At 38.3% G+C, this 125,727-nt stretch overlaps 6 protein-coding genes and 1 long non-coding RNA gene across 12 annotated transcripts in view; 3 read left to right on the forward strand and 4 right to left on the reverse strand.

Annotated features, from left to right (window-relative positions):
- Positions 1-898, reverse strand: part of LOC139120278 (uncharacterized) — a 5,784-nt gene extending 4,886 nt beyond the window's left edge. Inside the window, exon 1 of the long non-coding RNA XR_011549068.1 lies at positions 421-898. This is a non-coding gene — a long non-coding RNA (uncharacterized lncRNA). The remainder of the gene's footprint in view (positions 1-420) is intronic.
- Positions 899-18,176: 17,278 nt separating this feature from the next.
- Positions 18,177-32,732, reverse strand: LOC139120279 (uncharacterized). The gene is made up of 3 exons (XM_070684562.1): positions 32,356-32,732; positions 28,806-29,593; positions 18,177-21,226 (listed from the first exon to the last, which is right to left on the reverse strand). Exons 2-3 carry the CDS (start codon positions 29,564-29,566, stop codon positions 20,890-20,892), a joined length of 1,098 nt encoding a protein of 365 aa, XP_070540663.1. The 5' UTR covers positions 29,567-29,593; positions 32,356-32,732; the 3' UTR covers positions 18,177-20,889.
- A 192-nt stretch (positions 32,733-32,924) lies between these two features.
- Positions 32,925-49,732, forward strand: LOC139120280 (ADP-ribosylation factor-like protein 3). The gene is made up of 4 exons (XM_070684563.1): positions 32,925-33,103; positions 39,307-39,475; positions 41,749-41,930; positions 45,716-49,732. Exons 1-4 carry the CDS (start codon positions 32,951-32,953, stop codon positions 45,884-45,886), a joined length of 675 nt encoding a protein of 224 aa, XP_070540664.1. The 5' UTR covers positions 32,925-32,950; the 3' UTR covers positions 45,887-49,732.
- Positions 49,733-53,986: 4,254 nt separating this feature from the next.
- LOC139120790 (HIG1 domain family member 2A, mitochondrial-like) lies at positions 53,987-54,924 on the reverse strand. Its single transcript, XM_070685339.1, has 2 exons — positions 54,744-54,924; positions 53,987-54,159 (listed from the first exon to the last, which is right to left on the reverse strand). The coding sequence occupies exons 1-2, from the start codon at positions 54,922-54,924 to the stop codon at positions 53,987-53,989; spliced, it is 354 nt and encodes a 117-aa protein (XP_070541440.1).
- Positions 54,925-55,123: 199 nt separating this feature from the next.
- Positions 55,124-64,708, forward strand: LOC139120281 (nucleolar protein 16-like). The gene is made up of 5 exons (XM_070684565.1): positions 55,124-55,283; positions 60,249-60,357; positions 61,358-61,430; positions 62,547-62,653; positions 64,254-64,708. Exons 1-5 carry the CDS (start codon positions 55,186-55,188, stop codon positions 64,404-64,406), a joined length of 540 nt encoding a protein of 179 aa, XP_070540666.1. The 5' UTR covers positions 55,124-55,185; the 3' UTR covers positions 64,407-64,708.
- Positions 64,709-67,479: 2,771 nt separating this feature from the next.
- On the reverse strand, positions 67,480-103,196 carry LOC139120282 (sperm microtubule associated protein 2-like). 6 transcript variants are annotated; one of them, XM_070684571.1, is made up of 9 exons: positions 103,123-103,196; positions 101,247-101,330; positions 80,292-80,331; positions 74,128-74,190; positions 73,612-73,740; positions 71,806-71,943; positions 71,465-71,606; positions 70,865-70,978; positions 67,480-68,847 (listed from the first exon to the last, which is right to left on the reverse strand). In XM_070684571.1, coding segments are annotated over exons 3-9 (879 nt in total). In that variant the 5' UTR covers positions 80,294-80,331; positions 101,247-101,330; positions 103,123-103,196; the 3' UTR covers positions 67,480-68,556. The 6 variants fall into 6 exon arrangements, with proteins under 6 accessions (XP_070540672.1, XP_070540669.1, XP_070540671.1 ...); XM_070684568.1 differs by lacking the exons at positions 101,247-101,330; positions 103,123-103,196 and adding an exon at positions 99,204-99,382; XM_070684570.1 differs by lacking the exons at positions 101,247-101,330; positions 103,123-103,196 and adding an exon at positions 98,751-99,048.
- Positions 103,197-108,995: 5,799 nt separating this feature from the next.
- Positions 108,996-119,739, forward strand: LOC139120283 (fibroblast growth factor 1-like). Its single transcript, XM_070684572.1, has 3 exons — positions 108,996-110,134; positions 116,498-116,601; positions 118,712-119,739. Exons 1-3 carry the CDS (start codon positions 109,822-109,824, stop codon positions 118,910-118,912), a joined length of 618 nt encoding a protein of 205 aa, XP_070540673.1. The 5' UTR covers positions 108,996-109,821; the 3' UTR covers positions 118,913-119,739.
- The last annotated feature ends 5,988 nt before the right edge of the window (positions 119,740-125,727 follow it).

Below are 125,727 nucleotides of genomic sequence, written 5' to 3' on the forward strand. Positions count from 1 at the left end.
CGGTATATAGGCTTACAGTGAAAAACACGGTGACAGTGACGTAGATTGTGGTACCATACTCGATAACAAACTGTAAGCTGCCTCTCACGAGTACATTGGTCGGACAGTGTGCCCGAGGGTGTGGGGCACACCATCTGTTACGGTCATGTATGGGCGTTTTACTACATGCATATTACATCATGGCATGGTAGAATTCCTAGCATTGTACGGTTGACGCGCTGTGACAGTCACGTAGGCGCTCGTTTCTCATGTTTCATGGCTCAAGCTCGCTCTTTCCGCCTGCCCTGCTTGAGAATACACACACTCTCTTGTGATTATTTCGCAGAGTTTTTCGCTCCGTTTGCTGTCATGGTGATACCCCTTTGTCAAAATATCGACCATACATTAATTATGAACGAGATGGCAAAAGTGAGTACGTACCCGGCCCAGTGGTTGGGTCTTGAGGAAACTGGTGAAGAATTCGGTGTAAGTGTAATTCTTTCGTTTGAGGCTGACGAAACTTCCCGATTTAAGATCGGAGTCGATGTTTTCGGATAAACATATATGTCTTCTCCCTCAACTTCACAGGCCATGTCTCATTGAACTTCGATAATATCCATTTCCACGGCCCTTTGCCGTGCGTTTGTCGGGAGTCGGGTGTACGCTCGCCGGGGAAGCGACACTTCGCTGTAGCTGTAGCGAGCGTCGCGATTCAGAATGGATCACTTCAGTTCTGTGTGGGTAGAGTCTAACTGGCTCGGACTGAGGTCACGATTTACATGTGGGGTTATCAGTCTGACTGTAACATATGCAGATGTGGGCGGCTGTTCCGCTATATCATTACACGACGGCTGGCACGGCTCACCCCCTTCGGGATGTTGTGAAGTGTCGCGACCAAGCGCTCGCTCTCCCAGCGTGTGGCTAAATGTCCAGCGAGCCAATGTTCTCATACTCAAATTTATGCTAATGATTTCTCAATAGAAAACTTCATCACCGCATATCGACCCGCTTGCCATACACGCACCTCGATTTTGTTTTGTTCATGATTATATAATTAGGTCTAGAATAGTTGTTGTTATTTGTTTATTGATTAAATTTCGTAGACATGTCAACATAGTGTCGCCCGGGGGCGTTCCATCACAATAATCAGGAGGCCTTGTCTTTTGTCAGGGGTTGCGTCATACCCTGCCGCTCGATAAAGCCCCAACTTTCAACAGCCGCCGGTCACGTATATACACACACCAACAGGTGTCTGGCCTGCACTTAAAAGTCTGACCATGGAGTTACTAGTGCCTCCATGGTCAGAGGAACTGGCCAGAATCAGGTCAGAAATTGACCAAGGCTTGATGCAGTTCCAAGTTTTGAAAAGTGTCCACCCACACTCTCACGCGAATAGCTGATGCATTGAATTTGAATGAAATAGTCAACGATAATAACAACTTCGATGCAATGTTGATGATAGTTGTCATCAATATTAATTATTGTTGCAGAAAAGTGTATGACCTCGGACCAAAGACCGAATTGTCCGATTTTGCATATCTATTTTAGTCAGCCAACGGGAATCCTGGCATACTCGAGGTGTCATTTTAGTTTCGTGGTAATGTTCCAGTTTATTGTGCAGAAATAGGTATGTTTATATAGTAGTATATGTGTGTCCAGGGAAAATGACGTTTACCAAGAATTCACGGCAGTACCAAAGTTTGACGGCTGATATCACAGAAAATATCGCCTGCAAGGCTACGCTATCTACCACAGTCTAAAGGGCGTATTTGGTGAACCACGCCTTCGCATGGACCGTCGCTCCCTCTTGTCTTTTCGGTGTAATTTATACCCCACCCGTCATTTACAGATCGCCGTCCTCATGATTGCGTCCATCAGCGCTTGACTCGTCCCTTCCTGAAGTCCCTGTGAATGTGATGTTGATCTTATTCGTCTCCTCCTCCCCCTCCTCCTCCCTCTTCTCCGCGAAGCGATGAGTTATTGAGCGCCCAAGATTGTGTCTTTCTCATCGCTTTCTTCCCCGCTTTGGTATTCTCCTTGCTTAAAGTGACGGATTCATGGCGTTTCAAAAAAAAAATAAATAAATAAAGCGAATTTGTGGGTGACAGACTGTCGAGAACTAGTTTACGTTGACAGGCCTTATTGTAATAATTGTGAAAAATTGTTGTTTTTGATGAGGCTAGAGATTCGTGTTGGTTTAAAGGGCTCGTTGTCTAATACATGCCATGAGATGATAGTTTCTCCAGTCAGTCTTTGATTCCAAATCTTGCAGATTTTAAGTAGGATTATAATGTAGCTCCTTGCAAGACTAACGATCGATACAAGCGAAACAAGAATGCTTACTTTGTGAGGTGGGCCTTACGGCTGTGCAAACCTTTGATAATGTAATGCTGTATGCTCACCTAACAATGTGCTGGCCATTTACTATCAGCGAGCAACTGCTGTTAGTTTCAAGGGCAGCCAGTCATTGTGTGAATAACCGATATTACAGATAGTAGTGCCTGGGCTTGGTTATGAATATCTTTTAATAATGCATTAATATCGACAATGCTTCCGCCTTACACTTCATTTGTTTAGGAAATAGTTCATTAGCATCCAAGATATGCCTAAACGACCATTTAATAAAAAAGAAACAATAGCATAGGATGTTCTCAAGTAAACGCGTTTTGATTGACCGCAGAGGACTTTGTAGGTTAGGGGGTTGTGAAGTTCGGTGGCTCCCCTTTCCCCCTCTCAAACTGACCATGAGACGTTCCATGGAATATCGACCAGGCTCGTCCAGGGCACGGCCGTGGAAAAGTCTTTCACGCGTTCCGTACGTGGATACCTGAGGGCTCTGCCGTGTCACAAGTATACTCTGAATTATTGATGAATTTGTGGCCGCGCTAGTGTCGCGGTGTCTGCCGGGAAAAGAAACTCACAGGAAACGGGGGAAAACCCAGTCAGCTCTGATGCACAGTGTTCGGAGAAACGTTACCTTGTGACGTATGCACGGAATGTGACGTACATTTTATGTTCGTCCCGTCTGTTCTGAAGATAGGTGTAGATCGGCTGAGCTGTCGCAAACAGGCGGCACGGCCAATCGCTCAGCGCAGACAGACTAATCTATGATATCCTTGAACGGTGATGCACGCGTTGGAATCCTCCTGCATCGATTTTTGCCGGGAAAAATAGCATGACGTATTTCGTATCATTCAAATTTGTGCAGATTTCAATCGAAATTGCCTCACAAACGCATTACTTTGGGTTTTTTCAGCCTTTCTGCTTGTACATCTATCTACCTTTGTATATCCCTTTCCCTATCCCAATCAATCTCCCCAGTCTCCGTTCGTTGTGACATCTTTTGGTCGCTTTGATCATAGTTACGCAGACGACAACGACGACGTGAAACATTCGTTGTCCAAGTCGTAATTTTCCAACCATTTATTTGCATGCTAATTGTCGTATCGTAAAATTGTATTGATATCGGTGACTACCCGGAGGGACATTGTCGGCAGATGAGGAGAGGTATTTGCCAGAGTAATTAGAATTTGTGGGCGTACAGCGGCGTGCCGTTCTGCCTCTCACGCGCGCCAAGGGCTGCAGTCGGATGATTTGTAAAGTTGCGTGACATGAGAGAAATGTTGATAGAGACTGATAATGTGTGAGCTGTCCAATGCCTTTCATAGTTTGATGCCAAAGTTCGGTCATTCTCACGATTGCCCGTCTATTTCGGTATCTTGTCTTGTCTCCAAGAGTTTTTACTTTCTGCCTGGCTGGCTAGACACGAATGCTTGCCTCCCTCTCAAATTTAAGTAAACATATTGTCATTCTCTATATAATTGTAAGGTTGTCGCTTTCAGAGACTAGACAAAAAATATAATGAGAAAAGAAGTGTTTCTACCCTTTGATTTGGTGCAGTTCACACTGAATGACAAATTTCAATGACGAATTTCAGCTCTCAACGATGTAGAACGCCGAATATGACAGTAGCATTGCCATTTTACGGCACGGACTTCCAAGCATTTCTTTGTAGACGAATTTAGATCGTATCGAGAGAAAAATGATTAATGTATATTGCTGACAACACAATTAATGTAAACAATGATATGTTTATCAAAACCACGTGACAAAGAAAAACTGCTGAGTCAGCATCCCTCCCGCAGGTTCTTCTGTACAGAATGGAGTAATCTGTGCTTATTTTCGACATCTAGCACGGTGACACCACTTCTTACTCCAAGGCTTTTATGAAAGTTTCAGGAAAATGGCAATATTACGAGGACGTTTTCTCTCATTTCTGCATGCAAACCAATGGAGCTGGTTGATACATAACTACCCCAATGCTAGTCCTTTACCTTAAAAGAGATTTCAATTCTGAATGACAATACGAATTTTGAGTTACAGATTTCTCTTTAGCTTAATTGGCAGACACGAAAAACCACCCTATTAGCATGCGTAAACACGCCAACCTGTATGATGTAGAGCCGATGTGCATAAATAAACATTGAAGATCACAAATACATTTAATTAAATATTGTTATTCAAACATGTTCCCATCGCAGAACTCAATTATGTTCATTCAAAGATCTTGGTAATCATGGTCCCCATCGAAATATACAGACAGCCAGATAGCCCAAGAAAGGAACAAGCAGAGAGAGAGAGAGAGAAGAGAGAGAGAGAGAGAGAGAGAAGCAGAGAGAGAGAGAAGAGAGAGGGAGGGAGAGAGAGAAAGAGAGAGAGAGAGAGAGAGAGAGAGAGAGAGAGAGAGAGAGAGAGAGAGAGAGAGAGAGAGAGAGAGAGACAGACAGACAGACAGAGACAGAGACAGACAGACAGACAGACAGACAGACAGACAAGTGGTTGGGGAAATCCCAAGAGGCGGGGATTGAAAGAAATGGGATCCGAAGCAGATAAGTGTTTCCTTTATTTCTGCATCTTTTACAAGTAGTATAAGATATAGAATTACAGGAAAACCGTCACGGAAGACGGAAACAGGAATGGCAAAGAAAATATTACTCTCAAATTATCTGTGTGTCGCAGGGACAAAAAGTGGTGCGAATGAAGTGAAACATTTTGAAAAGAACAAACTCCATTCATCGTTTTCATTATCAATTTGACATTGAATTCTTGCTGACACAATCTTTTCATCCGGGAGACCTTACCCACTAATGTATTTCATATCTGATATCTCATGCTGTAGATCATGGCATGACATTGTCTAACTAGGTCAAACTGAGAAAACGATCTCGGATAAACCAGTCTGTCTGAGAGTCGAATGAGTTATAGATCAAAAGTGTGTATGACATTTACAGCGCAAAACTCTATACCGCATTCATTGGCCGTGCTATAAACTGTGAAAAATAAATTCCTTATGGTCTCCCCTACATCATATGGCGTGATTGCTACTCAACGAACGCTCGTTCCAATAAATCGCAGTCTGGACAAACTAAAAGACAGGGGATCTCACTCGTATTTTTAAAGAGTCAGTTTTTGAAATCAGATTTTAAGATACGGAAAATTGTCCAATTTGCACGATAAAGAATAGTTTTACATTGGTATTAGCACGTTTAAACAACAACAACAATAACAACAAAACCACAACAACAACGCCCTACAGCGAAACTCGCCACCCAGTGTGAGGGCAAATTTGAAAATTAGTGTCTACATGACCCCTACCGCAAAGGTCAAGTCCTCATGCGCCAGTTTTTGCAATTTGAGAGTATGCTCGCATACCAATTGTTTGCGAACACCATACCAAGCTTTTTATTCTCCTTCGAAATTATTTTTACCAGATCTGGCTGACCTAGTTCCTTTGGGTCGGGCAATATATTGCGCGTGTAAGTTCTTCTGTGGAGGAAATATGCCCCTTCGAATAAGCGATGTGTACAGAGGTAATTCGCCCACTAATAGGCCTTTCATTTTAAAGTCATCTCCAAGGTTACTTTCATGTATCGTACTGCGACGAGCAATTAAAAAATCATGTTTAGACTCGCTCTTTTAACTAATCTGGTTTAGCAAAATGAACTGTTGTTTTGGATCAGTTGAAGCCAATTTGTAAGTACATGTACTCGCGTGTACTTGCATATGACCTAACCCCGTTAGCAGTGTATCTTTTTACATTTTGCTTACTAACATAATACCATCCAGTCTTCGGAGAAATGTTGTTGATTCCCGCCTTTAAGCCATATTGTCTTTGAAACTATCACTGTTTCATTTCATTCGTGTACTTGCCCTCGACGGTCACGTTTGAATTGCCGTCGAAACTTATTTAGTTGTTATAAATCTAAGATGTACTTTTTGCAAAACTTTCTGTGGTCAAACTTCGGTAAGTTTTTTTACATAAGTTGCTTTTGATTTCTAACCATGTTATAAAAAATAGAGTAAGAATACAAAAAGATGCAGTAAATGGGGTGTAAGAGGCGCGACGGCATACTTATATTTACAAGTAAGTGGAATATATACTGTCGATCGGCTCAAATCGTCTGCGTGAAAAGGTGTTTTATTGGAATAATACACAGTGCGGGCATAAACCCAGCTGCCAGTCTGTTCATACCGTGGACAGAAAGTTGGCAAGTACAAACAATTTGAAACGTATGGTCAGAATTTTCCACAAGAGAGACGTTGCTCGGGGGAATTTTTGATTCGGTTACCACAATGGTATGTGTTAATGCTGTCCCTAGGAATGGTGTTTTTGTCTTCAAGGTTCGTCCGACCGTGACACATATAATGCCCCTAAGTGCGTCACTTGGTTGCTACCTCGGGGCGACTCAGAAAGCACGGACTGCATTTGCAAACAACAATGAGATCAAATGTCAAGGTGAGGCGAAAGATCTCGTGACGACAAGGAGGGACGATAACATTTTGATAACATTTTCATTATTTTGTTCCTGAGAAAGCAAGGACGTTTTCTTGTGAAGTTCATCTTCCTGTATTATGTTGAAAAACAGATCTGAGTCTTGGCGTCGTCACTTTCAAGTATTGAGAACAATATGTATAATTTTTGTCGACAAAGAAAGTCTAGTCCGGACCTGAATTGGTAGAAAAGAATATTGGACATCGCATAAATAGGTTGTGTTGACAAAAATTTTGATATATGATTTGCCAATTTCACAAGATGAGAAAATAAATCGCTCGACGATGCTTCAAAAGTCAAAAGTCAAAAGGCTAATATTTCAAATAAAGTTGTCTAGACAAGAACGCTTGTAACCAAAAGACCAGTTTAGACGTCAGAGTGGCACAGTCGGTGTGGCCCCTCTATACTGCTCACACACAGCGATGGCAACACAACGTTTGACACATTAATGACCTCGTAAAGGTCTTTTGTAATACTTATGGACGTAACTGTCATGATGATGGCACAATAAAGAGATGTAATTATACAGAAGGAAAAAAATTATGACTTCAACGGCCTGACATAAAGTGAGTTGACAGACTGAAGCGAAGCCTTGTCGAATTTATGCTTGAGATGTCCTTACAAGGAAAATCAACTGAAATGCTCGTCAGTGAAGCGTCGGGGTTCTGTGTTATATCTGCAGTAATCGGAATTTGAGACATATTACGATCTTTATTTTTTTATTCTTATTATCTGCGATTTCTTGGTCTTCTACTCTTTAATTTGAAGTGCCCAATACATCGTGTCAACACTGACAGTATACCGTATGCACTGTGGCGTAATGGACAGTTTGTTAGTGTTGGCAATTGGATTTCAAGTCCGGACGTAAATGCGATTTTTTTATGACACAAGATGCACTCTCAACCGGTTTTCGCTATACCGTGGCGGTTTTTGACTGACCGAAATACCTGGTATTTCAGCCTGCTTTTAGGGAGTGGAGCACAGAACTGGAGTTATCTATAGTTACAGAACAAGATACTTGAAACACGTCAAAAAAGAAGAAGTGAAATTATCAAAGCATCTCCATTGAATCCGACAACCGACAATACTGGCCTCTTGATCAGTCAACGCAATTATTTCACGGATAAACGATTTTTCCACAAACGCGGTGTTCTAACTGATATCGATCTTTCTCCAAGGGAAGAGTCGAAACCTTGACCAGCAAATGTATCTTTGGTCAAAATAGTTCAGCGATTGACGCAAGATATGCCGGCCTTTAAAAAAAAATGTGGGCGTTCAGCATTGGTGGTTCCTATGAAACCCCTAGTAATGACGTGAGGACCTTTCCATTTGAAAAAGTCCTTCGAAAGCAACACCAATAAACTATGACCACGGTAGCGTGCTGACACTGTTACCTTGACAACATTTACGTCACCCAGGGGGAAAGGCGCAGGGTCCTTGGTGAAAGTTGTTCTTTTGAAATGAACTGCGGTTTTCATGCCCCGTCGAAAGAGAAAACTATGGACAAGCACGCATTCTGTCTTCTGTGTTTATCGATACGCCTTGAAGGTTTTAGTATTTCAGTGTCCTCTTTTTATTTACAGAGATTAATAATTCACATTCAGATGACAAAGGAAGTACGCTCGGCGCGAATCTTGAATGTGAACTTTTACGATAAATTTATTACGGTGTATAGCAACTTGTCGGCATACAACCGAATAACGTTTACGAGCGTCGAACAATTACGCGCAATGTCCGTTCCATTGGAAGTTACCGCATCTTGTTTATTAAAAAATACCTTGTTTGCAGATTCTCTGGATGTTATGTAGTGTCTTAACTTTTATGCCCTCTTGTAGACAATATTGCACACAATCTTCTGTCGTTCAGACCAAGGATGGTTGGCAGTTCCACTATATTATATGGCATAAGTTCATCTATATTTGAGACCCCGGAACGGACAATATAGAACTTGGCATAACCACAGTCCCTCCGGCCGTGACTGTACAAATACAAAATATACAGAACGTCTGAAGAGCATTGATAATTTGTTGAAAAGTTACTGACAAGAGATTTTTACAATGGAAAAAATCAAGCACATTGCATGATGGGGAATTGGAGAGCAACATCACAAGTATGCCGTGTTTCTAAACTGTGCATAACAATCGGCAATCACGCGCATGTTACACTGTATGCTGTTTTGATATTTAAAATGCGTTAAGGTTTTGTCTGGCAACTCCACGTGCTAGGTACTTTTAAACAGTGCGTGCTGACCCGTGTCAGCTGTTCGCTTTGACCGATTCCTCCATACAGACGAAACCCCGACCCGATATTTTTTTAGCCCGATTTCTAGCTGCTAGGGGGGCGAGGTGGCATCGAGTCATCGACACAAATACATATTTTAGCGAGCTATCGTGTTCTGAGCCGAGCCAGGTTTGTCTGGGCCAGCTTGTAAACACTGGTAACCCTAGAACGGCTTCATATAAATGATATATGCAGCTATGAGACCGGGGCAACAATACCTCCACGCCTTGTCGGTTTTACGCACCCATGAGTTATTGTGTTCCCTGACAACCTATAGGCAATACGTATGCTCATCACTTCACATATCTGACAAAAGAATTATATTGCCAGCCATCTATCATTAGAACGGGTAGCGTGGGTGATGTTTTTATCAAAGACTACAATATCAGATTCGATTTAAAGCAGTGACGACCTATTTTTTGCGCAGTTAAATATTTACTCTACAGTCCTTTACTTTACTCATATCTACCTATACATATATAGACAACAAAAATGTTCCCATGTCGGTTTCATCATTGAAGTTTCTATGCGCGCATGTACAGCCATGTGCGTGACGAGAGGATTCGGGCTAATGGGGCATGAAAGCCTAACATGGCCAGTTTCAAATTAACAATATGTCCTTCAAATCGTTAGTTTTGTGTTTGCTCGCCGGAGTGTAATAAAAAAATTGATTTTGAGAGGAAAACGAAGGCCATGTATTAGAGTCAATGTCATTTCGAAAGAAAGTACACAACAACATATGGACTGGCATAATTGAAGACGCCATGTCCCACTCAGGCTCCAAGTTAAGTCCCCTGGGTGTTTGAGATTTTGCAATTCCGCGACATAATCCTCTGGTGAAATCTGTATGTCCCGGAATCAGGGAATGTATTTTTCCTCTAACTAATGGTTACGCGTTGTTGTTCGTCGATCACAGCAATAGTCAATTATTTTCCCAGGAGTGGAAGAGATAGGTGTCATTCACACACCTAAACTCCATCCGACCGTGCGAAATTTTTCAAGATTGTTTAAGATCCGGACTACTCATGTCATGTAGCTTCTGTTCTACTCATGTTCTGATTTTCAGAGTCACAAATTTTCGATCGTTCCTCTTATGTGTCCGTCCGACTGTCCGCCCCTGTCTCCCCATATACCTCTAGCTATCGTCTCTTTTTTTCCTGCTTATCAAAGTCTGTTAACCGTCTTTCTTTATCTCTGTATGCCGACTGTCTGTCTGTCTCTATCTATATTTTGTCTCTATCTGTTCGTCCGTCTATGCCTCACCCCTGTCTGCCCCTCCGCGAAGTTTGAAGATCAAATGGTAGGACTGGTTCTGCAAATGGGAACATTCGTCTTGGACCCCGTTATATGTAATAACGATTTCTAACACACCATTTGGAACGGTGGCCAGGGGTTCAATTGTGCACTGTCGGTGAAAGGTTGTATGGATAGGATCGGATAAAGCACTCCTGTGGGGCTGTACGACTTCGTTGTCCCATCACGTAAACCCATCTTACGACTGCCGTTGACATTATTACGCATATGCTCTATAGGTTTAGCACCGACCTGAAACGTCTTTCCAAATGTCAAACATATTTGGGTAAGTTACTGAAGTTATATCGCAACGTGTCACGATATCAAAATATTTCAGCGACTTTGAATAAGCTTATATTCTAGTAGTAATTTCACCAAAACGACAAAGATTATGAGTCAATCCCGTTATTTTTTTATTATGTGGACGGACCTATAATCAGGGAAATGGGGTGTGAAGTGAAATAACATTGTGACCTACGGCAACTGGGACCAAAACGCATCCGGCAAAATCGCTGAAACAGAGTTTTAAAGTGTCCTGCTAATACAGCCCTCTACCATTGAAAATATCGCCTTATGTCGACAGCCAGGGCAGCGATCTCTAGATTTTAACCCTTTGAGTGCTGTAATTGTTCGAACCAAAATTTCAGCGCCACACTTTATCAATTTTTATGAATTTTTCTGTAATTTTTTTGATAATTTTGGATCAAATGAACATCACATTTTATTGGCAATAGTTCTTCTTCAAAATTTTGGCAAAAATCTGAAAAAAAATTGACTGGAGCACATTTTATAAAGGTAACAAAAATTGACTTTGGCGCTCAAAGGGTTCCAAAGACCGTTATCCGGACAAATAGGTTTAGTTCATTGACCGGTTAGTTGTCGTCTGTCGCCTTGAAAATTAAATCCCGCGAGTAATATAACTGCCAGTCTTCGTTTATGACGAAGATAAATAATTACTAATAGGTCTTCGTTTAAACTCTCTATTTTTAAAAATTTACAAATTTCGTAATAAACACGTCGGTTGTTTGTGACCCGGGCACATGCGAGTTAATATAAGCCATCTTGCCAAGAGGTCCGTGTGCTCGCTTACTGATCTTTTATCGCATCGCTTATTACACACGGACCACGTTCATCTCATCCACAGCATGACAGCGCCATGGCAGTCAGGGCCCGCACTCATACATCAAAAATGCAAACACTTTCCCAGGGATTTATATTTTATGAGAATTTTGTTTGTGGGTATTTTTTCAAGCCTGTTTTGGTGCAACGCTCGCATGTATGACAGCTCAACAGACAATCGGATACTACTGTACAGTAAGATAAAACAACAACAACGACAAACAACAACAACAACAACAACAACAACAATAACAATACACAAAGAACACAACCCCCAAAGTAAGATATTTTGTACTTGCACTTTTTTGGAGAAAAACCCCCAAACACAACAAAAACAATGATCTAGAAAAGTTTTACGGGGCGTTCGTGTGCAGGATCCTATCGATATCAGTTGTATGGACAAAATATTTTAACACTTCACGGTTACTACTACCGGTTAATTACCATTCCATTGATTAGATCACATTTGTCACGTGAGTTGTACAAAGGTTATGCAACTTTAGGACTCAGACTCCGAGTTTCGGTTATTGCCTAATATTGGTAGCTGAGAGTTATAAATTGACTGAATACCTCACCGATATCTCTTTGACGTAAAGATCGGGAGGTCATCACACAGATTGCTGATATTAATAAAGATGAATGGATCAATTAACAGTTGAGTAGCAACAAGACAGGTGACATTTTACCTATATTTTTTGGCTAACTGCAAACGTAGCCACGCAAATATTCCTGTACAAGGGTCTAATGCAACGCGCTTTGAATAAAAGTTTGGTTGTAAATAAGCGTTAGAGATAGCGTTTAATCGTAACCTAATTAAATGTAGAAGACAAAAAACCTTTAATTCTTAATGTTAAGTTCTTTTAAAATTAAAGGGAAACGGTCGTCGGAACTGCGCCTGTGCGAGTTTCTTATTTACAAACAATGTATTTCGTGCACGATATCTAGATGCACCTCATCATCATAGCGGCAACCGTATACGATGTATAGATTATGACAGACATGTTTTAACTTTCATCAATCACCATCATACCTTTGATACGATAGGCTCTTCAATTTGAAAAAATTAAGCTCGGGATCTCCGTGCAATTAACACTTCTAAACACGATTATATTTCTATATCGATTGAAAATATGATTTGAGAACGTTTATAGTTTTCAACAAAAGTATACACGATTACGCTTGCTTTAAAGAGCGTGTCCAGTTATGTTTTCCATGGAGAAGGATATGCGACAACCAAGGGCATAGTTGGCTTCACTTTTCATATTATCTATACTTCACTGCGCCCCAGAGGGCCAGGGAGATATTTGGACTCTCATATTCTGACAATACCTTGCACGCTCGCTGTTTGAGTGATTTTGGAGACGTGGACCAAACTGGAATTTTTCAGCGTCTCGCTTGATTAAAATCGAAAACTTCCTTTTCATGGCCGAAATTTTCCATTTCAAATAACGGTAAACTTTAGGAAACTTTTGATCCATAGTTTTTCCAGTCTTGATTACAAAAGGAGAATGGTAGAAAATTTCCCCTTTGGAAAGTCTGAGCAAAAGTTTAAACCCTCCAGTTTCGCGATGCGCACTATCATAACGGATGAAAAATAATATTAACTTCACAGCAAATCTCGATCGCTTTGGAAGGACGCATTAATGACAGTGTAATAGGAAAGGCATAATCATTAGTGATATCACATAAGCACGTCAGAAAACAATCATTTTTTTTTAATTATTGAACGGAACTCACCTCTTTGGCAAAGAAAATTCGACTGTGGCAGACAATTATATTTCGACCAGAAAATATGAGATCACGTCCAAAAAGGATGCATTGCATATGCAGTGAGTTTGTACTCTAAATTCCCAGTCACCAACATGAACATGAAATGCAGAAGATCAGAAATCAAGAAGTTGGTGATGGAAGAAAATTCAGTTCTTAGGACTCGAGATTAAAGCATAAACAGTTGGAGCGAGAACGAGAAACTCCGTCATGGCAAATTTGCATATGGTAAGAAGGGGCGCGTAAGCCGTATTAACCCTCGGTCGCACTGGCACTTTATAGTTTCGGCTGTGTATTATTTTTAAATGGTCCCCAAGTGAAAATCATCGATTGACTACTACAGAATGATAGATGCAGGCATGACATTTAGCTTCGAAACATTCTCAGTAGGTTCGCCGCTCCGCGACAGGCGGCAATTCAACCCCGCTGCCAGTGCATGACTTTTCAGACTTTTGCTCATGGCAACTTAACCACCTGTTTCGATGTCGCTGCCAAGATACAATTAAAATATACCAGATTTCTCCGGTCATCCTGAAATCACATGTCGTAGCGGATGGTCGTCTACCCTGAATGGGGACTTAGTAAAAACTGCCGAAGCGAAAGTCCTAAGTTCATCACCCGATGACAGGTCTTCCGAGTCGTGCGCTGACTTTCGACCCGATAATATATCTGCTATTCGGTCAATATATTCGGAAATTTTGTCATTCTTTAGTTGTTCCCTTGAAATTCACTGCTAATGGCAGGACTGCGTGGCAGCTTGGTTGGATCCTCAGTATAGGGCACTGGGTATCGTCCCTGTTTCTGGCTATAGCTTAGATACGCATCTATATAAAAGTGCAGCTGCCGTTTGTAATTACTGGGGTCTTCAGTCTATCTGATGTCTGTGATGACAGTCAGGGGCTGTGCGATGGGAGTTTTCTTGTGCCAGAGCTTTGCTTCAGCCCGGGGAAAAACTATTTTCATTCTGTCTTGCGTACAAGCAGAGTAGTTGATTTACAGTATATCGAAGCTCAACCCACGTATATACAGCTGTTTCACAGTCCCCGGGCGTGAATCACGCCTAGCAGTCTGCTCGGCGAGACGTGGTCGAGTTTATCGCCCCTTACAGACTTATTGTCTATTCTATCGGAATGCAAGAGAAATACCATTGTAATACAAATATGATTCTACAGAGAGAAAAAACCTCGTGTTAGGAGCACTTAATTACACATTTTTAGTGAAGTATGAAAATTTCGTGTCCCGCTGCATTGTCCTTCTTCCTCACGTTCTTTGGAACTTGAATAGGCAAACATTTCTGGTGAAATTTTGATTGAAGGATCATTTTCAGAGAACGGGTACTTTACAATTTACATGGTTTACTGTTGAATGATGAATTCGATTCGGAGACTGGAGGTCCTCCCCTGCAAAAAATTGACATATAGAACTGTGCCGCATCATAATTCATTGTTAACGATTACGTCTAAATTTATGGTTTTATGGGTGAATTACTCCTTATTAGAATCAACGAGTGCAGAGAACAGATGAATTATTTAAACAGAGATGGATTTTATAAGGTTTCACGCCGTAATGCGCCAGTCAATGTAAACCCCCACCCCCACCACCTCGGGGTTTAGTAGGGAATTTGGAAATTAGTCCTGTGAAATCTGCCAAATGCCCCACCCCCTGGGGCAAGACTATCCGGAAATCCCCACCTAAACCAAGTGAATCCCCCATATACGGGGGTGGGGAATTTGTAAATTCCTACACACATGTCACTCTTTGGAATTTTCATGTCGTAAACAACCTGCATCAATATAAAAAGTTCATGTTCAACTTAGAACAATTTTATCATTTAACCCATTCACCACCATGGTTTGTCCCAAATCCATTGTTTTCTATGGTAAAGTTGGACCTGTATACAGGGAACTGGGGTGAAAGGGTTAAAACAGGGTTTTGTGACATTTATGCTGTTCACAAATGTCTATCACAATCAACACAAATAGATCCAGGAAAATAACATACTTTTCGCATTTGTTTTTCAGCCACTTATACTGTGACCAGATAAAAGTTTTGAGGTGTCACTGTCACGTCACCTATTTTGGAGCAAACATTTACAATATTTTTCAGTCTATTTTGCTTGTATGTTGTCAGGCATAAACATATTTCAGGCTAGAACAAATGATTTAATTAGATCAAAACACCAGATGTATGACACAAGACATGTCGCCTCAATAAACTAATTAAAGCTGATAAACAAGATACATGATGTCCAATCTCACAAGTGCAGCTTTTTTGTCTTCTCGCTCTCATGTTACAAGCACAATGACACATTCTACGTCAGTCATGCACTGATTTAAAACAAGCAGAGGAATGAAAATTCACAATGATCCGTGTTTATTCATCACAAAACACGGCAGAAAGATACTGTGTAAAACTCAACAGAACAGATGATCAGAATGATCACACTGATGAAACAGAACTGTTTCCCTAGCTATATGGGTCATCATGAATAAATTTGATAATACATTTAGCGGACATAAAAAGGAATCCCGTCGTGACCGAACATGTTTTCCAAATACACAAGCAATTTAAAGGGACAAAGTCGGCCATTTTTCATGAATTTTGTTTGATGTGAGATGCTACTTATATTGTTTGACATGCCGAAAGATACTGAATGAATGGTTGACCATGCTATATTCGACCCCGGTTTTAGACAGGATACATTCGCGATGGTTTTACTTAATTTGTATAAAATTGGGGTCGAATATATGCATGGTCACCCATTCATTCAGTATCTTTCAACATGTCAAACAAAATAAGTAGTATATCGCATCAAACAAAATTCATGAAAAATGGCTGACTTTGTCCCTTTAAGCTTTATCAAAAATAGAGTTGACCCGGAGGTCTTTTTAGTGCTGGACCATGTCGATGACGCATCGTGAACATCCGAAATGTCACGCTCACGTGGGAAAATGTGGGAAATTTTGCGTATGGTATGTTCAGTTTTCCAAAAAATAAGAATACACGGCGGATGAAAATCATTTATTTAGTGACCTGTTTTTTTTTCACTGGTCCAAAGGTAAAATCCACTGGTCCTCAAAAATTTGCATAACAATACAAGAATGATTCATTGCTCATACTCATGTTATATATGCATTTCTATCAGATTTGCTTGGGATTTACATACAGCATAAACTGCCAATGTTTTTAATACAGACACACTGCATAAACATTTACTTGTAGTTTTCTCAAGTTCTTGAACACACACTTGACATGTTTTTTACTATTGCTATAAAGTTCACTTCATTTTTGTAATTGCCCAGTGGTTGATTCTTTTCCATTTAAATTGTAAAAATAGGTTGAAAACACCAAATATCTGAGAGGCACTTCTTTTTCCTTTGATAGCAATAGCAAATTGCCATAACGCTGTTTTGACAAGCTAGGCGGTTCTTGTTAAGGTCAACTACAATCGAGCTAGGGGGTCTTGACTATATAAGGAATTCAGCATGGTGACCTTCTAAATTCAGAAGCTTGCTTGCTACGGACGATCGGAAAGTCGTAATGAGACCCCTTCCAGAGAATTTTACTGCAAAATACTACTTTGATAGACAGAGATATAATATTTTCACACAATTTTGGGGTTGCTGATATTTTTAGCTGAGGCTATGGTCTGGTTTTTACCACATTAAATTTTACATGTAAAATGAGTACATGGCCCGTCATTTGATTTTTGCAGTGCAGTGGCTAGTAGACGCACATCGCCTGGCTCATATCATGAATCGCAAACTGTAATAGAGTAACTGATTTTCCTTTAGAGTTTATGTTGTGATGAAAGAAATAGACTAAATTTTAAATGTTTGATTGACTTAAAGACGCGATAATTATTGTAATTTTTGTGGCTAAAAGACGTAGTCTCTCAATGGAATGGGCTCTTGGTTTTATGGTTTCAGTAACTTCGGTATTTTGGGGGGACGTAGTTTCTAATTTTTCGTCAAAAGACACTAGAACACAATCTGGGAAAAGCACTGGACATTCCCTTGCAAAATAAATTGTCTCCTTTTTTGTATTGGTCTGCGGACTTTTTAGAACTGGTTCGGGATAAAAAATCACTGGTCCGGGACCTCGGGTAATTTTCAGGCCCTGCATACGTGCGCATGCGTAGTTATTTAGGAACATCTTCTGGGCCTGTCCGTCAAAGGAATAGGGGGATCAAAACGAGGCAATTGCCCCACCCCCTCGGGCACAGTTTCATGGCACACACGGTCTAATCCCCACATTTTCCCGTATCGCCCGAGGTGGGGGGGGGGTGGGGTTTACATTGACTGGCGCATAACGCGCAGGTGTGTTTTTATGATGAACTACAGTTTGCAGGGAGCTGAGAGTGGGCGTGTACTCCGCACGTGTCAATTACGCATGCGTATGAGACTTAATTATACCATGGGAGTTAAAAAAGTGATTATCATACCCACATCGAGATTATTTTTCTTATCATTTCTTTGAAGAATAATACTTGTGAGTTCAGGGTGTTTTTTTTGCTGCTTACAAAATGTATTTCTGAGTCAACAGACGCTGTATAAAATGGGCACGTATGTGGGCGTGACGAATCAACATTCGCGTCGCGCGTCTGTGATGTTTGATCGTGTGTGTATTCCTGTATGTCGCACAGACGGAAACCTAAAACTGTGGACACACAGCGCAGAGAAGCCAGCATTACACCGATTGCTGTGATCTGAACTCAAGAGAGTAAGGCGACACCGTTATCATCCGGAGCAGATGTTCTGCCAGTGACACCGCTGACATTCATTTCTGCGTCTTAAAAATATCCGTAGACTTTTCGAACTCGCAACTCCCACGAGACGATAACAGCGGACAAGCAGGAAGAATCTAGAATCGGTACAGAATGATTCACATCTCACACTATACAATAAACAGAAACTTCGCAGCCTTTTATTTCGAACGATGGTATGAGAAGTACAGTCTAAATATCAAATCGTCGTACTTTCTCACTACTACGGAACAATCCAGGCCGGCTACTTTTTATGGAACATCTATGTTAAATGTACACATTTTTACAAGGCGAAAAAAACCGAAATACTTTCGATTGCACCACTGATACGATAAAATATAAATGATTTTTGCCAAAAAAATATACATCTCTGAAATTATCGATTACAAACAACACTTTTTTTACACTTGTAATGAAACTGAAACAACAAATATTTGCTCTTTACATCAAAGTAGGTAAATTAATAAATTACTTTTTTATGGTCATTGTCGAAATATCACATAAAAAAAATCATAGATGACATACAAAATTCTGCTGAATTATAATCATTGAAGAATACACACTTTGTGATTGCCTCTTTTTTCGAGAGTGTCCTCTGCAATTCTTTCAACAGAATGCATACCTTTGTTCATGTTTCACATGGATTTTGAAGGGAAAATAATCTAGTTTTATAGCAACTATGAACTGATTATCAAGACGTCTGTCTCCAAAGCAAAGCCCTGGAGAGGCTATCAGCATGTTAAGTCTTTCATAACATTGCAATTTACAGTGTCTCTTGCATATGATTTGCCGGGGGGAAATAAAACCCTCGGTGTACTCAATATTGAGGCTGAAATAAACTGGGAACTTATGGACAAGCTGCTGTCAATTACAGCATGAAATACAACAAACACAAGAAATATACCAATTAACAATATAATTACGTAGAAACTGGTCGGCAATCGCTCAGCAGCTAATGTTGGCAGCGGAATCTTGATAGATGTATAAGCACATAAGCACACACACAAAAAAAACTTGGCAGCAAAATTAATATTGATATGTCAGAGTACAGGGTTTAACAATTAATATGCAGTACTGTTTTGCATATGGTACACTGGATTAAGTACAAGCAATGACCGTGCATCACATGTGCTTTGTCCGGAGAAAATAACACTTAATTTGCACTTTTCACAATTCGTGTTGACCAAAAAATTGTCCAGTGACAAAACTGCTTAGAACTGCTAAGGGGGTTTGCTATGTCTCATTTCCATATTGAAATGCAAATTCTATAAACTCTTGTGGCTGGCAACACCTGAGCTTCTTTGAACAATTAGGTGTTTTTCTCCCGACAGAGGAACTTCAATGTTGTTGATGAATATTATGAATGTTAATTTCTTTCACAGTGGGCTTTAACTGGGAACGTCCTGACAGACTGTAATTTATTTTTCTGATGAGAATATTTCCCACACTGCAAAATTTGGTTTTTACTTTATCCCGTTAAAACATCTATGAAAATTCAAATACCAAAGAGCTATCTGATCTCCTGACTGGCACACCGTAGGTAAGGCAACTTCAATTCCGAACTAAAATCACATGCAAGCAAGATTTTGGGCATCTTGAACTTTACTAGGAAAAAAATAAGTTTTTTATGATATTCCCACTCTGGTATTGAACATTTGAATGAGAGAGCCTGCTTTATCTGTTAAATTCTGTGTAAATAGTACATAATACTGTTGACACAACTTCGTATCCTTTGTACACACACATTCAGATACACATGTAATCGAGCATTTTTTTTAAGAAAACCCCTTTTGTAACACCATGTGCGGCTTGTATTCTATTCATACAGGTTCAAACACAGTGAACAGTGTAAGATTAAACCTAGATCACTTTCTATATCAGAGATCTAACGTTGCCACACAACTGTGAAGAGAAGGGTTTTATCAAAATGTCAAGGTGAAGTGGAACCAACCTGGCAGTCAAAATGAATTCATTTTTCCAACACAGACAAGAAAATGCAAATGACAATAACAAATTTGAAATTTATAAGAATTTTGCCCCGGTAATTTGAGGTGAGACTGGTCTGCAATGACAAGCCATGGTCACACACCAAGGGTGTGACAAGTGTAGGGTGTAAAGGTGGGATGCACCCCCAGGACAGATATTTGGACTTTCAATTTTTAACAATCCTTTGGTAATCTACCATTTGTGAGGGCTAAGTTTGAAACTCTGCCTAGTGCCTTCAAGTTTGTTGACACTGTAGATCCACGCATATAATTTGTGGAAGAAGTTCCATTATGTACATTATACTCGTAATAATTTTACCATAGATGAGGGGGACACAGCAACTATGTACTTCCACACTGCATGAGTAGGATCAATGCTCTATAGAAACTTTCAATTATGAGGGAAGATTACAAAAGACTGCGTGGAACACGCCAACAATTTTTGTACCCTAATTTTAGTAACCGCTTGTTTGTCAAAACAATTCTTTGACTAGCTAGTCATTCTATTTCTGATAGATACTCTAAAGGTCAAGGATCATTAGATGAGGGGGTGGGACAATTTTTTGACGTAAACATCTGGTAACAGAGTAATTCCTGGAATTGTGACGGTAGATCTAAATTGTGACTTCCCAGTGAAGTATTCCAGGTATGGCATTTAATGGCAGACAGCCAGAGGCTACAGAACTCTTCTGAATTTAACATATTTTTTTTACCACAAATGATTTGACAAAAGTCCTTAGGGCAGTTCACTTGAGAGAACGCAGGCCCCGATTTACACACACATCAAAGTGAGATGAAATTCCAAACGAGAGTTTCACAAATGTCACACAATCCGCAACTTCCAACGGTTGGCATACTGCATGCTTAATTCACATTGAGGACGGCGACAAAAAATTGATTTCGGCGCGTGTCATGAATTTCTTTTTCATGTCTTTGGCGGAGTCTACTGACGCCTGGGTCTGGGGCTGGTCAGGCGGGAAAAAGTCCATGTCCTCCCTCTGGTGGAAGGGGGTCCTCGTGGTGGCCGAGAACCCCTCCTTGACAACCCTCTGAAGCAGGTTCAATTGCTTGGCGTCGTCCCTGTGCACACATACGTGTTCACTGGGTGGTTGGTACATGGGGCCTATGCCTAGGAGCTTCTTCTTGTCTGGGTGTAATTCAATGGGCACGCAGCTTGCGTCTTCACTTGTTAGTTCATGCCGGGGTCTGAAAAAGAATACGGAGTGAATATTTGGTTAGACATGGCATGAATGACTGCTTGAAGTTTGTATTTTTATGAAATTTGTGGGGTACAGAGCTCATATTGTATCAGTCTTGATCCTCCATTATTTTGGGGTAAAAATATTTATCTTGTGAACTGAGGTGAAACTTCAACTTTCAAATTTAATGGTCACTTTGTTAGAGTGGGATGAATTCACACTTAAACACTGGGAAGCTAAGTTTGGCAACATTTACTGGGTGCCTGCCCTTGACAGACCCTGATGCAGTGAGCAATAGAAAAAACCATCCTTTCACAGAGTATGTGGAGGTATTAACAGAATTACTTTGTAGTCAATGGCATTGCTTTGTATGCAAATTTATTTTTTCCCTTGATTATAAAGTTAAAAAAAAAACTCCAAGGTGATATTGGTTTTAGAAGAGTGTACACAGGTGATGTGCAAATTGAAAAAAAAATGTCACAAACAAGATGGCACCAAGGATACTGATAGATATGAAAGCACTGATATGGCCATATGTTGATGTTTGGACATTGGCAGGTCATTGTCCCTTGGCAGAACTCTTCAAACACAGCTTGACATTATGTGCAGTCTCACTGTGTGATGTATTGCATGCTTGTCTTGGCTTTCCATGACCTGCAAAAATGGCATTATCCCATTCAAGACGTATAAGCTCAATGTGTCTGTAATAATAATATAATATGGCCTTTTCTGCTTCAGCCCCCCCACCCTCCCCTATGTCCAGTAAATGGGATCTGCTATGCCATAGTATATGATGGGGTGAGACCACAATGTAGTGGTGTTAGGGTTGATGCACACATATGGTGTGATGAGAGAAGGGTAGGTGTAAGATGATTTTGCCAGTCATGACATAGTGCACAAAGACTCATGATGCTGTGGTTTCCTATTTACAATCTCCTCACACACAAGGGCTGTGGCTAGCTTTCAATAACACATTCCCAAAAAGTGCACCAACAGTTCAGGAAACACACAATCAGGAAACATCAGTTTGATTGACATTGTCAATTATCACCATCACGAGATCTTATTGTCTTGTTTAGCCCACCGCAGTCTGTCAAAGTCAAGGAGCTCTCTGCTGGTAACTGTACCAGGGTGACATTTTTATCTTGTATTAAGTGGCATGTAGTAGCTGTAGCTTTGGACCGTGCTTTCAAGATATTGTGATGTGTTCAACTTGGCCACACAGTTGCTCTGAAGGTAATTAAACTCTGTATTATTCAGTGACAAACTGTATGGCTGTATGATAATTTTACCTATTTAGGCCAGAGAAAAAAATTACTGTCCTCCTGAGAAATTTTTTTGCAAAGCTACACTGGCGGTGAACAAAATTTACATTTTTTTTACACGAACCAGGAAAATCTCCCTCCATAGACTTTGTTACTTATGACTTGGAGTCTAGATTTTACCAACTGTTCACAATAATAGAGGCATTACATATATAGGCAGTGTTGACAGAACAAATTCTGACCATTTCCCACATTATTCCAGAAGAAAACAATACACTGTGGAAACGTGCAAAACAAGAATGCCCCTTCAAGTAAAACAATGGCAGTTCATTTCCAAATTTGTGACAAAAGAAGCGGTGATTTCTTGGAACAAAATTCCTTCCTGGCCTTAGCTAAATCTATCCTTGAACTGCATGTGTACTGGATTTGCTATAAAGGTAAAGAACCTTTCAAGGTCACAGTCACCAACAAAGTGTGAAATCAGCGACATTGTAGAAAGTTCAGAAAGCGGTAATAATGATGGGTAAATTGTCTCCTCGGGCATGTATCAGATATTGGTCACAGTGCATGTACATCACAACCTTCTACTATGGATAAGATTGCTCAACTTATTGATCAGTGCATTGAAAAAAGGCTGAGGATAGTTCCCTTTCTTTCAAGGTACTATGACTATTTTTGTGTGTGTTTTACTTACTTCCAACTTCAAGAACAAACCTTGAATTTACTTCATCTACAAATTGGGTCTGAAATCATATCACAGACTCTTATGGTTGGCATGGATATGAACACCACATGTGGATCAAACAATCTCCAATCTTTGAGTCTCGAAATATTTTTTTAGTCTGCATGCTCACTTGCATGTCAGTCCTCCCCATCATCCCATGCAGGTTCCTGTGTTTGTTTTACATTCTGGGACCATATGGCCATTGGGTCTTCTATGTATGCTTTACCAAATTTGCATCAAAGTCAAATTGAAGGGTGGCTCAAACGTGTTTGACCCTCAGATCATTCACCTCATCAGGAAATTTAACTAAGTTTTCAACAAAATGTTAACACATGAGAAATTTGTCAGTCAAAATGACTAAAAGCAAGATGATTCCGTACAGTATGTCCAAATAAAGATCAGAATACGTTGTATTATTTTCAATATATATGCAAATGGTTGACACGGACTACAATGTGCCTTCATGGACATACATAGTGCTCCACTGTAACCAGGTATTTTGAGACCTGTAATATAATAAGGATACTGTGGTACCAATGTTTCTGTATTTGCACAGTTATTACAAAATGGGTATTTGAAAGTTTATTTTAGTGCTTGACAGTTTCCTGGCACTGTAATAAATAAGGTCTCCACTTTTGCTGAACAGCAACTTGCGTGAGTCCAAAATCATATAATATTGCTACTAAAGCTTGGAATGCACCTCAGAGAACATTTTTCTAACCCTCAAAATTTTATGAGACTTTTCAGGTCTACTGCTTCTGAGGACACAAGTTGAACTTGAACCAAGTGAAATAAATTCCAGTCTTGTTTTTGTGAAAATCAAACATTAAATTTTCCCCATAGAGTTAACACAGGGTATATTCTTTAACTTTTCAAAATAGGATAAATTTTGGCTAATTTCTTTCTCTATTCCCAAATGCCACATACTGAGCTGATTTTCATTCCTGATTATGAATAAAGAGTGATTAAAAGTTTCCTGGAGCAAAGTGCAATACAAGCAACTGCAAAAGTATTGAACTGCCAATTTCAAGGAACGTATTTCCTTAAATGTGGATCATTGAAAGACTGGTTCTGGCATGTATCCTTAACCTTTCACCTCTTACGTGACCTTTACTTGGGGCAGTCCCACTCAACACAACCCAGCAAAATAGTGGGGTTGGGACAAGTTTTGAAATTCCCTAATTTATGAGGGCAGCGATGATTATCAACAAAAAATAGGGCTGTCTGTAATTTAAAAATGTTGGGCAAGCTGATATTTATGATTTCTTGGTACCAAGTATCTCTTATATGGTAAAAATAAAATATTGATAACTATTGCAAAAGAACGCTTTGGATTCTAACAATTAATTTTCCAGCTCTAGGAACTAAAAAAAATAGCGTCAATGACACCGTAGCTCCCATCCTGGACTATTAGTGTTTGTTCTCTGGTCAGATATTTGAACATGTGTGAAAGGGATAAAGTGCATGAAGTGAAAATACTTAAATGAAATGTACTGGAGACAGTGAAATATGTTTAATGTAATTATTCAGAATATAAAATGGAAAAAATACAGAAGTAGATATATCGAATACTGTGATACAACCATTAACTCAACAAGTCATTTACAATGACATAGTCCCCACTTGTAATAGGAGTATTAGTCTTGATGGGGCAGGAAAATGTGGTCATTAAGAAGTATCACTGGAGTGTATATGTTGAGATCTATGGGCACATAGGTCTATGTCGTTGTTCCCAATTTGAAACACATGAGGCATGTCTAAGTTATGGTTCTAAATCGGGAAAAAGATCAGACCTCTAGCAGTATTGGCCAGCCAAGAAATACATATGCGCATTATAAATGAGGTACAAGATGTGACATCTTAAGGTCTAATATCCTATCAAAATTGGAGGGTATAGAACTTGTGGTTACTGAAATATGCATATATATGTATAATCAAGGTCAAAGGTCATCGAGGTCACATGACATTTGAAAAAAAAATTATATTGCTTATTAATCCCTATATGCCAAAAAATCAGATCTCTAGCTCTATTCGCTTGCCCAGAATTAGATGTGTACATAATTAATGAGGTAAAGCGTGTGTTGTCATAAGGTCTCCCATCCTACTAAATACAAAGGACATAGCACTTGTGGTTACTTATTTATTGACATAAACATATATTTTAGGTAAAAGGTCATCGAGGTCACATGACATTTGGTCAAAAAATTTCTCTCCTATAGTTATCCCTATATACCAAAAATCAGACATCCAGCTCTATTGGCTCGCTCAGAATGAGAATATGCGCATAATTATTGAGGTACAGTATGTGGCGTCATAAAGTGTCCAATCATACCAAACATGCAGGGTGTAGCACTTGTGGTTACTGAGTTATGGAAAATATGTATATTTGAGGTCAAAAGTCACCGAGGTCACGTGACATTTTGTCAAAAAAATTGTTTTGCTAAGTTATCCCTATATACCGAAAATCAGACCTCTAGCTCTATTGGCTCGCTCAAAATTAGATATGTGCATAATTAATGAGGTACAATATGTGGCGTCATAAGCTGTCCCATCATACCATATATGAAGGGTGTAGCACTTGTGGTTACTGAGTTATGGACAAATATGTATATTTGAGGTCAAAGGTCACCGAGGTCACGTGACATTTTGTCAAAAAAATTGTATTGCTAAGTTATCCCTATATACCAAAAATCAGACCTCTAGCTGTATTGGCTCGCTCAAAATTAGATATGCGCATAATTAATGAGGTACAATATGTCGCGTCATAAGGTGTCCCATCATACCATACATGAAGGCTGTAGCACTTGTGGTTACCGAGTTATGGACAAATATGTATATTTGAGGTCAAAGGTCACCGAGGTCACGTGACATTGTGTCAAAAAAATGTATTGCTAAGTTATCCCTATATACCAAAAGTCAGACCTCTAGCTCTATTGGCTCACTCAAAATTAGATATGTGCATAATTAATGAGGTACAATATGTGGTGTCATAAGGTGTCCCATCATACCATACCTGAAGGCTGTAGCACTTGTGGTTACTGAGTTATGGACAAATATGTGTATTTGAGGTCAAAGGTCACCGAGGTCACGTGACATTTTGTCAAAAAAAATTGTTTTGCTAAGTTATCCCTATATACCAAAAATCAGACCTCTAGCTCTATTGGCTCGCTCAAAATTAGATATGTGCATAATTAATGAGGTACAATATGTGGCGTCATAAGCTGTCCCATCATACCATATATGAAGGGTGGTAGCACTTGTGGTTACTGAGTTATGGACAAATATGAATATTTGAGATCAAAGGTCATCAAGGTCACATGACATTTTGTCAAAATATCCGAGATATATGCGTGAACGGATGGACTCACGGATGGACGAACAGACGGACATGACCCAATCTATAAGCTCACTGGACTTCATCCGTGGGGACTAAAAATTGTGTCCCTGCATCCTTTTTGCAATATGAATACGATGAGAAACTAAATTTTTATTTTTCGTGGCCTTATACATGGGAGTCTATGGAGATCTGCCTTATACATGGGAGTCTATGGACGTGTAAACTAAAAATATGCAAATTTCACCACGATTTGCCCAAATTTGGGAAAGGTCACTCCTATGCACTTCCATACCAAGTTTCAAATCAATCGGACTTGTGGTTTCAGAGCAGGAGATTTTTTGACCAAAAATGGGAGAAAATTACAAAAAATTCATGAAAATAGCAAGTCCAAGATACTGACCCAAGATGTGCACAATCATTTCATGTCAGCCAAAAGTACTTACATGCTAATTTTTCATGTAATCTGCTCAGTGGTTCTTGAGTTTTTTCAATTTTGACTGTTTTTACATTTTTTCACTTAATTTGCATATTTTTGGCAATGACAACTTCATTTGAACAAAATCTCATCTACAGCCCATCATCCATGTACACACCAAATATCAAGATGAAATGTACAGCGGTTTTGGAGTTTTTGATGTTGACGGACAGACATACAGACATACAGACATACAGACATACAGACACACAGACATACAGACATACAGACATACATACATACAGACATTTCCTAGCCTATAAGAATAGCTTCCATTGCCATATATCATATGGCTATGGGAGCTAAAAATGTTAAGTCTTGTGGTCTTGATTTTGAATTTGAAGAGCACAAATTATGATGATGTTGTGATAGATTAATTCAAGGTAATTTATTAAACAGAAAATCACAACTTTATAGTTTATTGTGGAAAACTTATCTGTAGTACTTTGTAAATATTCATTTTATATCTTGCCCAATGTAAAGCAATTTTCACACACAACCGAGTACTTGGTGGTTATATCTCCATGTGCTTTCCCGTCACCATGGTTGAAGTTCTACCTTCTGCAAATTTACTATTTCTTCAAAACCAAGAATGTAAGGTAAGGGACTGGTCAGTTTCTTCAGCTGGGGGGGGGGGGGGGGGAACGGTGGATTATTTTTTGCTGACGTCAAAAAGTGGCTGACCCCCCCTATTCCAACTTTTGAAAACAGGGTGACCCCCTTATTCCAACTTTCGAAAACAGGGTGACCGCCCTGCATGCGACAAAGGTAAAACAAAAGGTGGAATATAAATTGAATAATTCAGAGAGTGTGTGTGTGTGTATATATTTGGGGTATAATTTAAACATTCAGTCATTCTGTGTTTTAATGAAATTGTTGTCATGTATGAATGAGCTGTGAATGTACTCCACTCTTTTTATGCATAAGCAGATGTCCAGAACTGTTGTAAGAAAAATGTGATTGTGAAATATTAGTGCATGTTGCTTTCTAATACTGAATTCTCATAGAGGAAGCAGAAAAGTATCAGGAACTTGTCATGCTTTTCATATGAACTGCAGATTTCATAATGATTAGTACACTTTGCAAAACAGACTTTCAATTTACAGACATCAAGATATATCTGACATATATCTCTGATATTAATTAACTGCGCCCGAATCGCGTGCTGAAAAATATTAAAATCCAGATATCTCTGATGTATATACATATCTGATAAATGAAAGTCATGCAATTGAAGGGCATGCTGAAAAGTATTGTTTGATATTTAAAGAAATGCGCCCAAAGGGTGCGCCAAAAAATTTTAAACATACAGGTATCTCAGATATATATACATGTATATATGTCTGATATACTAAAGTTTCGCACTAGGACAGGGCTCTGAAATATATGTCTTATTATCATTAAAGTTACGTGCCCAAAGGGCGCTTCGAAAAATGCAACTGAATGATGAAATTTGTGGCTGGTTTTGGCAAGTATGAGCCATGTCAAAATTAATAAACACACTGACTCCCCATATTGGGCATTTCAAAAACATCGTGACCCCCTATCACCAAAGTCAAAAACAGGGTGACCCCCATGAATCCACCCCACCCCCCACCCCACCCCCCAGGCCGAAGAAACTGACCAGTTCCTAGGATGGTATTTTGGGGTTCCCTGATCTGCAAAACTGCTTGTTAGGATCTAGACTGGTGAAAGAGGGGGTCGAGGGTACTGGCAAACTTCTGCACAGGTGTACCAAAATCATGCAAACTTCTTAATCAGGGAATAGTGTTTAAGGAAGATTACCTCAGTCTTGGTGATGACTTTGGTGTGCCGGCAGGAGAGACATCAGCACTTGAAGACGGAGATATGGCGTCCACATCGGGTAGTTTCACCTCGGAACCATCTGGCAGTGCGATTGTCTTCATCTCTGGCTCCTCGTCAAAGGAGGCTCTGGGAGTTACACTGTGTCTCCGCAACAGCGAACCACTCGCAGATTTCCCAGTGGCTGAAAATGACACTGGTTCAGCGTCGTCCTCTGAATCAGTAAGGCCATGGTTGTAGACATAATCATCGAGTCCCATGGCAAGTTCTTTATTCAGACTCTGGAAGTACGAATGCTGGACTTCTTGGTCGTCCGGAATCGTTTTCTTCATGTCGTGAATATTAGCATATGAGGAGGAACGTTTCGTCACTGGACGTTCACCTGTGATTCTGGTACCTTGCTTCTCGGCTGACTTTATCCTCTGCTGACTGAGCTTCTTAGAAGCCCCCTCAGTGTCAAGGTCGTGGGATTTACTCCTTTCAGCGAGCTTGCGCTCCAGTTTGGCCTTGCTATCGATGGCGTCCTCCCTGGCGGTTTCTTCGGCCACGTCCTCTTTCATTATGGTGTCGTATTTGTGAGGGTGCTGCTTGATCAGAGAGCTGAAATCAAACATTTGTAGAAAGGAGTGTCTCTGCGGTGACGGTGCCGGCATGTCCACTTCCTTGATGTCGTAACGCTCTTCACGTGTCGGAATCTGCATGGCTGACCTCAGTCGCAGCCTGTCTGGATCATCTGATGCCATCTTTGACAGTTATGGATTCAGTCACATCTGTGGAAATAAACAGAGTGATAAATTTGGTGATGAGACTTTGATAGACTATTTTACATCTCCATGTAAGTTTATTATAACATTTCAATACATAAACAAGAGTAAACGTTTGTAATTTTTGTTTCAACATTTCTGTTCTTGTTAAGGTTACTTCACGCCTTGAAAATGAAAGATTTAAACTTTTGTTCAAACTTTCGTCAAGCAAACTTTAAACCATTCTCTTTCAAAATCCTGTACCTTACGTCATCAAATTTACTAATACTCAGAAAACACGGCTTAAAAATAACTTTTTTTGTGTGGTAGTCCAGCTGGACTACCATTCCCAGAAATAAGTGGTCCTGAGGGAATCTTTTAGTCCACCTTTGTTCATACTATATGGCTGACTTTTGGTCACATGACTGATGTATCTGAATAATCTGAGACACAAATGAAAAGGTTTGGGACTCCAGCATCTGTCATATTGTTCTCGTCCTACACCAATGTCCAAATGACACAATTACTATTCTTGAAAAGTTAGCTACATGTAGAGGACAGCTTTGTTCAGGTAACAAGTGAGAATGAACAAGAGTTGTAGCCCCACGAGACCACCATCTCCAGAAATGAGTAGTCACAATGCAAGGTTGGGTTGTCTTGGGAAAAGGAACTAACAACACTGTTAATTTTGAACTCAACTAACATTGGGGCAAGGGGACAGATGTCTTCAAACAACACTCACACATCCTATAACAAACATATACTCTTACAAGGGGCTCTCTTTCTTGCACAGGTATTCCTTTCCCCTTGTTCCTGTACCCCATAGAAAATGAGAAATTCATAAAACAACTTTCTCTATTCATGATAACCTACTGATTTTTGGGTTGATTTCATCAACTCATCAGGCAAGCTAAACTCAGTTCATGAGCCATTATGGTTGCCATGAAATGTTAACATTTTTTTCATCTTTGCATGGATGCCACTTCATTTACACAGCTCCTGGCACTAGGATGACACTGATATTTCAACGAGGATAAACTCTTCCTTATAAATGCTGGACTAAAACAGACAGTTTCATTGTTCAGCAGTTGACTTTACAAAATATCTTCAATTGACATGTCTTTTATGCATATGAGCACAGCTGTATCATTTATTCTCAATCAATGTGATGATTTTTTGTGTACTCTGGAAACGATGTACAATGTAAACCTGCATATGACTGCACACATGTCTGATATCATGGAACTCCAATCCTTCAAGATTGTCAGTTACAATTTTTAAGGAGTATTACCGAATGGCAAACAACAGGGTGAATGACATGTACATTAGAGTGTATGCCTATGGTCAATCAACCACTGCTACTTGATTCTATATTGAGAATCTGTCGTCAAACACTGGAGGGCTAAACCTCCAAACTTTTCTTGTAACTGACAGAACTAATGGTGTCTGTCATGATGGTTGGCACATGTGACACGTGACTCATTGAGTTAATTCTGTATTGCTTGGTAGCCCTGATTTGTCACAGCATTGATTTGCCTCCTTTTGCTATGTATTCTATATACATATCTAAATAAAAAAACAAAAAACAAAAAAAAAAATATATATATATATATATATATATATATATATATATATATATATATATATATATATATATATATATATATATATATATATATATATATCTTAGTATGTCCCCATGGGAAATTACATTGCTCGAAACAGTGCATGAAACTTACGTGGTAATAGACATTATTACTTTGTACTTGAAGTAATTTGTGTTATTATATATATATATTATATATATATATATATATATATATATATATATATATTATATAATATATAAGATAATGTATATACACTTTGCTGCTCCTGTTATTTTTAGTGAGCCCCTGTTTATAAAAGGGTTGCAATAAATAATTAAAATTTATAAATAAATAATATATATATGAGCTTTGATGTTGGATGGTCTGAACAAACTTGTAACTTTATTTACTAGCTTTAAATTTGTTCACAAGGCATCATCAGGTCAGTAAGAAGAGAAGACATGTGATGGTCAAAATATAAAAACAAAAATAAAATGAAAATTATAGATTACACACACACACACACACACACACACACAACACACACATATATATATATATATATATATATATATATATATATATATATATAAAATACTAAAACAAGACAGGATACAGAACAATATGTAAAGAATGGAGTGTTGCAGTGGTGATTGACGTTTTATTTTTGTTTAGAAAGTTTCATTAATCTAATTCAAATAAAATTTGTGAAAAATGATCACCATGAGCAGCTACGATTGTATAAAGATTTATCTAACTGACAGTGTCATGTCACCTTCAAGTTCAGTACAAAGAAGTCACACGTGAAGAAAGAGAAGGGCGGCATGCGGTTACTGCGCAATATTAAAGTAAGGTTACAGTTTGACATAGTAGTAATGTTGATCGTTGATGTGTTAAAAAATAATCAACACAAAAACAGTACACACATTATGTACGCATAGATAGCGGTACTGTCTACGATTTCATCAAAATAAATGTATTGTAGTTGATCCAGTGTCACGTTCACACAATGTGTAAATTCGTTACAGACACTGTGCTGAGAGTGAGACAGACTTTTGGGATATCCGGGTCAGTTCAGTCAGTTTGAGGACAACCGAACCTACTCAGTACCTCGTTGAACTGCGGAAAACAGTCATGGATTTTGGTGGTATTTTCCAACAGAATTAAATATTCGAATAAAGTGCTGATTACAATACTTACAAAATCGGGATATTCAGAGAAACGAGAGCCCGGACACTTGTTGAAGTGACTCGATAAGACGTTGACGGCATATGTGAAATGTACACAACAGACTCGGGTCGAGCACAAGGTCACCGCGAAGTGGGTCGAACTGGAATAGCTGTCATCAAAGACAGCTAGTGAAATAAACCATGGATATACAAAACATCGTGACAATAAGCTTCAAATGTTCCCTGTGTCCAGTTAGTCACGACACTCCATATTATAAAATGAATACAACGCAAGAGACCTGTTTGTACGCTGGCTGATAAGAAGAGCACCTTTGTGAGGGCCTATTCGTATTCTTCGGCAGCCAAAGAATATTGTAGTCACGTGTGAAACGTCGTATGCCGAGACTTGGCGAGATTACAGCCTCATTCACAAAAATATATTTAATACAGAGAAAAACATATTACTTCTAGCTGGCAAATCGCAAACACAACGTTGTTTTTCCCCCAAAATAACTTTGATATCTTAGTTTTGAGAAATTAGACAAACATATAGTTTACCCACTCTCGAAATTGCTGTGTATATGTAGAATCGTTCATATACAACAGTACAAGGACATCGACAAAACATGGCGGCCACAGGAGACGCAGCGAAAGTTGCCTTGGCACTAGGGGCAGGCGCAGCTGTCGTTGCAGGGGTCTGGTACTATTTTAAGGAAAGGGGAAATGCAGGAGCTGCGTCGGAAGATGAATTCGATGGGGGGTTCGAAGTGCTAAATACGGTGAGTAAAACCATGAGTGCGATGTTTACCACGGATGTCGTCACTGACAGTGACACCAGGTGTGGAACGTATGAACCGGTTCATACATGTAGTCTGTAGAACTTCATCAAACATGATGTTTATCAGTGTTTGCGCTGTCACCAAGGCCACAAGGGGACCGACTTTGTGGTTTGACCAAAGCGAAATTATCAAATTATCAAACTGATTAGAGGCCCAGTAACTGAAACATTTAGCAGTAGTTCTCAAGTTTTTGACTGTATGTATCGAAAACAGTTTGCTCAACTTTCCTGCAGGTCGTGAGAACACCGAGTTAGCTTGTCAACATTAACAGTTAAATATATGCGTGTCCTGCATTTTTGATAATTGAATTCAGCTCCGGAGTTAAATCCGATAAGTTGTCAGCAACGATATACAATGCATGCCACGCACTGACATGTCGTGTTGACAAACAGAATACTGGATATTTTAAAACTGAAAATGCTGTAGGAGACAGACAAGGAAACTTGGGATGATAAGTGGAACAAAAATACTGAAAAAATTGTCAAAAAGTTACTGTAAATGAGTAATGCTTTTTTTTATTTCAATCCATCGTCCAACAGGTATTACCCAATTACTGTTACAGGATAAGGTACCCAATGCCCTAGCTCTGCATGGCAAGGTGGTGTGTTACCAGTGTTATACAGCCTCCCAGGCTGCATAACACAGGTAACACACAGCCCTGCCTTGCAGAGATACCCAATGCCCCTTAGCAATGGGGCAGTGAGGAGTATAAAGTGCCTTGCTCAGGCATAACACCATGCCATAGTCTCAAACTCAACATCCTCCAATAGTGAGTTTGTTACTCTGGACTTACCAGATCTCAAACTCTGGAGGGACCAGAAGAATCTGGTACCTCCATGGGTAAAGTGAGCATGAGTGACTGGAGTGGGAGTGGGGGGGGGGGGGGGTGGTGGGGGGGGGTGGGGGTGGAGGAGTAAACGAACCAGCTAATTTTTAAAAAATTATGAACAGAAATGTTTTCACTTGCAAACATATACTGGTATATTTTGAAGAAAACTGGAATTTGGAGGGTAAAATAATAGCTGTTCGTAACTTCCCTTATGTGATTTGAAATATTTCCCCTCCCACCAACTTGTCTTCCTGTCTTCCCCACTACACCTGTCTTCCCCACAACACCCCAGCAGAAAAACATCTAACTTAGGGGTGGACCATTTGATATCCTGGGGGGGGGGGGGCTTGGAAGATTGGTGGAGAGCCATTATTTTTTTTCCACGTGCTTCACCATGAATTATTTTTTTTCTACAGGGCATATGCTGGCAACTTTTTTTTCACTTTCCTTCTTCGAGATATTTTTTTTTTTACCAAATTTCGGTGCAATGTTGTTTGCTTGGTTTTTCACACCCAGTAATAAGATGCTGTTCTATCGCACACGACTATATTCAAGAAACTAAATAAAGATATGTAAATACATGTACATTTTTGATTCACTTTACAAAAACATATTTGTAAAATCATGTACATTTATGGCATTTACTTGTCAGTGTTGTCCTTACATTGAAAGTAGCCGGGTAATCTAAGAAAGTAGACGGGTGGACTGCGAGGGAGCGAAGCGACTGAGTGGCGAGTGAATGTAGCCAACCAGGGTGGGGGAGAGCGCGAGAGGGGGGACACCCCCCTCTCGCAAGGCGAAAAATGAAATTTTGGAGTGGAAATGGTTTTCTCTGGTGGCATCTGAGGTGACATTTACAGACTGAAACAGTACTTTTGTTGTGTGTCTTAGACGTGGCTCACATACAACAAAACAAACAAACATGATTTTGTTTTGTTTGTATTATTTATGACTCACTTATGGTTTTATTTGCAGTGAAGATATAACATTTAATCTTAAATCACCTGCTGTCTGCTCATTTCATTGCCCATTTCCCATTCTTCATTACCACATAGTAGTTTCCCCAAAACCATCAAACTCATTTTTGTTAAGAAAAACATTGGTAAGATAATTCACTATAACAGTGTTCGCATTTACGAATAAAACATGAGTATATAGAAAACTCATAACAATGAAAAAATGTGTAGAGAGTTGATCCAATGCGTAATAATATTACGCATTGGATTGAGTCTCTACGCATTTTTTCATTGTTATGAGTTTTCTATACGCAAACGATAATAGTAAAATGTTTGCAGGCTGTCTCTCTTCTTGTGGTATTTTGACAAAATCTATACATTCAGATTTACACATTTCTGGAAAACACTGGTGAGCAATTTCAATTTCAGCATACTTCCTCTAATCAGAAGGTCATGTATACTGTACAATTGTTCATATTCAGTTATTGTTCCTCAAGCTTGAAATGGTTTATGCTTTATAAAACTCCAGAGCTACTGCTTGATTTTTATTGATGCTGCAGTGTGCATCGAACAATTGCCAAGATTTTTTTTTCGAGTCGCAATGGTCCATAATTGTTTTTCCATCAGCCACTTAAAGCCAGATTTTTTTTCCGAGCAACTCCACCTGGCATCTTTTTTTTCCCCCAAATCTTCCAAGCCCCCCCAGGATATCAAATGGTCCACCTTATCATCTCCAACGTGAAACGATCCCACTATCCTCATCCCATTACAACAGCTTCTCAGACCTATTAAGACGATACCGAAGGAAGTTGGTTGCTATCGCTGGCAACGTTCCAAACGCACACTTTTCCATGTGCAAAATCTGATTTTTGGTAGGCTTATTGAAGTCATAGTTGAGATTGAGAATATAGATAAGCATGCGTTTCTAAAAATTCCACACTGTTTATGAGATATCGCCCTAAAACCATGCAAAATTTCACAAAATGACACAATAGATCTTTTCCTGTTCAAAAATCTTTTGTACTTGAACAGATAACCTGATCTGTGCTAGGGGCTCTAAACAGGTATCCCATGTGTTACAATCTGAAATTTTTGAAAATTTGGTGCAAATATGTAGGAGGTGAAACGTTTTAAAATAGAGATGTGAAAATTTGTATATGTGTGACATCACTGACCAATCGCCCGGCAAACCTGCGTCTTTTGGGATTGTATGGTTCTGTAAATCTTTATTATGCAAAGAAAACCATGACAACTTTGCATTTTGATTGATTTTGGAAATTACCCTTCGCAACCGTTGCTTAGCAATTTGAATCCTACGGTACCACCTTAATCAACGTGCTGTTTCCCTCCCCTACAGAAAACTTAACAAAAACTGAATCATACTCCATGTCTTCCAATGGGGCTTTTCACATGTTGCTGGCAATGATACTTCCTTGCTCACTCTGTGAGAAGAAATTGCCGGCTTCCTAGGAAATCACTTATGAACAGTTTTTTTGCATGAATGGCTTCGCTTCATGCTCCTGGAATACCAGTCAGGTAGGCATTCCACTCTTCAACAACGAGGAGGGAGAAAGTACATGTACCTTTAATATCCAATCTTGAGGATTTCTTGTATATTTACACTGGAGGGCCTTTGACATGTAAAATGTTACAGGTAACAGCCACAAGGTGACCACTATAAAGAGGTGACTACTAAGTCTGGACTGTATAGTGTTTACCATTTTTCCATTATTTTTGTCTTTGTTGTTCAGTTGAAATGTGCTTGCACAAGGCAGTTTGATCTGCAGTGTCTGTTTTCAGTCTGTGTCTACAGTCTAGACCTGGAAGTGCAAGTTTTGCTTTCACTTTAGTCCTTAAATGGCCACTTTTATTTTCACTTTAACAGCTACGGTAAATGATGTAAAGTGACATAACTGTATCTCAGTGGTGTCGACCAAAACTTTAATCACACATGGCTGTCATAAAACTTAACAAGCAGATACCGGTAGATTACCACAGCAATATATTTGTCGTGGTTCATCCTTTTTTTTTTGCCAAGTTGAATTGTATTCAGTATGTCTGCTCTGACCATGGCATCTACAAAACTATTACAAATTCAAAATGATATAAAATTGCATTTGCAATTTTGTCAGTGTAAATAACCATCCATATTCAGAGTATACACAGATATCAAACAGATGACTTGTCAAATCAAAGGGAACTTGTTGAAGATAGTTGAATTAAAATTTCATGAATGTACTGTCAATATATTCTGAACTGTATTCCCTTTTGAAATATAATTGAACTGAAAGTTTATGAATGTACTTTGAAAGACGTTCTGAACTGTATTACCCTTTGAGAAAGAGAATTAAGATCCCTCTTTTTAGTAAATGGGAAATTGCACATAATGATGCGAGCACAAACACACAACTTTAATAGACACTACAGATTTTGGGGTCCACAGTGTCGTTTCAGGTCATTGATGCTTGCTAACCATGTAGGTTATCAACACACAAAATCTAAAAAATTGACCATTTCAGGCCTTCACCCCTATCTACATGGTAAGTTCAGGAAATACCTTATATTACCAGGAGGTCAGGCCTGAAAGGTTTAACAGTAGTTATTTGCCCACATCCACGATAATCAAGAACCAGAGAGAGTAAGATTAAACTGACTCAGAGCAGTGTGCCAGAGACTGAAAGTTGTGTTTAACTGTGCTTTTATAATTAAAAGTCACAGAGGCACAGATCAGTGGTGCGTGACTAGATTACTGCACATTACTCTGTGACAAGGGGAAGAGTAGGAGAGCAAACTAGAGTGCATCACATGCACTCATCATATAGTGTCCGGAAATTGTCCTCTTTTTCCAAAGTTGTATTTATTTCTGTGGTTTGTCTATGGAACCCTGTGGAAAGAGGGATTAACACTTTCAATGTTTGAAGGGCATAAATGTATGGAAAAACAATCAACATCCATTGGTAGTTGTGAAATATCAATTATTAAGGGGCCATTATTTGTAACTTTTGACCATTTTTACCTCGGAAAATTCCATGTTGGAGGCTCATATTTGTTGCAAAATGTTGTTTTACGAAGAAACAAACATGATTAGTGATGTTATAGCCACATAAAACTGCTAATTTTGTTCAAACGTGTTGCCCTTCCGAGCTCGTTTGTTGACGTCTGGCATGCTCAGCGTGCTGGGGAAAACAAAGATAATGTTGACGCCGCGATCACGCGATATGTACAAGTTCACGTTTATTGCGGGATCAAAACAACATTGCGTAGTGGATTGCCAGACATCTGGCTACGCAACGTGCTCGGACAATGGACTACGACGTAAGTACCGGGCATAAGTAATGAATATTTATTTTGAAATTGCTGTAAATGGCTCGCGCAGGTGCAGAAGAATGCCTTTGTTGCAATCCGCGTGTCAACAGAGTTTGTATTTCTGTCCGGACAAAAATTGAAATTTTCGTTGTAAAATCACATGTTATTTAGTTGTAGGGCACGTAATGTTTCCGAATAATATGCGATTCTATGTTATTTGACAGGCTATTCAACATGAGCCAGTGATCATTTCAATCAAAACTAACGGAAAAATCTCCAGAAGATACAGCTAATGGAACTTTAAGTAATTATTATCATAGGCGAATGTATAAAGTGAATGAAATAATTTCTAGATGATTAAAAAGTTCATATTCATAAATATTTCATTAAGTTGGTGAAGATATGCAGATTTGTTAATTTGCATATATATATATATATATATATATATATATATATATATATATATATATATATATATATATATATATATATATATATATATATATATATATATATATATATATATATATATATATATATATATACGTATAATGACTTCATACAAATTCCGGTTGAATTATCAAAACATTGTTTTTGACAGAATGTTATTGGGGCATGACTGAATTACTAATGTAAAGGTGTGGGATAAATAATATAGATTTTTATCGTGGTAAACCTGTTCAGAAAATACTTTAAATGTTTTAGTTATTTGCTTATGGCTTATTATATGTAAATTTACTGTGACGTAAAAGTCGTGTGATCCAGGAGAAATCACATGACCGGCCCCAGCCATGTAAATTATGTGGATTGATGGGGTAGTGTAATTTCTAAAAAAATTTGGTTTCATTGTTAATGATATGATAACCATACTGTCTCATTTGTACAAATAACATTTGTTTACCTTTATTCTAAGGTATTTATGCATAGGAATGTATAAATATAAATTACCTGCAGTGAAAGTGTTAAATCTCACTCTAAAATTTAGATTTGGGAAAAATTTTGACCTGTGTTTAGAAAAGAAACAAATTTGCATCTTTTTTTAATTCTGACAGGAAGAAAGTCCAGAGAAGAGGGTGTTGGTGCTGGGACTGGATGGCTCAGGCAAATCTAGCCTCCTCAATGGTCTTTCAAAACAAGATAACAAAGAAGAAACCAAACCCACAGAAGGCTTCCATGTCATTGTGGTGCAAGCAGAGAATGTCACACTGAATATCTGGGAAAGTGAGTATTTGTATCCCTCTGGTTCAAGGATTGTTAAACCCTTTCATCACTATGGTTTGGCCCAATCCTATTATTAGAATAGTGGTTGTGGATCTATTCACAGAGAGTAGGGGGGGGGGGAGGGGTGAATAGGTTAAGATAGTATGCACCCTAATTCTTAAGGAATCTTTCAACCATTCTCTTTCAAAATAAAGAATAAAAATTAGGGGTCACCGTACACATTTTGGTACTAGAGAAACAAATAACCCAAGATTTACTGATATTTATAATAAAATTCAAAATGTCTGCCATCCCTGTGTTAACTCTATGGAGAAAAATAAAATTTGAATTTCAAAAAACTAAACTGGTGAAAAGTTTTCTTACACCAAGAATTTCAAAATGAACCCCCACAAGTGGTAGATCAGAAAATAATTGTACAAGTTTGAGAGTCTGAATATCTGTCTCTGAAGCATGTTACACCTTAAAGTTTACTGTAGTGTGAATGTTTTATTGTTGACTCCCATCTTGGGTTTGACTTTTCAGCGTAATTTCTAACAAATAGTGCCATCATTGATGTTCCAACATTTGTCGGTGCCATATTTGCTGTCTTGGATATTAATTTTGACTTTTTTATTCAATTATTTGAATTTTCATTCCCCTTTCTGGTAAAATTTATTTCAGACATTTTGACTCTCATTTTTTTTGTCATAAAAGAAAGCAAAGCACACTACATTCAGCAGGGCTTAATGGTTTTACGAGGTGGATATGCAGTAGTAGTGCTTTGAATGGTGTATTTTTGTACAGTCTGTAGTTGCATGAAATACCTGAAAAAATGCCAGAGAATTTAGTTGTTGTGCCAGATATGGGACAGTGTCAAACAAAAAAAATTCAGGTCATTGTCCTCTTGTTATACTGCATGAACTCAATGAGAATATCAGAATGAACTGTTTGACCTTTCCACTGTGAGAGGTCACTTTGAGCAGACTTGCCCTCCCCTAACTTCTACTACACAGGCTGGTTGCCGGGGTGAGATAGCACAGTGTGTTCCCCTTTGTACACATATACACTTGAGATAATGCTGATATATTGATGCCAATTCTCTTGCAATTTTTATATTGTTTGATTGAATAAGGGCAAATTAAATATATGAGAGAGAGAGAGGGGGGGGGGCAGGTAAAAATGGAGGAGAAGTTTGTTGCTATCATCTGAGCCATTGTAGCAGACCTGCGAATCTACTGTAGTAAATGTTTTTCAACAACATCAGTGTAAAGTACAGTATGTTGTTTTTTTCCTTATGTTCATTCTATTGGCATACTGACATACAAATAAATACCCCAGAAATTCCGTTTCATTCGGAATACCATTCATGATAAAGGTATGGCATTTAAAGCGATAGAACGCCTGTGACTGCATTGTTGGCCGGTAGATAAAGCTTTTGATGAGCTGAGATAGCTCAGACAACTTGCTTCCTGGCAAACTGCCAGACTTAATGAATGTTTGGTTGATTTTCCTCGCATCAGGCTTTATATACTTGTCCGTTTCTATCCTTGCGTTCATTGCTTTAATGAAGATGAATGACGTATGCAGATAAATGTTGTCATTGTCTCATTTATCAAATTAAGTTGCTTTTTTTAGTCGCTCTCTTTTCAAATTTATCAGAAAAGCCAGAGACTTTTCTGCGTATTTCATCTCGGATTAGAAGTGGCAGTTCCTGAATATACCTACCATCTCAAAAGGGGACAAACAGCAACCTTCCTTTTTTTGAAAAACAATATTGACAAATACCTCCTGAGCAATTTTGTTAAAAATTTGACAAGTATTGTAAATTATCATCAGATATTTCAAATTCAGAACTAAAGAGTCGTCTACCAGATTCAACACTTCTTCTTTTAATTTACTAATCGTAATATTTTTAAAATCTTCAAATTCAGCCACAAATACGTGTATTTTTTTTTTTCAGTAATTAATGAGTCCGTTCTTATTGGATGACATCATGGGTACATTTATAACAAACAATCATTTCGTTTCTGTTTGTATTCAGAATTCCTCAACGTAAAATTCCCTATTTGCAGTTACATGTACCAGACATTCAGTCTCATAAAATTATTGGTTTATAAAAAATAAATCCTTGTGCTAGATCTTTTGTCGTACACAGATCATCTGCAGAAAAAGTTTTGTTTTATTTTAGCCTTGCCGTATTCCCCAAATTTGATATTCTACCTGTGAATTCCATATTTGTTTTTAGTCACCGGTCCAGTGATTCCGGGAATGCTAATATTGTCATTGTTTTACAGTTGGTGGTAAGGAGAATGTGCGGTCGTATTGGGAAAACTTCATCGTAGGTACAGAGGTGCTGCTGTTTGTGGTCGATTCGGCCGATACAGAGAGATTTGACCTTGCCAAAGAGGAACTAGGGAAACTCCTAGCTGATGCAAGGCTGACAGGAGTGCCGGCAATAATCATTGCAAATAAACAGGTACAGTGTCGGCTCTTTTTAGCTCCGCTGTCAGCAACGCGGAGCTTATCAAATAGGTTGATTTTCCGTCGTTGTCCGTCGTCGTCCGTCGTCGTCGTCGTCCGTCGTCGTCCGTCGTCGTCCGTCAACAATTGCCTTCTCCTCTGAAACCGCAAGTCCAATTGCTTTGAAATTCTATATGCAGCTCACTTGGGGTGACCTCACTTAAGTTTGTTCAAATCGTAGTGAAATTTGCATATTTGTATTTTTGGGGCATTTTTTGGTGTTTTTGGTAAAAAACTCTTCTTCTCTGAAACCGCTTGTCTGATTGCTTTGAAATTTGATATGCAGTTTACTTAGGGTGACTTCAGACAGATTTGTTCAAATTGTGGTGAAATTTGCATATTTGTATTTTTAAGGCAATTTTTGTCATTTTTGGTAAAAAATTTTTTAAAAATCTTCTCCTTCAAAACTACCAGTCAGATAGCTTTGATATTTGGTACATATGTCCCTAGGGATGATCTATTTCAGATTTGTTCAAATTGTGCAGAAATATGCAAATTTGCATTTTTAAGGCAATTTTTGCGATTTTTGGTCAAAAAATGTATTTCTCAAAAAGTACTGGTCTGATAGTTTTGAAATTTGGCATACAGGTTCTACAGATGAACTAAATGATATTTGTTGAAATTATGATGAAATCTGCAATTTTGTATTTTTGGGGCAATTTTTGCCACTTTTGGTCAAAAAATGTGTATTTCCAAAATTACTCATCTGATAGCTTTGCAATTTGGTATACAGGTTTCTACAGATGAGCTAAGTAATATATATTGAATTTCTGATGAAATCTGTAATTTTGTATTTTTGGGGCAATTTTGCCATTTTGGTCAAAAAATGTGTACCAGTATTTCCAAAACTACTCATCTGATAGCTTTGAAATTTGGTATAGAGGTTTCTATAGATGAACTAAATAATGTTTATCGAAATAATGATGAAATCTGCAATTTTGAATTTTTGGGTCAATTTTTTCCATTTTTGGTTAAAAAAATGTGTTTCTCAAAAAGTACTGTCAACAGCTTTGAAATTTGGTATACAGGTTTCTATAGATGAACTAAATTTGATCTTTTGAAATTATGATGAAATCTGCAAATTTTATTTTTTGGGGCAATTTTTGCCAGTTTTGGTCAGAAAATTTTATTCTCCAAAAAAAATACTCATCAGATAGCTTTGGTTGACATGTTCTTAGGGATGATCCAATGTGATTTATTCAAAGTACAATGAAATCTTCTATTGTGTATTTTTGCAGCTATTTTAGCCACTTCTTTCTGGCCACTGCATTGAGCTATCAAAGATTTCCACCTACTTCATCAACATGTGTCAAAAATAGTTATTCTCTACATAAACACAGCGGAGCTATATCGGCCGCTAGGTCGCTTGTCTTTGTTTTATTTTGTAAAATGGGAGTGGGATGAAAAGTTTCAACTGTTGGAGTTTTATCAACGATACATGAGTGTACAGTGGTCTGATGTAGACATTGGATGAAAATGAAAGTTGAAAATTTTTTTGCCCCCCGGGCTACTATGCTAAAAGATATTATCAAACTTTTTCAAATCGTAAACACAAATCAGAGTTTGCTAAACAAAATGGTTGGTTTAGAGAAACTAACTACCCCAAAATTAACGATATTTGACATTCAGAATCTCTCTATTCTCTGCTACCTCAATAGGAAAAATTATATTATCAGTTTTTATGTAGACAAGCTTGTGAGATTTCTTCTATGAGTCCACGTAAGGTGTATGCAATGGAAAAACTTATGAGATTTTGAATCTATGTGTCTGTGAATAGCTGACTGTGCGGTTTTTACAGCGGATACATATAACTGATGTACTGCCATTTTTGCCCTATCAGAAGTTCAATATGTAAATATTCACATACAGCATGTATGTAATTCATTTGTGTACCATTCTCGTATTTTGTTTTGTACTACTCAATGGTGAGGTGATATCGTTAAAAGGCAAAGTCTACCACACAGTATGTTAGCATACTGTTAAATATCAGTTTGCAATATAAAGAGTACATGCGGCATAGTTTGTAGCTGTGTTCAGCAGAAATTATTAGATGCACAGATTGTCAAGGGTTGGAAAACTTAATAATGCGTGTAAAAATGCAAAGATTTGAGATTCGATAAGCTTATTCTCTTCAAGGTGACTTTGCCTTGAAAATTACCCTCTCTGGGGCAATGCTTGTGAAACGATCATTATGTTTTACGGTTCATCGATTGGTCATTATCAGTGAAGGTAATAGCAATCTGTTTGCTTCTTCAGTTAGCTTGTCTTTCAGTCGATTAAATCAGTGTCACTCGTGGTTTTATGCTGTCCCCATTCAATTGTCAAAGAAACTCACCAGCTTGTGAAAAGTCATTAGCTGCCTAAATACCTTCATTTATTTTCCACCTCGTGTTTACTCGTTTGCTTGTCTAGCCGACAGAAATAAAAAACCAAATCACTCCACAGCCAAATGAGATAAATTAGACTATTGAACAGTCTCAGCTAGTCAAATACCTGCTCTGAACATTGGCTTTGAAAGTCAACGTAATGACACTTGCAAAGAAAAGAAAAGAAACTTTGCATTCATTGTAAATATTTTGCAAGACAGGAGGAGAAAAAAGCTTTTGAATCATAAAAAAAATTTACAGAGAAAATGTCACTTCCTTTTCGACCAATATTAAACAAATTTCATAACCCGGCAAATATTTCAGCGTCATGGTTTCAATTCAGTCTGTTGATAATATCATAATAGCCCCTAGTCCCTTGAGTATTACTAGTCTCTTAAATGAGAAATGCTGATTGAACCTGCAGTCTATTTATCATGACATTAAAAATTCATTCCCTTACTAACCGTATTTCATGCAAATTTTCCATGTTCAGAGGCTGTCTTTTCAAAATATGGGTTGATAAAATTGACTGATATAATGTTATGTGATAAAATTTACTCACAATTAATGTTATGTTATAAAATTTATGTATGACTGATGTTACATTTTGAAAATTTACATATGATTACCATTGTATGGATAAAATTGACTAGTAACTGATGTTATGAGGTAAAATTTAAATGTAATTGATGTTTGTACAATTGTCAGGATATCGCATGATAAGATTGACAGGTAGGAATAGCATGGTGTTGTAAACAAGTGATTTTATCAGTACAAAGCCATTTAATGAATGACACATCAGACCTAGTGGTAATTGTAGTAGATAATTTGAAATGTGAATTGATTGAGCATTGTGTATTCACTGAGCACTTTGATCTAAATTTCACCCGTCAGCCGTGAACTTTAACCCGTGATGTTAAAGTGCAGCTTTTTCATCAGAAAGTCCGGGTCAAAGGTCGACTAATAGATATTATGAATCCCACCCAGCAACAAGGTTACGTCCAGTTCACGATGTATATGCACAAGCGATAGCGAGTGCCTATATGGAGTAAGCTGGTCAAAACCGAGTGGTATACTGTGGCAGGGTGTGGTTTGTTGCCATTAAATCGTAACAGTATATTGAAATTCTGGCATGGAATGTCAGTAAAGGATTTTGCTCTTTCCGAGAGCTTGCAGGTGTGCCAACCTTGCTATATCCCAAATATGGCATGGTTATTTTCACATCTCGACCAATCAGATTGCTACAGTTTTCACCATCAATATACTGGTATGATACAATATATTATATTTCCATTATATGTCATACGTTTGAGTGTCACTAGCAGTTTTATAACAAGATAAGATGTATACTCTATTTCTTATTTAACCCTTATAGGATGTCCCTGGAGCCAAGGGTGCAGGAGAAATCCGAGAAATCCTGGAGTTGAAAAATCATGTATCGAGCAGAGACATCCACGTTGTTGAAACTCAGGTACCACTCAGATCCGCACAGTTAGGCGTGCCGACAGTCTACGATTTGCTGACAAAACTTACCAAAAAATCTTAGAAAAGAAAGTGAAAAAAGGAGACATTTTCAATAAGGGGTGTTCTGGAAGCATTGGTTTGTGTCTAAAATTCTCTAGCCTGGGTATGGAGTGCCAACAGTACCCTTGGAAGATCATGGTGCAGGTTCGGGTTCTTGAACTTTGAACCCCAGCCCAATGAATATTTATCGGATGAGACAAGGGTAACCTGAGCATTCTGTTCCCATGCTGTGCATTTCCCCAGTATCTCTCTTCAAGATGAACTTGCAAATGATCACATTCAGGGTCAAATTAGTTTTCTTAGTTCAAGCATTCATGTCAGGGTGACATTTTCACAATGCGTGTGTTTACCATACAAGCAGGGTAAATATTCAGTATTTTCTCTAAGTTGAGATACAGCTAACTGTAACACTTCAGGGGATGTAAATTTTTTTGGACAAATCATATGTGTTATTGTAACTTTTGTGTCATGGGAATAATTAGTATACAGAATTATTGAACCGCTATAGACACAAACCTGTGCTCCATACACAACCCAAAAACTCAAGCGTCATCTGTACAGTCTGGGGACATGCTGTTTTTTGATTGGTGCTGATGTCACTTATTGCATTCTTTGTAAGGGAGGGCCATTCAGGTAATATCAATAGGGATTTCCAGCCATGTTTACCAGGGTTTCCCTTTGTGTCTCAGTGCAAGTCAATTGTTAGGGGAGGCAGGAATGTTGCCGGGGTACCCCATATTTCTTTCTCCCATGTAAACTTGGTCCGATGAAAATGTAGCTTCTAGTAAGGCATGGGGAGGCAGGGTCATCATCTAGTTTGCAGTGCTTGATTCAGAAGGCAATGTACACATCAGAATGAAGGACAACCATGGATAAGTTGCCAGCTCGGTCCATGCAAGCATTGTGAATAACGTATTGCTGCCTCCTAGGTATTTGCTGAAAGTAATATTGAATCTGAGTATGAAGCTTACAACAGGAATAGGTTCTTGACATGTATTTCAAAATGGGAATCAATGAACAATTCTTTTAATGGCCTTCCTATATAAATCCCATCACCCCCAACATTTAGATTGATCCTATTCCTCACGATAGTACTTTTGGACCAGTACACAGGGAAGTGGGGGTGAAAGGGTTATAGAATATTCCCTTGCCACCCTAGACTGAAATGTAATTCCCTATTTCAAAGTATAAGAAGAGAATGTGCAAAAAAGGACTTAAAATATTTTCATAGGTGTAAATTTGAAAAATGTATGGCACAAAACCTTGTTCTACTCCTCATTGAGGTCTGGTCTCCCTCCCCTTTTCATTGCATCCAAAATGGAATTGTCCACCACAGTCAATCATTAGGACCATTCTTTTGTGCATATCAATGGAGTTCAGAGAAGTTCAAGGTTGTGTCATACAGCTTTACCTATCATATTTTATTTGCTGTGTTGTATAGATAAGCAGTCAAACTGTGTGAAATCACAGTGTAAAAGAATAATGTAATGTGTATATGTTTAGGCTAAATATTTTGGTAGTTTTGTTTTTGCTCTATTTCCATCCATTCTTTTGTTGTAAAAAATGATGTAATTTTTATTCGTTTATCAAGGAGTTATGTAGCTCGCAGTAACTTGAACATTTCTAATTTGATGCCTATTACTTTGGTGTTGTATTCAATATTTTGTACTTTTCATGATTCAGTTCTTTTGAAATAGTTTTCAGAACTTGAAAGAAAATCCACCAAAACACACTGTCACAAATTTACCAAGCATACAATAAAAACAAAGTGGTTCGCTTTTCTTGTTGAGGGCGCCATACAGCATTACGTGACCTTTTGCTTACAAGAACTTAGGTGTTCTCTGCTTGCAGAAAGATGCTTGATATAAGAGATGCATTTTTCTCAGGGGTGAAATTAATGTAGCAGTATTGATGTGTGTGAAACAGCTTTCTTACTTGCATATAAAGCAGTCACTTTCATGAAATTTCAGATTGTTAAAGATTTGTAGCAACCTGTTAGGTGAACTTGTACAAATCAAAACATGTGATTTTAATTTCTTTATGTGGCCTTTCTTATGGTGCTTTGAATGATTTTCACAGCAGGGTTACACATAAGATGTGTAAAAAATCAAGTTTGTAAAGTTGTATTCGAGGAAAGTGCGACTGTCTGGCTTAATAACACTACATGACTGAAAGAAAAGTAAAAAAGACATCAAACGTGTGTCACTATCCATGGAAGTTTGAACATCAGAAAAGACTGATTTGTTACAAAATTAACAGTATTAATCATATGATAGTAGTGAAATAACCGTATCAAGATATTGTCACATAGATTTTGATGTGACCAAAGAATTTCCAATGCTACAATTGGCACTGTACACTTACTGGAGTCAAAAACATGTTTGGTTTCTGTCATGGATAATCCATATGTATGATGTTTGTTCCTGAAGTCCAGGGTTGTCTTACCACTTTGACTGGTAACAACATTTCTATCTATCACATCAATGGCTGGAACATGTAGTGTAGGTACAAAGCATATGCAAATACAATGAAAGAGACAATGCTATTTGTTACATGGGGGGGGGGGATTTGACCTTGCTAATTTGCATGGAATTTGCACATGCATCTACTTTGTACATATCATCCACTACGACTACGTTTTAGGGAAAATAGCAGTTACTGTTGGTGTAAGCATTTGTGAGAAGTCAGCAATCCAGTAACTCTGCCTGCCGAAAACATAATCTCTAGCCTTGCATTTGTACATCACATAGCGTGTCTGTATGCACACAATAGTTTAATAAAACTCAATATTCAAAACCATTTTCTAATAAACTCCTTTCCAAAGAAAAAAATACAAATTATACATTAAAAAAACTGTGTTGACAAGCTTTAATATGAGATATTTTTTATACTGCTAGTTTAGGTAGTAGAATGAAAAGTCTTGCTTAAAATGCTGAACCAGTCTGTTTAAATTAGGATTAGTAATGATAATCTGAGATAACTACCGCCTGGAATGATACAGTAGTTGCAATTCTGTAAAATTACTTAATTACAAAAACCTTGTTTAACTTAAAAGTGGTAGAGCAGTACTACACTATTGTAAAATGCTAATTGCACTGTGGAATGCCAACCAAATCATATTCTTTTTCCTTGACAATTTACATCATGAAGTCCTTGGTTCACTCCCCAATCTGCTTGCATTCTATGGGACGTTAAAGGTAGTATGCACCTCGAAAGTGAAAGACTTAAACTTTTGCTCTAACTTTCCTCAAGGAATCTTTCAATCATTCTCTTTCAAAATCAAGAATAAAAATAGGGGTCACCGTGCAAATTTTGGTACTAGAGAAACAAATTACCCAAGATTTACCGATATTAGAAATTCAAAATGGCCGCCATCCCTGTGTTAACTCTATGGCGAAAAATAAAAATTTTCGAATTTCAAAAAACTAAGCCGGTGGAAAGTTTTCTTTTACCAAGAGCTTTAAAATGAACCCCCACATGTGGTATATCAGAAGAGAATTGTAAAAGTTTGAGAGTCCGAATGTCTGTCCCCGAGGTACGTTCTGTTCTACTGAAGTACATGTAATGAGTAAACAGAAGCACCAGTGACCCCTGCAGTTTTCAAGCGTCTGATTGGTCAGGGGGGAATTTATTGAACACCTGGGATGTACACAGGTGTCAGACACATTCTAGTCTGCTTGTACTTTTTCGCGACATTGCTCTGAGTTTACAGGATTCCATCCAAAGTATATTCCTTTTCTCTAAAATAGTGAATTAAATTTTTATGCAGCGTGTGTAATTTTTAAAGTTTAATCTTCTGGTCATTCTCAGTTTCTTGTGACGGAAATGTAAATTATGAATAAAACAATGTACAAAGGTGTTTTCTGTATGTATTTTGTAGTGTGATCGTTGTGTAACAAGTGATAATTTTCAAGTGGTTGGTGACAGTGACTCACAGTACAATAAATTACCCACAATTCTATTTGATTTGTACCTATGAAAGTTACTTTTCTTACAGCTCTGCATATAAACATTGACAGTAATGTGAAATATCAAAATATTTTTAAATAATTCTTTAATTATATCTAGTAGAAGTTTGTGTAAATAGTTCGGTGGAAGTTTCAAAATGACTGTTATGTAACCATAAAAATCACGATCTCCATGGGCTACAAATACCATACTTTTGAGAAGCAAGTTGTGACAAAATGAAGAGGTCATTTCGAGAAAAGTTAGCATAAAAATGTCCTTTGTCATTTGCACTGAAAATTATCAATATTCAGTTGTTCATAAAACGGGTACAACTACCTGTAGTCTCCTTACCTTCCACCACACTATTCTGTGTGGCTGAGGTCACAATCAGTTGAACATTTTACAAAAAAGCGAGCTGGTCTCCCATTCAAGCATAATTTTCCAAATCGTGTGAAATGAGAACTGACAAAATCATGTGAAATGAGAACTGACAAGAACGATGTACGTAGAAGCTCTTTTTAAGAATTTTTAAAAACTATGAATTTTCCTGCACATGGGAGACATGCGAAGGCTTCACGGAGGAATCTGAGGGTACAAATCACAATGAATCATGGGATATCTCCAGTATTGTATTTGAGAATGCAAGTCGGTTATAGCTGTGGTGCTTTTGTACAGTAACATTACTGTTGAACAGTTTCTCTAGCAACCACTCCTTCCCTTAAAACCGAATTTATATTGCTCCTATTCTTCATTGATTTTGTGTGTTCCTTGTAACTGAACAATTAACCTTTTTCTGAGATTTTCCTCAAGGAAAACTCAAACCATCTTTCAAAGATCAAGAATAAGCCAATTTTGGCAGCAAAGCAGCAAATTGCCAACAATGTGATTTCACAATGACCACTATTCCTATGTTAACTCCATGGAAAGAAAAAAATTAAATTTGCTATTCTAACAGTACGTAAAAGAAAGGTTGATAACTAAGCATATACTCCACATACTTCAAAATGATTCCAGAACACACGATATAGCACAGTTGGTACTTTTAATACCAGATCAATTCTCCGGGTGGTTTCTGTGAGAATAACATATTTATTCTGAACTTTAAAAAAAAATATTTCAAATTCAAGGACAATCCAAGTGTGTACAAACCTTTTCTGTGACAAAAAAGATTGCAAAGTGGTTGTTTAGATCTGGAAAGAGATTTTTTTTCAAATAACCACATTTCAATGAGCTCTGCACACATCCAGCTGTTGGATGGTTATAGGGTGGATTTTAATCGTGAGGAGTCTGGTTGAACAAGTTTGCAAAGCAGCTATCATGTTATGAGAACAGCATAGTACAAGCAAAGGTGAAAATATCACTGTCTCTACATCCAGTTTTAACCCTAATACTGCTAATCAGTGTCACTTCCCCATCTGCTGAGCCAGTAAAAAGCGGCATTGATCCATCTGTATGCTTAAAACAACCTACGTGGCACAGTATGTGAGAGCTGGTTTGGTAAGCAGAAAATGTATGTACAGTATTTGGGTCCTTCAGGGGTCTTCAAATATTAAAATTTCTATTACAATGCAACATGTGATATGGGACCTGTCGTGCCCGACTGGTTTCAGGTAGAATGCGCCTCGAAAACGTTTATCATAGTCTCAAATTTTTACAACTCTTTTCTGATCAACCATTTTTGGGGGCTCTTTTTAAAGCTCTTGGAGTAAGAAAAATTTAAATCTTAGTTTTTTGAGAATCGAAAATTTTATTTTTCCCCATAGAGTTACCATGAGGATGGTGGCCATTTTGAATTTAAAATATTGGAAAATGTTAGTTAATTTGTATCTCTGATTCTTATTCTTGATTTGGTAAGAGTATGGTTGGAAATGTCATTGAGGAAAGTTTGAGCAAACATTTAAAGTTCTTAAAATTTTGAAGCACGTAATAACTTGGCCTGATACCGGCATTGTCATATTACCACTTGCCAGGTGTATCATGGTGATCAAATTGGCTGTGTTCAGAGATACCAGTCACCATCAGTTTCACCTATCGCCCCCAAGTCTAGGTGAATAGGTATTTACAAAGAAAGCAACTAGGACAACTGTTTCTGTTTATTCACTTGATATATATTTAATTAAAATTACCAGGCAAACAAATTATTGGATATGATGTACTCTTGTTGATCGCAAACTCAGTGTTTCAAGCAAGATAAATAAAGAGTTCAGCACAGTGAACTAATGAAACTAGACAATCTTCAATTACATTTCTGGACTAATCCTTCGTAATCATGGTGAAATCTCTAAGTTTTAATGTAGGATAATGGTATTGACATCACTGACCATAGAGATCAGACATCGAAATTCCTGAAAGGAAGTATTGTCAAACCCAATATCTTTTAAAATTTTGCTAACAGATTTTCTGCAATTTTATGCCTCTGTGTTTTGCTTTGAAGTCATTAATACATTCAAAAATTTTGTACTGGTAATATTTTCAAGCCATGATAACTCAAAATGGCTGCCTTGCTTTCACAAATTGTGACCTTGGCTGAAACTTGTGTTTTTCACTCCCTGCATTACCTCTGAGATGAATTTTTCTTTCAGCAAATACAGAATAATTCATCGCTTTCCATAAACGTTCAAGCAGGAAAATAAATGCATTACGGTATTAAAGATTGACAAAATGTTTGACACATTTTGAAATATCACCTATCACCACACCAATCTCCCTGTCATCTCAGCAGTTTCAATGAACCTTGGGTTGTGCAACCGGGTGTCTGGGTCTATGTACGATGGAAAATGGGTGAAAGATTCAACTGTACAGATGATGAGCTAGAAAAGGCTAGTTCATGAAGAATGCAGACTAAAAATATTTGTAATTGGTTCAAGTCTGGAGTCACTGAGACAAGATGGCTTTTTGTTTGCATAATTTCCACTGCTCTGCTTGTACAGGAGGAACAGAGCAGACTGCTTTGAGACATGCGATGAAACATTTCTGAACAAAAACTTGTACAAAGCTGACTTATTTCTCAGTGAATTGTCCATGAGGCACCACAATGAGACCTGCAAAGAATTGAAACATGACTCCTACACTGATTGGGCAATGTTGACAGATCTCTGTCCATTCAAAATGGTGTCTAGTTTTAATGATGATGGGTTTAACTGTATATCATTGATATTTATGACAGCAGATGCAGGAATGCTGCCGTATTACAGATAGAAAGTGATCAAGTTGTTAGTTAACTGTCAGGCATGGATATTTTTTTGATTTCATCATTGGTGGATTCTTCAAATACTTGTGATATGCCAAAGTACACATCTATTGAGACACAACAATCCTTGGGCTGACAGTTACCAGGCTCGGGAACCCATTCACATTTTAGCAGAGAGAGGACCTGAAATGGCAACATTTTTAGTTTGAATTCAACTTTGATGCATCATGGTTTGATTTTGACCCAGATACCGAGCCAGATACTGACTTTAAACAAGACTTCTTTTACAAAAATTCTTTTCGCTGCAACAATGCCTATTTACACGCATTATGATTTTATGAAATTGTGCTAAACCAAACAGTAGCTCAAATCTATATTAATACCACTTCACTTGAGAGATATGTAGAAAAAACAACAAAAGATTTACACACTGTAGACTTTACTTTCTACTTTTTTGAGGTGTGGGGTTGGGGAAGGTGTGGGAATAGCTGAATGTTAATGTTTTTCACGTCTTCATATAGATGCAAAGTCTCTAAGCTGGCCGGTTCTTCAGAATCTCTAATCAACACCCATATTTCCTTGGTGGCGCTTGTCAAGTCTGCATGCTTTCCAAATTCTGAGCTCCCCCACGGGATCTCACAACTGACTCAAATAATAGATACAATTTTAACCTCTGTCAAATAGAGGTCCTGTGTGTGTGTTTGAAACGTACATTCCTAATCATGTTGAGTAACCACAATGTTCCACTTGTTGGAGTTAGTTTTCTTAGCTCCTGTTTACTTTGTTGGTTGTTTTTGTTTTTTCTTTATGGACTTACAAAAGTTGCTTTTTTCATAGACAGTTGAAGCGAGACGGTCTATGCTTTTTCTTGTATATTTTCATGATTTCTTGTTTTTACACTAAATATTCTTTGTCTGTAAATCTAAGTCTCATTACAAATCTGGAAGAAAGTAGCACACAGTCCGTCTGTTTGATGGATGGCTTTCATTTTTTGCTGCTTCCCTTGGTAGCGGTCACCACGATTCCCATTATGAGAGCCATAACTGTGAATCCCTGTGCTCCTATTCTCATTCTCATCATGGTCTGCGACTTTCTGCGGTCACCTCGTCGGAACTGTGCAAGGCCCATTGACAGAACCACTGCTGTTGTGATCATACCTGAAAGGCAATAAAAGGCAACGGAAATTTCTGATGATTCTTTATAAATGCACAATTTTGTGCATGATGCCAGAGGCTAATATTTGCAAATCAAATCTTAGGAAATGGACGTCCATGGTCAAAGTGAGTTAGAATACTGTATCTGGATGTTTCAATGGCATCAGACTGACATTTATGAGTAATAAATACTGTCATTGAGCATGACGCTATACGGTAATACCAGGACGCTATTACCAGAGTTGAGACCTTTGCCTCTGTGCATTATTGGCCGTGGTTCCAATATTGCAGGGCGCCCTCCGCGTGTATCACGGTATGCACTGAATAGCTGCACACATTTTTTGCACTTGAGCACTGTATATGGGACAGATAAAATGCAAACAACTAAAACATCCAATCGTCAAAATGTCCTAACGCTGTGACAAAAATTCGAACGAAATGTGTCCGAGTTCAAGTTCGAATGGTTGAAAGTGCAGACTAAAAGCAGAGCAGAGTCTGGTAGACCGCTGTTGCGTAACATTGACAATGACAGTGACACGAACAAATGCACACGGGGTAAATGTATTGCGTACGACTTATGGTCTTACCGACAGGAACGAATGGGTTCTCTTTGAATTTCCTCATGAATTTCTCTTTGAAACCCTCTTGACGATACCTCTCCCATCCCGCGAGTTCAGCCGGTAGTTCATCTGGATTTACTGTTTCTATTGGCTGCGGTGAAGCAACTGAGGCCGAGGCTTTGCTTTCCTTCTTCGCATCCGACGCCATTTTTAAATTTTTAAAAATTTTTATATGTACAGAACACGATTCGAACCGTACCACCCGGTTTACATTGATGACCTGAGAGTATTTCCAAAACATGTAATTTGATTTCATGTATTTGAGTGCTCCATTCTACAAAATGATATACCTGACATCATCTTGAAAGCCATGATATTTTAAACAAGTTATCGAACAAACAGTTCAAAAACTCCAAAGTCGTGTCACTTTCAATACATGTGCTAGATATCGCGACAGCCAAACAGTAACATGCCGAGTACGAAATCATCGAAACGTAAAAAGTACCAGTACAATGTCGACAGAAGGAAATTATGGAAGAAATCAAGGAGAGTACCTGAAATAAAATGGTAAGTACATTTTGCAGGATTAATTCCAAAGTGGTGTCTGTATGATCGCTGTGCTGTGTACCTCTGGGACTCTTGTGGTGGCGTGATTCATGTGATTGAAAGATTCCCAATGCTCAGGCTTTGCGTACATCCTGTCATGTCGTGGATGGCCGTGTATAATGTCGAGAAGACACAGAGCTACATGTAAGTCGTGTGAGTCATAAACAACTTGGTACTTGCACCGAGTTTATATACGTGTCGTAGTTGAACCATAATTGGCTCCATGATCGGTTGACGTCGTAAGGGAGCGTTCAGTTTTTACGGCCGGAGGGGGGGGGGCGGGGGGGGGGGCGGCAAAATCTTGTCGCCGGTGTTGAAAAAAATATAGACCCCCCCTGCATTTTTATGAAAAAAAGATGACCCCCCCTTTGTCAGACGAAAAAATTGATGACCCCCCCTGAAAAATAACCAAAACCCATATGTCAAATTTACCCGCATGGTTTGGATTTGAACACTTTATTCGTGTAGCAGAGATGCCAGTGCACAAACTTCTCAGCCACATCCATTGAAACGTCTGTTAATTAGGACGACTGTAAGGCAATTTTTAACTTCATTTCCATAGACAACTCATGTCCATGGAAATTGTATAAAGTAAACTTTATTGGAGTGGTTCGCAAAAGGCAGCCCTCCAGTTAAGAGGGTCATGGGCCATTACGTACAGTCTGAAAGGAGCCTATGAAATTTGCATAAAAGTTTGTGTTAGAGAGCCTCGTTTTCGTTACGCTGACCGCCACTGCAGTGAGGGATAAAATACGGCGAAAGGGTGGTCTTTAAATATCGACGTGCAGCAAAACGTACAATAGCTAGAACTATAATTTTTGCTTTCAGTTGTAGCATACATACTAATGATCTGTTTTCCTTGGGTAAACTCACAAAAGTTGAGAAGATTTTATTTAAATCGCTACAAAGTGGGTGGCGAGGTCGACCCGCCAAATGCGGAAGTAAACTTCACCTTTTTCGTAAAACAGCTCGATAATGACCTTAGAGGTCTTAAGCCAAGCCGAAAATTTCAAAAACTATTCATTTAACTATTATCAACATTTGGTGAAATTTTCATGACCGTGCGACCATGGACATGTATTTGCGGCAGTGTTGAATGTTGGCATGCAGTTACCATATCGCTGTATACGTAGATCTCGAGGGTCTATGAGTATACGAACCCGGTCACGCTACGTACACTCACGCGTGTTTACCGCGACCAAACCACTTGTAGTTCACACGGCGCGGGTGTTACACGATTAATCTTTCATTTTTATCAAAGTTTACTCCTATAATCTCGGGTCACTGATGTTATATATAAATAAAGTATTAATTAATGTCACATTATGACCATCAATACTTAAATGTATTTTTTGCTAGTTACATGAGTTATAAAATGTACCAGTCTAGTTCGAGCACGCACGGTATGCTAGTAGGGATGGCAGCAACGCGCAGCTGTTTACCGGCTATCATTCTAGCCGCATCTATATTCACGTACTCGTGTGCGTGATACAGAGTAGCCGTATTTATCCACGGAGATTTTTGCAGTCGATGTGTGTTTTTTTTTTTCCATTTGCACTGTCCACGACTTTACCGAGAAGCCAGCCAGGCAGATTGTGTTGGCCAGTGAGGTAACACAAGCTTGCAGTCTTGCTTCCTCGTCACAATCATTGAAAACATAAACAGAACCGAAAAAATCTGCCAAGTTAGCCGGTGAGGACCGAGAAAGAGCTGAAAGAGTTTACGTGTACACTCACGCTGCGCTGTAGGTTGCCATGTTAATTTAACACATGAACGTCGCTGCATAGTCAACTTCAACGAGACTTATTTCAAAAACGGAGGCTTAAGCCACTGAGATTTTTTCAGATCGTATGGACCTACTCAAGATACGTCCCCTCCCTACTTCTCATGGAAATTTGACTTTGGATATGCTTTTGCGGCAGTGTTTAGTGAACGGCATTTTCGGTCGCTCGAAAACCATGAAAATAAGGCTAACGCAAAAACGAATCGATAAAACCCCATAAAAAATCATCGGCGAACACTAACTAAGAGTACAATTCAGCCGCTAACTGGAAACAGGACGGATGCTAAACGAAGGCTGAGATATCTGCGGATAAAATTCTGGCGAAAAATGCCATAACCGTCACTCACTGGCTAGAGGGCGCTGTTTCGAATTTGAACTAAATCCCTAATTATGCATGCAAATGAAGTACCCTCCTTTCAGACTGCGTAAAGTCAACTTTATTCTAGTGGGCCACCAAAGGTGGCACGCCGGTAAAGAGGGTCGATCATGGCTATTGCATAAAGTAGACTTTACTGGACAGGGCTGCTGAAGGCGCGCGGCCATTACCATTATTCAGTGCGTGATCCCAGGGGTCCCTCAAAATGTTTCTACTACAAGCCGCGGCTTCAATTGGGAATTTTACGGTAAGATTGCCGTGGGGTATTACATAAAGTCAATTTATTGTAGTGGGCCGCCGCAGGCAGCTCGCTGGTAAAGAGGGTCAATCATAGCCATTGCATGAAGTAAACCTAATTGGAGTGGGGCGCCAAAGGCATCTGCCCGTTAAGAGGGTCATGGTATACATAATGTATATTTATTGAAGTGGGCTGCCGAAGGCGGCCCGCCGGTAAAGGGGTCGATCATGGCCATGGCATAAAGTGAACTTTATTGTTGGTATTATGCTTTTGAAAATGTGGTGACCCCCCTTTCCTACCAGTGAAAAAGCGATGACCCCCTTTGCGGATTCCAAAAATTACGAATGACCCCCCCCCCCCCCCCCCCCCCCCCCCCCCCCCCCCCCCCCCCCCCCCCACCCCCCCCCCCCCCCCCCCCCCTCCCCCCCCCCCCCCCCCCCCCCCCCCCCCCCCCCCCCCCCCCCGCGGGCCGTAAAAAACTGAACTGGGTCCCTAAAGGACTAAATATGTCCCATAAGACACGGTTACCTACCGTGCACCAGAGAAGTAAAAAAGGTGGCAGTATGCTTGAAATAAGAAAAATATGGATAGCTGATTCTCTCATACTCTGGATGCATACTTATTCTGTTGTTGCCAGCATTTATGATATTAAAACGTAACAAAAGTCTGATTAGAACTCGTTGCACACAATGTTTTTGTGGCAAAGACAGACCATGGTTTATCTTGCAATATGGTACAATCATGGAGGTACAAAAAGATGGCAAATCTATATTTAAATAAAGGTGTTCACTGAGTGACTTTTAAACAGAGAAAATCTGAAAAGATAACAGAATGCAATAAAAATAAACTGTTGTCAGCGTAATATTCTGGATGTATTTTATTAGAAAAGAAACAAGCCTTTTTGACAATGCATTGGTAACCAAGAATAAAAATCGCATTCTTTCTTCATATTGATAAAAGAAGTCAAAATCAACCAGACGCCAGAGGGACAATGATGGCCATTGTCGTATGCTTATAAAAATAAAGTTCTTACGAGCAGTAAAAATTGTTGTGACATTGACTTGAAAACAAATTGATGACATACCAACTTCCTCCAACCTCCCCCCAAAATCACATGGCTCTTCCCTTATGCAGCCCACTCTCCAGTCTTCCCTGTTGTATTCTGTCACAGTGTGGTAGGGATCGAGACCACATCCCCAACACAGACTGAACTACATCATGGTTCAGGGAGACCTATATTTGGTAGATTTGGTTTTTGATTTTTTCTATCTTTTTAATCGTGTTGTTGTTGTTAATGGAGATATTAAAGTTCCATTAGCTGTATCTTCTGGCGACTTCTCCGTTAGTTTTGATTGAAATGATCACTGGCTCATGTTGAATAGCCTGTCAAATAACAGAGAATCGCATATTATTCGGAAACATTACGTGCCCTACAACTAAATAACATGTGATTTTACAACGAAAATTTCATTTTTGTCCGGACAGAAATACAAACTCTGTTGACACGCGGATTGCAACGTAGGCATTCTTCTGCACCTGGGCGAGCCATTTACAGCAATTTCAAAATAAACATTTATTACTTATGCCCGGTACTTACGTCGTAGTCCATTGTCTGAGCACGTTGCGTAGCCAGATGTCTGGCAATCCACGACGCAATGTTGTTTTGATCCCGCAATACACGTGAACTTGTACAACTCGCGTGATCGCGGCCTCACCATATCTGGGTTCTCCCCAGCACGCTGAGCATGCCAGACGTCAACAAACGAGCTCGGAAGGGCAACACGTTTTGAACAAAAATTAGCAGTTTTATGTGGGCAATATAACACACTAATCATGTTTGTTTCTTCGTAAAACAACATTTTGCAACAAATATGAGCCTCCAACATGGAATTTTCCGAGGTAAAAAATGGTCAAAAGTTACAAATAATGGCGATATTAACAAGGAGTCAAATTTGGAGCAATCTATTCATATGTTTAAGTTATTGACTATACAATAGAATATATTTTTTAAAAAAGAGTATGCAAATTATGTATTTTTATGTAAATTGGTCATTCCTCTGTTTTTCCAAGCAGTTGAACACACTGGGTCTGCTATCAGGAGTTTATAGACTATTACGCAAAAGAAACGATAATTATGATTTAAGCATAAGACAATCACCTGTTGATATCTCTGTCCGGTTGATTTTGACTCCGTGTTAATATCTCCATAAACAACAACACAATTAAAAAGAAAGAAAAATCAAAATCCAAACCCACCTAATACAGTTGTACACTGGACCCTAGCAGTGGTGACGCAAAGTCAAGGTCCATGCTACTCTGTACATGTAAGCGCTGATGAAACATTACATGAATGACACACAGCATGGTGTTGATGTACGGAGACAGCATGACCAATATTCTTCTTGACAACACAATACAAATGGCTGTCTTCTGTCTACGACGACAGCTACATCTGAATTCCTGTTCATTCTGAAATATGAACATGAAGAATCATGCAACCTGAACCATGTATTTGTTGTGCCTGCTCAGTCCACAGATCAAGAATGCCTGGGATGGAAGAAAGTCCATGAAAAGGAATCTGGCTGCGATGGGACTTGCTGTAGATCCAAATAAAGCCATACCAATTCCAAAACCAAAGGTAGGTCATGACTTCAAGATCCTTGAGTACTCTCTAAATGTTTGGTTTAAATTTCTTGAGTGCTACTGTATTGTGATGTCATCTACATAACCAATACACATGTAGATGCACTGTAGTTGATACTGTGGGCGCACTGTTATTTACATAAAGTTCTTTGCATCTGTAATAGCAAGTAAGAAATGGTCAAGAGACACACATTATATGTCATCATGATCTTTCACCCTTTCACCCCATGTCCCTCTCAAAAGGTCAAAGTTTACCATAGATTGGTTCAAATCACGGTGTGAAAGGGTTAAGGTAGTACCAACCTCAAAAATAAAAGATTTAAACTTTGCTCAAACTTTCCTCAATGAAACTTTCAATCATCCTCTTACCAAATCAAGAATAAAAATCAGGGATCACCCTGCAAAGTTTGGTACTATAGAAACAAATTACCTAACAGTTTTTGACTTGCCGGTATTTGAAATTCAAAATGGCCACCATCCCTGTACTAACTCTATGAGGAAAAACTATAGTTTCTATTTCTAAATACTAAGACAGTGAAAGTTTTTTTACTCCAAGGGCTTTGAAATAAGCTTACACAAGTGATAGATCAGAAAAGAATTTTTAAAATATGAGAGTATGAATATCTGTCTCCGAGGCTTATTCTACCTTTTTTGTCATTTCCAACTACCAGTTCAAACAAGAGAATAAAAGCCAACAAAACAGACTGAAACAAAGTGTGCCTTCTGTGCATGATGGATAAATGTATGGACGGAAGGAGGGCGGGAGTGACACAGGGAGGGAAGGATGGACAGAGAGACAAGAAGGGAATTGACAACCTTGTTAATTTTAATGAATGATGTTCCAAGGCATGAGTTCAAAGTTTGATAAACTTGGTAAGCTGTCATCATGCGAACAGAAACAAGTGCTAGTGATTTAGATAGAATACACTCTGCCACCACTGTTGACATGTGTGAAATGCAATTTTTCACCTATGTACGATTTCTTCAATTATCAGGGACCGTTCAGCTTTGAAAAAACGGAAGTTGAAGCAGTACCAAAGGAGCCACCAAACAAACATGTTGTAGAAGGTAAGCAGCTTGCTACTTATTTTGTATTAAAGGTATTTGGTCACCTGGTGTTTTAACAGCCAATCACAGATTTTACGCAGGTGGCTGCTTTTTGAAAAGGGCGCCCCACATGACAAGCCATGGCATACTTCGCAGCGTCGTCTGCATGAGCTTTCACGAATCAAATATGGAGGACTGACAGCTGCAGGTGGTGTGGGGTTATTATGCTAAGCCCCACCCCTTTACCATATATGGCATATGCAAATTTACAGTGACCATGTACCTTTAATGGGTACTGACAGGGTCAGTGAGACAGAGTCCACGTATCACCATTTATGTAAACGTGTTATGGAGGCATCACGGCTAAATGGGTAGGATACTCATTCATGATCAAAGCATTGTGGGTGTAGCCATAGTGGTGATGGTGAACTTGAGATCCCAGCATAGTGTTGTACCTTTGAGCAAGGCACTTCACTCATCATCTGGTTTGTGGGCTTCTTGCCTGGCCTGTTGGATGATGGTATAAATAAATGTATATGTATTTATCCATCGCTAAATGTAGTCTGCCTTGTCTATATGTACAGTATATGTATGTATGTATCAATCTATGTATGTATGTATGTATGTATGTATGTATGTATGTATGTATGTATGTATGTATGTACTCTTGGACCTGTGTGTTTGTGTGTTATATATGTGGATGGACAGATATACATACACACAAGAAGGCAGCAAGTTGCCCCTTTGTAAAAGACTGTAGACACATCCAATTTCCCACCACAGACTATATTAGTGTAGAGGTTATAGTGGACAAAGACTTCACAACAATGCTGTAGACACAGAACAATATAAATTGTTAAAAAATTTTGGTATGTGCAGGGCAGGTTGACAGGGCCTAGAATTTGTGCTTTATCAGGTCCATTATTTTCAGTCTTGCCATCTGGGGTAATGGAGTTGAAAAATGTGCCAGTGTTTTACTTGTCATATACAACCTGTACAACTTGTCTTTTTTCGTCAACTTTTTTTTTCAATACCAGCAGTGAGTTCTCCAGCTCTCTTTCCATTGAAAACAGGACTGTTGCATTAAAAAACAAATTCTCAAGCGTAATATTTGTATTTCTGATCTTCTGTCCATAGAGCTTGAAGAAGAAGCCAGTTTGCCGGAGAAAAAGACACTAAAATTATCCAGGCCTGAAGTCTCATATTGTACCTACATGATGGAAAAGTATGGGGAAGACTATAAGGTAAACATCTTCTTTATTTCTCATAACCTAAAGGTATTGTGGTTACTAATAATTTGTAAAAATGGTTGTGAAGTTGTTTCAAGTCCCAAAAACGGGACAATTTCTATTAATTTGTTTCCCCAAAATTTCAAGAGTTGTTGGCTTTGAGGCTGGTGATAAACATTTGACATCCTATAGGGTTTTCTCTCGACTGCTCGATTAATGCAAATTGCGCAATTCGAGCCGTTGTCTGCCCTTAAAGACTTACTGACAGCATGGAAATCAACGAAACACAGCAAGCAAAGATGTTCACATATACTGATATATAAGGATGACCCAAGCGCATAGTGTAGCGAACCGTGTGGATCAATGATGGAATTTGGAAAAATTCAAGCTTTAGCATGTGTAGGCACGTGTATAGCAATGCAATACAATAGTTTGTTGGGCGCACAGAGATCGGTGCATATTTTCAGGATTTAAGCCCCCAAATCCGGACCAAATCATGTCCAAGGGAACAAATATGTCAAATCCAGAGTTGGGAAAACTTGTGGGTGACAGAAGATAGAGACAAGCCGAGCACATCACAAGCTGACAAACAGATGTTGATATTAGTACGGGTGCTGTATGTGACATAGACGACACAACTGAAATGGATGACGATCGTTATGATATTGAGGAAGCACTTCCTAGGAAGGCAAAATCAACATCAAAGTTAATTACCCCCCAAAATGTCAAGTCTGCCCCCTTATTTTGATGAATGGGGCAGAAAGTGCCCCTTTCAATGAACAGCAGAGAAAACACAGCATCCTGTGGAGTGTCATGTGGCAGTGTTTGGATAATGCATGAATGAATATGTGGAGTGGAAGCGTTGAGCTATAGTGAAGACCATGATGTACTACACAACTTAGTTTTGTCTGTGAAATCATCTGTTGATAGTGTAGTGGTGAAGAATGAGTTCATTTACCTCTTTTTTGGAAATGTTAATTAAATGAAATATTGATTGCAGATATATCCACCAACAATGTTAAATATTTTGTCTGTATAACTGTAAATAAGTCAAGCAAACAGATGTTGTACCAATGAATGAGACGAAACATAAAGTTTGAAAGATTAACGAAAGACTGAGTTACCTTGCATCCCTTTTATACCTTGTCTTATCATTTACGAATCTTATTTGTTTTGTTTTGAAACCGTGTACTATTCCTGATGTGGTAAATCTGTGTAGCGCCCTCCTGAGACAGTACTTATTTTTTCTGTTGTTTGACATCGTGTAAAACCTACAGCATGAAAGACTTGCTACATGAGTGTGATTTGTATAATCTATTTGTAGGAAAGACTACTGTAGAGCAGACGGGAAAACAAGCAACAAGTACAATAGCAAACATATGTAGTCTATCACAAGTCTTTTGAGAAATTGATAGCTGAAAAAGGGCTTTGCGAGACAAAATCCTGACACTGATTTTGTAGTATGTGAATTTGAGCTATGGTGACTCATACCCTGCAAAACCGAAATGTCAGCCATGGCCTTGTAAGCAATACCATGTCAGTACCAAACTGTTGCTTTTAGAGTAATTGAAGGGTTTCATGAAAAGAATTGCTGTTGTTTGTGTCATCCCTGCAGGCAATGGCAATGGATGAGAGGAATTATTACCAGGACACTCCCAAACAAATCAGACAGAGAATAAACAAATTTAAAAGCCTCCCTGATCAGTACAACAAATACTTAGCGGAGAAAAACGCCGGGAAGACGACAGATACCATGGACACTGCGTGATATTCTGGCACAAAAATGCTGGTACGGCAACAGATTTTTATGGACACTTCGTGATATGCAATGAAGACAGTGAAGATATACTCTCACAATTTGCTTCAAACTAGTGCCATTTCATTCACAAGTCAGACAGAGGCGATTGTCGTGTTTTCATAGACAAAAATTACTTCAGCACCATCATGTACATACCAATGGCGCTTGTGACTGATGTCTCAAGGTCAAAGGTTATGAAGAATCCGTCAAGGTCTATATTACATATGCCTTAGAGGTCTATATAAAATAAAATAAAAATTCTTAACAAATTATCTTCATCTTGTGTTGTTGTTTCATGTGTACGGATGAAGTTCAGAGAGATCTTGTATTTGCTCTGATCTTGATTGTGAAGAATTGTCATTTATACCTGTACAACATTGCTAATGTGTAGTCACCAACGTTTTCAGTGGATACCAAAATTTGGTTTCTCTTCTCACAGCTGCAACAGTTGACTTTACTGCAGGCATTCTGTATGTGAACAGGGGATCTCTACTGTGGTACCGCGTCTAGTATCCCTTGCCTAGCAAAGATACAGGGGTAAAGATTGAGACAGGTATTTGGAAAGCACTTTGGATGAGATTTTCCTTCAAAATACTAACAGAATTCATTACTTTGAGCACTGACCTGACCCTATTGGTCAGTTACAACTGCCATAGCTTCGAAATAGGAAGGTGCCATGTAAAAGAAATTTTTTTACAGTTTTCTTTTACATTCTAAGCTGCTATCTGAGCATTTTATCATTTAACATTGAGTAATCGTAATGTGCTGATAATTGGACATGTTCAACAAGGATTGTCACTGTGCCATCTGCCACATCAGTTAAAAACAGTATCAGGCCAAGAAACGTACATGTACCGATATTCCCACATGCTTGGCATGTATGTCATAGTTGGTCAAGTCGGTGAACATGTTTACAGTATCTACTTGTTCAACTCTTGATGAAGTACAACATATGGGACATGCCGTTCCTCACTGGTTTTTTAACCATATTGACCTGATCATAATAAATGAACTTTGCAGGGTTAATGTTGCTGTAACTTCTTACCAGCTTGAACTTGAATTTTATTGATCATCTTGTGTTGTCTATCCATGATATTTCCAAATATAGGAGAATTTCAAGCTAAAACCAGATATGAACTGAAAATGCTCACGTGTTTCATTATTATTGCAGTTATGTGTAAATTTGAACCATTGAAAGTATTATGATCAACATAATGAACAATATTCACCGCCGATTAACTCTAAAAGATCATGAAGTATACAAATACGTAATTAGCTAGAATAAAAATACCTTCTTTGACTGCTGTCATTGTACCACCACTTTATATAGCAAGTGTAATTACCTTTAGCCAAGTCCTTCAAGCCATATATGCCAAACTGTGAAAGCTCATTAGATATGCAAATTATAAATTAGCTGACATGAAAATGTGAAATGACTTTCAATATTGTTTCAACCTGGTATAATCATCAATGTACACAGCATGTTTTGCCAACTTTGATCAAGTAAATCCCAGTATATATCCCTAATTAGAAAAGATCATTGAAAATGCAAATTAGGAATTGGCTGAAGTAAAAATGCTTAATGATTTTCAATAATGTTGTATCATAGTATCTCCAATAAATGTAGCAAGTTTTGTCAACTTTGGTCAAGTCAATTCAGATATATATCCCTAATTAGGAAAATTCATTTAATATGCAAATTAGGAATTGGCCGAAGAAAAATTGTCTTTTGACTTTCAATACTGTTATATCACAGTATCTTTGATGTATACAGCAAGTTTCAACCACTACAATCAAGTTAATTCTGATATATATTCCTAATTAGGAAGGTTCATTAAATATGCAAATTCGGAATTGGCTGAAGTAAAACTGCTAAATGACTTTAAATAATGTTGTATCATAGTATCTTTAATGTATATAGCAAGTTTCATCAATTTTGGTCCACTCACTTCAGATATATATCCCTAATTAGCAAAGTTCATTAAATATGTAAATTAGAGATTAGCTGAAGTAAAAATGTTTTATGATTTTCAATAATGTTGTATCATAATATCTCCAATACATGTAGCAAGTTTTGTCAACTTTGATCAAGTCAATTCAAATATATATCCCTAATTAGGAAAGTTCATTAAATATGCAAATTAGGAATTGGCTGAAGAGAAAATGATAAATGACTTTCAGTAATATTGTATCATAGTATCTTCAATACATGTAGCAAGTTTGGTCAATTTTGATCGTGTCAACTCAGATATATATCCCTAATTAGGAAAGTTCATTAAATATGCAAATTAGCAACTATCTTTCATGTCACCCCTTAATGATTTCCACTGCTGATATATCTTGGTGTGATCAACATTTGTAGCAAATCTCATCAAATTGTGTGCAGTTGTTTTTAATGTATATCCGTTTTTTCTAAAATCATTAATTATGCAAATGAGCAAAAAGTATGCAAGCCACACCCACCAAAAACTAATCAGTTCTTGCCATTTGCTAACTGAATCTATGTACCAGATTTGATTGTGATCTGATCAGCCGTTTTTGAGATATCGGACCGACAGACAGACAGACAGACAGACGGACGGACGGACGGACGGACAGACAGACAGACAGACATCGCTGCGACATATGCTCACGTCTGTGAACACGTGAGCAAAAAACTAGCAGTTAGTGTAATTTCAATTCAAAAGTAACTTCAGTATTCAAGAGTATTTATGCTCTTTGAAAATTGACTTGGCAATTCAAATGGAAATTGTGAAAGGTTTGATAATAACTGCATCAAAACGCAGTTACATTTTCAACTAAATTTAACCTGGAAATTGTGAGTTCTAACCCTTTGGGTGCAAGCAGGCAAAATATCTTGTGCTCACTGCAGCTGTAGTTGAACTTTTAATCTTTACAAACTTTTGGAATTATCATCGACCAAAGTATACTTTTCTATGATGCAATCGCAAGTGATGGCAATTGTAGCCATGACAACAGATCACTGTGAATTCACCAATTCAACCACAGAGTAGGACAAAAACAATGGGGCACACAAATCGCATTTATATTCAAAAAATTAATTTTATTGTGTTGCGTTTTCTCCAACATGTCTGCAAATACCTGCAAAGAAAACCAATTCTCCATGCTCAACCAAGTGAAAGAAAAAATAATTATGTGTAATGTAATTTCAGGATGCCACAATTCACAAGAAACATGATGAACACTCCAAAATAAAAAATCATTACAAAGAAAAATATTTCAAAATCATACCTTGGGCAGCTTATATAGAAATGGCTGTACACACCTGTGAAACGTTACACAATAAAATCTGAGATCGAAATTGCGTTTGGTAAATTCAAAAATACACACTGAGTGAATCAACACAATTCCTTCGTAAATACACAAACACAATACTATTTGCAGACAGAATCATTAAATACTATGTGTGTTGTAATGCTGATAGATTTCTTTGGTCGCATAGAAACAAAAAACAAAAAAAACTATACACAATAGTTCAAATTGCATGTGAATACAGTAAAAAATGTAATAAACATGGACGGACTTCACCAACCCACAGAGGTGCATCTGTGATTGAAAAAATAATAATACTGTGAAAGATACGATTAAAATGTTATCACAACACAAGCTCAGTTTGAAAAAGTACAAGAATTGTAGAAACCTGCCAAAAAAGGCCAAAACACTTTCATAAAATTTATATGTATTTATTTTTAGGATAATACAACCATTTACAGTGAAATTTTGTTGACGATTTTGTGAAACATGTCCACACAACTTCCATGTGTCGATAGCCTTTTGCCGAATGAGTTTCTGCCCCACAAGAGGCCGCTTCATCATGTCTAAACATTCAGAAAAATTACAGCTGATCGTGAAGTATTTCTTCTGTTTTATTCGTTTTCATAACAAAGAAAGTTCAAATCTGCACAAGCATGTGTGAGAAGACAGGTCAAAGGTCATAAGAAAATGGACGGATTCTCAAAAGTGGACGGACAGCGAATGTTGCAGAACACGGTGGTTGTGTAAATAATAAATGTTTTGCATATGTTGATACAGAACATTTTTGGTCAAACAAAAAGTCTTTTTTAATAAAATGTCATTTTTCGCTGATGTAGCCGTGTCTTTAACGCTGAATGGGCTGTGCTAATTCTTCTATCCTTGGCGGACATCTAGCCTTCTTGGCTGCCTCGCTGACGATAAACGCATCGGGGTTGAATTGCACATGATCCATGGTCGCGCGAATAATTGGACGGGACAGCTCGTCGGTTCTTGGAGTGGCCATAGCCTTTCTCGCTGCCTTACTCACTGGCCACTGTATGGTGCGAGCTGGAAGGTATCCATCCGATACGCTTTTTGTCTTCGCCAGTTCCATTTGACGAGGTGTTGCTGTGGCGTGCCGTGCACTCTTCGAAACCTTGGAAGTGAGAAGTTGAACAGCTAGAGTTATGTACGGGTAAAGTGAGTCAAGAATTCAAAATATGCTACTGTAAAACTTCTTTATTTAACTTATTTTAAATGACTGGCCAGTAGCTGTAACTTCTGATGATTTTGTTTCACTATTTCTACTTTTGATATCAACAACAGTATCTTGTCTACTCCCCAAAGCATGTTGCGATACACAGTATTCAGCTTGTAACCTGTAGCCTGTACATGTGTGTAGACTGCTTTGTTATTGTTGACAAGTGAATTCTGGTCTGGACTAGAATTTAAATGTAAACAATAACAGTGCAATTTACACAAACTGATGACCCTTTGTTGACAAGCTAAATAGTACTTCAACATGTTTTGTGGAGTAGAACAAGAACTTGTGAAAAAAAAAAAATTACAGCTACTTGCCCTTTGATAGAGAAACATGTTTCCACCCATCATATATATATATATATATATATATATATATATATATATATATATATATATATATATATATATATATATATATACACACACACACACACACACACACATACATAGTTTTTCAAAGTCGAAAATTTTATTTTACTCCATAACAAGGGAATGCAGGCCATTTGAATTTCAAATACGGTAAATTTTTAGTAAGTTAAAACTTTGAACGGTGACCCCTGATTTTTAGTCTTGATTCGGTAAGTGAATGGTTGAAAGTTTCACTGAGGAAAGTTTGAGCAAAAGGTTTATGTCTTTCACTTTTGAGGCGTGTACTGCCTAAACTCAAGTCCTAGTATTGAAAAACGTTTTCTAACATAAAGATGCTTATTTAACATAGACTCTGGAATGACATCGTATGGTCAAACACGTGCATGTAAAAGAAATTTGTAAAATTATGTGTCAATAATAAATATATCGCAACTATCAAGGCAAACTGAGATTATCTAAATTTTTTGTTGAATTGTAACAATTCATGATAAGCTTTTGCAAGACAGACTTCTATATTTGTTAGCATTCCACAATCACAAACTTACAAAGAGAGGAGAAAGTTCTACAGGGCACAGGAAATCATTCCAAATCCAATTTGTCAATTATGTGATTGGAATCACCGCAAATCTAATGTTTACACTTTCTGATCAGAAAGTTACAATGCATCTCAAGTTGTCCTTATAACTTTGGTTACTCTACGTCAGATGAAAGGGACAAAGTCGGCCATTTTTCATGAATTTTGTTTGATATGAGATACTACATTCTCACATTCCTGGCCGCTGGGAGTGCGGGATCGACAGTGTGGGAAAAATCGATCCCACACTCTCAGAAACCGTCCCACACTCTGCAGTAAATATAACACGAGCTGTGATTGGATGATAAACAGTCTGTTTGTTCCACGCGCAAAATGTTATCCAATGGCACGACGAGTAACACACAGACCAGAACTACAAAGTAAGCAGGTCAAAGTACAGTGGCAGACGACAGACTTGTCACCATTTTGGATAATGTTGTATATGTCCGATTTGAATTTAACGCATTTTGTGGTCATGTGAGAAAAAGAATCTCACACACCAAGGACCTGGGATCAGATTTCTCACACTCGTTGGGGATATTTTGTCTCACACGAGCCGCAGGTGAGTGTGAGACAAAATATCCCCAACTCGTGTGAGAAATCTGATCCCAGGTCCTTGGGGTTGTGAGATTCTATTATATATTGTTTGACATGTTGAAAGATACTGAATGAATGGGTGACCATGTATATATTCGACCCGATTTTAGACACGATACATGAAACCATCACGAAAATGAATAAATGGTCATGACCATTAATTTATTTCCGTGATGGTTTCAGTAACCGGGGTTGAATATATGCATGGTCACCCATTTATTCAGTATCTTTCGACATGCAAAAAAATATAAGTAGTATCTTGCATCAAACAAAATTCATGAAAAATGGCCGACTTTGTCCCTTTAAATGATGTTGTCTATATTTCTTCTTGACAGTGACAAAACTTTGAATTGACCCAAATTTGACTTACAGGCCACATAGAATCCCTGAAAGGTCCCTCGGGTCTGCTTTTTGGTCTTGATAGCATCTCTAGTCGTGGAGTCGCACTTGTAGACATAGCGGCTTTTGTTACCTTTGTTTCAATCTGCAGAAAAAATGAAAAACAACAATGTCAGTATTTGTAGAATGGAAGGGTTGTCAGGGTTCAACAGAATTTTGTCAGTGAACTTCTTGACTTTACTTCTCCATTACCAGTAGAATTTTGGTATGATCCCATGGAGGTTAATGCTATGATTGGGCCTTGAAAACTCTGAAATAGGGTGAAACGGTTATTTCTAATGATATGTAACCAACTTGCTCATATCAGTTGGTGATTTCAACTTCTGCCTTTGCACAATTTATGGTCAGTAAACAACAACATGAACCACCACTGGAGGTTTCATCATTTCTGATACTTCCTTGATTTAAGATTTTACAATTTTTTTTTGGATTATGTTATCAACAGAAACATGTCAATCATTTCATTTACACAGCGATGAAACCTTAATACTGTTATCCACGGCACAAACAGCAGTGAAGTGGGTAATCGTCCTGCTCTGCATGGTATATGAATAGACACTGAAATGCCTACCTCTCTGGCCGGTAGGAAATTTCTATGCAAAGCCTTAGTTTGAGCCAGTGACTCTATGCGTTCCCTGTCTGGCGCCCTCTTTGCCGCCTCATTAACAAGCCAAATCGGTGATTCACGACCACAACTGAAAGTGTGTTCAGGCCTGCAGGAAAAACAAAAACAAACGAATGTGTCATTAAATAAATGAATAGAAACATGACATATATAGATAAAAAACATAAACAAACAAACAGATTGTTGAATGAATTAATATTTTAATGAGTGTGTCTGCTCTTGTGAATTGTATCTTTCTAATTACTTTGGTTCAGATCATAATGGAGAGAAGTAGTTGTCATAGTTACCTGTCTTCCTTGAAAGCTTGAGGGGGCTGTTTGTGTCCTGCTAGAGTTGATACCCGCTCTGATGCTGATGCTTTGGTTGCACCCGGACTCACTTCCAAGATGACAGACCCACGGCCACAACTATTCACAAACTCTGGTCTGTATACAAAGATAAATGCAAACTGCTGATCATTCACACAATTTATCACAGAGATATCGATGGCAATCCAAAAAGAGGCTCTGTCAAAGTTTGTAAATGTTGGTTCAATCAAACTTTTAACTGTTTCAGTTAGTTTATTTTTTTATGTGTTTATATTTTTTTTGGTGATACAGTATACATATTTACACTTCCACAGGTAAGTAAAGAATGCACAAGTTTTTTTGTATACAAGCAATTGGGGTATATTTAGATTTTAGCAAATTACTACAGTGTTTGTAAAATGTGATGTTGGTTTAAGTAGCACAGAATTTAAAATCATTATGACTGTCGTCAGATTTGTCAAACGTAGATAATTACTGAACAAAGTTTGTTAGTAAAGTTTGCTAATAACTGATTTAGAATCTTTGCATTTATATTACTTTTCCTATTGATGAAAATGTCTCTGACTTTTGTCCCGATAAAATAATATGATAAATTTTGAATCCATTTACTTTAGTTTCCGTTTTCTGATTTACAAGTGTTTGAGGAAAACTAGGATAAGTAAATGCATTGATCAAATAAATCTCCCTGTACTTGAAATCCTCATGGGAACAGTCTCATTGTGGATATGATTTAGTGTTCATGATCCATTTTAAACATTTCCTAAATGATACAAGAGCACTGGCCTTCTGGAGATTATCTGCATGCTAATCGCCCGTTAGTGAAATGCCACTTGGCACTCGGCTCCCCAATAGTGTGGAAAAAAAAACAAAAAGAAAGATTTACAGTTCTGACCTTTTCACAAGAAGCAATATTTGCCAACAAGCGTAGCTTATCACTTGATCTAGCCTAGTGATGACATCATCTCATTATGCGTGACATTTACAGTAACAACACTTTATTTTCATCTATACATTAGACAAACATCCTGCTCCGTATGAGAACAGTTTTGTAAACTTTCAGATGAGTGGATATTGACGGACATCTTAGACTGCTTAATTTTTTATTTCGAGTGTGTTTAGTTACAATTGTATGTCCTAGCTCTGACATGCAAGATTTTCAAGTGCTTTTGACTCGCGTCAAGCATTTCTCAAATTCTTCTTTGCATCAGCCATATGTATGCCACTCATATCAACACACTGTGAGTAATGGCCTCCCTAACTGGCTTAGAGTGTTAATTGGCTAAGCTCTTTTTAATGTAATTTTGCTATACTTTGCTGTTTGGAAATATCATATACAGTCAAAATAATTAAGGCTTTCTTTATCATCCACAGAATCCAATGATGCAGCGACATGGCTATTTAGCAAATATGCTTTTGCCTTTTTTTTTTGAGCTCACCAAATCCATGGAGATAAAAAACAACAAAATAGCAGTGCTTATTTCTGCAGAGACACAGCAAAATGATAACAATGATGAATAAATATAAGTTAACAGTTCAGAACTATACATGTTGTACATGTGATCTTATAGATAGTAACATTTCCTGCACTAGGATGAGTATCACTATTTGGTCAATATTTAAATCCTTTTTGAGCAAATGTGTAAAAAGAAAGCAGACACAGCTATGTCTATATAGATAAACGTGCATGACAATGATAACATTTTTTATCGCCTATAAAAGCTGAGGTGTGAACTGTGTGCAGTGCATTGGCCTCCATGACTCTTTGAGAAATGTGCAATAACTCACCTGTTGAGTCTTTCTTGAAAATTCTTTTTAGGTTCTGACAGAGATACAAGCCTTGTGGTGGAATTGGCATTCAGTGTAGCTTGCGCTATGGGCCACATTGGCTCCTGGTTGCCCCACGACATGTTGGGTCTATTAAAACAATATTCAAATATTGTTGACTTCTGTTTTAGCAATATACGGATGGGAGAAGATTTGGACAGAAGATTCTCTGGAACAGCGCTGAGAAGTTCCCATTTGAAGTAGCAAACTTAATCATTATTCTTGAAACATAAGTATTTACACTTTATATGTTGCTGAAAAGTACAAATCAACGTTGATTTGTCCTCAAGCTAATTTGGAAATGAGTGTTTTAGTAAACTTTGAGGAACTAGGATGATGCCCTGGTGTACAAGAGAAACACTGGATTTTAAATCATGTTATTATTGAAATTTAAAAAATGCATGTACGATAGTTGACAAAGTGACTAAAAAGGAAAGCGGTCACCCTCTAATGATGGAAAAGTTTGATCAAACTTACCCGAAGCTTGTAAGCCAGATACATTTTGAATCTTTCGGCTGTGCTAGCTCATAGATTCTCTCCCTGCAAACAAATGAAGAACGTGGGGAAATGCATGAAAACTCAAACTGTTGCAAGCAATTTCAAATATCATGTTTTCAGATTAGCTTAGAAAGTTTACAAAATACGTGTCCTTTCATGAACATTTCTCAACAAGGTGTGCGAAATAAGTCAAAGCAAAGGTGCACTGATGTACTGCAAGCTTGACTCCTATTATTGCTTGTTTCAATTTCACTGGATTGTTCTATCACTATACACGATTGCAAAAGACTACAATTAGAGTTTGAGGCAATGTATTTGGCATGCTTTTGAAATTCAGAGTTTCATGGACACTCCTGTACCTTAACTGAAGCTGGCAACGCTACTTTGAGAGCGCCATCCACTGATGATATATGTTTCATCAACTTCACAAGTGTAATGATGAAATCATCTGTTTACACTGTGGTAACTCTCTTTTCACCACATTTAAATTTTTTTACCAGCTTTAACAATCTGAATAAAGGTGACATATTGTTTTATGAGTATCATAACATTCCATTCATATTCCTGGTACTGAGGTCAAAATTCACGATAAATAATAATATTAATAATATTAATTTGTAAATATTGATATCTGTTTTCTCATGTTCAGATAGAGCAAAGCAAAACACTGGCATCTTTGAAAAAACTTCATTCTGTCAATGTCTTAACCTGTTCACCCCATTCTCTGTAAACAAGTCCACAAGTAACCTTTGATAACAATGGGTTTAGGCCAAACCACTTGGTTAGAGGGTGAAACTGGTCAGCTGAACTTTGTACTGATTTTTTCAAGGTTTTGTTTCATTTTAGATTGACATTCAAGCTTTGCCATGGACAACTAAACAGCATGGGTCCATTCTGTTTCAAGATGCCAGGCTCAGCCAATTCAACCCAGATTCCTTGTAAACAGGTCCACCATTAATTACCATTGATAACAAAAGGTTTACGCCAGTGTGGTGAAGAGGTTAATTAAATTGAAAGCGCGTGCTTGTACTGCTAAGGGAGGTTGAATTCATTGTATGGCAGATGTTAAATTTGAAATTAATGTGCAATTGTGATTACAGCCATACTGGGGTACAGCTAGACTAGGTTACTTGTACACCAAATTTCATTAATTCACAGCTTGTTTTACCACAACCAATGGGAAGGCCAATTAATGCATTCTAAAAATTGGGCTTTTATTTGAAATTTAGAGAGGGTGAGAATTTGCACCAATAATATCAAGCCAGGTCAATTATCTCCATTTAACTCCTTGGGGAGTTCTTTGAGATTCGCCACAATTGTTTTCCACCAGTCAAAGAAATACAATGATTATAGGTAAAGTAAATTACATGCAAATTCAAATTCTGGAGATGTAAAATTCTCAGTGGGTGTCCAATACTGTTGTCGCTTGGGTCAACAACTTCATGAGGTGCTTGATTGATGTGGACAAAGTACGATCCGGTCCCTTCATAGATTTACAATCCTATTTAAAATTACATTAATTGTGAGTATTCTAGTCAAAATAGTCATTTCTCTTGATGATGATGTCTCCCTTTAAAATTCAACATCACAAGCCTATACCAGTTTATCAAGTGTCTTAAATAAATTTAAAATGAGCAAGTTAGATATTCTATAACAAAGGGACAAGCAATCATCATTCAACTGTCAATCCCCAATATCATATTAACCCTTTCCCAACCAGAATGAGGTGACCAGACTCTTGTAGCTGACATTTGGGGATGAAAGGCTGTAAAGGTACTGGTTTGTACCATTCCTCATTGTTTGTGTGAGACAGTGATATTTCTTGTTTCTTGGTAACGTTTAAACACTCATAATTCAAAACGTTTATCTAGCACTGTAGATTTGTTAGCATGATTGTGTGAAACTTGACTACTTTGCCTTTTTTCTCTAGGACAAAGATTACATTTCTCAGCAACATTTGAAGACGTCGTTGCTCGGAACAGAATTATCGCTTTAGTGTGTTAAACTTTCAAGTTCTGAACGCTCGTTTCCTACTTGAACTTCATGACAGCTCTGCATCTTTGTATTAATAGAGTCTTTCCTTTCCCAACAGTAATTTTGGGGTGTGTAAGTGTGTTAATCTATCTATCTATCTATATATACAGACATATATATATATATACAGACATATATATATAGACATATACTATATATACATACACACACAGACACACATATATACACATATACTGGTATACATACAGACACACACACATATATATAATATATATATATATATATATTATATATATATATATATATATATATATATATATATATATATATATACACTATCAAAAAAAAATTACAATAAATGCCTTTCTGTGTACAAATGGTTACAAATAGTGTATGTATTACCCTAGATTACACTGTGACTACTGCAGAAATCTTGAGTTTACAAACATGAACTCGCACAAAATAAAGGTTTGCAGTATTTAAATTGATTTTTTTTTCTCAGTATAATATCACATTTCACAAGTATATGGCTAGACTAATTCTTACATAGCTCAAAACTTTGAATAGTTTGTCAAAATGACCTTGGTCACCCCATCAATTTGGGTGTGTGTGACCATGTTCTTTAAAAACTATCAACTTTTGTGGTGAAATGGGCAAGGCAATGGTACTTTTCATGAACTCTACTTGTTTGAAGTTACACACACAGCCTACAAAGTCACAGGAAGTGACTTTCCTACATTTTAAAGCGGAGGATTTAGTCCCATAGTAACTGTCTGTGTTTACCAAGTCGAATGCTAAAGGCGGCGGTAAATTTCTATCCTGATATACTTGATCACAAACCCACCCACTCATATTGTGACTATACTTCTTTGCTTGATAGAACCTGAACAAAAACCTACTTTCCCCATTGACAACTTGGTGGATCACTTGATCTCTAACTGGAATTAGGCTAATCTGCCTTTAGACCAACTCTAATTTCCCCCTTTTCTTGCCAGGTTTAATACTTGCCTATATACTCAATAGGAGTAGATTAGGGTCTTGCAATTGCTCAAAGTTGATGTCACAAAACAGTGTGTCAACTACTCATAAAAAGAAGTCATTCATATCAACGTGACATCAGTGTGTTTTTACTTTTCAAACTTTGACATTTTTGTTGATGGATATTCTAGTGAAGAAGTAGTAAGATCTAAGTTTCAGTTGCTTAGCACTACACTCCCTAGTAAAAGTCCAAACAAACCATCCCAATAATTAACACACAAGGTTACTTTTAAGTCACCAAATGAAAGACATGCAGTTTCAAAAGAAAAGCCAAATACAATGAACAAGCTACCTGCTTAACTCCTCCATGCGGTGTTGAGAATAGAGTAGTTTAGTATTACTCATAGCTTATAGTCTTGAATTACTCCCGTGAAACATCTACTTGCCACCGGTGTATGTTTATGTTTCCATCGGTGTGAAATTCAAGCGATTATCCGCAGTACTCAAGGCTTGTTTCTGACTACCATAGACATTCAAGAATTCAGTGGATGGCAATTTGACAAACTAGGATAGCTTTCACCTGTTTGTAACATAATTACCCCCAGTGGCTTTTGTGCAAATCCACGTTCAAGAACCACTGTGACTGACACAACATGTGATTCTTTTGTTTCCATCTTTTCTTTTTTTTGTCATCTCTGGCCCTTTTGTTGCCCGCATAGTCTGAATGCTCTCCTTTTGTAGGCAAATGGACGGTATCGATCCGAGTAGCCTTATTAAAAATTCATAAATCAGGCACTTTGTTGATAGTTACCGCAATGAATGGGGCTGCCAGCATGGACTTGTCGTTGAATCGAAATAATGGTGTAGTGTACGTATTAAATAGCCGACTGACTAATTTAGATCACTTCCTTGAACGTCTTCAACATCAAAGTCTCAATTGCTTGTTGTTTTGTTGTTTTCTAACAACAGCAGTGCAGACACTGAAGGAGCAATCCTGACAAGAAATGCCACTCCCTGACAACTGTTGCCACGGCAACCACTGTTGCTACAACTAACTTATAGATTGTGCCACTTGGCTGGAACACTACATGTGCTTGTTCTCAACCCAAATCTGTAATTTTGTCTGGCGGTCGCTCTGTGTTGAATTTGGCATCAGTATAATGCTTAATCAAGAGTCCTCACTCACTTGGCAAAACAAAATTACTAAGTTGTTATGAAAGACCTTTAACTCACATCTACAATGTTAATCATTAAAATTTCACAAGCACTATTAATCAAGAATTCAGCACAGACACACTTCTGTGCGTTTCCAATGTTCAATATTCAACATGACATTGTCAGTCAAACTAAATACTAAAATATTTGTGAGACTGTGAAGTAGGGGTTTTTAAAGGGAGGTAGACCCTTGTGGGCAGACTGTCAATATCTGTTTGTACTGTTATGCAATATTTTTTGTATACCGTCACGCCATGGATTACGGAGACAAATGCTGGCCTCAGGAACTTATAAGGCATTACATGTACTTTGATACAAATGTACTGGAGAAATTTAATATCAATTCTCAGATCAATATTTTTTTTTCAAGAGCAAAGTTAGAACAACTTTTACAGATGTTTGATTATTTTGAAAGAATCAAGATCCTCTCTCCTTGAGTGTATTTTGTGTTAAATCATTTTGGCTATCATACCAATGTTTCTCAACTCAATGGAGAGACTGAAATATTCAAAACCATAATAAAAAAAAACAACGGAAGGTTTGGAAGAGCTGTTGTAGAAATGCAAACATAACATGAAATATTTTTGTGTGAGCGTGTGACATATAGTTATTGATAAACGCTCAATTGCTGTGCACTGAATGACTGCGGCGTACAATTGGACTATTATTATTGCAAAGTCTGTTTACTTTCCACTCGAAATTGTCTGGCTGCCAGCAACAATAGCTATCGGGACTAATTCAGTGCCAACATACCCTGTGTTATCACAATCATGACTGTGTATCTCAATTTGAATTACCAACAATAACTGAAAAAAAGGACTTCTTTCTGGGACATGTGATATACATGGCAAATAATGTAAACAGAATAAACCTTGCCTTGGAAGTCTGTTCTCGGAAGTTGATCTCTTTTAATTTATTGTTACGTTATTTGCTCATAAGATCTATTGCTTGATACTGTAGGTATTTTAAACATATTGATTTTGTCGGCAAACTCAGCTATTTCTGTAGTCAAGATGACAAATCAATGTTTAACGCAGCACATCTGAAATCGATCAATTATATTCATCTTTAGTCCCCTTTAAATTCTACTTCTACAGGCTATGGTATAAGCATACACGCTACTTAGATATACTGTAAAAACACTAGAAAAGTTTGAGAAAACCATGAGAAAACATTCATATATGTTCACCAAAAAAAATTGTTTTGATGGCCATCATGTCAGAAACTCTGAGTTAGCTTCCTGTGTTTTTTGAAACTGTTTTCACAAGAAGCTTTGGTCCTGATTATTCTGTTTCACTTTTTTCCTGCTTCGTGCAATTTAATTTAGTTTCCCTTTTTGTAGAAACAATGATGAAAAATTTCTTGTAACCTTTCAAATTGTTTTTCAATTTGAAACAATACGAATATCAGTTTTTTCACACCTGCCAATAGTGTTTATGAAGTACTGTGAAAACAGGTAATGGTGAATTTATCACATTTTTAAAGAATCTATTTGAAAGTACTACTGTTTCTTGTGATTTTAGTAAGAAAAATAGACAATAGGACAGCTTGAATTTTGTGTGAATGGTTAATTGCACAAGTTGCATTAGGTTTTGTATAATAAAGAATTTTGGTGATTAAGTATATGTTGTATTAATCATAACAGTGGGAATGACCAGTTCTTGAACACCGTTTCCAAGACTTCTCAGCTGAAACCATGTTTTAAACTTTTTTTCCCTTCTCAGTTTATAGAGTCTAAACACAGGGGCAAATAATTATCATATTTGTGTTATAATGCCCGTTTCCATTTCGTATGGTCTATTCTTGTTGATCAATGTTTGCGAAATTTTAGCATTGTTGTGTATCAAATTGGACCACCTTTGCTTCTGAAGCAGGCATGAATCAAGTGCACACATTATGAATTGAATACAGCCCGAAGCGATATGAAAACCAAGAAAAATTGTACATGTACTCACATGCCCCTCAATCCTCTTCGGCTGGCTGGTCGCCTCTCAACTGCAAGAGAAAGTGACGAAAATGAAAAGTATTAGCATAACACTTGGCACAACATGGACTGAAAACAATGTCAGCAAATTAAGCCATCAGTTGTACAGTAAAGTTGAAAGATAAGTAAGAGATGTAAGACCCTTGGGTTTGTGGGCATCTATCGGTGGCAATTTCAGAACTTCTTTCCTAGATTTCTCTTTCCTTCCTTGGGTCATGGCTGCCGGAGAAAAAAAACTCTTGCAGGATTCCGATCAGATGTCACGCAAAATTGATTGAGACTTGAGTCATGCAAGTCCGGTCAGGGACATGGACTGTGAATCGTTGACTGTGGCCTGATGTGCTGCCAGGTATAAAACTGCAGGAGGCGGTCTATGTTGTTTTTCTCTTCTCTCTGTTGTCAGCAAGTTCTGTTCTGCTCTGCTGGAGTTCACAGGTGGTTGCTCTCAGGGTGTTTTGAAAACACGTCGGTCGTGTTCCGCTGATTTTCTTTTTCAAATGATTCAGGATTTGAATGTCAGAGCTGCTAGTTTGGGTCCCTTGCTGATCGCAATTAAATTCAATGCAAGGGTATTAGAGCCTTGATCCGGCACATCTCTGAAAGAATTTCTCCGGCGTCTGTACCCCTTGCGATAATCTTGTTTCAACGAGGCATCCGCAAAATCCGTGCACAACTGATTTGTCCCCTGTGGAGTTAATTGTCACTGACTATTACAGTATTGCTAAGAAGACAAATCCACCTGATTGGCAGATTTTGAAAGACTCCGTCGTTGCTGGGAACAAAATAAGAGTCTGAGATGATTGCAGCCACCAAAGTGTGTGTCTTCACTCTCCCACATGCCTATGCAAACTAACACAAGTGAAGGAAATCGTTGCTATGGGGTGTACATTATGCATGCAATATTGCATGTATACTTAATAAACCCTGCATCTGGAATGCCCATTCAAGTTTTTCTCTGAGACCCTTTAAATTTACATTGACTGATAAATAAGCAATGAAAGTTCTAGCAACTCTGTGCAAACCATTGCCCGGATGGAAAAAGCACCTGCTCTGATCAAGTCACGCTTCAACCTTCATTATCAATACTCTTTTATTAATTTTTCAGAACATGAAATTTAATATCCTGCCAACTTCAGTATGTTGTAATAGGTTTTGATCACAGTTAAGAATATCCCATTCAGCGGTTGTCAAACAGTCGGCGCAGACTCCTTTTTTTCAAGAGCTTCATTCTAATTGTGTGTCCTTAATCCTGGCAAAGCTTCTTATTTTGAATCCAGAAAAAAAAGGAACCACAACATATTTTCATTGGGCAGTGAGATAAGTCGCCTTTAAAGTACAAATTCTGCGGGTGTAATTATCCCCCTATGGTGGGCCATTGTTTGAGTTAAGTTTTGGCGTGGTATATTGATCCTGCTGAAACCGTGGTTGCGTCACTGTGGCCTGGGTCAGTCGGAAACAATGGCACAGCCGGACTCAAAGTTCAACAGTGATGTTCAGTTCTCATTTGAATAACAACAGGTAGTGGAACTCCTAAAATGGATATGTAAATATCTGTCACAATCTTTGAAGCACTATTAAAGTTGTATACAAGCTACCCCTTTTCTTGTCCAGGTATGGTCTCTCCCCTTTATTTCCATTAGACTTATACACACTGAATTGGGTAGCAAGGCAAGTTTAGCTTTAAATGAAGATATCAAAATGATACTACCTGATATTGTACCAAGGCATGTAAGCACTGGGATATCAAATCTATCAACCATTTTATCATCCCAGTGTTTCTACAATCAGATAAATTTCTAGTGATAAACTTAACTCTAATGGAGGGAAATGACAGTGAAAGGGTTCAATAAAGTTTTGTTCTGAACAATTTCAATATAATTTTTAAATTTGTTCACATTTTACAAGGAATGTAACTCTGAAACATGGGTCAGTGGATATAAGCACAGAATGCAAAAAATCTAAACCTTTACAACAACAAGCATTTTATTTTCTTTCATGCTGTGTTGGAATTTACATTGTTGCACTCACAAGATGGATGGTGCTATACACTTTTCAGCAAAATATAAATACATGGTTAATTGGGCTTCTAGCCCAGTTGATCATTTCCACACTTGACACTAGGGTGGAAGACCACTCTAAATAGAACAAAATATATCCCTTTGCCAATATTTATAAGTTTGCTGTGTACGGTAATTTGCTTGTTAAAATTTGTGTCATTTTTACTTTTGTCCAGTTTTATTATCTATATGACACATTTGGATCATAAAAAATCATAAAAAATTTATCATCAAGCTATTTATGGAAAATTCGGCATCTCAGGAAATTAAAATGTTGATTAGAAATGCAATCAAGTGTGTGACCTGCACACCATTCAATATGTTAATAATTAACCAAGTAATTAATAAATTAATACAAGCAAGTTAATAAAACATTGGATCATGAATGAGTAATGAGTGTGTTGGTCGATAGATAAATCCTGTGAATGGCCATCATGCCTTTTAAATATGTGATAATTCTACATGAAAAAATTTTCAAACTAATTGTAGAGTTCTCTTGCATTGACCCTGTGGCATAAAAACATGATATGAATGCTTTGGGTGTAAGATCATGTCAATATTTGTCTTATTTCAGAATTGTAAGTTTATTATTACTTTCATGATATTTTATTGGATTTAAATTTCAGGAAAATTTAACTTTTAAAGCACAAACTGCAATTTCCGCGATCAGGAAACAAATGCGGTACATATAATAAACATTAAACTTTACAGAAGCCAAATTTTGACCTGACAGACAAGCGTCAGCAATTGAGTCATCACGTTTCACGACAAACTGATACAGCAATTAGAATTAATTGAGACGCAAATTTACGACCAAGTGCGACAAACAAGATGAATGATTAGAATTGTTTGAGATTGACTTTCAAGATCGCTGAGTACACACGCAACTCTAAACGCCATTTACGCCAGAGTAAACAATTCAGGTAAAAAATATTACATCCTTTGGAGGAAATGGGCATATTGATTGTAAGCTCTCCTGAGGGGAAGTTGAAAATGACAGCAAATATTAACATGACTGTCTATGGAAACGCTGAAGATATTAGTATTACGTCTGAATCATTATTCAGTTAATGTCCTTGCATTGGTGAAGTAATTCCATCTATCGTCAACAGTGTTTGTAAACTGCAATTTTGATGACCCCATGTTGATAATTCATTAATGGATGTTTTTCTTTATTATATTAACTCAGCTTTTTCAGCATAACCATTATCGACCAATTTAAAATGTTTATCTAGATGATGAAGAACTGAAAAAAAATATAACTTTTGTGATATGTACAACATTTCAAGTTGGAAAGTAATATCCAAGTGATCAATAATATTCACTGAATCATACTCAACAGAGCTTTGTATAACCTATCAATGATAGATTATATTTTAATATATCAAATTATTCAGTTATGTAATGTGACATCTGCTAGATGCATAAACTCAGTATTAAAGTAGTATTCACATTATTACTGACAGGCACAAATTTGAAAGAAAAAATAATTGAATATTCCTTTTTTAAGAGTAAAATATTATATCTACATAATTTTGTTTATTTTATCAGTTCTCACAAATACTTATGTAAAATATTATGATCATTGCAGTTTATAAGTTTGTATGTGACCTGACTTTTTATGATAACTTTTGTGATAAATTTTGGTATCTCAATCATGCTTGCTGTTGTCAGTGTTTTGTAGCTTTTTGTTTCATTTACTTAGTTTTTTAGGGCAGAGTGCTCCTAAAGATAAGATTAATATTATCATGGTTATTTTTATTTCATTAAGCCTTCAAACGACGAAGAAGATAGAATGCTAAAGAGTGAAAAAAAATATAACAAACAACAATATAGAACAGGGATGTTACAATGACACTGATAACATGATCAAGATATGGCAGCTTTTAACAAGCTTGCTCAATAGAAGATAACAGTCATTGTTGTCAACTCATCTAGTACAGATAAAGCCTTTGTACTTTTTAATATGAAATGTGAAGAATGGTTGTCAAAATGTAACGATGAGATGAAATATCTTTTTCAAGCAAACATACAAACACACCAACATCATCCAGCAATGGTCAGGAATCACATCCATTTCTTAAAAAACAGAATTTTATGTGGAACAGCATCAAACACACCTTTCTGCATCAAGTGAACACGTAACCTTATTTGGTACAATATGTCATTTGCTAAGGCTACTGCAGTAGCAGTTAATCCTCTAATGGGTATAACGTCAACTATAAATCATTTTAATTCATAAAGTTCAAGAATCCTTGAAAAGATGCTTGACAGGGTTAACGCGGGTCTGTAATTATTTTGAATTGCAGGGTCAAGTGTAGAGTTTCTAATATTGGCACAAGTAAACCTTTGGTAATGAACGAGGCACAATGTCATACTTTAAACAAATTGATCACACTCAGATGAAAAATGATTTTTTAATTACTTGCATATTTTAAGTGTTCTGACACATTACCATCTGCACCAGGTGCACAGCCTGACCTTATAGTTTCTTAGTTACTTGACGAGCATTGTTTCTGACATGACGAAACCAAAAAAAATAACATTCTTACGATAAAATAGTTACACTTCCCAAGGACTTTTTGCTTTGGCAAAAGAAACGACATCATCAGTGCCATGACATACAAAATTTACAATCGAAACTCATGAAATTTCTTGATGTCACATACATGTATCATCAGTGAGACTTTATAACGTTTCACCATAAGGATATTCCAAAATTTACGTCAAGAAAGACGGGAGTAAATTGAAAAGAGCAATCCAAGTGTTCAGTTCAACTTACTGTCCATTGCTGTATTTCATACATGCTCATATGCATTTTTTGATGTTTTGTAACAGTGGCCTATCACATGATTTTCATATCTGAAACCAAAAAAGCCGCCTATTTTGTTTTTATGAGACGATCATATTTAACCACTAATTTTTCTTGAACGCCGGGCCTTTATAGCATTGGTTGTTATCAGAGATAACTCTGTCACTCATAAATCATGTAGATATCAGCAACATCTTTACACATGGAGTGAATGATATGATAAGCATTGTATTGTCCTTGTTATTAATATCATCAAGGTTTACACTGTAAAGCCACTATACAGCTTGATTTGCATAGTTGGCGCAAGCAAAGCGAATTCTTTCATCTAATATCCAATTAACTACTAAGAAATATAGGTACAAATACAGTGTTGTCATCTCTGTCACCAATAGAAGCCGATGAAAGAGACATGAGTAAAGTGGAAATACTTTTTCACCACTCAAGCAGAGTCAGTCTGAAGTCTGTGGAGTATATAAAGTTTCCACCACTGTGTTTTGGGGAAAATGAAAAATTTAACTTTCCCTATAAAAGTTAACAAAGCTAAGCTTACAGGGTCTAGCGGCCATTTTGAATTTTACATAAATTCTTTGGTTACTCTTCTCATCCAAAACTTTGCCCAGTAGCCCCCTTTTATGAAAGAGAATGACTCAAAAATTCCTTGGGGAAAATTGAGCAAAAGTTCAAAACTTTTGGTTTCAAGAAGTGTTACATTGAAATATAATTCCTTGCAATTTGGCTCCTGATACAGTCAGCCAAAGTTACAGGGCTCTGATTAAAACACAGAAAAATATTCTGTGTATTCTAAAAGCATTTTAGGAAATATATATGTTCTTGGTTAAAGCTACAAGCACAACACCCATTTTTTGTACATAAATTGAAACAAAAATCTGCCTCTCTGCAGTTGACTCTTACATGGCTTTCATGACTTCCCCATTAAGGGAATAGATTAACACCATTGGCATTGCAAAAGGGAAAAAGTTTTGAATTATGCCATGAAAAAACTGTTCTCTGCAGTTCTTAATCTTTTCATTGAACATCAAAGAAAGTTATGAGAAAGTAATGAACAATTGTATATTTTTGTCTATAGAGGGAGCGTTTCCCTTTGAGGAAAAACCTCAGAGCACCTCCATTGATTAAATATTTCATGAAAGTCCATTTGAATGAGATTTATAATCCCCAAAGGGTTTTATTTTAAGCAGCTATTAAAGAATTGGCCTATTAGTGCCAAATTCATTGAACAGATTCAACCGTTACTAAGAAATTCAGATATGCACAAATGAAGTACTTGCTAACACTACAAGATAAACTGCCTGAAAATTGAAAACAAATTTTCAAATTTTATTTTCAACTTAGTGACTGTATTTATTGGCTTTGTGTCCAGTTTAGCTCCGGAGATGGATAACATTTTGTTATTGATCAATAACAGAATCTCATATTTCTGAGCTTGTGAGTTCTACCCCGATAATCTGACAAATGAGTGTAAAATTATACCAATCGTGGCCGCCCTCCTTGTGGGGATCATGTATCTGTTTCAGTGTTGCAAAAACTGACCTGTTATTGTTGCCGCGACTCTATCAGTTTACTTGGTTTCAAGTTTGCACAACAAATGTGCATCTCTTTCAGGTAACTGTAGCGTACTGGCTTGACAGTCGACACGTAAAATTATACTTCATGATACAATCAAAAGGTACATACCATGGGTTTTAATTACCAGTGAGAAAGTTATAAGCAAATGTGTTAAAATGGCGGAAGATCAGACAAGACCTATTTTGGTATGTTCTTTCTTCTTTTTTTTCTTGAAATGCAACCAAAAAACAAATACTGAATTTTTACAAATTTATGGATATCTCAAAGAGCCAAATATGATATTATAACATTGGTCAGATGACCTCTGCTTTTATCATTTTCAAAGATTAAAGTCTAAATCATCTTAATAACCTTCAGCAAATCATCAGCATGTGGTTGAAGTATTGCTCTTTCAAGGTTCATGTCTTATTAAAAGAGACAGTTATACGGCTGTAACTAGCATCAATAATTTTGTCAATTGTCATCTACAGCAGTGTAAACCCCATTAGTGTTTCACCTTGAAATGCTCTTTTGATTAATCACCAATATTACTTCCGACGAAGGTACTCAAACAAAATGAGAGTGTAGATACATGATGACGTTGAAACCCCTCAAACGAAACAGGAAAAATTGTTTGAGTCATCGTGTTGACAGTGATATTTAAGTTTTCATCAGACACTTGTTGGTCATGTGCCGGGAGTGCTTGTGTAGCTTCTTATAATTTCAAAAAAAATATTGTCATTGGGTATATTTTGACTTCAGACATATTGAGGGAAAAATACCAATATCAATAATTGTATGTGAATATTATCAATAAAATATTTGTTATATTTTATATCATCAGTGTTTAGCTTCTTTTCGATATTACTATAATACGTAAATTACACTCCATGAGTAATGTAAACAACAGACTTGAGTATCGCAAGTGACAAACATGATGCTGTTGTCCTATAGTGTACTGACATTACACTGTGTCATTACAGAAATACACTTCTTAGTTCTGTGGTGGTAGTGGATCCCTGTCCTATATAGTTAGCCTAGAAGTGTTATTTGACATGCACATTACATTAGACAACGACAGCTGCATCGTTTTCGATGGTGTCAATTAGTCTGTCGTCTGTCACCTACAAATAAAATTTCTAATTATAGCAGAGCACAAAAGAAGCTAGACCCAGATGACATATAGATATGCTGTTCATAACATGCATATTTCCTAATTATTGAATTTAATAATTTTTTCCAAAGACATTTTTAAGACCATATATACATGTCTGATATGTCAACAAAACTGCCATTTACAGAGCATGAAAAGATGGACCCTAGATTGAGTCAGACATGTGGAAGTTTGTTCGGAATATAAAACATTTTCAAGTTGAGTCACCTAATTATATGCATGTAAAATAAAATAAAAATGTTAAATTTAAACAAACAAATGATCACAAAATTCCGTAAATAAACCAGCTAAAGCTTTAAATTCAAAAGAAACCTGACTGTATCATCGTTGTTGGCCACCCTATGGGACAACAAAAAACAGAGGACAAAATTATTCTAAAAATCCTAGACAAATGCAAGAAATGTATGCATAGAGTCTGTGTGTGTACAAATTCATTAGACAAACATGAGTGTATAATATAGTGTATCCATATAGAGAGACGAGTTGACAAATCGGTTGACTCATTAGAAACTGCAGGTCAACACGGCAGACAGATGTATATCATTTTTTATTGATAGTATTAGTGAGCAAACCATATTACATCGTTTCTCAAGATGGTTTGTCTGATTTTCCTTTTAAACAATTCGTCGGGATTGGGGGATATTTGTGACGTCACTGAGTTGGTATATTTGTGACATCACTGAGTAGTCAGTGTACATCCCCAGTCCCATAACGCATATAGTTTGAGAAAAGAAAAGGGAAAAAAATGCACCCACAAAATACATACAGAAAGGTGAAGCTAATGAACACAGCTAGAGCAAACTGGTTGGTTTGAAGAAAATTCTCTTCATGAATATTCATCCTTTCACCACCAGACCTTGGTTATTCCATATAATTGTTTTCAATAGTGTAGGTGGACCTATTTTACCGGGAAAAGGGGGAACAGGTTGGAAAATGTGTCACGTAGCTGTTACTTTTCTCCATTGAAAACACAACTGAAAATGCTACACCATTTGCATATAACTTAAACATCCTTGAGGATATTAAAAAAAATTGTCAAATACCTTATCTCTATAGCTTGATAGCCTTTGGAATAACATTCTCAATACAAAACAATGCTTTTCATAATTTCAAATAGACTGAAATAATTTCCTGCTGTCATGAAAATGATGGTACATGCTAAAAAACATCGAGAAAAAACCTGAAAAACAAATGTCATCTAATTGATAAATAACTTTAGTTCACTATTGATAATTTTTCTGGCAGCTGTAAAGACAATATAGAATACTAAAACTTAAAGCATAGGCAAACTTCACCATATGTATGACCTTGTCCTATCAACTTGATATGTGAATATGTGGTTAAAGTTGGCAATATCTTTGACCCCACTCCACCGATCATGACAACAAGTCAACCGACACACACCATGGCAACAGAGAGATCAAAAATACATTGTATATATATTTTGGCTTACGGGTATTACTAGTACTTGGAGCACTCCTCCATCTGCTTCCGTTGTGTGGCGGCATTTTCTGACAATGTACCAAAAAGGGGAGGTGAACGTGCCCTCCGATCCAGTCTAATCCTTTATGCTGTTGCCACCTGAGCCCTCCGGTCTATTATTTTCAATAAATGGAACGTTAAATACACCCAATTGTGACCAAGTGAAGGAACGTGCCTACATTGTCCCACACCAGAAGTTTAAGAGCCAATTATGTCACTGGGCATGCCAGATGCCATGGCGATGACCTTTTGACTCTGTCTCGGTCAAATTTCATTGGTTACTGCCAAGCGCACATGTTAGTTCATCCCAGTAAACATTACTGCTTTGTAACAATAGTTTCAAATTGACATTTCTCATGTTGAGTTATTTAATGCCGCTTTTTAAACAAAAGAGTTGATCTTCAAACAATTCACTCTTAAAATATCAGATAAAGGTTTCTGATAGCAGAGGAAGATAAACTTCTTTTAATGATCTTGGCCATCAGTAAGGAAAGAATCATTGTCTTTGGGGGAAAAATAAATTGTACTTTACTGTAGTAATAGCCTGTCTTAAAACCAATATTGGCCTTCTTGCCTATATAATGTACTTAGTCAAATTTCATTAATACTTTTTGCTAGCTGCTACCTCATTTGTATTTTGAACAGTCCATTTACTTGATGAAAGTATTGGGAGTAGATGTGATGTTTCAGTGTTTACAGTCTGTAAGTACTTGACTGAACTTTATCAGGATACTGTTCATCGATTTCTGTGGACTTTTCAGCTTTGAACTTGTGTTTTTATTTGTTCACCGTTTTCTGTTACTAATAATTCCACACTGCCGACTACCTTCTCAATAACATTTCCAATGTGAGATGAGACTCTTTTTTTGCCTCTTAGTTTATTCCTACTTGTTTGAAACATTTCAATTCAAATTATTTACGAATCTTAAGCTTCTCTTTAAGGAGGGGATTCATGTTATGCCAGCAGTTGAATGAAAATAAGTACTTGTTTCGGTGTAAAATTTGAAAAAGGCACGTAGTGAACCCCTTTGCCCTAGCTATTTGGTTTGATTGCATTTGTTCTCAATGAAGATCATGACTTGATCATGAAGGAATGGGGGTTTAAAAAAGGTGAGAACTCAAACATATCTATTCCTGTTCATACTATAATGTGCAATTTTGAGGAAGGTCAATCTGCATTTCACAGTTCATTACAGCTCGGAAGTAGTACATGCTGGAATTTCAGTCTGCCATCCATGACCAGCAGCTTGCTAGAAATTTTCTATTCTGTATTATCTTTTTCACTAATCATTTTTCTTTTGTTTCAAGCTCTTCTTATACAAAAGAAATGACGGCATACTAAATGTCAAAATATATAAATTCATTAAGTAAAATGCATGGGTAATAATATTTTGTAGTCGCAGTGGGTGGATGATGATAAAAGACATTGACAAGATAGGATAATGAACCTGTCATTTAGTAGATGAAATCAATCAACTACATAAACACTACGACAGTGTCTGTATTGTCAGAACCACTATATTATAATTTGTCTAGAAGCAATGAAGATATTTTAATCAGAAATATTCACGCATGAATGCCCACTTTCATTCGTTAATCGCTATATTCTGGCAAGACATAGATGAATCAGAGGGCACAAATTAAATGTACAAGAAGATGGCTAAATTTTTCCTATCAGTGGCATGAACATTCACTTTGTTATCAGCAAAAACTGAAATAGCTGACCAAGTTTTCCTTATATTGACTTTATCAATATTAATCAATATTTAATGTAAAAGTCTTTCATTTAACAGTATCAGGGTAATTTTGTATTACCTTTTTAATCTCTAATGAACTTTTAAGGTGATTTTATCATCGGTCACAATAGATTTTCAACCAAATTAAGAACGGAGTCTTAACTGTTGATCAAATATGTTGACTGGACTGGTGTGAGCCTCACTGTTGTTCAATTCAAAGTTAAACTTGTGCATTTTGCAATTTTTTTCACAGAGATTTTGGCAATAGTGGAAAAAACAAACGCTTTTCAGGCTTAAGGTGAGAGGGAAAATTTTCCCTTCTTAGCTTTAAATTTTGATATACTCTTCAACCATTTCACATCCAAACCCTCCACCCCTAACATACAGGTCAAACCTCACCATTGAAGACGATGAGATTTGACTTCACCATAGTGCTGATAAAGATGTTTTGTAAGTAAATCAATTAATTTTGCCATCAAAAACAAAAACAAAAAACAAAAAAAAACATAAATTATTACCAATTTATGTCATCAAATTTAACAGTAGAGATGGTGCATATCACTATCAGTATCATTCTACATTCTCTGATATGAATATATTCCCTGAATCCCAAACGGCAGCCAAAAAATTTGTTTTTAATTGTCATATTTAATTATTTGGAGAAATCACATTTTCAATGGCAGAAAAATGCTCTTGACAAGAAATAGGGCAAGTTATTATGCTTTGGTATTTACAATTATTATCCATGAGTACAATTTCCAAAGATTATTATATACCGAAGCAATGTCTATATGTATTTTTTGCTCACGTGTTGACACACGTGGGCATATGTCGCAGCGATGTCTGTCTGTCTGTCTGTCTGTGTACTCAATATCTCAAAAACGGCTCATCAGATCAGAATCAAATCTGGTACATAGATTCAGTTTGCAAATGGCAAGAACTGATTAGTTTTTGGTGGGTGTGGCTTGCTCACTTTTGCTCATTTGCATAATTAATGATTTTAGAAAAAACTGATATATATTGACAATGACAGCACACAATTTGATGAGATTCGCTACAAATGTTGATCACATCAAGATATATCAGCTTTGAAAGATATTAAGGGGTGACGTGAAAGATAATTACTAATTTGCATGTTTAATGAAATTTCCTAATTAGGAGTATATATCTGAATATACTTGATCAAAATTGACGAAACTTGGTATGCATATTGAAGATACTGTGATTTAACCTTATTGAAAGTCATTAAGCATTTTTACTTCATGCAAATCCTAATTTGCATATTTAATGAATTTTTGAAATTAAGGATATCTATTTGAAGTTACATGACAAAAATTGATGAAACTTGCCATGTACATTAAAGATACTATGATAGAACATTATTAAATGTCATTCAGCATTTTTACATCAGCCAATTCCTAATTTGCATATTTTATGAACTTTCCTAATTAGGGGTATTTATTTGAATTAACGAGACCAAAGTTGATGAAACTGGCTATGTACATTAAAGATACTATGATAGAACATTATTGAAAATCATTAAGCATTTGAACTTTAGCCAATTCCTTATTTGCATATTTAATGAACTTTCATAATCAGGGATATTTATCTGTATTGACTGAACAAAAGTTGACAAAACTTGCTATGTACATTAAAGATGCTACGATACGACATTATAGAAAGTCATTAAGCATTTTTACTTCATCCAGCTCCTAATTTGCATATTTAATGAATTTTTGAAATTACGGATATATATTTGAATTTACATTACCAAAATTGATGAAACTTGCTATGTACATTAAAGATACTATTATGTAAGCTAACATTATTGAAAGGCATTAAGCATTTTTGCTTCAGCCAATTCCTAATGTGTGTATTTAATTAATTAATTAACGTTCCTAATTAGGGATATATTCTTGGATTTATTTGATCAAAGTTGGCATAACATGCTATGACATTGATGATTATACCAGGTTATACCAATATCGGAAGTCATTTCGCACTTAAGTTTTCATGTCAGCTAATTAATAGTTTGCATATCTAATGAGCTTTCAAAGTTTGGAATATAAGGACTTGACCAAAGGCAATTACACTTGCTATATAAGTGGTGATACAATTATAGCAGTCAAAGAAATTAATTATTTTTATTTCAGTTAATTACATATTTTAATACCTAATGACCTATAGAATTAATCTGTGGTGAATATTGTTTATTATGTTGATCATAATACTTTCAATGAAGTTGCAAACATGTGGCAAATGTTCAAATTCATACATAACTGCAATATATAATGAAACACGTGAGCATTTACAGTTCATATCTGGTTCTCTACGGTCAGAGTGTCCATTGTTTAAAATTCTTTTGAAAACTTTTCTACTACTGGTAAGTCGGGAAAAACAGCAATTACTCATATATGATTATTAAAACAAATTCCATGGATCTGACAGTGTAACTAGAGAAAAACAAATATGAGTTTATCAAACATGGGACAAGGGATCATGACCATTTCATTACATGAGCAGCAATTAATCCTTTGTTCTTATCCCAATCTTTTATTTGATTTTGTGTTATGTTTTTGACAAGTTTAATACTTTTCACCCATATTCCCTGTGAACAGGTCCACAATCACCATTGATAACAATGGGTTTGGGCCAAACCATTGTGGTGAAAAGGTTCACCAAAGTGATAAAACCAAGAACACTTGGAGTCTAGATATATAATTTACATATGAAGACGCATCCGCCATAACATTAACAGCAGGTAAATTTTCTCCTCTAAAATCTTGTTTAACAATTTGTAGACAAACTTATGTTATTTAGTTGAAGTGACAATGCACTGATTACGGGAAGTACTTTTTCCGATGTTTTGTCATCATAGTGAAGACCATTTATTTTCTTAATTTTCTAGTTAGTAACACTTCCATGTTGCAAATAAAATATAGGTTCTATGTTCCCAGCATCATGTTAAGACATTAGTATGTACTTGATGACAACAATTGGGTAGTTTCATTAAAATATTGTTTAAATATTTAGCAATTCGAAAAAATGATAAATTCTATGTCATGATGTACTTTTAGCTTGCAAGTCATAATTTTCTCTTCATTTTTTTATCCAAATGTTTGCAATAAATTGATTGTACAAAGAGAATTGGACAATGGAGATGAAAAACTTGAGGAAAGTGCGAGTTGTCTTTCCTATTCGATGTCAAAAGGACTGAAAAAAAGATCAAATTGCAGCTTTAATACAAACTGGAAAAATACAGTAGAGATTTAAATATGATATCGTACAATAGACTTATTTTTTTACCATTTGTATAGGCTTTGCAGGAGGTAAATTCACTCATTGTCATGTATTCACTGACAGCAGACGCCAAACACTTTGGATTAAGATGGGTGCATGACCTTATAAAACCGTGAAAACCGTGAATTGATTGGAGTTTATAACTTGTATGGCTGTGTTAGTCACCTGGTCATCATCTCACACATGTCTTCGTCGGCATACCTATTATTGCAGTGCTCTGCTTGTAAACTGATATTAATGCATTTTAGCTGTACGCAACTCTTCAACTTCCATTAGCCGAGTTTGCAGAACAAATCCTGATCATCAACGAGAATGGAGTTTACGTCTTTTGAAAAAGTGCAGAGCAGTGTTAGAGCTCACTCCCTGCCCTCACGCAGCAACAACTATTGTACATGGATGTTTTGGTAGGAGCCCTCCGCAACAACACCCACCAAGGCTTAAATACATACTTCAGACGGCTTGTATGCAGTTGTCGTTGCGTTCCATGAGAGCACAATAACTTAACGATTTTATAAAGAGTGTTTTAACAGACTTCTGCACACCCACTACTGTATGCCAATTGGCCGACACGCCTTTGAGTCAAAGTGACCCCTGTTCTCTGCAGGGCGCACAACATACACACACCCACAAAAGAAAGATTTGTGTAACTGGCATAGTTGGCCACGCTGCTGAGCCACAATGGAGTGTGTATATAAACTGGCTTAATCTATTTCAATGATCACCAGTCTCTCAGAGTTCAAGAATTTTCCTCTGATCTTTGGGACCTATACTGCATATACTCTAAGGTGAGATATCCAGTATATACACTGTTGCTATGCAACAGTCTGTGGGACCTGAACTTGTATGAATACATTTGACCTTATGAACTTGACCAAGGCCATTGAGCTTCTTGCATTTTGACGATTGGAAAAAAAAAGTTACTTAGGTTACAATCTATAAAAAATATAATTTCAAAGCCTCAAAAAATAAGCATTTCAAAATTTGACACCAAACAGACAACTGCTAGAGTCTTGTCAATACTTTTGTTCTTTTTACTTTGCTTCGTATGAACTTGACTGTAATGCTGGCTGGCATCTTGATGCATGCTGACAAGACAAGTATAAGTGGCAATAAATACATAACTGTTCTATTTTCAGGCAGAACTGGAAAACCAAGCAACGAAATAAGTCTATTGGTTATTGCAGCAAAATGCAAGCTTTACACTCGTCACACTATGCATCGATGTGGTTTTAATTCAGAGTTGGCTTCCATATTTTATCTTATCTTAGCTAAAACACACACACACACACAAAACAAACAAAAACGTGATGTTATCACGTTAATTTTTTGTGCTTAGTTGTAACTCTCAGGAAATATTGAAGAGTCTGACTCTAATGTAAAAAAACTTTTATGTTATTCATTGGTTTTAATGTATCAATGTACTATGATTGATAACTGAGGGACTGATTTTGCCGCCTTCACCATCTTGCAAATTACACCCCCATTTTTGTGCCATTGGCTCAAATTTGCCACCAGATAATAATAGGATTGTCTAAACCATGGTGTGAATGGGTTGACTGAGATGACTGGACCTCTATAAAGAGTATGGACCTCTATAAAGAGTATGACAAATGAAAAATCTGTTGCCTAGAGGCTTCAACGTCTTGTACATTATCTGAGTTGAAAGATTAAGCATTGGCTAGCCAATTGTCAAAGATGTTCACATTCATTTCACTCGGCGCTGATATCAAACTAAAAGTATGTTACTTTATCTTTGTGAATAATTCAAAAAAAAAAATATACACCGAAGGCAAGTCTTTTGGAGCTGGAAAACTAGTCAGGCACTCAAATTTTTTAAGTATGATCACTTGTCATGAGTCATATTCTGATCAAGTACTAGTGAAGGTCATTGACTTCTAGTCTAAGGGTCTGTGCCCATTGGCGGCACTGTGTACGAGCATGTTGCCATGGTAACCAGGCAGTGATGTCGTAAAATGCCAGGCATGTCCCCAGGGTGTTAGGAGATGGCTTTAATTTTAACACCTCCAACTGATTTACGATAGCTTTTAGCACCTATACTATGGTTTACACAGCAATTGTTTCAGAGTGACTAGTCTGGGCTATCACCATTGTACTTCACAGTGGGTAGTTCAGAATTGAGTATGACAAAAAAAAATACCACTTGTACCTTATATAATATTTCAGGCTATTTCCTTCCTTAGCACATTAGAATGACTCAACTACAATATATTCTGGGGCACAAATAAATTTAAAGATAATTTGAAAAGCAGAACCTGCCCCTTTAAGTTATTCCAGAGAATACTTTAATATGACATTCTTTCCCAAAATTAACCTTAACCCTTGGAGTGCTGTAATTTTTTCCCGCCAAAATTTCAGTGCAACATTTTACCAATTTTTAAATTTTTTCAGTAATTTTTTTGATAATTTGGACCAAATGGATATCACATTTCATTGGCTAACGTTTTTATCAATATTTTGTCAAAAATCAGAAAAAAATTCACTGGGTATATTTTATAAAGGTGACAAAAATTGACTTTAGCGCTCATAGTTTACTGGTTATGAACAAATCATAATTGCTGAAAGTCAGAAATATTTGCATTGGGCATCACATTTCAAACCGCCACTAAAAATGTTTTAAATCTACTGTAACAACATTTTTTTCAGAGTTCCCTGCTGTGATTTGGTAGCAACTGCAGATAAACTTTGGAAATGACAAAAGTTGAATATTAGAATATTGTCCCCTTTGAAAATGTTAAATAATAAAGATTTGCCAGGATTTTTTTGACAATTTCATGTCCTCATTAATTATATTTTCCTGTTTTTCTAAAACAATGCCAATTACTGGCAGGCATCCAACAAACGGATATCTATTTTTCAAAGTTAGCTGCAGTAGATATGTTTGAACAGTGTTTCATAAATTAATTATCCAATATCAATTTTTCGTCACAAACTTGAGAGTCTCAAGATCAACCAACAATTTGGGCAAAAGCACAAACTTATTTATCCTATACCAGTCAACATTGGTCTCCAAATAAACACTGTAGTTCAAATTTGCAGTATGCTGTAAAAAAGCTACCGTCTCTACTTTTCAATAAAACGCTGTTTTCCTTTCGGCTTTTCCATGGGTCAGTGGAAACTTCCAATTATTTCAGTGTTTGTTTTGACTTCTTCCACAGCTTCGTGTTGCCATATACATGCCTTGTGTCTCACAGTTTTGTGCGATAACCTTTGCTGACCAGACAGTGTTAAATGACACTCTCATGGTAGGGAAGGTAGATGTTTATGGCGCGCCCGATCAAGTGGAACTTTTAACTCCCTCTCTTTTCATTCTGTGGCAATTTGTACAGAATTTGTGTTATCAATAGTTGTCGACCGTTTTACAAACGATAATTGCGCCGCGTGTAGACAATTTAACACAAAATGGATAGCAGTTACAGGGACTGATGTGTAATTTTTTTAAAAAGTCGAATTAGGCCCCTATATCGTCAAATGCAGTGACATGTACTGGTATGCGGTGCTGTAATTCCGACACATTCTTTCCCTGTGTGTTCAGTATTCAGCGCATTGTGGCCTCCTTTTCCTAAAGTATTCGGTTCTGTTTCTCGTCAGAGAATTCAGCTACGTCAAAAGTGAGGTTTACAACTGGATGAAGGCGAATGCACTTTACTGTAAATCACAACGGATTCGATCAAGCATGTATTAATCGAAAGCTCTTGTTATGCAACAATTCTCAACCCAACTGGGACGCGGGGACGCACACTGTATTGACGTCCTTCCATCCTGAACAATATCGTCCAGAATGGCAATGGTCACGCCGTGCACAGGTTTACCACGGGATGTCGGGTTGTATTCTCAATTGACGATATTTAAAACCGTATCACGATATCACCGCAATTGTTAAAAGCAACTGCAGGTGATCGACGGGCCAGTGTGCGATTACAGCCCGCGCGATCAAACTGTCTGTCGCTGCCGGGCCTGGCGACTTGCGTGTGTGCTAGGTAACAGCCGCATGTCAAAACTCTTCGCAAATATTTGTACCCTTGAACTCGTCGGTGTCGTGTGACCTTGTTTGATAGTGACTGTGTAATATGGGAAACGACGATAAAACAAAATAATCTGAATAAAATCGTCTCATGTACTCCTAGCCGGCCGACCGACCAAGTGACACCAAAACATTGCAACATGGCGGAGAGTGTAACTATATGTTTTGGCAAACTGCTTTCAAGTTAACTTTCAGACTTGCCTGTTACATACTCTTCCTTGTAACTCTTGCTGACTAAAATCGCTATGTGAAAGTCATTACCTGGTGTCCTTCGTTCTTATAGAGCTTGCCCTTGCCCCCGACTCGCAGCGCAAAGGGAACAAGTTTAGCTCTCCAGACGCCTTTCACCGGACAAGGGCTTCCCGCCGACTGGCTGCAGCACACAGACCGGTGCCATGCGACGGTGCCATAGGTCACGACACCTTCGCTCTATATTTTTAAACTCCTGGGCCAATGACTTCACAATTAGTAACGTATTCAAAGTGCCGACATTGTAGGGAAAAATTCTCCGAAGCTGCTATAGCTTGAGGGATTGTAGAAAACAATGCGAAGTTAGCCTGTTTGCATAGCAGCAAATGTTCTCTTGACATTGTGCGCGTAGCCGCAAGGGTTGTAGGACAGCCGACCCGTATCGTGCTCCTGCATAAATTTCCACCTGGATTGCAAATATGATGAATGAAATTAATAATTTTGGGAAATAAATTGATAACTTACCCTGTGTCATCGCCATGGATACTTTATTTGAATTTGACGTTGTATTTGGGCGAACTTCGGGCCGGTTTTGTGAGGCCCCCACCAGCTGCAGCTGTCCACTGCGGAAACTGGTATTGCTAATAGCTACCGAATTACTTATCGTTCCAGGCGTTCGAAAGTTTGAGGCCAGGCGCGCCAGAGAAAGCTTCACATGGTTACGTGTGCCTAGTAACAATATGCTAATTTGTTCATCACGTGATTTTGTTTCTACATTTTCTTTTGCGCCATTTGCTTTCAAGGACGCTGGGCCTGGACAGGTAAACGATATCTAAACAAGGGTAAAATTAATATGACCCGGATATCAAGTAAAGTTAAAATAATATGAGTGTATCTATATTTCTGAACATGGTTTGCTAAATTTATTGGATTGGTTTTCCTTGAGGAGGGTACAGGCCGGGTCAAAGTTTGCCACTCAATAGTCTGGTATAACTAGTTAGGGTGAATACCCGGACGATCTTCACAAAAATGTCAATTTAACTAATTGTAGATATCTAGAGGTTCTCTTACAAGACAAACCGAGGGCCGTACAGTCTTCGGGCTACATGCAATAGTCCCTAAATACTGTGACTTCCAGCTGCTTCAAACCACCACTCTGTTTAACCACTCATGTTTGCACTGTTCAGCATCGATCGATATCCTACTGTGCAGTGGTCACCGGGTCACGTGCTATGCTCCGGCCAGAATACAGAGAATGGGTGATGGAATCGACTGGTCGTCTCAACTTTAAGTAGTCGTTTGGAAAGGAAACCGTTTATACTCCGACATATCGTGATGATGTAGCGTATAAAGATGTGTGGTGTGTGTGTGTGTGTGTGTGTGTGTGTGTGAGAGAGAGAGAGAGAGAGAGAGAGAGAGAGAGAGAGAGAGGAGAGAGAGAGAGAGAGAGAGAGAGGCTGGGGTTGAATTATTTTGGTGTAGGTGAACGTCCACGGAAAAAGAAAAGGCGACATGGTCCAAACGGCAACTTTTGAAAACAGGTTGACTCCGATCCTGTAACCTCACCCCCCCAAAAAAAGCAATGTTAAATGCAAAGAAAATATATGCAAGGCATCGTTTTACGTTATAGGACTACGCTGTGTATGGATGAATTATCATCTATGTAGAGGTTGATTTCAGATACAGCGATGATAGCGTGAAAATATTAAAAAACGGTCCAGGACGCTTCATCAAAGGAATTTGTTAATTTTATTCACGATATCAAAATTGACGGCGGGTGCAAGATTCTGATGACTTCTAATTACTACATAACCCGACGAGGGCTATAAGTGTATTCATGCTATTGAAATCCTCAACAGAGAGTCCAATGTTACGTGGGGTTGTTTATTGGCGAATCACTGAAGGGATTACTATCGAGAGATTTGAAATGTGTAGCCGAACTGAATGATAAGATTTGCAAGTCATGCCATATAGTGCAGCAATGGTACATGTAGGCCTCGCAAATATAATTGCTGTATCTCCATCAATGACAGCTGCGTATAAGGTATTCCCTTTTGTTTTACTCCATATATTTCCATGAAGGGAGAGAACTGAATTCCAAAACTGAAGAACGGTAGATTACAAAGGAGTACTTCAAGTTCACGTACCTTACAGGCGTAGTGTACAATATGTAGGCTGTCTTGTAGTATTAACTGACAACAATTAATGTACGACTGAACCCAACATTCAAATTTTACCTCTACAGTAACTTGTAACTTTAACATCTAATTATAACGTAATTATCCATATAATAATTGTAGTTTTTTGTCCACTTTCTACAACAAAGTACATATGTCAATGTGGTCTATCAGTGTGCGCCATCGCCATAGTGTGCATTTGTTATCGTTGACATTGATTTCATACACAATCAATCTTAACAAGGTGAGTACCGTGTATAATTTCAACACGCTGTTGGAAGTGAACCTAGCTGACACGTGCAAACAAGAAAGCAGAAAAGTGCCAAATGTAACAAGTTACAGGGCCTTTTAACATGTAATCGACCATGCATTTTTACCAGAATTTTCATACCGTATATGTTTCATGTTTTGCTTGATGAAGATCATCCTTTCTGTATGGCGAATGAGAAGGTAACTATCACTTTGTCGAGGATACCTGTGAGAAAGGAATAAAATGATATCTTTACTAAACAACGAAACTTATTTTAGTGTCAGCGATTTGTTTCTTTTTACAGTAAAAACCACTCTAATCCTTTCATTTACCAAATATAACATCCAGTAAACCACAAACAGGGTCAGCTCTATCCAAATATCAAAGTAGGGCGATTCCTCGCCAATCAACCTTCCCTGATGAGCAGAAAAAAACTGAACTCGCTAGTCCCTCAGAGTACCAACTTTTGCAATTCTTTATATAACGTGTCATCTATATGAAGACGACTTGTTTTGGGGAACTTGATGTTTTTGGAAAGGCCCGGGGGTAGGTGGTACGTCTGATATAATGTGAATCGCCTTGGATTGGTGGAGAGCCTTGATCTTACAACCTAACCAAGTTGACTGAATATGACTTCAAACTTCCAGAGAGAACTGTTGATAGTATAATTTTGAATAAAATCCTCCCAATGATACCTGCATGTAGTCCCTTGTTTTTACCTAACCAGGTTTGAATAACGCATATATTCTGACGGTGAAATATTCGCACTATTCGTTCAGCTAATGTGTTGTTGCCCCTCTTTTCCCACCCCCACCCCCCAGTTTGCGATCGGCGGTGCGGTGTACGTGTAAATTGCTCAGCGCGTACATTTCATGTACGGTTTTATAAGCCCTTGTGGACAACCACCTGTTGATTTGTAGAGCGCCAGCAGGTGTTCAATCGCACATTTTCTTTTGACCCCCTGATCATGTTTCACCACACTCTAAGCGAAAAAATGAGTATCCAACCATCAAAATTTAGAAGCATGAACATTGTGACTTTTATCAGTGGCATTGAATACCCCTTACAAATTTTCCTCCGGTATAAAGCATGTAATTAGCCTTGTAGGCGTTTCTGATTTTGTGAATTTACATGTAAGCTACTTTTATCAGCCCTGGTCTTACACAGTAGTAGCGCCGAATGGCATTATGACATTAAAAATAGCATCCAGCGATAAAGCTTAGCAGAATTAGAAGATTAGAAGCCTCGTTATTCTTCAAATTATCACTTGATAAATAATTTTAGCGGTAGTGAAATTTTTGGTCGTCTACATCCGCTCTAAATCACACAACTGGAGTCGAAAACCGTTCTGAACAAGTTTCGCGTGTATTTGCGTTAAACTCGATATTGCTATATAAAGGAATGACCGCGCACATATTGTTTATACGGATAACACATTTCCTCCAAATGGCGGAAAGCGTATTTCCGAAGAACGTCGCGCAGTGCCCGTTGCCATGACGACGCTCTTGGCGGTTTGCGAGATCCGGTACTCGAAACCATGACATCAGCGATGCTTTGTTTTCCTGACTGGCTGAACACATTAATTTGCGTTCAGAATTTCGTCTTGATGTAATGTACATAGCCTAGCGATGGAACAGAGCAATCGCCGCCGTGACACTATACGGTAGTATCAGAGAGACTTTCTGTAGACACACATCCATGCTTTCAGACTTTCTATAAATATGTACCGCGCGAGCTGGAGACTTTAATTCAAGTAGACCCATGGGTGTAATCGTGCCTCTGTTCCCACAAATTGGCAAATTGCTCTGCAGAGTCAATATTCGCCGAGGTGGCGCGTTTTAACGTTCTCTACGTCAAAGGGGAGTTGCGATTCAGAATTGTCTGTTTGTGGGCGATATAGTCGCATTTGAATGTCGTATTGGGGGGTTAAAGTCGGCGTGGTATTGTGTTCATAATGGCCGACTCACAAAAGGGGGGACCCATGCATCGTAGGGTTACGCAACACGGTGTTACTCACCCGACCACTTAAACTGTAAAGATGTGCCGATTCTGTGGATCAACATAACTCACCAATTCCTCGCTTCCTGTTTGTTTCTGCACCGTTCAGACTCAGCTACAAAGTCGCTGACTCAGTTACTTTTACCCCGTAGAACGTGACTGGGTGAGAGAAAGGGAATAAAACGTTTTCATTTCAACGATCCAAAATTGTACAGAATAACGACAGAGCATCCTATTTAGGATAAAAGCGTGCTTTTTACTGCAATTTACTGCCGTAGGGACGAGAATGACTAATGGAAAAAGGACATTCAAGGATTTCGTTGGAGTATTGTCTAAATTCATAATGCCAGTCTAATTAACGAATCAATCACCTAGTCAACATATTTTATCTGACCCTGTGCGATAGTACTTTGTCATGGTGCATTAAAGGCCTTGTCACAATCTCACTGTGTCATGTTCTCAGTGGTTTTACATATATTCTCTCGGTTAGTTTATTCCCCTTTAATAATAAGCGATTCCCTCTCTGATGTCGTTGCTCGCCATCTTTACTGGGTGCAAGATACTGTCTGCGGTGCAAGTTATATCAGTCAACCGGACTATTGGTCCTACCTATCACGTGCATCAGTGTGTAGTATGCCTAGCTGTTTGGTTGTCCGACCTGCCTGACTATGTCCGTCTATAAGCCTATCTGTATGCATTATATCGTATGCCAGCCATCCAATATCCTCCAGAAATCCGATACCATTTTTCCGAATTCGCATTTTATAGAAACGTGATGTTACAAAGAAGCCGTCTGTCAACACACAGTGGCAATAACACCCCCGTCCGCCACCGCCCCACAGTATCACCTTAAACTCAACTTGCCTATGGTGGTGGTGTGGACGAACGGAGATTGGCACCACTCTATCGTGTGTCAGATTGCACTGCAGTTTGACATGGGACATCGAAAACCGCTGCAGAATCATGTTCAGATGATCATGACAAAGTGTCTTCCTTGTACAATGACGCATCTTCCCCGCGGTGTTCTATCGGTGTGGATGGGCACCGTATTTGTAAAATGCCGTTGTATATGACTGACACGAACCCCCATAACATTTAATATATCGATGAAACGCTACACTTACGGCATTAGCATAGCATCACACTTAATTAACCACCGCAAATTGCAGAGTCAGTTCACATTTTACTCGTTTTACGTTCGGTTGGAAAGACAAGATACTGCGCCGACGTGACACGCATAGAATTCCCGCGGCACGGCGGTCTCGTCCAATCCGTACGCGACGCGAGTCGCCCCGTCGTTGAAATGCATCGCAGATGAAAGCCCGATAATACAAGTAATTCGATACGCCGGGCAAATATCATTACTCTAATGGCGTGCAGATGTAAGGGCAGGTATATCGGCTGACGCAAAAATAGAAATAAAACGACCCACAGCTATACGTTGGGGGAATTTGTAGAACTACCTACCAAAAAAGGTAAGGTCTGTATAGTCAGCGAGATATTTATCTCCATCATCCAGGGCAATCGAATCGATTACGGGTGACAATGCCTGACTAACGGTATAGGAACACTTAATTCACTTGCGGATGTGAATCAGTTTCTCGGTCGAACTAGGGAAAACTCTTAGTTTCTTTGAAAGTTATAACTTCTTCGTTTTAATTGTTTCTCGTATCAATTTTACTCTACCGTGAGTTTGGATAACCGTGCTCGTAAGGAGCAATGGTCCTGAAATATTCAAGGTGTAAAATGAGTGAAATCTTGTCCGGTACAACGCCGCGTCAGTTCAGATGCGTACCTCTAAAAGAGCACATGCTCACAAAATTCATTTCGCGGAATAATTTTTACCATTATCAACTTTTGATCTCATAAACCGTGATTTTTAAAACTAACACGGCATACCGAATTTGGATCAACATATACACATATGTACACTTAATTTGGTTCAGGCTATCTTGCACGTATCCAAACTACTACGAGAACCAATTTGTTCCTAGGAAGAAGTTTATATGTAAGTTGTGTATCGGAGTCCTTCGTGCATTGCTCCAGAATATTTATTTAATGATGAGAGTATAAGTACAACTGAGGAGGTGTGGTCCCTGAAGGCGCGTTATTCGGTTGCGTTCCTACGCCATGGGTCCTGAAAGCACATCTCCCGGATTTTAATGAATGCCTTCGCCAGTTTTTCTCCAGGCTTATGGATTTTCGCTGATCTTGTTATTGTCCCTGGAGAATGGCAGAAATGGGCGCTCGAATCTATTGATGACAATTTATAAATTTCATTTGCCTGTGGATGCGAGTAAATTGGTCATTTTTCCTAGCCGGGGATGTTATTAAATGCTTTTATTGATAAATAATGCACAGCTTTCGATAACACCGCGACTTCGCCGTTCTCAGCATTGTCGACGCAACTGACTGCATACTCTTGCATTATCGCAGGCAAGACTCTACCCGCTAGCCCAATCACAAGTTCGTCCGGTTGCAAACTCGGTATATGTGACGATTTTTAACTCCAGGACTAAGAAAACTGTCAAGAATTTGTCGGATGTAGGATGACCTTGGGAAGATAGCACTGCCAGGCACTGTAGAATGCCGCAAGTGCTTGAGTCGACCTGAAGAAGGACAAGTTCTCCTAAATAAACCTCTGTCACTGAAATACGCCATGAGTTTGCTACAGACGGAAACCATTGCAAATGCGAGACCGTGGTCTTTTGCACCCAAGCTTGGCACCTGGAAAGGTAATTTTTCCGGGAAGTTGGGGGTGGGGGGTGCTGGTCCCTGCATTTCACGAGACGTTTTATAACATTCAAAGAAGGGTCACTTGATTTCATGCGTTAATGATGGGGTGACTCACCGTCTGCAGGCAAGGAGAAGGGGGCCCGGAGGGTCAGCAAGGACCATAAAGTCATTCAAAGGGAGGGAGGGTCAGCATTTTAATGCATCCTGTATCTGCAGCTCTCCCCATTTAGTCTGTCAGGATCCTCAATAAACCATCAACTCAGTGCTACGCTTTGTAAGTTATGTTTTGTGGTCTTAGAAGGTATGGTGCAAGACATTCAAAATTTTCATTTCTGCTCATATTTTCACAGCACCAGAAATGTGCGGTCGCCTGTGCATCGACTGTACTCTGTTTTGGTTCCTACCGAAATTTAGACGCTGTTCTTTCAAGGCATAACGGTAACGTTTGCAGCCTTAAACACAAAAAAGCGTTTGTCTACCTCAGGTACATTCTTGCAAGTGCTCGACACATGAAAACAAAGATCACCATGGGTCACTAAAACTTTCCCATGTGACATGAAACTGACTAGTGAGTGGTATTGTCCAGAATTAATATATATATATATATATATATATATATATATATATATATATATATATATATATATATATAATATATATATATATATTATATGTATGTGTGTGTCTAAACTTGGTAGCTCTATAAACTTCAAGCGGGATACTAGTCAGTCAATTGTTTGCTTCATATTTTATCCCGACCTGACAGAAAAAAAATCCAGACACAATGATGCAGCGGATTTTACGCTGTGAACGATTTCCATGAACGGTCGACTGGTAACATATAACATAACATAATATAGCAGTATCGTCGGGAAAAGAGGATGCAGGCAAGACAAGTGGACGATTGCTGAATGAATTTGTCTTTAAAGAAACGGCTTGGCGGACTGAATGAGAGATCTCGTCTCCGATCTCTGGAATGCCGACGCTTTCTCGGGGGGATTTCGACGCCCATTGTACGGCAAAATCGAGTGTGTGTCTGCATTCGATCCAATTCAAAGCGTGCGGCTAAGAAGTCTGCTCGTGGAATGTCAAATATTACAAGAGATCTCGGTGTGAAAGAAAGGCAGACCTTACTGTGTGGTACCGATGTAACTTTTCAATGAAATATACTGACCACAACAGAATAACCGCCGACCGGCGATTGAATAGGCCCTGGAATTCAGCCGTGTTAGACTTATACCCCCTACCCCGGGAAATGTCCATCATCACAGTCCACATGTTGTTGTGTTTTGCGCCATATTGGTCGTATTATTGCAGCCCCACAGCGAAAATCCTATAATCGGAATACACTTTCGATGAAATTACACAAATTATAGTCCTCTTTGGTTTTGATGCAAAGCATTTCGGTGCAGCAGCATAAGTGTTACTGTATGTGGTTTCAAATAGCAAATAACCCTAGAATCGGAATACAATTTTGACGAAATTACACAATAGCCCTGGTTGGCTTTGATGCAAGGCATTTCGGCAGCATAAGCGTCAGTAAATGCGGTGTCCAACAGCCAATCACGCAGTCGTCACTTTCTTCTCTGGAACTGCTTTGCATCGAAAACCATTGTCTAATGAAGATGTATTTGTTTATTCATTGGTCTCTTAATGACTCGATAGGTGGCATTAGATAAAAGCTACCCCACGCCCCTCTCAAAACAATAATATTCCGGTTTAAGAGTCAGAACAAAACAAGAATAGAAGAATTACGTTGCTCAAGAAGAAGTTACGATTGTTGGAAAGCAAATACTAAGTACCCATATGGCACTTCTTTGGGAATTTGTGCATTACACTTTTTGACGCTTACACAGTTCGTTGAATGATGCTCATTGAGATTACGAGAGCAACACAGAAATGTTACGACCGGAATTAAGTCCGAGCATTAAGAAACGTAAATATGTTCACTTCTTAGCATCAAAAGGGGAACCTTTCCTCTCGACCCGCATCAAATGCTTGTCTCAATCGCACTGGGCCGCACCATGAACAACTTGGGTCAAAGAACTTGGGCCGGACAATGGGTGCAACTGATAGTGTTCATACGTCGGTGGTCTTAAAATGGAAATAAAATGAGAGCAATTTGACCCAGAAAGTCATTGCCTGCACAATCATATTAAAAATAACAAACTGAGATCCGCCCATCAGAGCAACATTCCACGTAGATAACCCGGGTAACACCCTTTGATAAAAATATTTGCAGACGATATCTTGAATATATGGTGCATTTTCTCCTTGTCTCATTTTTTTTTCGATCAAGAATAAGGGTTTGCGTACTTTTTTGAAAACTGTGCTGATTAGAACATATCTGTGTTGGGTTTGTTGAACAATTGGCGAAAAATTGTCGGTATGACTGTGCATGGTATCAAAAAGCTATAATATCTATGATGCAACTGTGGAAAAAGTTAACCGGCTGCCCTTTGCACTTGTGTGGTTATTTTGACAACGGTGCCATCGAGAAATACTGTGCACAACACGCTCGAACACTTGTTTACATACTAGAGAAATTGACATTCAAAAAGGCGGTCAGAAACAGCACAGTTTGTAGTCTTCAGAGGCTTTTGGTTTGGAAGAAGCCCCCCCCCCCCCCCCTCCGTTTCTAGTAGCTTGCTGATGGGTTATGTAAAAATTAAATGCACACGTCCTGTCTTGAACGGGAAGTTTTTAATTTAACCTTCACTCTGGTGCCTCTTTTAACTTCATTGTTTAACATTCCGGCTAGGAGTGGTCGCGTTCTACATTCAGTCGGTTTTAGAACGACTTGTCACGCTTCATTGCCGTTGAAAATAAGACAAAAGCAGATGGTATGCGAGTATTGAAAACGGGGTGTATTAATCTTTCGAATTGTATCCGAGGTTGCGGAATTAAAACACGCCTACTTAGAATCCACTGGCCCATCCTGTCTGACTCGAACGAAGTACACGACGAGAGGGCCTTGAAACACGTTCTTTTGCGTCCATAAATACCAGAGTCGTCAACTAACATGGGAGGGAGAGTTCCCCCTTTCAAAATTTACCTTAAACTGTCGCGTGCTGCTCGCGTGGACAGCGATAGTGTGGCACCTTTGGAGGTCAGACGCAGGTGAACGTTGGTGGTGCTGTACGGACTGTCGCAGCCAAGACTGAGCCGGTACTGGAAACCAGGATTTGAAAAACGAAAAGAGGGAGATCGATTGGCCAATTGCGTTCGGTTGGTATGGTGATCGGAAACCGCACTATGGGTGCCAGTCGGCGTTTCTGGTCACCACGCAGCTCACCAGTCTATCTTCAGTCAGGTGGTCCAACGCCAGCGTCGATCGAGGGAGCATCGAAGTCGCCGGCTGGATACGTACGTATCGCTACCACCGATTTGTGTGCGGGTCTGAGTATTGCATGCATGCAGCGACTAACTCGCATAGTCCCCAGATCATGCTGTTTGCCGCTGTAACCGACGGGAAAACGCCTGGCCACTGACAAAGGGATACCGAGGAGACGGGCGAATAGAGGGACGGAAATGTGCCTTGGTGCATGGGATTTAAGGCTTGTACTGTTCTTTGCAAAGATGGACCCCTGAAAATGCGCTTGCAACAATATTACGATGAAAAGGTGCAGAGGCGACGTGATGAATCAGCCACGCACCTATCATTTTTACTCGTAATCTTCCGGAAGTGCGAGGTCGCAGAAAGAGTCAGAGAGCCTAATCGTGGGTGATACACTCATACGCTGATGAATTATCGAGACCCTATAAAAACCAAGCAATTTCTTACATAAATTCACTTTTCTTGTAAGACAGAACAGAAGAAGTAACCAAGAACCGTCCACCCGAATCGGTAGCGCGCGTTCCACTTTAAAGAAAAACGAGTACTGTGTAATTCCCCGCTGTTCTCTATCAGCGCTTTTGTTTCACGTGTGACTGGTTTCAAAAAAAATCACTGGGATTTCTTCCACTCTTTCTTTGCCGTGTAATGGAGGTGTACATCCCTGCAATAATCGCTCCAGCAGTGATTCTACTTCTGCTCGCCCATTGCAAAAGTGCTGAGGCCGCCGAAATTTACAGACCGCCCAGGACACCGACTGTGCTCTTCGCGGACAGTTCTATATTTGGTTCGGGCGATTTCGAGGAAGCTGAAGTGGCTTCAATGGAACTCGTACTGCCAGTTCGAAACATTCGTGGGCACTCGACCCCGGTTTATGAATTATACAGTCGAACACGCTGGACCCTGCAGATATTGCCTGATGGTAAAGTCGCAGCGACCAAAGCAAAGGATAACGAATATGGTAAGTTGCGGGTTTTTTTGGGGTCATTCATATTTCAGCAGCTATTAAAAGTAATAGCTTGCATTTCCCCACCACTCTCTGTGTAAACTTTATGCGAAAAGAATCGACGTTGCGTCATTTTATTGCAGTTTGCGGTTCGAAGAGATAATTAAATGACAATTAATCAACCAAACAAGAAGCGGGTTATCTGAGGAATGTTGAAACTTGATATTATTCTATGCAATTAGGTCGGGAAAAGGCTCTGCGGATCGGGTCAAAGTTCACGCCATGATGGCATTGGAAACATGTATCATTTGTACAGTTACTTGCCCAGGCTCAAACAAGTTTTAATAGAAATAACTGGGGCCACGTTTTGTTTTACGGGAGGTTAAATTAGGTCTATAACTTATGAACATGTCATCACCATGATTGAAATGGACGCCACCGAGAAGTTATTCTTCAGATCAAATATCTGACGGGTGATTAAATTATCGGGAAATAATTACCGTGCGTACGCCATGGTAAGAGTGTTACAGGCTGCGGGGGAGGATCACGGATTTAGCGAAGTAAATTTAGATTAGAGGAGGAATTCAATTTCAGGGCCAATAGGATTAAGCGTTTTTTTTTTGCACCAACTGTGAAAAAACGAGGGCTGTACGCTTGACTGACTAAAACTTTTGGTTCGCGTTCCCAACGTCTCCACCACTGGACGCTCATTAGTATTCAGAATTTTGTTTTATTCTGTAATGAAGTGGTCTGAATCATTGTCAGAAAGTAAAGCGCGTGTTTTTTTTTCTCTTAGATAAATGAATTTCATTTGAAGCCACTCTGCCACCTTCATTGCCCCACAACAAGTGGGATGAATCATGAGCACTCAGCCGGCGCATGCGCATTGACTCGCCATTCATCGTCTGGGCACTCGCAACCTTTACAATCAATTTGGACCTGTCAGGAGCCCTGGCCCGGGATTTACCTCAGGAAAATAAAAAAAAATTACGTCACCAAAATGACGTCATATATGACTCAGGGTATCAGTCCACGAAGATTGATACCAGGGTAAAAGTTTAACTTGGCACTTTTGAAAATTTTTCGAGAACACACTTTCCCGGGTCTTAAAAGGCGAATCTACCACTCATTGAATGCTTAATGGACCGGCCTGTTTTACATACAATTTTCTTGCCGCTTTCCTGTGAAAATTTCAGTCGGCTATTAATTCAAATATTCTTTCCCTTGCACCGATTTTACGTAACTCTTGACGATGTCCTTATACTGCTGTATTTTCTCCGATCCCTCGGCAAAGTTTACGCTCTCTCGAACACCAAACCGGTCTCTGTATGTTTTCCGACCGTCGCTTCCATTAAAACAATCTCAAGCTCGTAATTCGAAAATTCCATTTCTCTTTCTGGTCTGCTGTCTCTATGTCCCACCTCCTACGATAGTCCTACCCTCCCCCAGGCTTTTAGTCCTCTTCCTTCCCAGCGTAACCCTTAGTCTAGGTGTCTCCACACTTTCATCTCTTCATCTTTTCACTTTGATGGGAAAGGGTTCGAAAACCGTCTCTATCCGGATATTTTGGAGGTCACGTCTTATCTGCAATTAAAGGATCGCTGATGGGGCAAGGGTACCTAACGGCTCAGCCAAGCATAAGTTATATTCATAGTTTTGTTGATGTATTGACCCAGTGGAATTTCATCTAAATTCCCGGCGGCGAGGGGTGTATATGTGCAAAGATGGGGTCCCGCACGATTAAATTAATAACAGTGACCTACATACATGACATAGGGGGCGGTGTATTTCACCTCGCCTTCAAGGAACGCAGGCCGCAATTGTAGGGATAGCGAAACCGACTTTATTGCATTCTCTCGAGTTATGCACGTTTGGTTTTTCTCAATAAACTGACGGTATGTGTTTGTGCTGGATTACGATGTTAGTATCAATTGCAGTTTGGAATGATGACAAGCTTTGATCGCTGTCTCAGTAACACAAACACTCTCACAAATCAGCTATACGTGTCTCAACTATGTCATTCCAGCATATTATGTGACACAACATACGCGAACTTGAAAAAGAAATATTCACAGTATGCCGTAATGGACGCGCGCGACGTACTACACGCTGAAGCCCTAAATTTAGATTACGCGCGGGAGCATAACCGGTGGCAAATCTATGTTTGTTTCGCCACATCGCGCTTTATCGGCCCGCACGGTACTATTAAAGCATCAGCTGTGATACGGTACGGTTTCAGATAGAGCATCATTTTTGACGCCACAACTTCGATATCGCTATTATGACTACCTGATGAAATAAAAAAGCAAATCTCTCGGGTCGATTAAATCTCCACTGGCTCGCCATTATCGGTGTGGTTGCTATAGCGAGGATAAGTGATGGACGCCTCGCATCAACGATTCTTAAAGTGCGTAAATTCTTTATGGATTTAGCACGCGGAAATGGATCGGCAGCCCGTTGATTTATTTCAAAGGAGCTCGGCAGAATCAGCCTGCCGTGGAAGGCCCTCTCTTTCGTCGTTTGTCTCTGCCAAGTACGACACTTGGAAAAAGAAACATACATCTTTGTTGGTGTTCGTCTCAGCGGACAATTCAGCGGCATATGTTATACTCAGTTACTCTAACTTCGCCGGCGTCAGCAGACCCAACACAAACTACACCTGAGTCATGCCTGGAAAATTAGCAACATGAGTAATTGCCGCCAAAATAGTTGATTATTTAACATTTCGTGCCTGCTACCTTAGAAGCACATTAGTCATCAGAAATTTCATAACTTGTCGCATCTCTTCAAATCATAGCTAATTTATGGCGAATATACCCAACACTTTTGCGATCACCAATTAAAGCTTCTGTTATAGGACAGAAACAAGTAAATGGGTACTTTTTAATTTTCTATACTTACGTGCGGCGGACACTTGACATATTTCCCTTTAAAATGCACACACTCGTATTACAACCCTTTTCAGAATTAGAGCGCGAAGCCACTGCAGTGAACTGCAATAAAACTGCTCACACTAATTAGTTTCAGCTGTAGCCAGCTGGCAAAGTCGACAACATTGTATGTCCCATGCAGACAGTTTGTCTGGGGAAGTTGAAATAAAAAAGATTTGTACATGGACCAGTGCATGGTAATGTTACATTGTATCTTAATCTTGAACACAGGGTGCCAATCGTAAACTCTCATTTACAACTCGAGCCTCAGACAGAGCTAGTTTTGCCTTTGTACAAGCAGACTTTTGGTCTTTATCAAGTAGCCTTGTTCAACACCAAAGTGGCCACGGCTACAGCTGAAACTAATTAGTGTAAGCAGTTTTATTGCAGTTCACTGCAGTGGCTTCGCGCTCTAATTCTGAAAAGCGTATTAAAAGGCATTTAACAGAAACATGAGCCACTTGTAAAAGCCCACTGTTGAACGAATCACGAATGAAGATTGCCACGTTTGATTAAATAAACGAAAGAAAAGAAAGGGGGCTTAATTTCGTTTCATTGTCACGCGGCCACATTTGACATTTAGCGCTAATCAGAATGCATCCGATCGTTTCCACGGATCGTGACGACAATCGTCGACGAGCTTGCGAAACGACGACGACGACGCTCGCTGAGAACAGGTGAAAATGAACGCACACATCAGCCTTCCGCACTGTGTGCGTCTTTTGACTTCTTTTATCAGCAATGTGCATCGCTTGAAACGGGAAAATAAAAACAGCAGATATTTCACACAAACGTCAACTGCCAGATAGATGAGATATTTGTTTATCGACAATATAATGTCTATAGGGTCAAAGGTCACATACTGTGGATGCTAACGAATTTTAATTTGCAAAAAGTCATCTGTAACGAAATAAAAACGACATCCCTTGCGGGAGACGACGGTTTTATAGATATCACAGAGATACATTTGTCGATTTGTTTCCATGGCGATCGATGCGCAAAACTGACAGACCATAGATCATTTTGATGGGTGATGAAGAACGTTTCGATCGGCTTACAGAAATAATCCTGAATTCGTCAGGCGCTAGATATTATTTCGTACGTCATTTTTAAAATCCTTTTGTGCTTTATTTTCTGTCACACGGAAGCCCCATGCACAAAATCACGTATTTTTCTATCATGGTCAGATAGATTGTATCAGACGCTGCGAGTGTGATGAAACGAAAAGGCACAAATCGCATTTCCGTGCCATCTATCGATTTCTGGCTGGGCCATTTATTAGCCTGTTTCATTTCTGCCCAGAACAATTACATTTGCCATAGTTGCTAGGCTGAATTCATACAAAGGTGGAGTAACATTTCTGCTTTGGGTTCAATTTATGCATGCACGGCGATTTTCAGAGAAAATTTACTTAAGACATACTCATTTTAGTTTGTTTCTCCTGTGATATCATTCAACACGTTTAAGATAAACGCAATTTTGTTTTTTTATTTTTGCACAGACTCAATATAGTGTCAGTCTTATGGCATGGAAATGAATGAAGTAAATGTAATATCCTGGCAGTCAATAATTCATTGGGTTTCCTTCCTGAGAGTGACCCTTGACCCCCATTGTAAGAACATTGATGTCCCCGCCGCTATCAAAGAACGAGTGCAGTTGAAAATAGACAATCGTAAATACGTAAGCGGTTTTATTTTAGTTTTACTCGAGAAGGAGCGATGAAATTATCAGTTCTACAATCTCTGCAAAAAGCAAATTCAAATCTTATAGAACCAGAAGAAGTTTGATGACGTTCTGAGACGATCCACTTTCTGTTATTGCGGTCATTTTTGTTTCAAAGGACATAGGAAAATGTTCACAAATCTAAATAGCGATTTTACAGAAATAGTAAAGTTGAAAACTTTTATTCGCAGAGTGCGTAATCCGTCAAAAAATTGTTTATTTCTGAACGAACACCTGATGCGTCACGAAGTGAAGTGACGGATCAGTCACATCCACCTCCATGGTAACGATACGCGCTCTAGCCCCTCGAGAATTGACAGCGTCAACTCTCGGCTCCACTGCAACACTCTCGAGAACTCATAACTTCAACTCTCGGCTCCAGCACAATGTTATTAAAATCAGATGTAGGGATTGGCCAGATATATCAGTATTTGAAGTGCTTTCTATGTACACGGTCTCCGTCAGTAACCCCCAAGGGTAAACGTGAGACATCAAAACCATTCAACAATTGAATGTAAAAGGCCAAGAAGGCTTCTACATGTCATTTATAATCAGATTTGATTCAACGCAGTAATTGTCCTTGACGTTCGAATGTTTCAGTATTGGCTGAGAAGAGCCGCTTTTTCCCCCATTGCTCTGGGAAGCACGCGTCATCTCCGAACTATAAAAGTGAAACAAAATCTATCACTGACAACTAGAAGACTGCGACACCTCGTGCCAAAGAGACAGGAACAAATGTAGTAAAATGCTTCTTATTTACATTTCTCCTTACTTTAAGCTCTGATGTCTTTTTTTTCGTTGACAACACTTTTGTCGTTTCATTACACCACTAGTTTCAACATAATTTTGTCGTTAACATTCTATCCTTCCTTCTTATATCACCTTTCCCCTTATAGACATTTACAAAGTCGTCTTCATCTTGGGCGTGACAACTTCAAATTTTGTTGCCTTTGACTATAGTTCAAACATGCCCAGCTCCGGGCACGTTGTGCAAATGTGTGCCTATACTATTGACTACAAATCGTAATGCGTTTAAATTCGATCACGTCCATGGTAATTCATCTGAAATGTCGCACAAAATGTGCAGACACAGTTTTCCGGGTTTACACTGGCGCCAAAACATGAGAAGGGGATAGATAGATAGATAGATAGATAGATAGATAGATAGATAGATAGATAGATAGATAGATAGATAGATAGATAGATAGATAGATAGATAGATAGATAGATAGAAAGATAGATAGATAGATAGATAGATAGATAGACAGAAAGACAGATAGATAGATAGATAGATGGAGATAGTTAAATAGATTGACAGACAGACAGATAGACACACAGACACAGACAAAGATAGAGCAAAATATATCTAGGCAGAAAGTAGGTAGCTAGACAGAGAGATAGAGGCAGGAAGACAGAGAGACACCCAGAGAGACAGACACAGAGGGAAAGTGAGAAAGAATGACATAGAGACACAAAGTTTCAGACAGACAGAAACACTGGGACCTGGAGATGACTCAGGCGAATTTTAAGAAATGCCAGTCTAGTGTGTTTGGTTAATTATTGCGGTTACATTGCAATCATACCCTGGCCACAATTGTGGTTAATAGCGTTCGGTGTGAAGCTAACTAAATGTCAACACACGCACTCCAAATCGATGGACGTGATTCATTTGTGTACAGTGTGCATAATAAAATAATCGTCTTCTGTCTTTTCTTGTTCGTTACAGCAAGGATGCAGTTTGTCACCACCGGTATCGGCATCGTCAGCATAAAAGGCATAGCTACCGGCCGTTTCTTAGCCATGAACGATAAGGGAAGACTTTATACAACAGTAAGCGTCTCTTATTTGATCTAGATGTACAGATATCAATCATACTGGTCCATTTTGGAGTAAAGTAAACCTCAACTCTTAACGATTGCTAAGAAGTGTTAAGAATTCTCGTCCCAAGTTTTTGGCGGGGAAAATAGGTTTGGTTACAAAATTGGTATAGATCACATTAATTTTTCCCGCCATTTTTCTATGCTTGCATTGCTATGGCTATACAGGCCAAATACACGTTGTTGAAAGAGTGAGTTGTATAGGCAGCCTTCTTAAGAAACGAGATGATCCTTGACACAAAACATACCGGTAAAATAATCGTCAAGCGGGACTAATGCCACGAAAACAGTAAGGCGATAAAAAAAAGAAGAGTTACAATCTTCAGGTATTTCACCGCATATGCGATTGATAAATTCAGTTCCGAGTCGGTAGAAAACACCCTTGTGTGTTCGCCGTTAGCAATTTTTGTGATAACATCAATACTTTAATTGCTAACAAACTAAACCCTTTTTGGTAATTATTTTGAAATAGGTTTGGCAAACGTGACCCAGTCGAGTTATACCCCGGGTACATTTTTCGTGCCGTCGTAAAATTCACTCCCTCAATGAAAAAGTAATTGACGCGCTAGTTTCAATATTTTGACCTCATTTTGCAATTTACCGCCGCGACCAGAACTGACAGTTTTATCGACGTGCAAGCAAGCCCTGAGTCACTCTTGCTTTTCATCGTCGATATACTTTGATCGCTGTCATGGCACTTTTTCGCCTTCTTGGCTCAATAGATTCGCAAATGTCGAGGCAGATTCGTGCTCCAAATCAACCTCAACGGATCAACGAAACTTTGCCGCTATAGAAAATCATTCAGCGGCAATTTTCAGCTGCGCTTACATCTATATGCGCGTTGTTCCTTGAGCTCAGTGACGTTCAGTGTTCTTTGTGTAACAGGATTTATAATACTGTGTAGGCACATTATGTTCCCAACGTCACAGGCAAATGTTTGACGCACATGTGCAAAGAAGCGCTTTCGTTTACACTACAGCATTATGGTTCGTAGCGTAAACCCTTTGAGCGCCAAAGTCAATTTTTGTCACCTATATCAAAATATACACCAGTCAATTTTTTTCGAATTTTTACTAAAATTTTGATAAAAATCTAAAACCAATGAAATGTGATGTTCATTAAATCCAAAATTGTCAAAAAAATTACTGAAAAAAAATCACAAAATTTGTAAAATGTTGCACACTATAATTTTGGTGAGAAAAATTACAGCTCTCAAAGGGTTAAGTTGACAACAGTTAGGCCCAGGCTACACAATGTTTAGCTGCTTTTCGCTCGTGCGAATAATCGCTCTTTCGTTCAAGGCGAGAGACCGTCAAAAGACTGCTTTTTATCTGTTAAGGTTTACTGCCCAAGGAATTTCGTAGAATATGATTTTACTAGTCTACATTAAACTACCGATAAAGTGCACAGGTAACTCCAGTATGCACAGACTTCAATCTAGGGTACACCTCAAATATGCATATGGCTGCTAAATTGTTCACCCCACAAAATGATAATAGTAAACGTGTGTACCGATACGCATGCGCTAACAGACACCTTGTATAAGCAATATTGCAGCGTTTCAGACCCAGTATTGCAGTAATTTCTTCACTAGAACGCAAAAATTTCATACCTCGAAACTTTCTATCTTAAAATAAATGCTGCTATTTTGCGTTAAACTTTTAAGTTGAGCATCTCTACGCCACCATCAGTTTATATCATGCCATTTTGCACAAATACAAAATACAAGTGAAACTGTTTCGGACGGAATCAAAGATCCTACGATATTTCTATATCTGTGTAATGCAAAGCAGGAGAAGAATTTCTTGGAAATTTGGGAAAGGGGTCGGTTTCTCAAAACCTAAATCCGTGAGTTTCTCCGAGTGTAGGCCATGTAACCTCTTTAGTTTCACATGCATAAAGACATTTGGCGGAACTAAATTCAATTAGCAACTAAATTTACAGTAATGAGAAATTTCACGCTACATGACGTCGAGTCTTGAATTACAGAACACACACAATATTCTTAATGCAGAGAACAATTTCATCGTTTATTAAATTGAGTCGTCTTTCCCGCTTTTTAGACACTCCTGAATGACGACAACCTCTTCCGAGAAAGCATAGAAGACGGTTACCGCGTCTATGCGTCCGACCATCACCCGGACGAAGAGCCGACGACAGAAGACTGGTACCTCTCCATCGACAGGCGGGGTCGGCCAAAGAAGAGCGAGTACAAGTGCAAGAGCAGTTCGCAGTTTCTCCCGCGACCGGTGAACGTTGCGTGAAGTCAACCGTACGAGGACGCGGGTGATTTTTTTATTTTAAATCATCAGATTGTTCTGATAACAGGGACGAACCTATGAGAAGAAGGAAGGGCCGGGGAGCCTGAATAGGAGCGTGAGAATGAAGGACAAGTGACTCAGAGTCTCCGCCGACGCTGTGTTGGTTTGTCTGGAGGCACGATGGCCCAGTGGAAACTCGGAACAACGACCGTACTGCAATACGCGCGCACAGGCGAGTCCTACCGCACAACAGCGCCAAAAAATCGAAACAGCTATGTCAATCGCCCTGTAACATGAATAACACAAGATATATGACACAGATGCCTGTCCAATCCCGACAGATCATCGGAGAAATATTTATTTTTCCCAAAATGGCAGGTGACTTTAATATTCAATGTTTGTCAAAGAATAATTTGCAAGACATGCCGCTCTCTGTATTAAGTCCAACCTGCCCGGCAAATGTGTTTATGTTTGTTTTGATGGAGGAACTGTATAAACTGTAATATGTCCCTAATAGGGACATGTCCAGACGTGACGTCACGATTTCTATTGCGTCCTGTGATGTCAAACTTTTGAAGTAGTTTTGTTATATATTCTTTAGTGACGTCAGGCACCATGAATATCGTCTTAGACTCCCTAACGTATCGATGTAAAGGTCTTTTGATGAAAATTTTCGGTAATTTTTATTAATTCCCCTTTTTAAATTTGTTACTTTTTATTAACTACCAATAAGACGATTTCACAAAGTTTTTTGTAAGATACAATTGCTATTTATATAGTATCGCATATTTTCTATTCCATAAAGTGTAAATAAATCAAATTAAAATGAGACTGCGTCGTGGTTTTGCTTTGTTCGGTAATGGTTGTGACTTTGTTCGCTAATGGCCATGGAACGACCATTTATAGTATATGCTGCATATAGGATCACGTTGATATTTGTGCACTCCCAGGATATTTATTCCAGTTTTCGGTCAGTGCCGATTCTTGGGCTTATATACATTATATTTCACGGTTCATTGACTATTGTCGCTGTTAGTCATACAACTGGCTCCAATCCCCCTGAAAGTGGTGCTCTCGATTCTGCTCAGACGATCGCGCAAAGGAGTGTGGGTTGGCGTCACATTTATATGCACGCGCCCGCGGAAAAGCTGAATGTGGCGGGTAAAAGCGGAGATAGTCTGTCATAGTCTGTCGAACTTGATGCTTGAAAAATACCGTAAAAAAGATAAGCATTTTAAACTTGACTTTATTTATTGTATTATTATCATGAAATGCATGCAGCAACAGAACATGTGCAAAATTGAAGCGCAAGATTCCTTTTAAATTGGCTCGACCAGGGTGAACTATTTGATATGCAAAAGTTACCGCGTCTCCTATCGATTTGTCGTAGCCACGGTAGATTAGCTTATCTTGCGTCTAAAGTTTAATACCTGTGGATTTATAGGCAGGGATAATCTGATTTTACGAGCAAGGATATTTAAGGTCGACAGTCAAAAGCTGTATAGGTGCAAGATTGAAAGCACGTTGACTGCCATCACAAACCGGTCCCTGGACTGGCATTTTGCAGGGCCGGACCAGTGGGTTGGCGAGAACAACCTGCTCGTCAGAGACCGATTCTAAAGCATCGGCACTGCGTGTTGCGTTTTGGGGGCTACGAAGGCACAGACGGGCTGGCTTTTATTTATGCTATCATTAGTATTCCGAAATAAAAGTAGTGACAAAAGAAACATTTGTGAGAGAGTAAAGTGGGCAAACAGCGAGGCCGATGACTCAGGTGCACATGCAGAAGACGTCAGCATATCGACGGTACTGCCATTTCAGGCTAATAAAAAGTCCTTCAACATTTTGAAGGGCAAATTAAATGACAAAGTGCATAGTCTTTTTCACAAGTTAAAGGAGTTTACTCGCCTGTTCAAACAGGCTTTAGTATTATGTTTATTATTGAAAGGCATATTTTACACAGTTTCTTCGTCACCTTCGCGGTACGCATTGTCAAGCTGATGTCGTAGCCGAGCACAAGTGACAGGGACAACGCGCGGCAGCCATTACGTCACGTATAGCACCTGTATTTTTTTGACACCCGGTCCTATGCCTTTGGTCCTTGCCTCGGGCGCTACTGAGACCCTGTAGTCTTCCTCGGAGCGCGTCACAGATCAGTTTCACCTTTCTGGTCCAGGAACGTGACCCTAAACAGGAAAGCAATCAGTGGGAATGTAGCTACTGATCACAGAGAATCACAGAAAGCTTCGTTGTCATGGCAACAGCCTCCGTGCCTCGCCATGGAAAACGTATTACAATTTACGCGTTCAGAAAATTCTGCATGGTGGATGGGTGCTGACAAAAAACTGAGGCGCCACCGGTGGGAAAAAGACTGAGGTTGTGTATATGTGGCGGAATAGATATCTATAGAAACTATTAACAATTGCAATTCTAACAATTGATTTTTTTTCTCTCCGAAACTCCAAATGTCTAAATTCATTGAAACGAATCGTCTAACGTGGAAATCCAATAATTTATTTTCGTTTCGCGCACCTCAAGAACCAGCAAGATCGGATGTCTGGAACTTGACCAGGGACCTGCATTTTGGTATTCATGCCGTTGCTAACTTACATTCAAGTCTTAAATGCCTCTTGGCGGGGACTTGCATTGCAAACGAAGCGCTGCAGACAACACGCAGCAGACAACCTTGATGCATCGTCAGCTCGAACGACATTCGATAAGCAACCTTCATATAAATTTTCGGTTATTTATAGTCCGCGCAGCCTTATTGAATTTGTCGTAAAGTGGGGATAAGTAAGCTCTCGGCAATAAACTCCAATTAAACAGTCGTAAAGAGAGAAGCGTTAGCGTTGTGTAACGTGATAAATTCGCCACAACTGTCTTCGCTGATTTATTTCAGCGCATCGTATGATTATTATCTATGTGTAATGGAAGGGGGATATCGCTAGCGGTATAAGAGCCACCATCATCATTTGGCTTAGGTTAGCTCTTGTTGTACTTCTCGGGATTTTTTTTTCTTGCGACAAATCGCCTCCATCAAGATAAATCAAGCTCAATAGGTCGGACTACTGGGAACGTTGCAGCTACAGCGCTATTGACTCGAAATCCAAGTCCTACATCTTTACGATCTTACATCCGGGACATTAGCTTGACGCCTGCCTGGCATGCGCTAGCTCGGTTTGTGACCCGACAACAACTTAAAGTGCACTTGATGATTTTGAGCGTTCCCTCTGAACCCGCTATGGTTTACCCACAGCAAAGGCTGATTCCTTTGAGTGGAGGTAAACTCCATGAATTATCCTAGCGGGAGAGCACGGCCAGCTTAAATTTGGCGAAACTGCACGCCGAGAAATCCATCGAATATGAATGACCCTGATGCTTATGAATCGGTTTGAATAGCTATACCTCAATTCTCGTTACAGATCAACTTATATAAAATGATGCAACTCCAAACGAAAACACCCCCATCATTTTACAGAAACATAAGAAATGTTGCCGAGAGGTTTGGGTTATTCGGAGTCAGAAAATCTGAAGGAAGCATGATGAAAAAGCCTTTTGTCTCCGTCATTTGCATAGGTCACAATCTCTCCAAAGTTGGAGACTGTGTCTGCACCCAAACATGTACAGGACTCCAACTTTGTATGAACTGGTTATCCATCCACCAAGCTGCCAAGGGGGCAACGAACTCGAAACACATCAGTTTTTTGGCAATGTGCCAGTAGTTGCAGAAACAAAACAGAGAAAACAATTCACTGCATCTGCATCCCGCCTTGTCATCGCCGGACTTGCCAACAACGCATCCAGTGTTTTGTTCTTTTGGCGCGTTTCACTTGTCGGGCACATACGTCTGCGGTGGTGAACAGGGACGTGTATCAGACGATAGTTCTTTCAGTCCCAGTCCCCCGGAGCCAGCCTTTGTTTCAGTGGCACCACAATGTTATTCAAAAAGGATTTCTATCCGTAAAACTTGACTGGGTCTCATATATACACTACAGACTTCGTACGATCTATAAATACAATTCAACTGAGACAACTATGGGTTCCGTGTAGGTAGAATGCGCCTCAGGGACAGATATCTGGATCCTCAAATTTGTACAATTCTTTTCTGATCAACCACGTGTGTGGGCTCATTTAGAAACTCTTGGAGTAAATAGAATTTTCACCTTCTTATTGTGAAAATAAAAAAAAGACCTACCTAGAGTTTGCCCTGGGATAGCGGCCATCCAGAATACCGAATATAAATGAGTTTAAGGTAAACAGTATCTCGGGCACCAAACTTTGCACGGTGACTCCTACTTGATGATTTATTCTCGATTTTGAAAGACAGTGGTTTAAAAGCTTCCTTTAGAAAAGTTTGAGCGAAAGTTTAAGTTTAGAATATCTCAATTTTGAGGCCCGTGCCACCTTAAAGGGAACAGTGTAGAAACACACATGGTTCACAAAAGCCGTGTTTCCAACTTATCTCAAACATATCTATTGACTTTGGTAATTTTGTTCGTTTTGTTACTTTAAATGTTGTCTTTTTGGTTGGGCATAAAGCATAAATTAGAGTAGTTTCAATATCGGTGGGTTTAGTTTTTATAGGAATCTTTACAGGCCAATCATGCACCTTATTTTAATTTGGTTGGGTGACGTCTGAAACAAGTTTTGATTCTGACCATGATATATTCAAAAAACGCGTCAACCTTTACGAAGGAGCTTTTGTTGTAGTCATCCTCCCCACATACTTCAGATAATTAATCTTATTCAAATATCACAGAAGATGCACACTGAATAAGAAAAAAAGATGCCAGCGGCAATCGTTGTTTATGTTCCATCAGCAATAATTTAACTTGCCAAGCACTGAGAAATGGCGCCCTCACCCCGGGGACGGTTGATTCTTCGTTTCGGCTACATGATGCCCAAACACCAACATTTCATACCCAGGGCACTTAATCCAAGGGCCTATGATATACTGGTTGCCCAGAGCATTATTGGCTGGTCGTTTTGTTTTAATGGTAGCGTTAAGCAGCTATTCAGAACTTTGGCGAGATATTTTATTCGACCACAATTTCGGAGAAACCTATCTTTATATATATATATATATATATATATATATATATATATATATATATATATATATATATATATATATATATATATATATATATATATATATATATATGTATGTATGTATGTATAAAGGGTGGCTTTATCGAGTGTTCCAGTTGCGCGGTAGCTGTGCGCTTTGACATTATGCAGTTGAGTCAGATATATATATATATATATATATATATATAATATATATATATATATATATATATATATATATATATATATATATATATATATATATATATACATATATATATATATATATATATATATATATATATATATATATATATATATATATTATATATATTATATATACATGTATATATAAAGGGTGGCTTTATCGAGTGTTCTAGTGGCGAAGTGGCTGTACGCTTTGACAATATGCAGTTGAGTCAGATATATCGATATACACAGATTCAGGGGAAAGTGGGATGACATGGCCCTATATCTCACAGGAGCATGTCGTTCGGTCAAATAAACAGTGTTCGTACAATACCATTAATATAGGACAGTTTTCTCTTTAAAAGAGCGAAATGGGAGGGACAAAGCAGGGCTGTACTTTATTTAGACTTTATGAAGATATAAAAAGAGCCTGTTATGCTTTTATTCTCTATTTCGCACGGGCGAAGATGAAAAGCAGATGGACAGTGTTTACGTGCCATTGTGCATAGAGGGACCCATTTGAGTGTGTCAAAAACTTTGACGGTCCTGATGACTTTACCATCTGTGACGACGAGGAAGATCGCTGCGACCATCCCCCCCCCCCGTAACCGAGCACCGGGCTAAGTGCCGCATTACCGGCAACCGACGATTACGCGCGTCACAGTGACTTTGGATATGGCGTTTAAGTCATGACGTTGGCACATAGCTGTGAACGATGTCTTTTAAGAGAGCGACACTTCACAGCAAGATCCGGAGGGAGGCAACCTCGTACCAGTCACGTGGTAAGGGGCGATCGTAACTCAACAACCTAACCATACCCCGAATAAATATGCATAGGTAATTTATTGACTTCAGGGTACGCATGAGTGTTTGAGCGCACAGCGTCTTGAATGTAGGTCATCTTTAAATACTTATAGCTTATAAGCCGTGCGGAATTTCGTTTGATATTAAGTCTATACGCCCAATTTTAAAAAAAATCTATACTTCTGAATTAGCTATACTGGGTGCTTCATAGTTTTTTATGGTCATCGAAGACCCCAGGAATGCTATTTAGAGCGTTTCTTCGTTTTATCGTGATAAATAATAATAATTGTCATAGACAAGCATACATTAGGGTTTATAAATTTCTTGAGTGCGTCAATCATTTTATCTGTGTCTAGGTCTGGGAAAGTTCTGTTTCCGTGCGTTTCTTATCACATTCATATGCAGTAATTAAAAATTGACTTTAAAGCCGGCTCGCCATTTCATTTCTGTGGAATGCAAAAATTCAATAGTACGCACCCAGAAAACGTTACCACCTTCATACTCTGTAAGGTTGTCAAAATATTGAAGCTAGAATTTTAATCGCCAGATTGTTATCCACGTATGACATTTGTGAAATAAGCATATAGTCTATTTTAGTCTCGAGGGCGGAAGCGGGAAAGCAAACAAAATGAGCTTTACTCGTGATGGCAGGCTGTAAAAAGTACACAGAATGGTTCGTGCTTCAAACAGACGACAATTTTATCGCATCAATGGAATTCTTCTTCGTAATGACAGTTTCAGTTGACTAGCCAGCT

This window comes from Ptychodera flava, chromosome 20 (genome assembly GCF_041260155.1).
Source record: "Ptychodera flava strain L36383 chromosome 20, AS_Pfla_20210202, whole genome shotgun sequence".
In the NCBI taxonomy this organism is placed as follows: Eukaryota; Metazoa; Hemichordata; class Enteropneusta; family Ptychoderidae; genus Ptychodera; species Ptychodera flava.

What these genes read in the sequence shown, in the direction of transcription:
- LOC139120279 (XM_070684562.1), bottom strand. Translation starts at nt 29,566, where the DNA reads ATGGCATCAGATGATCCAGACAGGCTGCGACTGAGGTCAGCCATGCAG. An exon ending in AAGTCATCACCAAGACTGAG is followed by an intron (nt 21,227 to 28,805) that starts GTAATCTTCCTT and finishes ATTCTTTTTCAG; the next exon opens with ACCCCGGCATGAACTAACAA.
- LOC139120280 (XM_070684563.1), top strand. Translation starts at nt 32,951, where the DNA reads ATGGCGGCCACAGGAGACGCAGCGAAAGTTGCCTTGGCACTAGGGGCA. An exon ending in GGTTCGAAGTGCTAAATACG is followed by an intron (nt 33,104 to 39,306) that starts GTGAGTAAAACC and finishes TAATTCTGACAG; the next exon opens with GAAGAAAGTCCAGAGAAGAG. An exon ending in TAATCATTGCAAATAAACAG is followed by an intron (nt 41,931 to 45,715) that starts GTACAGTGTCGG and finishes TAACCCTTATAG; the next exon opens with GATGTCCCTGGAGCCAAGGG.
- LOC139120790 (XM_070685339.1), bottom strand. Translation starts at nt 54,924, where the DNA reads ATGGCGTCGGATGCGAAGAAGGAAAGCAAAGCCTCGGCCTCAGTTGCT. An exon ending in GAACCCATTCGTTCCTGTCG is followed by an intron (nt 54,160 to 54,743) that starts GTAAGACCATAA and finishes ATTGCCTTTCAG; the next exon opens with GTATGATCACAACAGCAGTG.
- LOC139120281 (XM_070684565.1), top strand. Translation starts at nt 55,186, where the DNA reads ATGCCGAGTACGAAATCATCGAAACGTAAAAAGTACCAGTACAATGTC. An exon ending in TACCAATTCCAAAACCAAAG is followed by an intron (nt 60,358 to 61,357) that starts GTAGGTCATGAC and finishes TTCAATTATCAG; the next exon opens with GGACCGTTCAGCTTTGAAAA. An exon ending in AAACAAACATGTTGTAGAAG is followed by an intron (nt 61,431 to 62,546) that starts GTAAGCAGCTTG and finishes TTCTGTCCATAG; the next exon opens with AGCTTGAAGAAGAAGCCAGT.
- LOC139120282 (XM_070684566.1), bottom strand. Translation starts at nt 80,537, where the DNA reads ATGACCCAAGGAAGGAAAGAGAAATCTAGGAAAGAAGTTCTGAAATTG. An exon ending in CAAGCTTTCAAGGAAGACAG is followed by an intron (nt 71,607 to 71,805) that starts GTAACTATGACA and finishes TTTTTCCTGCAG; the next exon opens with GCCTGAACACACTTTCAGTT. An exon ending in ATTTCCTACCGGCCAGAGAG is followed by an intron (nt 70,979 to 71,464) that starts GTAGGCATTTCA and finishes TTTTTTCTGCAG; the next exon opens with ATTGAAACAAAGGTAACAAA.
- LOC139120283 (XM_070684572.1), top strand. Translation starts at nt 109,822, where the DNA reads ATGGAGGTGTACATCCCTGCAATAATCGCTCCAGCAGTGATTCTACTT. An exon ending in AGCAAAGGATAACGAATATG is followed by an intron (nt 110,135 to 116,497) that starts GTAAGTTGCGGG and finishes TGTTCGTTACAG; the next exon opens with CAAGGATGCAGTTTGTCACC. An exon ending in AGGGAAGACTTTATACAACA is followed by an intron (nt 116,602 to 118,711) that starts GTAAGCGTCTCT and finishes CCCGCTTTTTAG; the next exon opens with ACACTCCTGAATGACGACAA.